The sequence below is a fragment of the Danio rerio genome, chromosome 18 (assembly GCF_049306965.1).
Source record: "Danio rerio strain Tuebingen ecotype United States chromosome 18, GRCz12tu, whole genome shotgun sequence".
NCBI lineage: Eukaryota > Metazoa > Chordata > Actinopteri > Cypriniformes > Danionidae > Danio > Danio rerio.
In genome coordinates, this window is record NC_133193.1 from 36,882,804 (window position 1) to 37,026,982 (window position 144,179).

Genomic DNA, 144,179 nt, shown 5'->3' on the forward strand with positions numbered 1-144,179 from the left:
GCTATATTTCCTAAACCAAATGCATACACTCTCTCCTCCCCTGCACTGCTAGGACCAATCTCTAGTAGAGAAGCTATTACACATACGTGACACTTCTTTGTTTTTCTAACCTTACTCAACGTCCTTATGTCTTGGTGTTCTTTTCTTTCTCTCTCTCTCTCTCTCTCTCTCTCTCTCTCTCTCTCTCTCTCTTTTAATTACTTTTCTTTCTTGCCTCACCAGGAAACCCCCACAGAATTATGATTGACTCCTTTCACCAATCCTCACGGATCAATGCCTTAGAGGCGTGATCGCTGTATTGATAATTTAACATTGTAGCACCTGTCTGAAAACATGTTTTAGGTGAAAACTCAAAAGTTTTGTTAACCACATTTCTTCATCTTGAATCCAGAACCGAAAAGAGGATTGAGGGTAAAGAATTAAATTTATTGGTTTGACCCCCATCAAAACAGCATCGTAGTGTATGTTCCCTTTGTCTTCATGCTTGTTTTGTGCTTTAGTATGCACTGTCAACCCTGGGACCCAATGTAGACAGGTTCATGCCTTTTCAAAACATGTCCAATCAACTGAATTTACCACCGGTAGCTCCAATTAATTTGCAACAATTTAGAAAATATATATTTTTTCACAGTTATTATGGGGTATTGTGTGTAGAATTTTTGATTTTAATACATTTTGGAATAAGGCTGTAACATAAAAAAATGTGGTAAAAGTGAAACATCTAGTATATCAGGGGTGTCCAATCTCAATCCTGGAGCGCCGGTGTCCTGGAGAGTTTATCTCCAACTTGCTTCAACACACTTGCAAGGAAGTTTCTAGTATATTTAGTAAGAGTTTGATTAGCTGATTCAGGTGTGTTTGATTAGGGTTGGAGCTAAACATTCATGGACACCGGCCCTCCAGGACTATATGATACAAGAGCTTGTACTAGTGCACACAGATCTAAAGAGTCAGATCCAAAAGCTAAAAAAGGTTTCAAGTATGCTTTAGTGTTTACTGATAATTACCCGGTGCAGTGCTTATTTACTTTTTTTAAAGCCTAAAAGTGACCATATTCACCCCAACAAAACAGAACTGCTGAGAGGAATTGGCGAACACTCTTTGAAATGGCAAGATGTATGCTCTTTCCCACACGCAAAGAACCTATATAAACATATATGTTTTAAAATAGGTTTTGATATAGGTCTATAAAGTATATGTCATATATAAAATTTGCTGTTTTCCTATGTTATATGTACATAGATGCACATGTATGGGTACATATGTTCACCTATATGTTAGTAAAATTATTAAAATACAGCTGCTAGACAGCATTATTTAAAATTTTTTTACTTTTTTTACCTCATCAAATAATACAAGAAATAAATATAGTACAAGAACATAAATGAGGCAAAAAACACCAAAAGGTCCACCCAGTTGGCCCAATGCCGGTGTCCACTGGTGGATGAAGGTTTAATGCCTGTTCGTTCTTTCCAGTGCACAACGTTGATTTATATTAACTTAGCTCATATCTGACTCCAATTTTAATATGAGGTGGTTTAGAATATTAATATATTTATCCTTGTTTTATCTGACTCCAATCATAAAACATTAAGAAGATTATATCAATATGTAATTTAGATAAATGTTTGAACCTTTTGTCTTCACTAGTAACTATTACATTCGTTCATTCGGGTGCTCATGTCGCTCAGAGTAATCGCCTCGGTCGAAGGCGTCCCTCACGGTCACACTCCGGTCAGTCTTGAATATGAGGTAAATTGACTAATACTTTAGATGGCCGCTACCAGCGCGCTTGTTCTAAAATACTTTAGTTAGTCCCGCTTAGGTGTACACCTTTAAGTAAGACAATCATCATTTCTAATTAGAGGTTAGGGCATTAATATAAATGTACCCGACTACTGGACTCTATAGTAACTTTGGTTTTCACCAAGCCCATGGTTTCCCATATGAACTTAATTTAGAATAATATTACCTTTAAACAAAGGTCGGGTACCCAATCTAGGTTAGTCGTGCAACACCTTGTTGACCTAGACGGAAGTTATCGCCCTTTCCACCTAAGTACACATGAATCAATATCAAGAGTCAGCCGGATCGCTAAAACACAATTAGTGTGCCAATGCTCCATCTCAATTGGATTTTAGTCCGTCTACTGACCTGACGCAAGACGTGCGGAAACAAGGATACAGCGTAATCTACTTGAATTAATAATTACAGAGTGAGCAAAATATGGTCAAACATTACAATTTATTAGTCAGGTAAATGTATTATGCCAATTCAATCAGTCAATTCATAAATGATCAATACAATACATCAAATTATCTAAGACAAATCCAAGATGAAAAGATGCATATCCTGACTTTGAAATATACATAACATGGGGCAGGCCCCATGTTATGGGCTGATCTGGTTAGGCAGAATCACCCCGAGTCTTTCAAGCCTTACCTTAAATAATCCACGAATTCCCTCAAGGAAGGGGGTGTGTGTGTGTATAACAAAAGGAAAAAGTCACACCCTTCACAGTGGTTCAAAAGATGCCTGAAGTTATATATTTATTGTGTTGATTATGTTTGTTTCTGAGAGGATGAGACCATTGTACCAATCGCACTGAGACATTTCAAATGATATCAAACATGATAGTTAAAGTCAGTTTGGTTAATCTAGAACATTCAAACATTGAAATGACCATATGCGTGAGTTGGGGGGATGAAGCTGAGTTTCAGCATACTCAGATGCAAATGCAGCAGGAACTGGTTTTTCCCGCATTCCCCCCTGGTGGGTTGTGGAGTCCATTGGCCCTGTTTTCAGCTCATGTTTTGAATTGTCAAAGACATCAAAAATATTTGTAATATTTCAATTCTTACATTATATTAATAACTATTAATATATGCCTGAATAACAAGATATGTATATGTTAATTTTAATAGCTTGTTAATCATTTACTTCAGCTTTCTGAATGATCTATTGAATGAACTATCCTTTAATAACTAGTTTGTAAATAATACTATACTTTATTTAGTAATGAAAAAATTATCATTAACAGAGTAAGAAAACACAATCATTAAGCACATATGTGCTTATAAGCCAAGAATACTGCATTTGTAGATTCATTTAAAAACTGCTTATATCTATTAATGTAGAGGTAATGCTTAACAAATAATGAATTCACTATTTGTTAGTGCCTAATAAATGATTCATAGTGTGCAGTTATTATAAAGTGTTCCCCCCTTTTTTTCTTTTTATATGTAAACGAGCTGTGGTGTCAAGTGAGAAATTTTAGATAATGATACAATGTCTGCACAAGGCTCCACCAAGATAACATGACATAATAACATGGAAACAACATAAAATGCTTGTATTTTTAAATGCTTGCTTGCTTGCTACATAAATGCTTGCTTGTTATATTTGGTTGAACCAATTGTTTTTATACATTTATTTGTAAATATAAATATTTAAAAAAAAATCACAATACTAAAAATTAAACAATATTTTTGTTTAATTGTTTAACAATGAACAATTTACAAAGGACTTTTCCATTTTTTAATTTAATGAAATTGAATTGAAGCTTATCAAAACATAAAACAAGAAAACAGGCCTCGCGGTGGCGCAATGGTTAGCACGATTGCCTTACAGCAAAAAGTTCACTGGTTTGAGCCCCAGCTGGGTCAGTTGGCATTTCTGTGTTGAGTTTGTGTGTTCTCACTGTGTTTGTGTGGGTTTCCTCCGGGTGCTCCGATTTCTTCCAAAGTCCAAAGACATGCTGTATAGGCAAATTAGATAAACTAAATTTGTTGTAGTGCATCTGTGTGAATGCAGGAGTGTAGGGTGTTTCCCAGTGTTGGGTTGCGGCTGGAAGGGTATCCGCTGCGTAAAACAAATGCTGGATAAGTTGGCAATTCATTCCGCTGTGTCGACCCCTGATTAATGAAGGGACTAGGAAGGGACTAAAATGAATGAATAAAAAGTAGAAAATGTCTGAAATGTGTATTTATTCTTTTCCCATAAGAAACTTTTTAGTGTTGTTTTCTGGCTTAAGTAAAATAATGTAACATTTTGGGACAAAAATACAAAACAAAAGTCCAAAACTAGAGGCCAGGATGGCAAAAACTTCCACCACTACACTGTACTTTCCTGGCGAGCTAACATATGCTGGCACAAATGCAACCCAGACAGCACAGAAGATCAGCATGCTGAAAGTAATATATTTTGCCTCATTAAAATTATCTGGAAGTTTGCGGGCAAAGAAGGCCAGTAGGAAGCAGACAGTCGCCAAAAAGCCAATGTAACCCAGTACACAAGTGAATCCCACAACAGACCCAATTGTGCACTCAAGGATGACCTTTGATCTGTGCATTCCAAAGTTTTGGTAAGGTAAAGGTGGACTGACACAGAGCCAAATGGCACAGATAACCACCTGGACGCAGGTAAACACCAGCACAATTCCTCTCTGCTTGCCCAGTCCAAACCATTTGATAAGAGCTGAAGATTCAGGTCTAGTAGAATGGAATGCAATTAGAACAACAAATGTCTTGACCAGAATACAGGAGATACACAGGACAAAACTAATCCCAAATGCAGCCTGCTGAATCCTACATGACCAGAGTGAAGGCTGGCCCACAAACACCAGTGCGCAGAGGAAGCATAGTTTGAGAGACAGCAGGAGCAGAAAGCTCAGCTCTGAGTTGTTGGCTTTTACTATTGGAGTGTTCCGGTGGTAGAGGAAAATCACAGCTACTGTAGTTGTCATGACAGCACCGGAAACAGCGACACTCATCAGCGTGATGCCCATCGTTTCTTTAACAGAGAGAAACTCAGTTTCACGGGCCACACATTCATTTTTGTAACTATTTGACCAGAACTCTTTAGGACAGCGATAACATTTTATTGAGCCTAGGTGGGCAAATCAAAAAAAGACCATTATAGTTTTATGGTAACTTCATACATTCATGTTGTAGTAAAAAAGTTTTGGAGAACATTGAAGACCTGTACTGTTGCTGATTTCCCCCTCTGTGCAGGGCAGGCAGTCAAAACAGCACACTGGAAGACCCTTCTTAATGGCTTTACGTGTGCCTGGAGGACACTCAGACGTGCACACAGATATTGGAACCTGGGAATTGGAAAGACAAGGATTTCTATTCAATTTTAATGTGCATGCTTTCTTGAAGAGATTACTTGCATTTGGTTAGAGCCTTGAAGGCTTAGTTCAAACCAAAATGAAAACAGACTGACACTCATGTTTTGCCAAACCCTGTAGATTATCATTTATCTTTACAACACACACAATGTAATAATACACTATGAATAAATCTGCTCAGTTAAACTAAAAGTTTGCTAGTTTACTGGAAAAAAAAATACCTCAGTACTGTTTTTCAGTACAAATATGACCCCCCCCAAATATATATAGAAAGAGAGAGAGAAAGAGTCTATGTTATTGTTACAAATCCCACCTTACCTTGCCAGAATCTCCAGGCCATGTGATAGCTGAGTCATTAATACTGAGCTGGTTCCCATCCACATGTCCAATAAAAGCATATTGGAGTGAACCATCAGGAGCTATCTGCCAGTTCACCAAGTCATAGACTGGTGGAATGCCACCTTCCAGGAAATAGAACTCCTCTCCTAACTGAGTGGTGTATTGAACGTCTTTAACATGCTGTAAAAGCTGAACAAGTCAGGAAAAGAGAAAATGTAACAAGTGGATGTCCGAAAAAAAGACATTTAACCTATATATAAAATTTCTTAAAATAATACAAAGTATTACATAAGAAAAAGCGGTTGCATTTAAATCATACAGAACTGGTTCTGTTGTTGTTTTTTGTACCTACTGTACATTTTAAAAGAACTCTAACTGCATCCCAAATGGCACACTATATGCACTATGAACTTATGCACTTGTATGTACTAATAGTACTTCACACTATTTGTATGTAGTGTTGTCCGGAAATTCAAACTGTTTCCCAAATTAATTGATAAATTAATAAATTAATTGATAATTGCCAAATTAGCTAATTAAATGACCAAACTACCAAATAATACCTGCCATGAGTATAACCGCATTCACCATCGGGAAGCAGAATAATCACTCTCATAGGAGAGTTTTGCTTTCACAATCCAAAATAGTCAGTGCCCAAAAGCTCCTTCTGCTACCTAAGCAGAGAAGTGGCTGCTGAGTGCGAGAAGTGTCCGAGAATCATTCCACACTTATTTTTATGGGTTGAATAAGTGCATCATCAAGGTATTTAAAGTGCACTTATTCTTTTTGCAGTTTTCAGTGTGAATGCACTATTACACTACTTATACTACAAAATTGCACCGAATACTGTGTGATTTGGGAAGCACTTTCTGTCTTTTGTGTTAGCAGTTTAATTTTCAGCCTTGACTTCCATACCAGTTAGAGTTATATTTTTTGTCTTGAAGACACAAAAAGGTATTTCGAAAAATGTTGGAAACAAAAAATGAAGCTGAGAAAAAAAAAAAAACAGTCTACACAAACATAGAACCTAAAGCTATTGTAAAATGTTCAGTAATTAAAAGACATCCTACAGTGTACACATGATTGTTTGCTGTTTTTTTTTTTTTTAATCATTTTAATTTAAATCTATCATTTGTATCACTTGCTATGTGAGATGGCTACCTGCGCTGGTGTGATGTTGTCTGGAGAGGAGCACTTTGGTTTTATTTTTGAATCGGTGTGATTTTGTGAGTTACACTCCAGCAATGAATGAAGTGCGTGAGCAGCAGCATAAACAGCCAAATAAATATTATATGAAACTGTCAGATGAGATGTATCAATAAATTCAATGTGACCCTCTAGACTCTCTCTGCCACTGCATGGAGGCAAGGAATTCTGGATAATCTTGGAAGAGCTTATTGTAGGACTACAACCAAATGTATTTTCCCAAAGGGTCCTTAAGAATTTATCCTCAGGATAACGGGAAGGATGTAACTGCTGAAGATGTGCACTGAAGCCAGGTATGGGTGCACTTCTTAAAGCTACACCTAAAGTTCCCTTAGAGATGGTATAGAGCTGGGGATTAGCCATGATATTGTAACTGGTGCTCCAGATCTCACTGGCCAGGAACAGCCTATCTGTCACATTCCTACGCATCAATTCCAACAGAAATGCCTCCACATCTGTATACCAAGCCAAAACCAGGATCACTCGAGCAGAGGAGGCTTGGACTGTTCTGGCAGCAAAGGCCACGTCCTTTTGTAACCGCTCCCTGTAGAGTGTATGATAAAAGGCCAAGCAGATCCCAGTGCCTTTAATTTCTTCTTCAAGCGCCTGCAAAGTCCCGTGCCCATTGTCACTATCTGCAATCACGGCTCCAATCCAGGTCCACCCAAAGCGTTTGGCAATCTGTACCATGGTGCGTGCCTGATAAAAATCACTGGGGATAGTGCGAAAAAAATTTGGGTACTTTTGTCTGTCACTGAGACATGGGCAGCCAGCCAGGTAACTGATCTGGAAGCACATTTTAAATAATCAAACAAACCGTCAGTCTAAGGCACTCCAAAAAAATGTCCAACTGCATTTCATGTGTCACACGTCACATTTAGATATCTAAACAGCACAGAAAATTATATGACTCAAACAATAATAACAAATTAATAGTTACTGTAAATTTACACTAACCCAAACTTCAATGCTACTGTCTACTAATAAATTGGCATGTGGTTGAAATGTGGTAAATTAAAACCAACAAAACATGTTAAAAGTACCATCCAAATGAACACATGATAACAAATGTTGCAGCCTACAAACATCAATTGATAACCTCACCATTGGAATCTTCAGGGGAACCAAGGTTGTGGATAGAAGAATGCTTTGAGTAGATGAAGAATCTCCGATCAGAAGCTTGGCTGGTTTAGTGGGACCGCAAGTTTTGTTTCCTCCACTGATCATTGACATGGCTGCTGTCAGGCTGTGTGGGTAACGGGAACAACTATCCATTATGTGATAACCCAGTTTGACCCCCGGCAACAGTGAGGGATGTTGGTTAATTTCTTCAACTGTAAAAACAATTGCCTGAAACCAGCGGTAAGTACGTTCCTGAAACCTGACAACAGACAATTTCCAGCTATGTGAACAAGTGAATGAAATCAGTAACAATGAAAAGAATAATAAATGACAAATATTCAAAACTGAAGATACCATCAGAAATAAGTTACTATATACAGTTAAAGTCAGAATTATTAGCCCCCCTTTGAATGTGTTTCTATTTTTTTTTAAATATTTCCCAAATGTTGTTTAACAGAGCAAGGACATTTTCAAAGTATGTCTGATAATATTTTTTTCTTCTGGAGAAAGTCTTATTTGTTTTATTTTGACTAGAATAAAAGCAGTTTTTAGTTTAACACCATTTTAAAGACAAAATTATTAGCCCATGTAAGCATTTTTTTTTCTTTATTGTCTACAGAACAAACTACTATGTTTGGAAATGTGTAGAAAAAACCTTCTCTCTGTTAAACAGAAAACGGAGAAAAAACAAACGGGGGCTAATAATTGAGACTTCAACTGTATACATGTGTATGTGTGGGCATATAAAAGCTAATAGATAATATATTTGTAGGTAAAATATATAACATAATAGGTAATATATTTATGTAACATATATGTACACATTTGTAATACTAACGGTAATCAATTTACAATTTGTGCAAAATTTTGACATGTATGACATATTTTATATATGTGAAGTTCAAATATAGTAGTATTCCACATGCAATTTGCATATATTTTTATATATCAGATTTCTTTTTTGGGATACATTTTCATCAGTCTGCATTTAGGGATTTGGCTACAGGTTCTCCACATCACAATAGTGTTTTCTTTAGTCAAACATCTTAGTCACCTTTTGTCAGTGTGAATTTAGGCTTGACATTGGTCTGTATTTGATTGGTCTTTCATGCATACAGTAATGTTAAACATGAAAAAAGTAATGTCAAGTATGAAAACATTGTCTGTACAAGTGGTCCTAGAAACCAAATATGAAATAAGAATGAAATCTATAGATAATGTAGTCCAGTTGGATCATCTGTGGTAATTGATGTAATTTGATCTATCCAGAAACTTACATCATCTAAACTTGTAATATTGTACATCAGTTTCAATATAGCATCCAGAGTAATGCAACAGTTATTACATTTAGTACTTGGATCAGTTGATAGTTATATCATTTTAATTAAATGAATACACGGTTGTTCCAGATGTAATGTGTGAGTTGCATTTTGAAATGAGATAAATTGGATGTTTAATTGTATTATACTGAAAAGGTGATTTTAGTTCAATGACCAAAGCATCTTTGACTTGTGTGTATCATATCCAAGCATTTGAAAAAAAAAAAGTTAAGAGTTTTGCAAAAATGTGCAATTTTGGCACTGGTTATGATTTTTGTGTCTAGAGTTTTAAAAATTTACTCCAGGGTTCTGACATTTGTAGCGAAACAATTGTAAAAAACTGAAAGAGTTCTTTTCATTTATGTTGATCACAAAATATGACAAACTGAAAAATATCATTGAGACCAATTGCAGGAAAAACTAATTTTATGGAAGTCAATGATAATTTGTTTCTAGCATTTTTCAAACTGTTATTTTTTGTTTAACAGAAGAATGTAACGGGGTTTGAACAGGTGGAGAATCAGTAAATGATGATAGAAGTTGTACGATTCTTTTAAATGTATAGACTAACTCATGGCATAACACTACAATGATGTTTATTTATTTACATTATAATGCATTGATTAACATGCACATCCATTCATTAATTTTCTTTCAGCTTAGACCTTTGTTTATCAAGGGTTATTAAATGGATGCCCATCCAGTTGCAAATGGGATACACCCATACACTTTCATTCACACACACACTCATACATTACAGCCAATTTAGATAATCCAATTCACCTATAGCGCATGTCTTTGGACAGTGGATGAAACCGGAGCACCCGGTGAACATCCGCCAAACTCCACAAAGAAATGTCAGGACTCGAACCAATGACCTTCTTGCTGCGAGGTGACATTGCCAACCACTGAGCCATAGAGCATTACACAATAACAAATACAATACCATGTTATATGATAATATACTGAAATGAACATAAACTACAATTACTACATGCTGTAGAACTATTTCCATTGTTTGCTCATTTGTTAAAGCATTCTTGTTAATTTAAAAAGGTTATGAGAAAGTGACTGCAATCTTAAAGATTCTGAGATTTAAGAAGTTATTATAAAATGTTCAAATGGTGAAAAAATACTCCAATAGGCTTCTTCTAGATGATATGCAGTGCCACAATAAATAAATAATACAGGAAAAGCATATATGACTTACTCTAAGCATTGTGCTAATCCAGGTTTTCTGGTGAAGCTCAGGTCTGGAGTTGCAGCCAGGTTGTGTAAATTGATGAGACCACCAATAATCACGTCACCGTCTTGATAGGTACCAAGTTCATCTGAGTACTGTGGCGTGATCAAGTACACACATGTTTCCAGCGGAGTCACCTCAGTTCCAGATCCACATACTGGCCACAACAGAAGCACCGGCACAGAAAGTGTGAGCCATGACAGGACATGTATAGACATTTGCACAGTTCTACGTTCTCAGCTTGTCTGACAGTTGTCCTGCACCCTACAGTGTCAATGCAAAGCAAGAAGATGTATTTGTTTTGACCACAATCCCAAAAGATCAGTTGCGAAACATGGAGCAGAGAAAACACCAAATTACACATCCGCTGAGCCACAGAATTAAATATAATTAAACAATCATTTTTGATGAGCTCGCAGTTAATAGAGCTGCACAGGGACATTCAGTGTTTTTGGAATAGTGTGGCACTGAGACACAGTTCACTTGAAAAACAAAAATATCCCATCTGTGGAAAAGCTTTTGATGCAATCACATTTAATTGTGAACTCTCGCCTGAGTTTTCTTAACAAATCACTCTTGTCTGACATCAGCAAGATGCAGTTTGTGTTTGTTGTTATTCAGAATATAACATTTAAATTATAACCTGGCTACCCTTGTTACCTTGTAAATGTGAACCTTTTACAGACTTACAGAAATAGACGTAAATGCATGTTATGGTTTAATTTTTACTCCCTTCTTTTGGGGTGCATGATGCTAAAACAAATATTTCACATTAAGTGAAGTGCTTAAGAATTTGTCCAATAAGTACACTCTCAGAAATAAAGGTACAGGAGCTGTCACTGGGGCAGTACCTTTTCAAAAGGTACATATTTATACCTGAAAGTCCCATAATGGTACCTCAAGGGTACTTTTTAGGTCCATTTGGGTACTAATATGCACCTTTTAGGTATCACTGTGGACTTTTTGGGAACACATATATATCTTTTAAAAAGGTACTGCCCCCGTGACAGCTCCTGTATGTTTATTTCTGAGAGTGTATTGTGTAGCCGAGTTACAGTTCACCACGAAATTCACTATTCACAAATGTGGTCATGATTTCAGTAACATTATACTAAAATACCAACACAATCTCACGGCAATTCGTAACTTTTTCATTTAGTGGCTAATTTTAAAACACTTTCGTTTTCTCGTGAGATCAGTCTGAAAATACCCAGATAACACAGCTGTGTAACATATTGTATGAAGATTGATAGGTAGAATCAAGTGAGTGATTTAAACTTTTTGTTAATATTAACAAAACCTGTATTTATCCTGACGGAACCCATTAAACAAGTGTGCTCTTATAAATATCTGCATGTTTACATTTATAACTTGCTTACCTGGGATCCATGTGTAGACAATATTTGTTCTTGTTTGCAGCAGTGATTGTGAGTTTTAGGGGTTAAGCAAAAGTTATTTTACCAGTCTGTAAGCATAGTAAACTATAGTTTTACTCTATGGTTTGGAAGCGATGCAGTTCAATCTAAAGCCAGCCTTTCATGTTTGGTAAAGATAGCCATGGAAATCATAAGTAAAAAAAATCAATCTTTTGAATCTTTATGAACAATGAGTTATTAATGAAGCTGTTAAAATAATATCTGAGCCCTCACATGATATCTTTTGTGAGTATTAATTACTGCTTTCTAGTAAACTATAAAAGGCTGCCGGTGTGCAGATACAATCGTTTCAAGAAATCTTTTTTTTTAACTACATTAATTAGAGTTTTAAATATGTAATTTTCTTCATTGCATGTAATTTAACTGTTGATATGTTGTTGTTTACTTTGTTCAGCCTTGGTCTAGGGTCCAAGACAATGAAGCTTATAAACTAAACTAAACTTCTCAACCTCATTTTCTGTTAAACACAAAAAAGTTATTTTGAAAATTAATATGAATATGAAAAAAGAAAAATTACCATGGAAGTCAATGGCTACTAGTTTCCTACATATTTCAAAATAACATGTTCTGTTTTCATCAGAAAAAAGAAACTGAAACAGGTTTCTGACATGTGAAGGGTGAGTAAATGATGACAGATTCTTCAGCTTTGGGTGAACTATCTCTTTAAAGTAATGGCTGATCAAGCTCGGAATCACATTAATAAAATATAAAAAAAAATCAAGTAAAATAAAGTTTTCTTCATTTTAAAAATAACTCTGTTCCTGTTTTTAATTTTATTTTAGATTAAATAAATGCAGTCTTCATGAGTAGACTTACTAATCCCAGATATTAAAGATAACGCTAAAAGAAGAAGAAAAAAACACACACAAATATGTTTTACCTCATAGCAAACATTTCATTTTTTATTGCAATGGTAGGAAAATGCTTACACTCATCTTGGATGAGAAGCAGTAAAAAGAAGAGACTTAATGCCTTATAGCACAGGGCAATTGGGGGAGAATTTCTACAAAAAACAAACAAAAACAAAACAAAAATAAAATAAACAATTCTAACAAACATTATTTTTGCTCTCTGTATCAAAGCAATTATAAAAATAAAACTTTAACCATACAACTTTAGAGTATGAAGAAGAGTTTCAGTCTTCTTTAAATTCATGACTATTAGAAAGCAAGCAAGTTAGCAAGCAGGTAAATGTGATGTATTGCATTCAATACAACAGAATCATTCTGTGCAAAATCAAAGCACAGCATCTACAGGTCTGTGCATAGTCATGCTTAAAATGTTTACGCTTCACATGCTAAAGAAAAATGTCACAGTAAATTCAAACATACATAAAAAACCATAGTGCTTCGACTGTCGATAAATGTACCAACAAAGTATGCACATACTACACAGACATATAAACAACATAATACACAGGAAGACTGAATAAAAATTGAAGCCCCTTCATGATTTTGTTGTATTATGTAGTCTAAAAAAGAACCAATAGTCGACAACATCAAAACTGTCTCAAAGAGATATCCAATTCAGTCATTTACTGTTTTATTATTATCATTATTATTACTACTATTATTATTATTATTGTTGTTTTACTTTGAGACAGTACACATTTTGAACAAGATATTTCATTCAAGCATGACAAGGACCACAAATATCGAAAGTAATTTGTTCATAGAGCAGGGTAGCACATGTAAGGCCCGTTTACACTAATATGTTTTAGTTTTAAAATGGCATTTTAGAAGAAAACAATCTATGTCAACACTGGCGTTTCACCTAGCATTTATGAAAAGCTATCTGTCCACATTATATCGTGACCATACACGCACTCTGGCATGCACTGCAGCGAATGCGGAGGTCTGAGATCCAGGCAGTCTGCTGGTGCTTTGAGCACATCTCCCCAGGTGAGAGCTTTGCACGTCAGACAGTTCCTCAAGGATCTACCGCTGGATCTCATCTAAGTATAATTGTTAAACAATATTTAATTAATTTTTGCCTCTATCTAATGACACTTTGGAATATTATATATTCTCGGGTAATGTGTTTTGGCTGAGCGCAAAGATAAGTTAAAGAGCCCCTTTTATGGGTTTTTGAAAATGACCTTCCATACAGTGTGTAATACAGATCTAAGTGAATGAAAACATCCAGCTGAGGGTTAAATCTAAAAGTGCACCGTGTTTAAGACTATTGATTCTTTAGCAAAATATTTGACTCATAGTCGAATAAACTAATCGAGTTGGGTTTGGATCTTTTGTTTGATTGCATCGACGTCGATGTAGTTCCAGTTCTGTTAAAACGTGCGCGCGCTTTCCTTCCACACACTAGTGGAGGCGCAGGGGATCATGAGAAAGAACTGGTGCTCTAGGCAAAAGATGATCATGCTGCCGTCGAACGGAAAGTGAAAACGAGAGATTGGGGTGTGATTGCGCGAATGATAGCGGCGGTGGAGGGGATTGTCGCAGACGAAAGTGAGGAGATGTCGCAGACGCCATCCTCTCTATTCTGCCACCCTAGGCGGCCACCTGGGTTACCTCTATGGACGCACCGGCCCTGGCTTTAGTGAATAAAGGGTTAAACTTCATTTTCACAACAATACCATTGTATAGCCAACCTAGTGCTGTGTTTGTTTTTGTAATTTTCTGATTTTTGATACAATAACCTAAGCTGCAACGCGAGATTTGTCGGCTGTTTGCTATTGAAGGAGCAGCAGAGACTATGGGACTTTATCAGACTTTGACAGGGACTTTGTGAGTAACTTTTACAGTTCATATGGACCAGTTTCTTCTTTCTCCAGATCATAACATATAAGTGTAATTGAAATTGTTGCCTCATTTTGTATAGTTGGCAAAATATGTTTAATTGTGTGTTGTAACTTGTAATCACGTATCTATTATAGATCAGTGCTTGTACTGTATCTGTCAGGTTATATCTGTATAGGGCTGTTTACATATCGTGTCCAAAACCACGTTAAAAACGTGACACGTGCTTCTTCCTTTACCGATTTAAATGCATTTCTGAACTGGCGATCCACTGCTGTTTTACAATGGCCACCATCAGCCATTTCTACACATGTGATGCGGTCAATTTTCTAAATAGTTCAACTTTTGCTAATGTGAATTAGTACTAAATGTGTATCGTTGTTATTACTTGGGGTTAGGTTTAAGAGTAGAGGAATATGCTGGTCTTTAACTGCATTTATTTATTGCATTCCTGCATTGGGTTCTCATACAATCTGGCTGCTATTTCATAGCCGTGGAGGGCTTTTCTCTCTGTCTCCTGCTTAACGCAGTGAACCAATCTCAACAGACTGGGTCATTGGACCAATCATCGCAGATTAGAATCGCACTAAGGAGGGGTTTGGGAACAAAGAAATCGCAGAACGATTCATAAGGGAGTCGCTGGGATAATGAGGTAAAAATAAATGCATATTATAAGACAATGAAAGTATTTTTGACCTTGCACGCATATCAGCATGATGTTGGAAATCCTTAAAACCAAAATATGACCGTTTTTTAAGGCAAAATAGGGGCTCTTTAATATATTCATTTATATACCCATGTTACCTAAGTCTGCACATGTGACTGGCTGCTTGACTTTTTTTCCTATAACTATAAACTTATTGTACATTATACTTTAAATGAACATTATTGATTATTAAAACTGATATTCAGCAACAGAGACAGGGTGTGTTTCATATTTTTTCAATTATTAAAGGAGACAGTTATATGTTATAGGCTCAACATTGTTATAAATATGCATAAATTGAAGATGATGGTCCTATAAATATGTAGCTACAAAACGCCAAGATATTTTTGGTGTCTGTTAAGTTGTTAATATTAAAATGAAAATCGGCAGTTTTTCATACCATGCTTTCTTTTTATTGTTAAGATAATACAGCATAGCCAGGGTGATGTGAAAGTTGTTATAAAGTACACTGTTCCCTTTAAAGATTTCCCCGGGGTGTCCACAGGAGTTTGTTTTCCATATTAAACTTGTGATGTCTAAACTTACAAGGAAAGGATGCAAGACTGAACTTGGCCTGCAGCTACACCAGAGCAGCAGTGTTTTAAATGAAAATGACCTCCCTCTATAGCATTTTGAAAATGCTCAGATTTTGGGGCTCGAAAACTCCGGGGTAGTGTGGACGGAAGCCGTAATCAAAGAAAAACTTAGGCGTTTTAAAATTAAAATGTATTAGTGTAAACGGGGCCTGAGAGACTGTTTTATGATATTCTACACATTTCTGGAAGTGTCCTGCTACATGTAGTTGCAGTTGTTACTACGAAATACATGCACAGTCTAAACAATGGGTGAGATGCAAAGTCAAAGTCTAAGCAGGAAGAACACCTCAGGTTCCGATGGATTGGAGAAATCAGGAGGGAGAACAGAATCGTCATTATAGTACTGATCTCTGTATCCATAGTGTAGCGAGGTACAGGCTCCTTCAGGCAAGCCTCGAGACTCAGTACCCAACTGGTCCAGGTAACCAGCGATATATGAGCCTGTAGAGTGTCTATTTGGTGGATGGTATTGGGAGGACACTGGTTTATTGCGGAGTACTACGTCCAGGGTACCTTCAACAGGCCGTTGTTTAAAGGCCTCTTGTTGTCTTTCACGTGCACGACTGGCTATATGACGAACACGACTTTGACTGCGGGATGACAGTCGCCTTGACAGAAATGGTGGAGGGTCTTCAGGATCATCAGCCAATCTCTGAGAAGAGCACATTGGCAGTACTGAAAGAGGTTTCGGGGTGGGTTGAGAACAAGGGGCACATGTAAAGTCTTCATGTTCCAATGTCACAAGTTTACGAAGCTGCTCAGTTAAGGGATCGGCAGATTTTGGACGACCAGACAACCCACTCACCCGTCTTTGGTCTTGCATTGCAGGAGTGACAAAACTTCGGCTGATTGACTTGTACTTGCTTTGAAAGTTACATGAAATGTCTTCAGATGTTAGATCTCCCAGGCTCTTAGACTTGGCAGAAGCAGCTTGGGAGAGTCCACTGATCTGAGAAGGAGCTACAGGAAAGGCCTGATTATATGGGGATGGCTGGGAACAGTAGTCCTGCAATTCAACTGAAATCATGTCATAGTCAGATACAGTTGTGCCGTAGATGTCCCTTTCTATGGAATTATTGCAGCCTTTTGTCTTTGTGAGACATTCTGGAGATTTGTGTAAACGTTCTGCTCTGCTGATCAAGCTGTTTCGATCTCTTGTGTCCTGGTGCCTTCTATCTGCACTATCTATTCTGTTACTAGGTGGAAATCTACCAATGTCATTATAACAGTTAAACTTCCTTGGCTGGGATTTACCAGAAATGTGTGTGCTGGAGATCGGACTTTTGTGTAGAAACTGGTTGTGTCTGTGAAATAGTGACGCGTCTGTGAAGTGAGCAGGAGTGGGATGGTATGAAGATTTGTGGAGATGCGTTGGTTCAAGTCTTGACAAGTGATAGGGGGAAGTCTCGTTTAAGCTTTGAACTCTTCTAAAATCTTGAAGAGGTCTCAAAGGGGTCAGGGTGTTGTCCAAGGGATCCCCATCCACATTTATTTCCAGTTCCATCAAACTGCTGCTTACGGAGTCTTGGCACATTAAGAATCGATCAGAGGCTGTACTGTTGATTGATGTTTCTCTGTAACCTCTGAAATCAAAGTTCTTGAAAGAATCAGTGGAAGGACTTTGACTGCTACTGCTTTCCTTTGGATTTCTTTGAGCCGTCCATTCTAAAGGCTTTTTGATGGGTGAGGATCCCTGACTTACCATGGAAGATTCATTGGGAAGGTTCTGACAAAAGCTGTTTGTTGATACTGGAGAAAGCACTTCCTCATCTAAGATGGTAAAGACAGCAGGTTCAGTAGTTTCAGGACTAGAAGATCTCATTGTTGGATCTGAAGCTGTGTACACAGATTTTTCTGTGAGTTTAAGTGGAGTGCTAGAAAGACCATTGCTTAGATGAGAATGAGAATGTTTCATGGATTGCGAATCGGATATAATTTGAGTGTTCTGCTGAGCAGTGAGTTCAAATTGGCCAATCAGAGCAGATATGGACCCACAAGTGTCATATTCATTCTCTAGCGATACAGCATCAATAAGGCGAGACAGAGCACTGTCCTGGAGGGACATTTGACTGTTCTGGTCTGGCAGATCCATTTTAGGAGAGTGGGATTTGGTTAAGTTACCTGAAGAATAGGAAGAAGAGGAGGTTGAGGAATACGTGGCTGCCTTGGTTGTTAGAAGGTTCTTTTTATCACTTTCCAATTGGCTACATTCTCTTCCTTCACTTTGCACGATACTGCCACCATTACACTGATCTGAAGGACCTGACCAGTGGTCTGCTGGCCTTTTGGAAGAACATAATTTATCGCCTTCAGTGAAACTCTTCCCAAAATCTCTTGAGTGTTCTTTTTGAGGATCACTCAGACTGTTCTTACTGCCTTCGATGACCAAGTAGGGAGTTTCTTTTAAATCTTTGGGCTCAGTGTCAAAGTCTTGAATGTGATCAGCAGAAAGTTCATGGGAATCAGGTTCTTTGAAGGCAGAAGTTTCAAAAAGAAGATCCACTGAAATGGATCTGGGCTTCTCACGGAGGAAAGAATCTGTGGAAACATTACAGAGGAAAATATTGTCAGTACATTTTTATAACTATGGCAAAACACACTCACAGAACTTCACCAAATGAACACCAAAATCCAACACACGTCACTCTGTACACAGGACAAATGGAATGCACCACCAAGTACAAGTCAGATAATGAAAATGTGTGGGTCCATGGAGAACATCCAGATAGTTGGTTAACATCCAGATACTTGTTGCTTTTTTTACTAACAATTTCATTCTTTTAAAAGCACTTCTGGTTGTATTTTATAAAGAAAAACAATAGCTGATAAAAAACATTTGTGCAATGACTTAAAACTGGAATGTTTGGATGAATCAGCCTGAGTATGGCTTTGTGGATTACCTGCAAGGGTTTCCTATTCAGTTTTCTACTATAGAGAAGCACAGCAGTAAAGACAGAACAAGACAAAGGCAAGTTAAGGTAATTAAGAACGAAAAGCCTATAAGTCTGAATATTTTAACGGACCAACAAAGAAATTAAATATAAAACAAAGATATTCTCAATCCAAAAAAATGAAATTCTCAAAATGTTTTTATCTGTATATGTACTGCACAAAAGGCAATCAAAGTGGGTAAATGGCAACATAATTTGAATATTTGAAGAGCTGTGTAATATTTGAAGTGTTGTAAGAAATTTCTTTCATGAAGCATTTTCATAGGCTCCTGTGTGTAGGTTCAGTAATTGTATTTTTATGGCAGTAAATAGGTTAATTTGATTACCTTTAAAGGGAAATAACTGACATAAAAGTGAAATAACAAAGATGAGAAAATGACCATTTCAGAAATATTTTTCAGACACCATTTTGAGGTTTTTGTATATGAACAATTCATTTTATTAATTTATTAATTTTAAAAAATGATAGCATAATATAATGTTGACAATGAAATATATTTGTAGTTTATAGTTAATTTTCATATAACAAGGCTGTTGTAGCATTTGTTCTACATGGAGTTGACTGAAACTGATAAGCAGGCAACATTCACTCTGATGCATTAGAGCTGGGGTGTCAAACTCAATTCCTGGAGGGCCGAAGCCCTGCACAGTTTAGTTCCAACCCTGCTCCAACACACTTACCTGTAGGTTTCAAACTGGCCTGAAGGACTCAATTAGTTTGATCAGGTGTGTTTAATTAGGGTTGGAACTAAACTGTGCAGAGCTGCGGCTCTTTTAGAACTGAGTTTGACACCTGTGCATTAGAGCTACAATGGTAAGTAATAACAAAAATAACAATAACTTAATGTGTCTGATGTAACAGCCTTCATTCTGCTTCAATATGACATAGCCCTTCTAGAATGTAAAGTAATTTAATTTAAAAAAGAAACTGACCAATGATCGTGTCTGCTCCAGGATCAGACTCCTCCTGCTCAGGAGTGGACAGGTTGAGGTTACTGTGCAGGAGTTTATCCAGGGGCATGGATGCTGGGCGATGCTGTAGTGCTTTTCTGTTCCCCATCCTCTTCTCTACAAAAGTGCTCTGAGAATCTTCAGTGCTCTGCTTTCTGTCATATGTAGCTTCAGCCAATGGCATCTTGTTCTTTTTGCGGCCTTTTGCAGGGGCACTGGCAGTCCTCCGAAGAAGGTGATCAGTTATGGATCGTTTACGAGGTGGAACTCCATTATGTGTGTCTACAGAGGACTTGGAACTTCTATTAAATAACCCTCTAAAACCCCGAAGCTGGCGTCCCTGAGAAATGAGAAAGACCAAACATAAAGGGAAGATTTACAAGTTATCTATTAAACTTTCTGGGATTTAATAAAAAAAAGTGTCCACTGATTCCTTATGTTTATGCCTATTATTGTTCATTTACATTTGAGCTGATTATAGGGCCCTGAATTATGTGACGTAAAAAAAGGTAATGGGATTGCAGAAACCAGTACAACACTTAAATAAGAGTTGTTTTTAAAATAAATAGTAATTATTAAATTGTAAAATAGTATTTGAGTTTTAGGAACAGCAAATAATAACTTGTCATCAGAAGTGGCTTATATGAAAGGCCTCTAGATTACACTTATTTTACCAAAATAAAATATTATCATGCTTTGATTTTAAATTATTTGATTAACACAGAAAGGTCTGACTTTGCTTAGACAAAAGTCTTGTCACAGAAATAATGTACAGTATGGAATATAAAGTCATGGTGCAGTGGAAAAAGAAAATTGTGTCTGACTCCCATGAGCTTGGAGGACTGTATCCATACATCTCTGCAATGACTCAAATAACTTATTAATACAGTCATCTGAAATAGCAAAGCAAGAGTTCTTGCAGGACTCCAAGAGCTCATCGAGATTCTTTGGATTTATCTTCAATGCCTCCTCCTTCATCTTACCCCGGACATGCTTAATAATGTTCAAATCTTGTGACTGGAGCACCTTGACTGTCTTTGCTTTCTGGAACTTTGCTAAAGTATGAGGAGCGCTATCCTGATGAAGACTGATTTCTGTGAGAATCTTGGGTCCATGTGAGTTCCAATAGGTCTTCTGCAGTATTTGTGATGATTGGGATGCAGTTCAACAGCTAATTACTTGGAAAAATCTACCTTCAGCCACCTTTCCAAATCTATAACTAGAAGTCAAGTTATTATTTGTTCCTCTTGCAACTGGGATCAACGACAAGACATTTGTCAGGTATTGTATACAAACTGTTTTTTGTAGATATATTCAAATCTTTTTTTTTTTTTTTTTAATTTCAGTAGTTTGCAAGAGGCTAGTATTCAGCTTAAAGTGCAATTATTATTCATTATTAGTGCAATTCTATGAAAATTATATCGCTGTGTTAAACAGCAAAAAGTTTTGCCCTCAACTATATATAGTAGTCAAAAGTTATATTTCTATTTTCGGTAGATACTCATTTAAAAAAAAAAAAAAAAATCAAGGATGGGGAGCTGTAGAATGTCCTTATTATGATAATTCAGCTTCATAGTATGGTGTTGGAAACATCCCCTAAAATGGGTTGCTGGGTCAGGTTATAATAAACATACAGTATTCACAAGCAACGACAGTACATACATGCAGTGGCACACATTTAAACGTTCAAATGGTCAACCTCAATATCTGCCACAGCAATATTTTTTAGACTACAGTGCCTACGAAACCCAACAGATGGCAGCACATTCCTTTGAAACAAATGATGCTTCATTCAGTCAACTCTCATCTTTCAATCCTTCAAAATTCAGCAATATTGTTTTACTAAAATAAACACATTTATTAGAAACAGACATAACTGATCAAAACAGAAATTCTCACAAAAACTGAGAAGCAAAATAAACTTGAACGATAATGACTGAACATTTACGACAGCTTAGTGTTCACTGAGCAAGAACAGGAATTCACAAGGACGTCAGACAACGGTCATGCAGTAGCATGCAACACTACATAGCCATGGTACCTTATTAGCTCCTAGCAAGTGCATTATGGTATAGCTTGGATTGAGGACTAAAGGACTCCACTGGAAAGTAAAAAGGTTGGAGGAACTTCAATAAAATGTCAATGAGATCAGGATATTTTGCTGTTTTAGAGGTTGTGTGGTGTAAATGAGAACCAAATACCACTGCACTGCAAAACTTCCTTTTTTTAGTATAGAGTTACAACCTTATTTTAAGACATTTTTAAAATTAAAATACAATGCACATTCAGATTGTGTGAGATTTTTTATGATTGTTGTAAAATCTTGCTTATTTAGAAAATTTTAACAGAAAAAGTAGCTTAATTACAATCAGAGACCTAATTAAAACCTTGTATTTTTAGGACTTTATTTTGGCTATTAGAAGTTGTTTTAAAGGTGCAGTATGTTAGCTTGATGCCCAGTGGTATGACTAGGTATTGCAGTTCAAAATTAAAAACCCTTTTTTTCACTGGGCCCCTCTTCTAAAGACTTCACACAAACACAGGTTGCCAGATTGACAACATCAACATAAGCGAGTGTGCCTGACTGTCGAGCCTACACCGTAACTACATGCAATAACATGTGACAAAAGGAATGTGTTCCATTTTAAAGGAGTTGTTTCTAAAATATCTGCAAACATGGTATCTTTACTCTTTAGCACAGACAAACAATTACATATAGCACCTTTAAGTTTGCCTGATTAAAAAAGGTCCACAATCACACATTTTCTTATTTTAGCTGTAGTAACTTGTTTTCCAATAACAAGTTCAGTCACACTTGTTCTTAAGATTCAAAATACATTCTGTTATGTTTTGTTGCAATCCATATGTTAAGTGTGACGTCATGCAAAGCGGCTTCCAGGTCCAAGCACTATATCAAACTGTATGGAGAGACTCAACAAATGGTAATAATTAAGATTTACAAAGCGATGTATTACTTTCAAAATAACCATTGCAGTATTTATGTCCCTGCTTAATATTAAATGGCCAGATAGTGATTCTTTCTTTTGTAAATTGTTAAAAGTTTGTTGTTTGGGATCCAGCAAGCCCAGAGAATAATGTGTACACAAAATTCACTTTAATGAGTGATATGACTAAAAAGTAATCATAAACAAATATTTTCTCAATTTAAACGAGCAGTGGCTTGGACTCAAACAGTATTTCATACGTCACTGTTACGTCACAACTTAACAAGCGGATACTTTTACAGTGTCAATTCTGTCAAGGCTTAATTTGAATATCTAAAAATGTGGACAAAATGCATGTATGTGTGATCTTGATCTTGTTTTAAGTTTAAATGTTTGGCTCTTTAAAAAAAAGAATGACAATTCTTAAATAAGAGGTTTTATCCTGCTTTGTAACTTAAGTTTTGAGACTTTTTCACACAAAATAAGAAAAACATATAGATTTAAAAGCTATTAACAAGGCAATTTTAAGATAATTAGACTAAATACACTGCTTGTAATAAGTGTTATAATATAGTGCTCAGATAATTGAGTGCCGCCCAATTTTGAAATAAATACTTTTATCTATTTCTCAGTGAATATAGGCAATGTATTTGGTGCTGGCAATGGTCAATGGTGCTTTTAAACAAAACTGATCTATTAAACAGGAGTTTTTATTAAAATCATGTTTTAGTCACCAAACATATTTAGAAACTGGAAGATAATACAATTAATTTCAAGCAAACATTGCAAAAAAGTGACAACCTACAAAATTTCAATTATTCATTTATTTTCTTTTCGGCTTAGTCCCTTTATTAATCCGGGGTCGCCATAGCGGAATGTACCACCAACTTATCCAGCACATGTTTTATGCAGCGGATGTCCTTCCAGCTGCAACCCATCTCTGGGGAACATCCATACACACTTTCACACTCATACACTACGGACAATTTAGCTTACCCAATTCACCTGTAGCGCATGTCTTTGGACTGTTGGGGAAACCGGAGCACTTAGAGAAAACCCACGCAAATGCAGGGAGAACATGCAAACTCCACACAGAAACGCCAACTGACCCAGCTAAGGCTCGAACCAGTGACCTTCTTGCTGTAAGGCGACAGCACTACCTACTGCGCCACTGCGTCTTTTATTTACAAAAGTCCAAATTAATTTTCTTCTTATTTTTTTTATTACATCTAACCAACTATAATTATCTCACTGCCCTGGCAAATCATTTGCCTTGTTTCTAGTCGGTATCTTCTTAAACCATTAATTTAATTCTTGTTTTTATTTGTTTTTTGGCAGTCATACTTGCTTGGTTACACAACATCAGAAATGGACAAAAACAACAGTCTGCATAACAGATTGTTATGATAACCAGCTGAGCCTTTTTACACCTTTTCTTTTTTTTCATTTAATCAAATGATTACAAATCCTGGAAAATGTTGCATCAGTAATCAATGCTGGTCTAATTATGAAATGCATTAGGAATTATTGTGTAGAGCTCAGATCTGTAAAATGTCTAGTGGAAATAGCTGTGGATTTTTATCAGACTGATTAGGTACAGTTGTCTGTGTGGTAATGAGCTCACCTTCCCATAGATGTCATGCACTGTGATATGGACAAAAATGGATGCTTCTGTCATTCCCTCCAAATAAACGTGTCTATATCCTGTGGGAGTGGAAGAGAGGAGCAATGATTGAAAATGGGATGAAGAAAGGCATTTGTGAGAGTGTTCGGAGAGTGAATGGAATTGAAAAGACATGATGCCATCTGTATTTTGGTGACCAGTATTTGATTCTCTGAGTGATAAGAGCAGAGAGAGAGTTTAGCCCTGCTCCTGTTCAACAGCAACACCTCAGGCCTTTATTACTCCAATGAAACACTTCACATGACACCACTCTAAGACACAGCAACCTGCTCATCTCACTCACTTTACAAGCTGTTTATTAATGACCCTGAGTTATTTAGCGCTCTTTATGCTTGTCTCATAATCTATTTTTCTTTAGTTTTTTTATTGGTTATGTAATTGCTTATAAAGTGACTGCTGTTCACACACAATTAAGTGGTTGTTTGTTACGCCTGTTTCACACCGCAAGCATGAGCAGAGCATGAGCAGTGCGTGCACAGCATGTATGGGGCAGAGCCGGCCCAAGGCATAAGCGAACTAAGCGGCTGCTTAGGGCCCCGTGGCCACCAGGGGGCCCCCAAGAGTGCTTAAAATTATTGTGTGACTTTCGTTTTAGTTTGTCAAGTTGTGGATTAGTGGTGGGACAAATTATATGCCCATTTATAGTGTTATTTATGACGCGATACATACTCAGGCGCCAAGATATTTACCTAAATTTACAAAAGATCTGATTTAATTAATCAGTTTTCAACCCCGACAGCAGATAACCGCATTAGCTACAGTACACCCAGCCGCCACCAGGTGGCGCTTCCCGTAATGGCGGATCATCGGACATACCCCAGCGTTATGTAAACAAACTGAAAGACAGATGATTGCAATGGTGAATATCTCAGGCATACAGACACTTTCTTCTGTCCAAGCTGGGCCAATGTATTTGTGTGTTTCAGACATCCAGCTCCCCCGAATTTGCCACTAGTTTCTTTCTAACAGACGCGCTTTCACTTCGCTATATCGCTCGCGCGTGCCCGCGGCCAGTGCAACTTCCTATGTGCTCAAACTTTTTAACTCCGCCAAAATATATATCAATAGGACATGAACATTTAATTAGAAAGGCCTTGCGTTTATTTGACTCTTACAGACCTTGTCAAAGTCTTGTAGATGGTATTTTGGCAAAAAAAAATGTTAGGGGAATTAAAAAACTTAAATAGATGAGTAAATTACTAATGTTCTCCACTGCTAAAAACATACGTGCTCAGAGGAGTCTGTGCTCACACCTCTCAGAGCATTCTGATCAGTTGAAAAAATTGTGGGGATACATTCTTTTTAATTAAAAATAAACCAGGGCTAAGCATAAAATATTTCCATGTTTACATAAAATTAATTGGTCAAGTTGTAATAAGTGTTTTAAGTTTACAGAAAATTAGAAAGCAATAAATTACTATTTTAGCAGTTTTTTTTCTTAAATGCATATTCCACTAAATGCTGTGCTCTCCTCAGTCACAAACTCCTCTCTGCACATCAGCATTTTTAAGCTCGTTTGACAGATGTGCACTTGTTTGACATTGTTGCAGTTCTATAAATGCATGTTTATAAAAGAAATTCATCATAAATTTTCGATGCATTTTCCCCCTTCATTTACCAAAATTGTGATATATTGTGGCTGGTTTTCTTGTGATCTATCAATATATCGCAGAATCATTGATATCATAATTGAAGCAGCAGTGCCCGGAACAGCAGCAAAATGCTTTTTTATGAACTTGGTAATTAAAAAAATAAGCTTCTGATTTATACAATTGACAGTTGGTAAATACACTGCAAAAATTATTTTCTTTCTTATAGTTTTTGTGTGGTTTTTAGTCCAAATATCTAAAAATTCTCAAACCAATAAACATTTTTTAGACATATTTTTAGTCAAAATGATGTGAATTTTTCATTAAAAAAGCGCAATAATCTGCCAATTAGGGTAAATAAAAAAAAGATTGTTTTAGGTTTTAAATAAGATTGTTTTACTTATCTCATTGGCAGAATAATTTGTTTTACAAAAAAAAATCACTTAATTTAGAATTATTTCTGAAAACTGAAAATGCTTCCTGATTTAGTTTGATTTTAATTTAAATATATGTTTTAAGTTATTAGAACAACAAAATACAATATGATTTTTTTTTAGTATTAACATTTATATCCAATTTATAAAAAAGTATCTTTATTGTCACTATGTTTGACTGTTTGGCAGCGTCTTGAATAATAATAAAAATCAGTATGTTATTGGCTACATCCAGCTGCTTTTGTTTCTGTCAGCCCATATTAATGTTTTGTGTCTAGTTATTTAGATTTGTGGCAAGTAGTCATATAAAAAGTTGGATCAATAGAAAGTTGTTTCTGCAGAATAATATTTAGAATTGTCTTAAAACATATATTTTATGATGTAAGCAACACAGCTACAGTGAATAAAATCGATAATGTGTGTTTTAAATTTATAGTGTGCAAATTATCAAGGATTGACGATAATTTGTCATACTGTTTGCACCAAAGGGGCCCCAAAATAAAATCCTGCTTAGGGCCCCCTGAAGGCTTGGGCCGGCCCTGGTATGGGGAGCAGAAGCAGCATGCAGGCGCTGGCCTTTCACACTGACTGCAGCACGCACCTCATCGGCAGCTGTTGCACAGATCAATATATCTCTGTCTATTCTATCTAGTTACCTATACATCTACGTAAATATATATATATATATATATATATATATATATATATATATATATATATATATATATATATATATATATGCACACACACACTTTTTTTTACTTTTCATCTGCACCAAGGCTGGCAGCAACCTCCTCCTTTGCTGTTTCCTTATACTGCAAGTCTTTATTTTTACAAAATATATAGATCCTAAAGAACTGTATGCTTCTCAAGCTCCATGGGAAGTTTCATTCAACACTTAGAGGACAATCGCCTCTCAAATCAGGTCATTTGGATATTGATTGTCAGTATGATGTAGGCCTATAGTTTAATAATATTTATACAATATAGTTTTAACGATATTTATACATGATCAAACTAGTGTGCAGCTTAAGCAAAACTACTAATTGTTTTAAATTTGCTTTTGTAGTTTGGGCCCTAATAAATGTTTGTTGCTGTTTTTAATCGTTTAAGTTCATTTGATTGACTTTATATAAATCAGTGGATATTATCAATGCATTTATTGGGTAAAATTGCTACTTTTTACTGTCATTCAATGTGTTTTTGGTCATTATAAATGCACTATAACTTTAACCCTCTCAAGGCAGGCGTTGCTGATTTGCAACAGTTAAAAGCATAGATTTTGCCTGTTTCTAAAATTTAATTTGAGCCTGAAAGGGTTAATTGAGCGTGAGCAGCACGGCAAAAATAGACCCAGCACTGAATCAATCGCGGCACTGCCGCTACAGCAACGCTCATGCACTAATCTGTTAAAATGGACGCCGAAAAAACATCTCATGCTTGCAGTGTGAAACAGGTATTAGGGTGAATTCCCATTTATAGTTCTGTTCACATTTGGCTCAGACCAACAAATTAAATAAATTTCTGATTCATTTATCACTCGCTATCATTTTTAAGACCAAGATGGAAAATGACCAAGATTGCAGAAAATATAACAATAATTACTCAACACTAGCAAAGTCACTAACAAACTAGCAAAGTCATGCAGTGTGGTCTGTTTATGTTGCCATCCATGTGGTCCCCTATCACCCATTGGCACCCATTACCTTCCATAGCGTTTTTTTTTTTCGTACTATAAGTTGATGTGTGCCAGCAACCAACATTGTTCAAAATATCTCATAAAAGTTTTAAACCACTCATAAAAAACCAATAAAACCACATGAGGGAGAATAAGTCCTGAAGTAATTTTTTTTTTTTTTTTTTGTGGTGAACTATTACTTTAAATTGTGATTTACATTAAATTTAAGCTTTAAAAAAAAAGGCCCTTAAAAACTCACTCGTCGTACCAATCTCCTAAGCCCTTTGTTCACATTTACATCTTCATTTGTGTTCCAAAGATAAACAAAGGTCTCAGGGTATTGGAACATCATGAGAGTGTATGATGGCTGTATATTGGCATAGCTTCTCTTATGAAAAAATAAAGGCAAGTTGCATCTGGTTTATTTGCATGTGGAATAGCATTCTGGTGGAATAGTTTAAAGTTACACAGGTCTAAAAGAACACACAGAATATCTCCTACCTGGCATTAGACTGCTGAAAGCTATGGTTCTCTGGCCCACAAAGTCTCGTCCAATGGGGTCATGATCCCAGACCAGAAAGCGAACCAGAGCCACCTCAGGCATGTGAAGTGTGAAGGACAGAGTCTCTTCCCACACAGGGTTAAATCCTGCAATAACAACCACAAAACAACTAGTTAATAAGTGAAATGTCATCGAATCTTGTTTAAATTCAAATATGTTTGCTTTAGAAGTTCTCATTATCTTTTAAATTTGATGGTCAAGGCTGTAAAAATTGTATCATCTATTAATAGCTGTAAATGTGTGTAGGTACTGTATGTACGTATTTATTAATGTATTTTAATGTATTATTTTATTTTAAGATGACAATAGGACATTTAATAACTGGTTTCATTCACATTTTTCTTGGCAGATGAAGTGTTCGAACACCTGTTAATCGTCATCATCAACAAGATTATAATGTCAATCTGAAATTAATTAAATTAGAATGTACAGAATGACTTTGAACTGTTAAAAAAAATCTCGTCTCATTTTAAATTTTTCATTTTACTTGAGCAAATAGCACCATAGCATAAACAACAACACATCATTATTCCGTATCATAAACAATTCTGTATAAAACAGTGCTCATCATTGTGACTTTTTACCCAACTGTCAAAGTCAACAGAGGAGACGGTTACTTCAACTTTAAATGAGATACCAATAATAAAGTACTGACAAGGCTTCCAAAGTGTGTTCTCAAGTATTCTCAAAAGACACCAGCTAGAGATTTTTAGAAGACAGTCTGGTAATTTGAACCTGGTTAAAATGCATTGGTGGGCGTAAGTTATGTTAATATTCATTGTTAATATGACCTATTTTTCTTATACTTATTAGGGAGTTCAGAATATTTCACTGTGTTCCTGGACACATAACTTGCGTACAGTACTTGTAATTATACACTAGGGTTATGCTACTCTATTTGTAAATACGAATATTTGGCACTCATTAACACACTCACATTTAACTATCAAATCTGCTGTTTACAAAGCATTTGTAAATCCGAGTTTTTGGGAAGGTCTGTTTTACATGCAAATTATACTTGCATGTATTCATTTAGCAGAGGTTTTTATGCAAAGTGATTCGCAAAAGAAGATAATATTTGAGTTTTTCTATATTTATGAATGTTTCATAAATGAGCCAGAATGTACACACAGAATCAAAGTAAACACTTAAACAGTTCAAATAATTATATCTATAGGACCTAAAAGTATTTAGTATTTTAAGCTGTTTAAAGAAAAAATGCAGCCTTATCTTTAAAACCGTGTTGCCAACTTAGCGACTTTGCCCCCCCAGCGACAAATTTTCATAAAAACGACTAGCGACAAATCTAGTGACTTTTTTCCCTATTCTATTCCTATTCCTATCCTAGTCCCTATTCTTCTACGAGCTGTGGATGATGCCGCCGGCCCCTCCCCCACCTCAGAGCACTGAGCCCAGTCCTCGTACAGCAGCCTCTCCCACCTGCAGCCTGACAGCAGATCACCCCTCTGTGTACCGACGGCAAATGATTTAGCACCTGCAGCAGTGTGAAGGTATTTCTCTTGTACAGTTAAACCGATCTGCTTCTCCTTAGTTTAATTCGACCGTTTACTCTTTTCTTGTTCACAATCACAGATATTTTAGTGACTGAACTAGTCTGAGTTGATTACATCTCAGAGATTACTGCAAATTCACTACACATCTATACTTATATACTGTGTTCAAACAGCAAAACATTTAGTTAAATTGACATGCTTTCATAAAGCATAGTGCAAATATAATTACCCCTTTATTGATATAGGCTGTTAAACAGAAACGATAGAACGTGATGACGTCAGTAATACAAATTAACGTATGACGTAATAAAGCAATTTTTAGGGATTTTATGGGCAGATTTTAACGCCTTTTCGTTGAAAATAGTTGGCAACAGTGCTTCGAAACCAAAATGCATAAAAACTTAACATTAGAAGGATGAAAAACCATGAATGACATGTTTCACATTGGTAAAATTGTGCATGATAGTAAATTAGAAAGGGAAAATAAATAATTGGCAAGGGTTGTGTGTTGTGTTGTGTCATGTTTACCATGTACGACAGACACTTTGAATTCAGAATTGCATTGTCAGTCTGGCAACAGTCTGAACTAATCAATGATGGATTTTTTTTTTTTTTTATCTCCACCTCTGGTTAAAATAAGCTCAACAGCAAGCTAGATACAAAAAAAGTACCATTATCATCCACAACTCTGGTTTGCTCTTTACAGCAATCCACAGGCAGACCAATAATCTCCACCTCAACAAATGGATCGATGATCTGTGAAAGAAAGCCACAAACATCAAAAATATCAAGTGAATTTTACTGCTCAAGCCTGGAGGAGATTTTTGTGAGGTATTTTCTTACCTCACCACGGTCCCCTAGCATTGAATCTGGAGGTTTGGGCAGCTGCTGTCCACTAATGATTTTTATCACGAGCTGTTTCTTAGGATTTGCAGGAAGTGGTTCATCACTTAGAGGGTTGAAGGCGCCTGGAATAGATTTTCAGAGAAAATCACAATTCCTCGAGTACATGAAGAATTACTTGAGCTATATTGTTGAGATATTGTTGAGACTATAAAGCAACAGAAGTAGTTCCATGCTTACCTTTTGACATCAGGCTGGGTTTGAGCACATAACCACTACCTCCATTCACCATGAATTTGGCTCTGTTTAACTGCATCATACGACCCTCTGTCTGGTAGTTTAAAGCCACTGTGGGTTAAGCAAGAGAAAAACTTTTTATTCCCCATTCTGATTTTCATTATTTCCATCTATTTTTCCAGCTTATTTTCATTTATTCATGATTTTTTTGAAATATCATCTATTTATTCAGCTGTTTAAATCTAAACAAACTGGATGGCTAACAAACGATGAGGTTTCATCATGGCCTGGTAAACATTTCATTCAGCAAACAATCAGGAGAAGAACTCAGCTGTGGCTCCCCAAGTTCCAATTTGCTCTTGCTTATTGGACCCATATGATATCAAACACACACGCACACACACACAAACACAAACACGCAGATTTTTGTTTTTGTAATGCTTCTTGATCCTTTTTTGCAGGTTTTTTTTATGTGTTTGTCTTGGTTAATTTCTAGTTATTTATTTATTTATTTTTTCCATTAAAGCAAAATCATTTGGATATACTATTATTTAAATGTCTGGGACAGTTTGTACTGTTGAATTCATTTTGTCATGAAGTATTTTTTCCCCAATTTCTGTTTAATGAAGAGAAGACTTTTTTTTCAACACACGTCATCATAATAGTTTTAATAAATAATTTCTAATAACTAAATTATTTTATCTTTGCCATGATGACAGTAAATAATATTTTACTAGATATTTTTCAAGACATTTCTATACAGCTAAAAGTGACATTTAAAGGCTTAACTATTAATTAGGTTAACTAGGCAGGTTAGGATAATTAGGCAAGTTATTGTATAACGATAGTTTGTTCTGTGGACTATCGAAAAAAAAATTATGGCTTAAAAGGGTTAATAATTTTGTCCAAAAAATTGTGTTTAAAATATTAACTTTAATTAAATAATACCTTTTATTTTAGCTGAAATAAAACAAATAAGACTTTCTCCAGAAGACAAAATATTATCAGACATACTGTGAAAATTCCCTTGCTCTGTTAAACATTATTTGGGAAATATTTAAAAAAATTCAAAGGTGGGCTAATAATTCCGACTTTAACTGTATGTGTGAATGTACATATTTTTATTATTATTTGCAATGACCACTTTCTACCTAGCTTGTGATGACTATCAATTCAATACATCTCAAACTGGACAATAAGTTCACTAAATTCTAATTGTCTCCACAGTCACCAGATCTCCAGATCAATAGAACATCTTTGCAATGTGGCAGAACAGGAGCTACACATCATGGATTTTTAATCCAACAAGATTAAAGCAACTCAGTGAATTTATTATATCAATATGGACCAAAATGACCGTGTTAAATCTACGACATCAAAATTAAAGGCGATGTGGAAGGCAAACAGGATTCCAATCAGGTAGCAAGGAATACCTGAATGTATGTTGTCACTCCACTGAGAAGAGCAAAATGTGCATAGCTTAATTTTCAAATGGCATAAATAGGTGAATCAAACTTATTAGTCTGTCTGCAAACCAAGACCCAGATGGTATGTGCAAGTGGGAACATATGGTTTTACAGAGAGGATCGCTAAAACACACAGCATGCACACATACACTCCTAAAGTGGGTCACTGGGTCATCAGTGAATTTTTATTACACATTGAATGCATATTGTCTATTTGTTTCTGATCCTGTTGTCTGTTTATTGTTCTCAGTCACTTTCCTACCACTTAGTCCCTAATTTATAAGTGAAATGAACTGCCAGTGGATGTCCAGACACTCTCCCATTCACACACACTATACAGCCAATTTAGTTTATTTGATCAACAACCTATATCACATGTCTTTAAACTGTGTGGGAAACCGGCGTACCTGGAGGAAATCATCCACACAGACTTGGAGAGAACAAGCAAACTCCATAAAGAACGTCCTCTTGGTCCACAAACCAGTGACCTTCTTGATGTGAGGTAACTGTGCAAACCACTTTAAATTTATGAGTGTACATTTATTTGTGTGCTTTTCTTACCAAGTTGGCAACCCACATTCCAGTATGTTTGTGGGTTAAAGTTGCTGGAGTCGATTCGGTAGGCAGAGGGATAGATTCGAGAAAGCTGTCGTTGGTTGAATGTCAAGAAGCGCTCTGCTCGATGGTGCACCAAGTTCTGAGCTCGTGCCTCACTAAATGACAAAACATTACAGGGTGATCCTGAAAGAAATGGATGTGAGAAAGCCTAGGTTAGAAGCATGTTCTTGAAAATAAAATGGATAAAAAAATTTTGCTGAACAATGGAAATGGATATGCTGAACCCATTCGTGTCATTTGTTTACAACACGAAAGCATAAATGATTGTATATTTATATTGTATTTTCTTAAGTTCTTGACAGCATGGGTCAAAAGCAGATAAAAGTGTTCTCACCCTCATCTAAACACTCCTGAGAGGCAACAGAATTGGTAAAGACCACCAGATCTGAAAGATCTCTGCTTAGCTTTATTGTTTTCCTTCTCCGTCCACCTCTACAGACAGACACAGCAAAATAAACTTTGTTAAACACTTCAGAATGCTACAGAGACTGGATTCACAAAAACATTAAAGGTGCACTAAAATAATGAATTTAAACTATGTTGTTAGTAGCATTAAAGTGATAACGACTCTATTCCAACAGGACCTCACATCTATTTTGCTATATCTGATATAATTTTGAAAAATACATTATTTTAAAAATAAAACATATATTCTATTCTACTTTAAGAAGAGTTTAAATTCTTATGAAAAAAATCACTACTACTTCCTAAAGTCTCTGACTTGCCTTATATCCCCAAAGAGGAGAATAACTTAATCACATTACTGTGCTGTTTTAAGGTGGCACCAGTCAGTGATTGGTAATCTAGAGATGACTATAATGTTTACAATTTAATAAAAAGGGAGTCAAAAAGACTAATAGTTTATTTTCATTTTTGTCATAACTTATTTTTTATGAATATTTATGTGAATATTTTTGTGAATCCAGCCCCAGGTGATTCAATCAACAGCCCAATGTCATTATTCAATCAACAGGTTGAAAGAAAAAATTAAGATGGTCTTAAGGATATATTCAAGAAGTTTAAGAGATTCCCTAACTTATTTTTTATGAATGTTTTTGTGAATCTAGCCCCAGGTGAAATTAACAGTTTAAAGAAAAAAGGCAAACATGATTCATAAATAGCGTTATATGGCTCCCAAAGCTCAAAATATGTAAAAATTAAAACCTTTACATTTATTGTATCACTTAATGTATCTTAAACTATCCCACTTTTTACAGCAAAATATGTTTAAACATTGTTAGCAATATGACATGTTTACAAAGGATAGTATTACACTCAAGTGTTACATAATGGCTGCTAAAAAGAAGTTCAACATTCTTATTAAAGAAACATTTTGAGTTTTAATACAATTTTTACAATATTGCATGAATATAACCAGGACAATTCTTTCAAAAACTTCATCTTTAAGATGCTAAGTGTTTGCTCTTAGCTTATGTCACAAACTAATGAACATTTCTAATTCTTCGGATGCTCCAACGCTTACAATAAGAGGTTTGCAATACAGACAAAAGCTCAAATGTTACCATAAGCAATTTTAATTAGTCACCCCATTCTTACTGCATGTCTAGACTAGGAAATCGGGTAATTAAAAGATATAAGAAAACGTCCTTACAGCGTGACAGTTTTATTACAAATGACTTTCTCTTGGTCTTAATGTACCCATTAAGCATACAAATTATGCCAAATCCTCATAAAATACAAACATTCTATTGCTTGTTAGATTGTGTGTGTGAAGTTATGAATTTATATAGTAGTTTTCCCAAAACCAAGCTCTTTTTCACTTTCCATAGAAATATTTAATTTTTCTTGAGCACAATCACCATATTTGAATGATTGCTGAAAGATCCTGTGGCACTGAAAACTAGTAATGACAATTTGGCGTTACTTTAACCGTATTAATTAAAACTAATACATTTTGGCAACAGTCTTCCATGGGGCTTTTCTTTGGCTAAAAACATTGATCTTTTTAATTACAATCTCCATCATAAGTAGTGCTGGAATCTTTTTATTTGTATTTTTTCGAATTTTTTTGTATATCATTTGCTTACATGCACCTAATTATAAGTAAGATTTGTTAGTACCAAACATGCACAAATTTCTACCTCACTAGTTTATCAATGCCATCTAAGGAAAGAACATTTTAAAATAACATATTTTTATGTTAAATTAAAAAAAAAAAACATTTATGCAAAAATACTAAAATACATCACAAAAATCTGAATATTAAAATATGGTATATTGTTTATTTAAATGCTTACTTCTAAAATGACAAAACACAACAACTAAATATCCAGAGGCACACCTGTTGAACTGTCCACCTGATGGCTCTTGCTGGCTGTCATCTTCTGTTTCAACACTTTGACATTTAAGCCTTGATTTAGAGTGCCTCTGTGGAAACACAGAGAAAGAGAGAAAGAGAGAGTGAGAGAAAGAAAGAGCGCAAGCTAAATAAATAGATGGAATATTTACTCCTTTACTTTGGATGAGAGGTAATGAAATTCCTCCTACACAAAACAGGAAAACTGAAAAGCACAAGCCTGTTTTTAAAGGGCATACTAAACATAATGACGTGTGTGTGTGTGTGTGTGTGTGTGTGTGTGTGTGTGTGAGTGTGTGTAGCAAGGATTAATTCTTACCATGTGTCAATATTGTCCAAATCATTTTACTTTTTAGGGCCATGAGGCCCACAAATAATCACTACAGTATTATAAATTACAGGCTTCAGGCTCATCAGTAACAAAAGAGGAACCTTTGAGACACCGTGAGCTCACATATACAGACAAATGTTAAGAGTGGGAGGAAATATGTGTACACGAAAGACAAGCCTGCCTACCTCCTATAGGACTGACAGACAAGATCAATGCAAGCTACAGGAGATGAGAAAACTTTGACAATCCACACAAACATTTCAATCAATCAATCAATCAATCAATCAATCAATCAATCAATCAATCAATCAATCAATCAGTAAGGACAAAAACAAATACTATGGAGGTCAATGGGTTTAGGTTTTATTGCAGAATTGTCGTTTTTGGGTGTTCTATCCCTTTGAGGGTCAAACATGAAAAAAAATAAGGTCAAGAATCTTGGTGTGATTCTGGAGTCTGATCTGAGTTTAAGCAGTCAAATCAAAGCAGTAAGTAAATCATCATCTCAAAAACACTGCAAGAATTAGATGCTTTGTTCCCAGTAAGAAACTTGATCAAGCTTTTATAACAGCAGTGTGGATTACTGTAATGCACTCATGCACCGGCCTTCCCAAAAAGGCAGTCAGATAGTTACAGCTCATCCAGAACGATGCCGCCAGGATTTTGACAAGAACCAGAAAATCTGAGCACATCACACTTGTCCTCAGGTCTTTACGCTGGCTCCAAGTTACATTCAGAATATAATTAAAGTATTAATACTTGTCTATAAATCACTAATTGGTCTAGGACCCCCATACAATACAGATATGCTGTGAACACAAACCTAACAGATCACTCATATCATTAGGATCAAGTAAATTAGAAATTCCAAAAGTTCACTCAAAGCAGGGTGAATCCATCTTCAGCTACTATGCCCCCTGCTGCTGGAATCAGCTTCCAGAGATCATCAGATGTGCTCCAACACTAGACACATTCAAATCGAGACTCTATCCCTCTATTACAGGGGTGGGCAGACTCAGTACTGGAGGGCCGGTGTCCTGCCCAGTTTAGCTCCAACTCTAATCAAACACACCTGCTTATAGATTTCTAGTGATCTTGAAGACACTGATTAGTTTGTTCAGGTGTGTTTGACTAGTGTTGGAACAAAACTCTGCAGGGACACCGGCCCTCAAGAATCAAGTTTGCCCATCCCTGTTCTATTATGTCTTTTTTTCTTTTTCATTTTAGTCTGCTTTTAATCATTTTAAATTATTTTAATCATTTTTATTTTCTTGTTTGTTTTATTCTTTTTTATGTAAAATACTTTGAATTATCATTGTGTATGAAATGTGCTTTATAAATTAACTTGCATTGCATAAAAAGCAGCAACCGCAATCCTTGTTTACTTTCTTCATTGATTTGCTACTGAGGTGTTGATATTTATCAATCCGATTCAATATACAATGTGGAGATGAACAAAATAGTTATTCTAATTCTAATTTCTTTCTTTCTTTCTTTCTTTCTTTCTTTCAAGCCTTCAAGTTTTCTTTTGAGCTTAGTTTTTTTTTCTTTTCAGAATAAATTTCCCTATAGTGTTAGGTGTAAGGGTAGAGATTAGGTTTAATTAACATATTTGGATGACTGACCCAGGAATGTGTTTAGGGGTGTATTCTCATCTTGTTTGGGTAAATTAAACTTAAGTTCATTTCCCCTTTTGGTGTATATCTTTTTGCCAAATGGGAATACAGCAATAGAACTCTGGCATGCACCAAACATGTTGACTTTATTGATTTGCTACTGAGGTGTTGATATTTATCAAACTGATTCAATATACAATGTGGAGATGAATGATGTGGTTTTATGTAAAGGATGAAATATGAGGATGTCACTACAGCCATTATTATCTGTGTACACAGGCAGGGGTGAGTGACTATCAGATATCAAGTGAATGTATGATTTCTGTTGTAACCTCATTAAATACATGCCTAAAATAAAGTGACTAAAAAGCATGTTTGCCTGCTGGCACTGCTCTGACATCAGTAACTGCCCTCAAATAACTGATCAAAATGACTCATGCATCTTCATGATCTGTTCCGCACTTCAATCTATCAATAGCGATTATTCTTCAAATCCTTCTGCCCCTGGGGATCGAAACCGGCACATTTACGTAACATTTGAGACTGTAGACACACACAAAAAGGACAGGAAATAGGATAGTCCTGATTCTGCAGTAGAGAGAAAAAAGAAAGAGAGAAAGTAAGAGAAAGACTGGAAAGGCTGTCTTTATCCTGACCTTGTGCTTGAGGTTGCTGATAAAGGAACGGCTCTGGGATTTCTTCATGCCGTCTTTGGAATTCTGCAAGACACATGCATGCAAAGACATTTATTGGGACTAAAGAGGGTAAATTGGTAAACCTTTATTTGAAGGGCATGTTCATGGGACTGTCATGAAACATTCATTATCATAACATGACACATGACAACTTTCACTCAGTTAGGTTATTTAAAAAAAAAAAAATTGACATAAACAAATACATTGCCAAGACAACATAAATCTGTCATAAACAAAATTGAGACCATTATAGTTGTGTCAATAATATTATAACAGCATCATTGATATCTTTCACGACCTCAACTACTGTGGTACAATTTGATTTTGTCATCAAAAAGTAATTACATGACATTAAATATTAATGACGCTCTTATAAAATAATTTGACAGATTATTTAATTTGGATCCACTGAAAGAAGTAATCAGAAAAGCCTTCATGACGAGCTCAGGACAATCAAATTTATGACAGATTTATAACTAGTTGGTTATGTCAAGCTGTTTTGACAAAGACAGGTTGAGAAGTATTTTTTTATGTCAGACCAACACACATCAGATCAGCTAAATGGGATGTAGCCTCTTACGACACTGATTACATTTTATAATTGTGGTGTAAAACTCCACCACTACACCAACTGACTACTGTCTGCCACAAAGGACATTATGACAAGCATTTTTTCTGATATTATATGAACGTCAAATGTAGTTGAGGAACCAACTACATCAGATCCAAAAAATAAAATATAGTAAGCTATTGTAAGCCATTGCCGTCCTTCCTAAATAACAAGGCAGAGAAACAAGGAGGAACAAACAGATAAACTAGTATCAAATGAATAAAATAAGTTCTAGTAAATTAAATAGAAACTACTATCTAACGATTAAGTACTAGTCAGTTACCATTTTCCTACATGCAAAAGAGCATTGAAAAAAAAGGATGAGCATTCTGGAATTACAGTAAATGATGTCTTATTTATCATTTTGAGATTTAACTCTTCTTTAGAAATGCAACCAATTCTACATCAAACAGCCGAATGTCAAACTATTCAAGGAAGTATTTTTGGCCATACAAGATCAGAGAAAGGTTTTCACATGCAGTGATGCTTTAAACTAATGCAACTTGAATCATCTCTAAACAGACTCTTAATTTAAGCATGCGATCAATCATTTATTTATTTTTTTCTTCTTATAAATATTATGCAGGAAAACCGGAGGGGAGAGAAAATCCCTCCGTGCATTACAAATGGCACATCAAAATGAAGTTTAGAAAGTGCAAAGTTTAATAATAGGCCAAGAAAAGAGGCAGAATGAATGTCAATTAAGTGATGCTCCATGTCTTTTTCTGGATCGCATATGTGATTAGGTTTGTACTGAATAGGTATTCTAATTCTAATTTCTTTTTTTCTTTCTTTTCTTTCTTTTGAGCTTAGTTTCTTTCTTTTCAGAAAAAATTTCACTATAGGGTTAGGTTTAAGGGTAAGGATTAGGTTTGAATAACATTTTTGGGTGACTGACCCAGGAATGTGTCTAGGGGTGTATTCTCACCTGTCTTGTAAATACACTCAAGTTCATTTCCCCTTTTGGTGTATATCTTTTGCCAACTGGGAATACAATAATTGAAATCTAGCATGCACCAAACAAACGAACCAAACGCCGAAGAGGTGCTATTAGCCCTCTTCCAAACAAATTCTTTCTGTTTAACACATATGTGGTTTTGGTTACAATTTGTTTTTCACTTGCAAAAAGGGCAGTTTGAAAGCAAAAAAAAAAAAAAAAAAACTTTTATAAATTAGGAACCTTAAAGAGCCCCTATTATGGAGTTTTGAAAATAACCTTCCATGCACAGTGTAACACAGCTCTAAGAGAATAAAAAACATCCAGCTGAGGTTTAAATCTGACAGTGCATCTAGTTTAAAACAACTGATTCTCAAAAAAAAAGAGTCAATTCGGAGTTGTTTATATGATTCGATTTGGGTCCAAAGTATTTGCCTGCATGTATCGACGTTGACACGAAACAATATCAAATATGAGGTGCCAGATACGGTAAAATGTAAACACGTCCTTCCCTTTAAACACTAGCGGACTGCGAGTAAACATTTTAATGATTAATCCAATGGGCTAACCTACCCTGCAACTGGGAATTTTGTTAAAGGAAAAATCATCAAAGACTATTAGGGCGCACTCTCACTATTCACAGTTGCCTTGAACCGGGCCAAAGCACGCTTGGCCCCTCTCCCATCTCCCCCGACGGCCCGCACTCACATTACATTCGGGCCTGGGCACAATTATGTCAATGATGCTGCGCTGTTCAGTAAGCGCTCTTGCTCAGCACAGTGGAGATTTCTTTATTTATATTGTTTAAGTCGTTTAATTTCACCGAACAGATCAGCCACTTTTGACGCTAATAACGACCATAAAGTCCTCGTGCAGCAGGAATTAGGAGGTTTGCTGAAGGTGTGCAGCTGTCATGTGAGGGGTTTGCCTCTTTAATAAACTACGACAGTTTGCATTCACTGAACGGTTAGAATGATTAATAAATCCATATGAAACAGTCCCTTAAAAGTCACGACTCGCTTTCAGTTTCGGGCTTAGGCGTGTTTTGCACTCACACACAAGCATAACGCGCCAAAGCCCAAGTGAACCGTGCTCAAGCACACCTCTTCCAACTTGGCCAGGCACAGCCAAGTGAACCATGCCTGAGCCCGATTCAGAGCACTCACACTTCTCAAACGATCCGGGAAACGGGCCTGGGCACGGTTCGGATAGCATAGTGTGAGTAGGCTCTAAATGTATGGCACTTTGTCAGTACACAACTCATGGACCATTTTTTTCTTCCTCTAGTTCACAACTTGTGTGATTAAAATGGTTGCCTCCTAGTTTTCTCTAGCTTGCAAAATATGTATTTAATTGTGTTTTGTTACTTGTAATTGCTCCATGCAGCTTTTACTGTATCTGGTTAACTCTTTATAATCACATATCGTGTTGAAATTGTGCCACTTTCTTTACCACGTTAAATGCATTTCTGCTCATGATTCCTTGTTGTTTGTCACTGCTATAGCCACTATCAGCTGTTCTTACACACATGCAGCGGTCAATTTTTAAAATAGTTCAACTTTTGCTACTGTGTGGGTTAATACTGAATGTGTGTCTTTGTTATTACTTAGGGTTATGGTTAAAAGTAGAGCAAAATGCTGGTGTTTAACTGCATTGCTTTATTGCATTCCTGCATTGGGCTCACACATAAGCTCTGTACTCTGGCTACTAAATATTAATATTGATGGGCATTAGTTTCCTTCTCGCCCTAAACGCAGTCGACCAATTACAACAGACTAAGTCCAATCACCGCAGATTAGCATCATGCAAATGAAGCGTTTGGGAACAAATGAATCGCTGAACAAATCATATTTGAGTGATTGGGATAATTAGGTTTAAAAAATGCACATTCAGACAATGAAAGTGTTTGTTGACCTTCTATGCATGTCAACCTTTTATTGGTGGCCCCAAAAACAAAATATGACCTTTTTTAATGCATAATAGGGGCTCTTCAAAAATAGCACAACTGGGACAATTTAAGCACAATTCAAACACAGTTCATCATTATGAATAATGGAAGAGAAAGAAATTTAAAATCACAGATAGAGAGATCGTGTCACCTTGCGTAGGTTTCTTTGGAGGCCCTCGTGAGTGGCACGAAGCAGCGCACGGATAGAGAAACTGTCTGTGTCCTCTTTGTCCCCAATCTGAGACTCTTTCATCAATGAGTCTAGTTTCTTCCTGATGTGGGACTCCACTTGGTGCTGACTAGGCCCATTAGACTGAAAAGCAGGAATGTATTGTCAAAATCATTAAGCAACTCATTAAAACTCTACATACATTGCCTTAAATTGGTTAAAAAACTGTCCAATAAGACCACTTTCTAAATGCCTTAAGAAGTCAAATTGACAAAACAGGATGTCTATGAATCTGTGATGTTCTTCAAACATACACAAAGCAATAAGCCACATATTATATATATTTTTATAAAATAGAACAATAAAAGAATAATAAATGGCTCAAAATAGTATCAACCATCAAACCTTTTTTTTTTTTGTAAAAAATAAATCTCTGTCATAATTTTTTCTTTCTTGTTCAGAACCATTTTGAGTTTTCTAAAAAGCAATATATTTAAAAAATGTTGAATTATATTTTGTTGAATTGTGGAAGTCAGTGTGTGCCATCAATCTATCTAATCTAAAATCTATCCAAAAAGATTTACCGAAGAAAAAAAAACCCTATGGGGAATTTAAACCATATGAGAGAGTAATGGTGAGGTAATTTTCTTTATTTTTATTTTCTTTATTTTCTTTATTTATTTTTAATTCTTCTTCTTTTTTTATGGGGGGGGGGGGGGGGGGGTTTAACTATACCTTTTAATTTTTTAATAAAGACAAAAACAACTGCTTAACTAGAAACAATCATTTGTTTTTAGTAAATTAATTGAACATTTATAACCTGGGAAAAGCTATAGGTGGACTAAAGTGCAATAAAAAGGTTTTGATAGCAGCACTACTGGATGGATCTCTTGGCAAATGGCTATGTTTTCACAAAAGACTTTCTGCTAGATTTTAGAGGTGTTTCCAAACAAACAAAAACATGCCAGGGGTTCAGCCTGTAATTGATTGGCTTTTAGAGATGAATAACAACAGCTCACTGAGTAAGAATGGGTGAGAATGCAGCCAGACAAAATACTGGCTCCAGCAAAAGGAGGAGATTTTCAGAAAAAGTGCAGAGACAGAGATGCCAAGAAGGTGATAACGTGATTAAAAGTGGCATAGCAGAACATGGAGAAAGTGATACCAATATAACAGCTTGCGTGTTGTTTGTTTTTTGTGTTTGTCTTTAAATCTAGATCTCATTACTTACTGCATTAAAGAAAGTGTTCACCTAAATGTTAAATGTTATTTACCTCTGTCATGTCATACAGGTTAGTTATTTTTTTTAGAAAAAAAAAAAAAAAAAAAAAAAAACCAAACAAACAAAAAAGCATGAGAAATATAAAACTGCAGTCAGTAGCCCCTTTCACACATACATACCTTTGCAGAAAATAACAGGCAGTTTTCCAAAAAGGTCTGTATGTGTGAACAGGATCTTTTTGAAAATACCGGTAAATTCATTCCGGCTATTTTCGGGAAACAGAAGTTGTAACATTTTTGGTAATTTGCCGGAATGCTGTGCTGTGTGAACGCAGAAGGAAGATTGCTGGAAAGAGCGCATTCACGTCTAGAACGTGATGACATAAGATGTCTTCTTTAGCCAATCAGAACACTCAGACGCATTCACGTCCACGCGGTTTGTGAGAATAAAAGCCTGTTAATGTTTTCATAGACACATTTAGCTGCTAGATGTTAGTCAGTATTCTGGAAAATTTCCATAACATCCTCACCTGTGTAAATATTGCAATTTTGAATTTACCGGTAACGTCATACTTTAACACAGCTCATAAGAATTATCATTCCCAAGATCCACCGGCTACATACCCGCCCCTCAACCCTGCTATTGACCTTATTCTAAAATGCGGAAGTGCGCCTGTTTTCGCGATTGTCTTAGAACTTCCGTTTCAGTCGCCTATGGGAGAAATGACAAGGAATAATAAACGGCAAAAAACGTTCAAACTACTTGCTCTACAAACAAATGTTTGCATGACTATACAGACCAAGTAGAATAATATAACAAGGAAATATCAGTTTGCAACATCAAACAGCGAAACGAGCTGTTTTTAATGTCTAAAAATGAATGGAAGTGAATGAGACCGGAAGTCTCGTGCCAAAAAGATTCAAATGGCAGCGCCCGCTCGTCTGCGGAGAATAAGGTCAATAGGCCCTATCCTCGCTCTCCCTTTTCTCACTCCCGCACCCAGGCAACTACTTCGGCGTGTGCACACGCCGTCAGCCAAGTGCTAAGTCTAGTGAAAACAGGAATTACTTGTCGACTTCTGTCAATATTTTTAATATTTTTACTGAATTATGTTTGCACCCTTATCTAATTTTTCTGAATTTCTCATTTCAGGTCTGTCTAATGGATCCCAGCCCAGTATCACAGCACTCCCTTCCCATAACCTCACCCTCCCTCCACCAACGCTAAACCAGAAATCACAAGCTATTAATCGAGAAAGAGATCGACAGTAAATATATGATCAATCCTTTTTCTCGCTCCCCGTTTAAGTTAGCACATTCACATCAGCCCAACTGAAATGGGCATTAGAACGTTTCTAAAAACGTCCAATAACAGACCTTTCATCTCCTCATAATTCCACCTCTTTGAGCATTAATTATTACGCCTAACAAAGATGCTTTAAATTACCATGCCATAAACCAAGCATCTTTCTAATTAATTTAGTCGGCTGCAATGCTTGGCTCGCATGTCAACATTACCCCCGCCTTTAAGTTATTCTATTAAACCCCAATCTCTGACATCTCCTTCGATTTCTGGCATTAATCGGACATCACAATTCTACGTCGCAGTCTGTCAAACATTTTGACGCAAAAGTAACCCACATTTATGCTTCAGAAGCTATTTGAATTCTCGCCAATATACGGCGTTTGCATGTAGTTCATCTACTAGAAGATTTCCTTATATCTCTCCCCCTAATATCCCCTAGCCAAAACTTAGTGACAGGTTTTTCTAATATTGGCATTACCATTGTGGAAGAACCCAAGCACTTCTATAGAATTCTTAAGCATCAAATTGGATTCGCAGAATTACAAGCATCAATCCCTAAATAAATCCACTGAAATTTAGTTTCCTTCTAAATTCTTGAAGAAACAAGATTGCGCTAAGCACAAACCGCTGTCCATCTTAGGACATCCAAACTCACATGCGCATTATCCCGCAGGGATGCCTTTTCGTCACTTACCTCCTTCAACTCAAAGCATCAGTGCCCAGATTAGATGAGATTGTATCTCTATCCGATCTCGGCTGTAACAAACTCGGCCTGAACGGCACTAGAGGCGCTGCTCAGCGCAGAGACGGGGTGCGCACATGACAGGGAAAAGTAGGCTAATGCACAACGGACATGCAAATTCATATGTTATTTAAAATTAAACTATTCAATTCAGATTCTTATTCACTGTTGCAATAAAGCCGCTGTCCACTGCACTAATTAAGAGCGTTATCATTATCCTGCTTTAAGGCTGCTTCTCTATCGCATCATTTGGACTTTAGCCTAAAACAATTCATTATAACTGTTGTACATGTTCCTAGTTACATAAGGAAATTGCTGACTCTCTTTATCGCTTTTATTTCCAGAAACTGGTACCAGAAGCAGAGGCGCACCCGACCCCATCCCTCCTTTTGAGATGATATTACCATAATTGATGCATACACAATTTGCATCATAAATATATTTTAAAAAGTAACCTTAGAACATCTCAAAAGTTCCTCACTGCAAAACACATCCAAACATTCCATTCCCCACACAACACTTCATTTCCTGATTTTCCCTGCTTACAATCAGTCAATTCGTCACATACCTACATTCACACATAAGCCACAGCCATCTCATGGAAGCCCAGTGGACCCTCACCAGCAGATACTTTAATCCCAGCAGCCAAGGGCAGGGCCTAATCCAGGGAGAGGCCACGACCTAGCCACCTAACTTTCTCTCTTTCTTCTAGCTCTGAGTTGCACTCGGCTTTCTCTCCCTATTCACTGACCTAACTCCCGCAGGAGTTGGTCCCGAGCACTCGACCCCCGCAGGGGTCATCGCCCAACTACCACTCACCCTTCAGCTGGGGCCTTCACCCACCCTACCTCTTTACCGACTCCAGCTGGAGATGGCACTTACAGCTCTATCTCCTGCAGGAGTGCCCACGAGTTTCGACTCCCGCAGGAGTCCAAAAAAAAGGATTCTCTCCTGGGACAGCATGCCAAACTTGTTAACAGTTGTCAAAGGATATCTAAGTGTGAACTCTTGAAGTGAAGTTTCACAAACTAATTTCAAGAGGAGCACATGATATGATTGACTTCAGCTGGCCACCAATCTACGTTCATCAGTTAGGAGATTTATGCAGCATTTATGTTTATGTTGTTCAAAGTGTTGGATGATTCCTGTCTCACAGCTAATATCGTAAACAGACAGTTTTTGTGCTTTTCTGTGGCATCAGATTTACACTTGCATGTGACACCAAACAACCAATTGAGTAGCCTGCTATTTTAGCAGGCTCTTATATAACTTGATATCACTTACCGTGCTATTTTTTAGCTTAAAATCATCTTCAATCTCATCAGCACTGTCATCATCAGACACCTCACCCTCTTCAGCATCTGCCGACAGGTACGAAGGAAGGCGCTTCCCCTACAAAAAAAAAAAGAAGGAATAAATGCTTCCATTATGCTTGTCATTATATTGAGCAACTATTGAGCATTATATAGAGTTTCACCTCGGTTTAAACATCTTACAACCTGTCTGTGATAACACAGCACTTCACATATTGATGCTAGAATTAAATCTATACTAATGGCTTTTGGTCACATCCAAAACCACAAGCACAATGTAGTTACATTCTCTTTCTATGAAGACCGCAACATTAGAAACAATAAGGAGCAAGGATTTTAAAATAATGCATTACAATAACACATAACATTGAGTGATATTATAATAAGATCAATGACTTAAAAAAAAATGCAAACATAAAAAAATATATTTTAAAAGATTTCTAAAAACAGTCAGGAGAATGAGTGCCCCAGGTGGGAGCAAGCAAAAAATTCCCTAACTTACAAGCAATATATGAAAATCAGCTCCCAGTCATAGTTTTAAATTTAAAACGAGGTTTAAAAGATTATAATTGGAGTAAGAAGGTGTAGACATTGTAACCAGATATCTGATATACTCTGAAGCCAGCCCATGCATAACTTTATAGGTTAAAATAAGTACCTTTAAATCAATATGCGATCAAACAGGATGCCAGTGAAAGCACTGGAGTAATATGGCTATAGGATAGTGTATGAGTGAAGACACAAGCATGAGTTTAGTACATATTGAACCCTCTTAATCATGTTTGCAGGTAATCCCTTAAAAAGAAAATTGCAGTGATCAGGCCTAGATTTAATAAAGGCAGGAATAAGTCTTTTAGCATCTGGCATAGACAGTCTTAATCACGCAATATTCTGAAGATGATAAAAAGCATGTTTAGTAATATTTATCGAAAGTCAGCAGTGCAGCAAAGATCACACCCATGTTGCAAACATTTGTACAGGGAAAAGATTTGGCCCAAACATGACAGGAATGATAAAGGACAAAATATAGTAACATTAACAAGGTCAAAGTCAGGTAGTCAGATATACACTTACAGGCCACCATATTAGGTACACCTTACTAGTACCGGGTTGGACCCCCCTTTGCCTTAAGAACTTAATCCTTCATGACATATATTCAACAAAGTATTGGAAATATTCCTCAGAGATTTTGGTCCATATTGACATGATAGAATCACACAGTTGGTGCAGATTTGTTGGCTGCACATCCATGATGCGAATCTCCCATTCCACCACATTTTAAAGGTGCTCTATTGGATTGAGTTCTGGTGACTGTGGAGGCCATGTGAGTGCAGTAAACTCATTGTCATGTTCAAGCAACCAGACTGGGATGATTTGCACTTTATGACATGGCGTGTTATCCTGCCAGAAGTAGCCATCAGAAGATGGGTAAACTGTGGTTTTATGGAATGGACATGGTTAGCAATAATACTCAGGTAGGCTTTGGTGTTGATAAGATGCTTACTTGGAACTAATTGAACTAATGTGCCCAAAGTGTGCCAAGAAAATATCCCACACACCATTACACCACCACCAGCCTGAACCAGTGATACAAGGCAGGATGGATCCATGCTTTCATGTTGTTGACACCAAATTCTGAATCTACCATCCAAATGTTGTTGCAGAAATCGAGACCCATCAGACCAGGCAACGTTTTTCCAATCTTCTATTGTCCAGTTTTGGTGAGCCTGTGCGAAGCATAGCCTCAGTTTCCTGTTCTTAGCTGACAGGAGTGGCACCTTGTGTGGTCCTCTGCTGCTGTAGCCCATGCGTCTCAGGATTCGACGTTGTTGCGCATTCAAAAATGCTCCTCTGCATACCTTGTTTGTAACGGGTGGTTATTTGAGTTACTGTTGCCTTTCTATCAGATCGAACCAGTCTAGCCATTCTCCTCGGATCTCTGGTATCAACAAGGCATTTGTGTTCCCACAGAACTGTCGCTCACTGGATATTGTCTCTTTTTCGGACCATTCTCTGTAAACTCAAGAGATGGTTGTGTGTGAAAATTCCAAGATCAGCAGTTTCTGAAATACTCAGACCAGCCCGTCTGGCACCAACAACCATGCCACATTCAAAGTCACTTAAATCACCTTGCTTCCCCATTCTGATGCTCAATTCAAACTGCAGCAGATCATCCTGTCTACATGCCTAAATGCATTGAGTTGCTGCCATGTGATTGGCTGATTAAAAATTTGCATTAACGAGAGGTTGGACAGGTGTATCTACAGTAATAAGGTAGCTGGTGAGTGTATTTAAAATAAACAAGATTAACTGAGTAAATCTAGCAATGTTGTTGGGTCACTTTTTGACTTTCTTCCCTGCTAATAGGGTCAAATATAACAATGTGCAACTTATGTTTAAAGTGGGCAACACAGTGGTGCAGTGGATAGGACGTTTGCCTCACAGCAAGAGGGTCGCTGGTCCAAGCCTCAGCTGGGTCAGTTGGCATTTCTTTGTGGAGTTTACATGTTCTCCCTGTGTTCTTGTAGGTTTTCTCTGGGTGCTCCGTTTTCCCCCACAAGTCCAAAGACATGTGGTACAGGTGAATTGGGTATGCTAAAATTGACCGTAATGTGTGTGTGTGAATGAGTGATTATAGATGTTTCCCAGTGATGGATTGCGGGTGGAAGGGCATCTGCTGCAAAAAACATTCTAACTACAGCTCTAGAGGCAAATGTTTGTTGGAATGATGTGTTTGAAAAACACCAAATCAATGAACTATGTTTGTAATGACAGAACTTGCAATCTTAATTGGTTAACGATGGTTTTTAGAAATGCATCCCTGGTTAGGAGCAGAGACCACAGGCTGTCATTAAGGATAGTTATGACTTGAAGATAGTTATGTAAATATTGCCATACTAACAGTTGCCTGAATTTATTTATTTTAATTAAATACTATTTGTAGTCTATTAAATACTTGACCTTTACATCAATTTGACCATAAATAAATTTGACACTGCTAAACTGCAAACTGAATTTAATGCATATCTGCTATACCTGCAATATATATCTAAGCCTGAGGATAAACAGATTCTCAGACATTTCAGAGTATTGAAAGCCATTTAAGTGTGGTTACATTTAAAACTCCAAGCACAGACCCTCGTCTCCTCGTCGTCTGTCTCTCTCAAAGACATTTGTATGAGAGCTATTGGGAAATAAGAGTCGCAACAAGGACAAGACGGAGGAAAATCAATCCCACGCTTTTGACCTACAGAGTTTGCAGGAATACAAGATGAGTGCTCTCATCTGGTGGAGGAGGCTGACACTGTGACATGTTTAAGTGTGTGTGTGTAATCAAAGGGGACCCGTGTTCCAGTGTGGGGGGATTTGCTCAAGTGTGCTCCAATCACAAAGGGTCCCTGCTGGGTTTGAGAGTGTGCCGTCACTGTTTGCTCAAATGGGAGGGTCCTGTAGAGTAGCAGGCTGGCACTGCCATCTGTCTTAACCTGTTTTACTAATACCAAGCTCCTTGCTGGCACAGTGACGTCCGTATTTACACAGAGAAATAGTCTCTTCTCATCTCACTGACCACCTGTCATACCATTACACTCTTAAAGTAACAGTTTAGCCAAAATAAAAATTCGCTTATCATTTGCTATTCTCAAAAATGTCTAGAAGTTCCAAAAAGACCAAGAAATGGCATTCTTTATCTTCTGATGTCAATCAATAGCTTTGCATCAGGACTAATACCAAAATTTAAGTTGAAAATCAAAGTTTGTTTATGAGGCAAAAGAAAAAATATATATACTGAAGACAAAACAGGCATGAACATTACAAATGTGCAAAAGATGGTCAGCTACCTTAAAGCTATTACATTACTTCATAGTTTAAAAAAGATGTATTTTTGAAATCAAAATACCTTCTTTAATGATCCAGAAAGTTCTGAAATTTGAATGGCATGAGTATGATATGTGCAGAACCAAGCATTAATGAGTCTACCCTAACAGAATTGTATCAATACCTTCTATTCATACTTATTCTATAGGTCAAACTCAGTTCCTGGAGGGCCGCAGCTCTGCAGTTTAGTTCCAACCCTAATTAAATGTTGGAACTAAACTGTGCAGTGCTGCAGCCCTCCAGGAACTGAATTTAACAGCCCTGCTTTAGGTAATTGTGCCAATTAGCTTACTGGTTTTACATTAGATTAAATTTACATCAGTATCAATGACAAAATTGCATCTACTCTAAGAAGATCATTTAGCCTCATAATGGAAACAATGTATTGGTTTGATTTAATAGTATACAGTTGAAGTCTTATTATATATATATATATATATATATATATATATATATATATATATATATATATATATATATATATATTCATTTTCTTGTGGGCTTAGTCCCTTTATTAATCTGGGGTCGCCAGAGCGGAATGAACCGACAACTTATCCAGCACATTTTCACAAAACGGATGCCCTTCCAGCTGCAACCCATCTCTGGGAAACATCCACAATCACTCATTCATACACACTCATACACTATGGACAGTTTAGCCTACCCAATTCACGTGTACAGCATGTCTTTGGACTGTGGGGGAAACCAGAGCACCAAGAGGAAACCCACGCAAACGCAGGGAGAACATGCAAACTCCACACAGAAATGCCAACTGAGTCGAGGATCGAACCAGCGGCCTTCTTGCTTTGAGGCAACAGCACTACCTACTGCACCACTGCTTCGCACATACATATATATATATATATATATATATATATATATATATATATATATATATATATATATATATATATATATACATATATATATATATATATATATATATATATATATATATATATATATATATATATATATATATATATATATATATATATATATATATATAGTTGAAGTCAGAATTATTAGCCCCCCTGAATTATTAGCGCCCCTGTTTATTTTTTTCCCCAATTTCTGTTTAATGGAGGGAAGATTGTTTCAGCACATTTCTAAGCATAATAGTTTTAAAAACCTATTTCTAATAACTGACTTATTTTATCTTTGCCATGATGACAGTAAATAATTATTGAATTACTTTATTTAGGTTGAAAGGAAATTACAAACATCTCCCATGTAAATTTGGGCATTTTACCTTCCTCTGTGAAATTATATGTTCAACAAGCAAGCGACCTTCTTGCTTTGAGGCAACAGCACTACCTACTGCGCCACTGCTTCGCACACACACACACACATATATATATATATAAAATATATTTCATATAATGCTTATTCCGAAATATTTTCCTTTACTATAAATCACTACAGTATTTTAATTGTGTAACACCTGGTTTTATTAGATTTTTTAGTTTTAACTGTTATATACTATAATTTGTTTCTGTTTAGTACAGCATAATATTTACAGTAAATAACTGACCTGAACTAATACGCCTCATATGTTTCATTGACAGATTTATTGATCACTAAGATATGATTGACTTGGATTTAAGTTGCTTTGATTTAAAAATGAAAATTGTTGCTAAATTGTATCTAAGCTACTTTTGCCATGCAGCTTTTAGCTTAGCTTACTACATTTGCCAGGGCATAGCTGTTAGTGTAGTTAAGCTACATTTTATGTAGAGTTGCTAATAGCTTAGCTCACTACATTTTTCAAGTAGCTTGCCCAACAATGATGTTTAAACATAAAAGAAAGATAAGTGAGGAAACTAAAGCTTGAACATGCTTACAAGGTGCCTTCAGTTCCTATCATACCTTCAAGAGTATCTTGCCCTTCAGCAAATTGGGGCTAGGGAGCTGCTTGGGGTCTTTGTTCAGGGCCTCCCCCACATCAAGCTTGTCTCCGAAGATCTCCTTGAGGTGCTGAGCGATCTTCTTCTGCTGCTGAATGCTGCAGTGATTCTCTATGGACAGGATCACAGGGAACCTGACGCAGCAGGAGACAGAAGAGAGAAAGACTGAGGGTGACAGGAATCACGAAGCAGGGAACAGCCAGAACAGTCAGCAGATGCTCCCTGCCTCCAGAGCTTCTCCACACATTAACCTTTCATCCATTTTTATTCATCTTGACTTATCTTTAGTGTCGTCTTCTATTTCTCTTCCCCCCCTTCCAGTCCATCTGAATGCCTGTCTGAATGTCTGACTGTGTCTCTCTTTTACTTTCTTCCCCTGCCATCTGATGTCTTGCTGGTCTGTTTACTTCGTATATGAAATGCCTACTCAAATTCTTGACAAAATCTAGATGTTCTAACGTTTCAAACAAGTGTGTTTCCAAAGACGTGTAAGAAAACAGCACACATTTCACAATGCAAAATCTTCCTCTTGAAAAATATTTTTGTTGAGTTCTTTTTAGTGCACTGATAAATCAAGAACAAAATAGTAACATTAGATAATATGCTTTAATATTTTGCCCCTATAAGCTTCTAATCATTTTAGAATTGATCATCTTTTCTTTTAATTGCTTTTTGTAACCCTTTACAGTGTAATTTAGTAACATTTAGTAAATGTTAGTGTAGTGAACTACACATCTGTTAATATTATAATAATGATAATATTTGATAAACGTATGTTGCTGTATTAATTAATACATTAGTTAAGATTAACAACATTCAGCATTACATAAACTTTATTAATGTTAACTTACTCTTATAAAAATGCATCACTTTAAATGAACAGCTTAATTAGTTAATGTTTACTTATACATACAATAAAATATTTGTTCATGGACTAGATCAGTGGTTCTCAAAGTGGGGGTCAGGACCCCTGGGGTTGCTTGATGATTTTTAAAAATATATGTTATTATTAGAATTATCATATTTTATCTATACTCACAGAAGATAAAAATAGTTCTTAACTTATAACATATTTAATATATACTTAATAATAAATTTTTTCAGAAAAAAACGTGCAAATAAAAATGCAATGACCAATGCATTTATTCAGCAATACAAAATATGTTACATAAACTAAACATATGTTAATGCTTGGTTAATAAGAACAAAGGTTATCAACACATTAAATACTGTTGGAATAGTGTAGACTTTACAATAAGGTTCCTATTTTCCTTAACAAATGATTCTTACTGATAAATAATGTTATAAGGTTACATTTAGGGATGTAGATCACAATTTAAAACTCCCTGATATTTAAAAAAAAAATCCCAGAAAGAAATAATTCAATGAATAATATTGCTGTGCTCTTTGAAAATGACATAAGGAGATTTACAAGCTATTCCTGAATGTCACGTCTGTCAGGGAACCAGGAGAACCCTCTAGGTTTAAAAAGCACTACATTTTGAGTGACATTCCACACACACACACAAAAACACAAACATTCCATGAAAAGAACAAGAGAATCAGAAAAAAATGGAAATGGAAAAATGAAAAGATACCCTGTAGGGGTGTAGTGATGGCAATGGTGGCTCTGCAGGTATCATGGAATATGGGAAGTGTAATTTGCATGCGATGTGCATGTGCTAAAAAGCTCATTTACCACATCATGGTGTGCCATTAGCTAAAACAGGTGGCTGTTTAATGATAAAACACCATTATAGAAACTGACAGGTAGCTTTCTAGGTGCATCAAGGCCCTAGTACAGAAAGATATCTTGTGTTATGTACTTATCCTCACTGTGAAAAACAAAACAATTTTCCACAACAAATTAAATATAATTTTATGTCATGCACCTCACTGGTTGCCTTATCTGGTAATTGTCAGATCAAGAAGAAAAAGAAAACGCAGGCGCTGCATGCCTGCTTTTTTTGATAGCAGTCAATCACACATGGTGTAAAACCAAAGAACATACATGAAATTTTTTAGTTGACATTATGAAACATTAAAATACCGTTTACGGTATAGTACTTTCATTTTTAAATAATTAATATAAAATGTTGTCAAATGGTCTCATCATCTTGATTATTAAATGTTTTATTTTTAATTAAATAAAACTACAAATAATTGCATTTTAATAACATTTAACATAACAAATAAACATTTTCTTATTTTCATATTATATTAAATGTTACATTTATACTACATTTAATCATTTTCTGACAATACAAGTTGATAATTTAATATGATAATTCCTATACTGTAAAACTCAATAAGTTAACTCAAACCATTTGAGGCAACTGATTGCAACAAAACATTTAAGCTAAAAAAAAATCATAATGAGTACCGTGAACTTAATTCATTTGAGTAAACGAAGAAATTTAGGCACAGTAAATCCCAATAAATGAAGAGAACTCAAACCAACTGAGTACTGTAAAATCCAATAAGTTAAGGCAACTCAAACCGTTTTGAGTTAAAAAAAATTCTATATGAGTACTGTAAAATTACTCTATTTAGGTTGAAAGGAAATTACAAACATCTCCCATGTAAATTTGGGCATTTTACCTTCCTCTGTGAAATTATATGTTCAACATTTAGGACAGTGCACTTTAATTTGATTGGCAGATGAATTCCATCATCAAGTCATGGTTTTACCAATTTAAGCAAGGATTCTGACACACCAACATGCAGCAGATGTTTTACAAAAGTTGCAAGTAAGAGAGAAACACGTCAAACTTATAAAATGTAAGGGCTCATGGAATCACCTTAAAGGTGAGGAATGGACCATCTCTGACAGCTTGTGACATCATCTGACACATTATCTGAGTACGTTTATATGGACACCAATACTCTGATTTTAAAATGATTAAGACACTACTCTGATCAGGAGTCTACCACGTTAAGAGTGATTTTTTAACATCTTAAAGGACCACAGACACAAACTGTGGAGAAAACATTTACAGGCTGGTGACAATAATGTTACTGATCTATGTGCTATAACATGTAGCTGGGAATCATGAATGTAACATTTAAAAAGCAGCTCATGTAAACACCTGAATCATGTTATTGTCTTATTCATATTAAAGCAAATCATTAGATCACTGATGTCCATTTAAAAGTAGTCACAAGCCCCAAACCCAGAAATACGGTGCTCCTGATTTTGATGACAGCCTTTCCACAAGTTAGTAGTAAGCTAATGTAATGTTTATAGCATAATGCAAATCTTGCATTTATGCTAATAAACAATTGATCAAAAGAAATATATTAATGCAATTCAAATAAATAAAATATGAATTGATGTTTACTTTAAACTTATCATAAATATATATTTATATGGTTCAATTATAATGATAGTGATTATATATATATATATATATATATATATATTTATATATATATATATATATATATATATATATATATATTTATATATATATTTTTATATATATATATATATATATATATATAATTTTTTTTTTGTCGATTAAATTTGTGGCAAAAAGGTATCGGTTCAGGCACCGTTTTAAAAGTATCGATTTAGCACCCGTATCAAAAAAAAAAAAAAAAAAAAAAAAACGATACCCAACCCTAGTCATTTGTTGTCTGTTGTTTATAGGATCTATATTTTTATTTTATACATTTGTTTTAAAACATTGTAGAGCACATTGGTCAACTGTAAGTTGTTTTAATTGTGCTCTATATTAAGGTTAAGATTACTGCAGTACACAAATACTGAACTGTAAATCAGAACGAGGTGCAAGAACAAGCCCATATAAAATCAAAATAGATTCATAAAAAGATTTATATTGAAAATAATACCAAAACATTTCAACCTACATTTGCACAAACTCCATAAATGTTAGCAATTAATAAGCCTAGCCAAAACAAGCACAGATGTGCATTTAATTGGTAGACATGGCAACACAAAAATTCTAGCCGTTGACTATTTAACATGCCATATTAGAGACTGCTGTCCATGATTTAGTTTAAACTGCAGAACATTAAAGAGGTTTGGTGCTGTAATATTAAATTTGATAAAAGTAGCAGAGAGTAATAACACACAAGATGCCTTTCTTAGCTGTACGTTACTATGGTTAATTGTGTGTCAATCATTGTAGTTTTGGGAAGTGTGTCAGGTTCCATGCACACAATGAATAACAATTTATGGGATTGACAGGGTATTTAAATCACTCCTGAAATGTACGTTGTGTATTAGATGTATTCATGTTTTTAGAAGCATGAAATACAAATATGAGTTCAGCTGAAGAGACGGAGCAGAACACAGACACGTAAAGTTATCTTTTAGATTAAGGTGTGTACCTAAACCAGTGGTTTTCAAACTCGGTTCTGGAGGGCCGGTGTCCTGCAAAGTTTAGTTCCAACACCAATCAGACAAACCTGGGCTAGTTAATTAAGTCTTTACTAGGCTTTCTAGAAACACCCTTGCAGGTGTGTTGAGGCAAGTTGGAGCTAAACTCAGCAGGACACTGGCCCTCCAGAACCGAGTGTGGACACCCCTTACCTCAATGGTCAAATACAAGCAAAAATATTGCACTTAGAACAACATTCAGTGATTGCACTTAGTGATAATTCACTTAAAATTAAATAATGAAAATAAAGAATTGAGAATAAAAATGCATGTGGAACACTTAATTGTATTCGTGGGGGACAGCAGGCTATATTCCTGCTCTGCTTATCTTAAGTAATCAAACCCCATCCGACTGGAGGTCATTTCTAGCTTTAATAAGAAACAAATCAGGTTTAACCTTCATTAACTATGCTTAAAGCACAGATTCATTAATTTTCCTTTGGCTTAGTCCCTTATTTATTTGCAATCGCCACAGCACAATGAACCGCCAACTATTCAAGCATATGTTTTACACAGCGCATGCTCTTTCAGCCACAACCCAATATACTCTTGCATTCATACTCATACACTACGACCAATTAAGTTCGTCCAATCCACCTGTAGCACATGTCACGCAAACAACACACAAACACGGGGAGAACATGCAAGCTCCACACAGAAATGCCAACTGAGTCACCATAAAGCACTGATTCTATACAGTTGAAGTCAGAATTATTAGCCCCGCTTTTTTAAATATTTTCCAAATGATGTTTAACAGAGCAAGAAAATTTTCACAGTATGAGACAGTAAGCCCCTTTAAGCAATTTTTTTCGATAGTCTACAGAACAAACCATCGTTATATCATAACCTGCCTAGTTAACCTAATTAACCTTAAGCCTTTAAATGTCACTTTAAGTTGTATAGAAGTATTCTGAAAAACATATAGTAAAATATTTTTTATTGTCATCATGACAAAGATAAAATAAATCAGTTATTAGAAATGAGTTATTAAAACTATTATGTTTAGAAATGTGTTGAAGAAATCTGCTCTCTGTTAAACAGAAATTGGGGAAAAAATAAACAGAGGGGCGGCTAATTCTGAATTCAACTGTGTATATATAGTCAGCGCAATAGCCTAGTGGTTAGTGCGCCGACAAACACCTTGCTTCCTGTCTCAACACTGCCCTAAAAAGGCCAAAAATAAATCTTAAAAAAAAACTGTGTATATATATATATATATATACACACACACACACACATTTAATTCTATGTATTTGTTTAATTATTTTCAATAATTGTAAAGACTTTTTTTGTTCTTTTTTGTTTGTTTGTTTGTTTTGTTTTAAGTTACTCATTTAACTGAGGTTTTAAGAATTGCTAAATTTCGTGTTCTCTAAAATGTATTGGCTACGATTACTGCTCTAGTGTTAGCCATTATTGATGGCTATTTTAGGAATATATTTAGCATTTATTTTTGTTTTGCAGGTATGTCTGCTATACTGCTATTACTTAACCATTAATTAACCAATAATCTTTAAACGATGGGAAACGCCAACCCGCTGGGCGTCTATTTGGCAGTATCAGGCTGTCTGTAAAGGTAGGTCAGGCGAGTTTGTTTGATGTGTTTAAGATATAGCTTTTCATTGGGTTCATGTTTGCGGGAGTTTGCTCAATTCTGCATGTAGAACGGCATTCCATGTGCTCTGTTATGTGTTTTGTTTACAAAATAGCTCACCTATTTAAGAACAAGACAGGACTTCATTGTCAGTTCGTTACACTGTTTTATGATCTCTCTGTGTCTTGACTGGATCTGCTTGGGCTGGCTTCCTTGATGTCTTGTTATGATTCCTGATTTTACGACTATCTTCTCTAGCATTATTGTTGAACTCTTTATTGTTGATAAATTTTCACTTGCACTTGGATTCATTTGACTTTGTATAATTACCATAACGTGACAGATACATCGTCTCATGCAGGTGTACATTCTATTTTCAGTCAGCTGTCAAACGTTTGGCATGTTCGCACACAGCTTTTTGGTTCAGATGGAACTAGATGTGGCCAACGCTAGGTGGCAACATAGCTGGTTTCCACTGCCGCTATAGATCTTTGTCCGGGCTTAACAAAATAAATGACAGATACCAGTGATGTAGTGTGTCACATGATGAAGATATAAGCAGACATAAATCGGCACACTGCCACTATTACTCTAAAAAGATAATTTATCAAGACAACATTTTAACTTTATTGTGCTCATCAGGTCCATGATGTGGTTAAAGATATATTTAAGGATTTCTTGTTTTGCCTGTGTGACACGATGAAGACCATGAAGGTAAATTGATAGTGTCAGTGTGCTGATTTATGTTTGCGTATGTTTTTAACTTGATGGAGCACCTGCTTAAAGTTTTATGAGGCCGTTCACACACTGACCTTTTGTCAACATGATGACTCACATGTAGTAAAATGAAGTACCTTTTTAGGGCTTTAATGTAACAGAGTGTGTATCTCTCAATACTGTATTGTTTTCGAGGTTTTTCTTTGGAATGAACTTTCCCCATCAGCGGTTGCTTTTAAAGATACTACATCAACTAATTTCTGATCACAAGTGACTATCCTAAATAATAGAAGGAACAATCTGGAAGTACATACTCGTTGTTTACAAAGGCGTATTTGTTGATGGTCTCAATGACAGATTTAAAGGTGATCTTCGAAGTCAGAGTGTAACCGTGTTGGACCATAGGCTCCCCATCCGGACCGTCCCAACAATCCACTGTAAACCAAATCAAGTCACAATCAGAACAAGGAGTAACTTATTTTCAGGTATTTGAGAGATTTATATATTTATAAAGTGTTTTCTTACCCTCCACACAGCGACAGCCAGCCTGCAGGACCCATGCATACATGTCTGTCTTGGAGTGAGACAACAGCTGGTCTCCAGTCAGGTAAGTGTTATGAGAGGAAGCTATGAAATAGTTACAAATAGGCTGATCCATGTCCTGATTGATCTCGTGGTGTTGAGGGTTAAATACATCACAGGCTGGGCTCCGCATGTAGTTGGTGAAGCCTAGGTGAAGGAAAGAAAACAGAAAACAGCTGCCAAGTCAATTCACCTTTATTTCTAAAGTGCTATATACAATGCAGACTGTATAAAAGCTTCTTTTGCAAGGATAAATGAGAAAATTATAAGAAGTCAAATAACTATATATATTTTTTGTAAGAGATTTTCAGTTCATCTAACAGATAGCAGAATAGAGGTAGATTGCTGCTACAGTTCTAGCTGTTTGCTATTTGTGACCCTGGAACACAAAACCTTATTATCTTAAGTCACAGTTATCTTTTTGGCAATAGCTAAAACTACATTGTACAGGTCAGAATTAATGATTTTACTTGTATGCCAGGAATCCTTAGAATATTAAGAAAGATCACGTTGTTTTGTTAAATATATGATATTTTGTTAAGTCACTTTCATAAATATATAAAAACTCAATTTTAATTAGTATAATAGTGTATTGCTAACAACTTAAAGGTTCAAGAAACCCTCAAGTACTTTGAAAAAAAAAAAGTAACAGATTTGTGTGTGTTGAGCATCATTTAAGACAATGTTAGCAACTGTCAGATTTAAATGTGAGGAAAACTGGATCATTTTGAGCTTTTGTCAGTTAATTTCATCTTCCGGGTTTAAAATATTTTTTGGGGCAGGATCAAAATCGGTGATGTATTGCAAATCTGCTAGTGGAGTGATGAGTTGCCGATTTCTCATTATCAATCAAAGTGTGTTTTCTTATCCTATGAGAAGACCCTGTCTCTTAATTATTCATGAGAGCACGTGCTTTCCGAAGGCAAGGCAGACCTGCCAAGTGCTGAGACCCAATGACTGGTTGAGACCGCATCCGCACATTGCACTCAATATTTAGCCATTTACAAAGGGACATACTGTATGTTTATGTTTCCATGATTCATAGGGTTTGTTGCATGTTTTTCCCCGTGATGCTGTCAGGGCCGATACAGCAAAGCTGTTGGTTTGCAGCAAGCATTTTTGTCAAGAAAGCTGTACGAGAAATGGAGAAAGGCGGACTTTGTTTTTTATCAGTTGACTTCGTTACCATTCAGACACATTGTCTATATCCATGCTGCTGTGTTTGCCTATGTTTAAAATTCTCCAGATTACCGGCAGGGCTAATGATTGAGATAGATAGGGCAAGAGATTTGCTGCACTGCTATCCATTGTGTCTGCATTCAGAGAGAAGTCCACCACATTTCTAGTGTTTTTTTTATAAACATGATTATCTTTATAATGATAACAAATTGTGGTTATGTGTATATGAAACTATGAATAACATATTTAGCAGGGCATTAAATAATTTACTTTATTTCTTTGTATTTTAACTTTGTAAACTATAAAATAATTGGACTCCTCAGGGTTTGTGTCTCCTTTTTTAAACAAACTGACAACAGTTTTTTGCCCCCCTTTTTTCCCCTGCTCTGTGGCCACACTCACTCCTCCCTCCGCTTACAGCAATCCACGCCCATCATAAAGCCTTTTTTAAAAAAATGCCTTTTTTAGGTACACTTGAACCGAAAAAGGAGGGTTTCATGGCCCTTTAATTTTGACCACTTTAAAAGTAATTTTTTTCAGTATTTAGTTTTTTGAAGATTTCAGATTTTCACATAGTTGTGTCTTGACCAAATATTATCCTAACAAAGTATACATTTATTCAACTTTTAGATTCTACATAAATCTCAATTTAAAAAAAAGAAAGTGACAAGTATGACTGGTTTTGTGGTCAAGGGGTACCTGAAAAGGTTGAGCTGTACATTACATACAAGAAAGCATAACAATTTTTCTAAAAGTAGTTCTTAAAATGTCTTTTTCAAAGCTTAAAATTCAGTCAAACAATTAAAGACGTATTGCTTGCATTGCAAAATCATTAAAAGTGCAGTAGGTGATTGACAAAATGCTAACCGTTTAGCATTTTATCTTTGGACGGCGGGGAGGGACTGTGATTACAAAGCCACGCCTCCTGAAATCGCTGTCAGAACTCCAGACGACCCACTAGTTCATGTCAGTCGACAGTTAGATATGTAACAGTTAGGGCCCTTTCATACACCCGGCGCAATGTGGCACAAGGCGCGGCGCAATTGTTGTTTGCTAGTTTTAGTTTGGCGCAAGAGTCGTTTTGACGTTTTGCACTAGCTGTTTAAATAGCAAATGCATTTGCGCTCATATGTGTGCCCATAGGCGTTCTGGTCTAAAAAGGAAGGCGTTCTGAGGCGCACTGCTGGCGCGTTGCTATTTTGAGAAACTATAATAGATTTTTCAATAGACCAGAACAAAGCCGGTCTCTTGTCCAGCGCAGAGCAGGTTAGTTGTGCACCTTGCTTACACACTGCTTAATACACACATGATGTAGAGCAATAAGCAAATGTCTTTACCCATGAAAAATAATTAAATTTTTAGTATATACACACACACACACGCACAGGAGGATTTTTTTAGTTTATTCATGACAATTTGCTTTTGTATAATGTTATCATTATTAGCAGTGTTATTTATTATATCCATATTTATATTTGTTTTATTAAAAACAAGCTTAGATTTGTCCACCTGTCAGGTTTTTGACCATATGGGGCACAGGATGTGTTTTGGATAAAACTCAGTTTTTTGAAAAGGCTTTGTTATTACTGTTCATTTATTCGTTTGCTGGAAATTAGAGCTAAATTTAGAAATCGTTTTGAAACCAATCTTTGCGCTTAATAAACTCAATTAATTTTTTATAGGCTAATTGATATCTGGGCCTACAAGGTTTTCCTATCCACAAGAGCGAAAGTGAAAGTAGATAATGAGAGGCCTTATCTCTCATTCTCGCGCTGCAGATGCTTTGTTTAACTCTTTTTCTTGCTAGTGAAACGCTCATTTTTTCCGCTTACAAAGTCATCATATAAATAGCAAATGCATTATGGCGCGATGCAACTGGCTCTTAAAGGGAATGGGAGATAAGACTCTGATTGGTTTATTCGCAAAACACACCTATAACTCATTAAGAAAATAAGCTCAACCCTTTTAGACCATGCACCACGGCGCAAAGAGGATTTTTCCGTCCTTGTATTAGCAAAAGTGGATTCTGACACGCCCTGAATGCCTTTGTGTCCTGCTCTTTGCACTTTGCGCATGGACCGTCAAAATAGAGCCCTTATTGTTAAATTTATTGCTAAGCTATACTTACATGCTATTTCAGAGCGAATATTCAGAGAAGCATGGTATACACTATAGTAAGTCTGTCATTGTTCAAAAATTAACCAATGTCAATATAAAAGCAACTTCACCTTAATAAAGCAGGTTAGGTGGAATTCTGCTATTTACTGATGTTTTGTTGTTAAATTAAATAAAAATCTACATTATCGATGCTGTCAAAGGTCCCTTATAAAACTGAAAATAGTCACATCAATCTTTCACCTGGAGATTTCAGTGGCTGAACAACACTACTGTGACTATAACCCATTCATACATAACACAATCTAACATAAGCTTAGCCTGACTAAAATAGTTTTAAAACAGAACATTACCTGTCTAACAGTAATACTTCAGCTATGGCGTCGTCCTTCCTCAAGTGTGGAAAAGTAACTCCAATATTGATTTAGGATTTTCAAAAGTTTCAATTCAGAATTTGTTTTCACCGCATCTGTGATTGTTTCGTGTGCACGTGTCGTGAATGTGCGGCGCTCATGCAGGCAGGGGAATGGCGGATCTCCATGAACAGAGATGCGCAAAAGCCCAAATCTGCATTTGTTGACAGAACGGTTTAAACTACTTACCAGAATTATGGGAGATGTCGACCCGACAATATTTAATTGAATAAACATTTTTTACTTTTATGCCTTACCCAGAAATACATTTAAATACATTTAGATCATTTACTTTAATCATTACTATTGGACTGTGAAGAGCACTACCAAAAATGTTTCTGAAGACAATCACCTAAAGCACCTTTAAACAATGGACTCAATAAAAAAAATCTAAATGAAAGACAGTGACTTTTTAAAAGCTTTACCCTCTTGCTCTCATCTAAAATGGAGTTTTAGACTAAAAATAAGGCTGTGTGCAAATGGCGTGCAGCAGTTGTATGCCAAATAAATTCGTTGCAGCTTGACAAGCCCCTAATGGAAAACAAATCACTGGGAAATGCATCACACACTCAGTCATGGAGGTAGTGAAACACGCTTACATGCAAAACCCTATCTCTACTAGCAGATTGTCCTTGTCCAGCAGAAATTAACATACATAAGTAAATTAGTATATAAGTAATCAAAGGAAACTTAATTGAGCACTTCAGCACTAATTTCTCAATATGTACACATACAAAGAGAGTAAACAAAAATATGTGTAGTCAAAATATGTGACCCTGGACTACAAAAGCAGTCTTACACTGTATGGGTATGTTTTTGAAAATAGCAAAAAATACATTTTATGGATCTAAGTTATTTTTCTTTTATGCCAAAAATCAGTAGAATATTAAGTACAGATCATCTACTATGAAGGCATTTAGTGCATTTCCTAACATTAATAAAACTCAATTTCTGATTATTAATTTCAAAGACTATAGAATACACAAGACTTGTCACTCGTTTAGTTTTGAATAGGGAAGAGTGTAACAGTCAATATGAAGCCTGGACTACTATAGTAGCCAATCATTGATCACTATAGACTGACGTTTCTCCGGGGGAAAAGCTCAGACAAGATGTGTGCTTTTACATCAGTTTACGTGGTTAAAAAAAAAAACACTGGTGGTTAACAAACACAAGTTCATTGTATTTTGTTACAATCAACAGGTAAGATAAAGCATATTGTAGCTACTATAGCCCACTCTGGCATTTTTCTGTCATTTAGCAAAAATCTCAAGCTATAAAAGATGAATCAGTTCCATCAGATTTTCTCTAGCAGGAAGCCAACCTCAACCACAAGTCCCTGTGTCTTATTTAGCTTAGGGGAAATGAGGGTAACCAGTGATTTATTGTTAGTGAACAGTGCTCATGGACCCAATAAATAAAGCTCTAAAAAACACAAACACACACACACACACACACACACACACACACACACACACACACACATATAACCCTGCTCCGCTGGGCCCGCTGTCCTGCAAAGTATATTTCAACCTGCTTTAGCACACCTGCTTGGGTATTTTCCAATGATCTGAAAAGCCTGATTAGCTGATTCAGTTGGGTTTAATTAGGGCTGGAGCTGAACTCAACAGGATAGTGAGTCCCAAAGGGCTGGGTTGAAGACTTCTGCTTTAACACTTTAAAATCAATCAAAACAGCCTATTCATGTCCTCAAACTGTGAGACACTGAAAAAAAACATGTAGGAGTTTGTGTAACAGCTGCAGTCACAGTCTCATCACAGCCACAGATAATGTGTGTCACAAAGCAAACAAAAATCTGAATAGTCCAATCCAAGTGTGTTACATATATTTGAGTAAAGTAACATTTAGCCAATCACAAGGCGGACCATCTATTGGGAGTGTCTGCATGAGCATTTTCAAATGAAACAGTAACTTGTGATTTCATTAATTCAAATGAATGAAAATCAAAGCATGTTCAAAACAACACGTGAGGAACAATACTTAGACAAAGCATAACATCTGGTAAGACAATTATGAGAGTTAGCCTTGTGTAAAAAAGTAGGCTTTAAGTTGATAAGAGTGCTTTGACACCTAGACTTTTGTTTCAGGACCTGTCTCGTTTGCCCAGCTAGCGCAGTTTGTTTGGCATATGTGACTCCAGCAATCACACTTGGATCTATGCCAAATCTATTGGTCTGAAATCGCCAGAATGAGGTGGTCTCGCCTCGATTGGAAAGGACTCTGGAGCGGATCGATTGTAGTGGAAAAACAAAACGATCCAAGCCCGGCTATATCAGTAAATGTGCATTTCAAATACAAAAGTGAAAGCATGCTGAACTATTAACAAAGCTGTTTATCCATTGAAAATGTTGACCGAACTGCAGTCTAGCCAAGGGTTCTGTATGAGAGAGTCTTACCTCTGATTTATACTTAGTTACGATTTCTGTGGGCATCACCATTCAAATTAAAGCGCAGCTTTCCACTTATAATGTCTTATTGCCCATCGCCATAAATTAAAATAAGGACACTTGACAGGTAAGCGGGACTCTGCAAAATAAATCCTGATACTCTGACCAATGTAAGGACAGTTAACTTACACATGGCTTGTTTTAGCCCTTTTGGTTAAAGAGCCCCTATTATGGGTTTTTGAAAATTCCCTTCCATGTAGTGTGTAACACAGCTCTAAGGGAAGTGAATTATCCAGCTAAGGCTTAAATCTGTAAGTGTACAGTGTTTAAAATTGTTGATTCATCTATAAAAGTCGACTCATATTGCTTTAAACGAGTCGTCTTGATAACGAGTCATTAGGTGTTTCGCCATGACGTGATAACGAAACCAAGTAGTTGCACACGCAAACCTGGGAGATTTGAAACCACGCACGCAAGCCGATCAAATGAAGTCGCAAAGTGCAGATGGATATTATTGAGTCCCTACCTAAAGATAAAACATCAGCATTATAGCCCAGCCTTGAGCAGTTTGAGTGCTTCTGGAAACTACATGCTACAAAGAAGACTTCTTCGGACGTTTGTTAAAGGAAGGATCAGTAAAGAGTAGTGATGGACTATGTCAGAACCTGAATCAGTTTCTTCCACCATTTCTCAAGTGTAAGTATGTGCAATTAAAGTTGTTGCCTCGTTTACTCTAACTTGCAAATGTATTTAGTTGTGATTTGTTACTTCTAACCGCGTGTACTGTATCAGGTTAACTCGCTGTATTCTCATATCGCGTGTAAAGCCCAGTAAAAAACGCGACGCGTGCCGCTTTGTTTACGGACCTCCGTGGAGGAGGGTAATATGTGTGTGTGCGCGTGTGTTTTCGTTCGAGGAGGAGGGTTATGTGTGTGCGTTGTCCCGAGGAGGAGGGTTATGTGTGTGTATGTGTGTGTGTGTGTGCGTGCGCGTTGTCGTCCGAGGAGGAGGGCAATGTGTGTGTGTGTGTGTGTGAAAAGAGCAGAGTGTAACAAGCTAGGAGATCTCCTCGCCAGTTCTTGGAGTTTTTGCTCAATAAAATAGTTAGTCGTTTGTATTTTTAATTCCATCATCTGTATTTACATTCACGCACTGGCAGCCAAAATCCACGCCTTACACTATAAAGTGTGTGTGCACTTTGACTACTTTTAAATTGTTGGTTTGCTGCTGGGCATTTCACTCTGTCTCGTCAGTGTCGATCAATCACAACAGACTGTCATCGGTCCAATCAGCACAGATTAGCTTCGCATTTTTAATATGTTGTAGATGAGAATTTAGGGCACTGGTAATCCAGCAAAAAGGGCATTTCAGTAGTTGATGCATGATGTAATAAAATAATGCAGTAATGATTCTGCATCTTTTGGCTGTCAAAACAATGAAGTTATCTATATAGAAATTAGTTATATTTTTTTTAGCGTTGGAGGATCAAAAATAAAGTTGAAAATTTCATTCTTGCTCAAATTCAGACTTAAAAAATGGGACTATAGAGCATTTTGAGGGATGTAAACAAAAACAATGGTCCCAACATATTTCCTGTTTTACATTTTTAGTTTCTATACCTTCCGAGAGTCTGGAAGAGCATCCAATGTCCAAGAGGCACGACCTAAATAATAAACAGTAATGGGCTGAGTACAGAGCACTGGGGAACACTTTGCGTGGAGTAGTTGAGACCTTATAATTGTGCAAAGCAATATAGTATTGATGAAGCTAAAAATCTAAAGCACAACCTAAACACAGATGTCCATAATTTTGCGCTCGGCATTGTTATTTTCTTTTTTTTAAAGATTTATTTTTGGCCTTTTTGCCTTTATTAGATAGGAAGGTATCGAGATAGGAAGCAAAGTGGGAGAGAGAGAGGGAGGTAGGGTTGGGAAATGTCCTCGAGCCAGGATTCGAACTTAGGACGCCCTGACGTGCCACTGTCAGCGCTAACCACTAGACTATTGCGCCGATGTATTGTTATTTTCTACCTAAACAATCATGCTTACATCCTGCAAGTTTAGCCTTAGGCTAAACATGTGCTTTGCACATGTGAATAGCACTGTGACCCCCGTTAAAAACAAAAATGCCATTTCAGACTCTTAATTACAGGATGCAAAATTAAATTGGCTAGCATCAATAAGTTAAAGCTTTTTATTTATTTAGTTAGTGGTGTTTTCTAAGGAAAGTATCGGTTTATATTTAATATTTTAACAAACAGAACCGCAATGCTAATAGGCACCTTACATGTCATGATTTTGCAAAGTATGATCTTATCCTGGATTAACATCTATCTTGATCCTGAAAATCATTTTAGTTGGAAAATATAATTTATACCTATTCCCTACCTCTAACCCAACCATAGATGTAAGTTATTCCCGAAATCAGAGTAGAATAATAGCTGCATAACAAACATGTAGAAGTGCATATTTGTATGGTTTGACAATATTTTTTGACCTTAGATGTATGGTAACTATATACACTGATCCGGCATAACAGTATGACCACTCACCTAATAACCAGGAGAATCTATGCCACAAAACAGGAGTTATAAAAGGAGGCATTGATTTATTGATGTGGTAATAGATCTTGTGTGATATATGATACCACAATGTCAACATCAGGACCTACAGTTCCTACATACAGAGGGTGAGGGGGTGGGGGGATTAAGAGGTCAAGGCATAAACAAAAATGAATTAGCATATCGTTTGAACCATCCTTAAAGTTTCTGTCAGTCTGGTATTTTGCAGTATCTTGTTGTCATGAATGGTTGTCACGCCCTCCGTTATCGACGAATCTGCACTCAACCATTGACATAATGCACCAGGAATCTTGGTTTGTCACTCAGAATCATCAGTGGTTTAATTGATGATCTTAGGCCTATTTCATGCATTGTTGGCAATGATGTACCATGAGAAACAGGCTGGGTCATGAGCTACACAGGCTTTAACACAAAAGACTTGGAGGTAGCACTTTATTTGGATGATTCAACTGAGTATTAGTAGACTGTCTGCTTAACATCTGTTGATAATGCTCCTTCAACAAACATTAAACTGACTATAAGAAACTTTGAAAGTACATGTCAACTTACCCTGACCCTAACCCTAAACTAACAGTCTACTTATAATCTAATGAGAATTAGTTGGCATGTAGATACAATGTGACTTAAATTCAACAAACGAACCATCAAAATAAAGTGTGACCAGATGTATTGTGACACATTGCCCCGGTCACCACTGTTGTAACTGCTGTTGATTTGTTGCACTGTAGCTTATCCATCTTTGCACCACTTTTGAAACATACTCAGCGCAGCAGTTTATGAACAATTCAGACTGTCAATCTGAGACAGAAGTTCTGAGGTGCTCCACGATCACAGTTAGTCCTTTCATTCAACTTTGTCAAAAGTCAGCGGTTTTCCCCATTTGATAGCATCGTACAGTAACAATGGATGGTTCATATACTGGTTTTTGCAGTGACAATGCTTGAGGTTGGTCATAGCATCATGCCTGACTGGGATATTATTTTTATTATTATTATACACATGAATTCTTTATTGAGTAGTAATAATGTAACAGTAGTTAATTAATTGTAGTTATTATGACATTATAACAAATAGTCCAAGATAAAATTAGGAAAACAGGGAAAGAAAATAGAAGTCTGGCAAAACACAATCCTCACCTTCGATTCCAAGAACTCCATTCTGCTTGTTCTCCTCAGAGACTTCAAACTTATTGATTATGTCCAGGCAGCACTCAGGGGTCACACTGGACATCTGCAAGAAAGCACACAAGAAATGAAAAGAGAGGGTCAATCTCATGCCACTCTTCCAGATAGGATCCATAACATGTCAATCATTTAGTCTCTGAGGGTCAACTCCTCTTAAAGTAAGATCACAAAAACCCTCCAAACTGCCTTTCTGTCACTAAATGACTTCATCCTTCTGTTTTGTCTGCATCCTTTCCCTCTTTTCACAACTCCCCCCAGGGCTTCGTGGTCCGTGTGTGGGCAGAGAGAGGGAGCAGGGGCACAGAGAAGCTTTTTTAGCATCACACTGGGGCTGTTCATAGCCTCAGCTGGAAAGCCATTATAATGGCTAATAGAGGCAAAGCCTTTCACTTTCTGAATCTTAAGGAATACCCAAGAGCCCAGGCTGATATTGAACTGGAATAGGGAAAGTACTACTTTTAAAATGGGGTGATATAAATGCACTGAACAAATGTACAATCTGGCCAAATATATGTATAAAATATTAGTGGCAACAAAATAAGAAAAATAATAGAATAAGAATAAAAAGTCAAATAATAAGAATAGAACCTAAGCAATTAAATTCTGTTTTTTGAAATCCTGTTTTATAATTTGCTAAATTTACATATAATGTTTATTTTCACACACAGATATATATATATACACTAAAGGCCCTATCATATACCCGGCACAAAAAGCCGCAAGACGTATTTGGCGTGATTTGCTGCTATTTTCAGACCAATGCAACCCTAATTTTCTCATTTTGCACCACGTTGTTTAAATAGCAAATCCATTTGCGCAGCTTTGTTGACTCATGAGTGTGTTATGGTGCATAGTTGGCGCATTGCTATTTTGAGGAAATAAAATAGACTGAGAAATAATTTATTTTAGGCATATTTATTTGTTTTAATAAAAACAAGCTTAGATTTGTCCTCCTGTCGGGTTTTGGACCATATGGGGCATAACCATAGGTTCACACCGAAAGCGGCAAGAGTGTCAAAGTAGACGGAAGTCATTCATTTTCAATGAGAGCCAGCGGCGATGAGTGGCGAGGAGCAGCGCGGTGCGTCTTTACCGGTGTGGGCGTCGAGGAGAGTTGAAATCAAGTCAACTTTATGGTAATGAGCTTTGACGCAGTTCGGCGGCAAGCAATCAGAATGAAGAATTCCACCGCTTAAGAGGAGTTCAGGGAACACAGACCTGTGAACTTTGGTTCCGACCACAGTTGTTCCCAAAGGTTTGATTATTGTGGTCGCCGGATTTTTTGTTATTTACAATGTTGTCTTACAGGAACATGCATTAAATAAGTTACTGGCGAGTTACTGATGTGCATTATTGTTATATATATACATATATATACATATTTATAAAAAAAAGTGGGAATCTCATGCGACAGTACAAAACAGTACTGCTGCTTCAGGATATTTCAGACATATAGACACATTGGATAATTAAGTGGAGCAAAGGCATACCCCATGCAACTCGTACAACTTCCGTTGTTAAATGAATTTGATAAGAAGTGTGCAACATTTTCACGCTAGAAAACATGTTTTATGCAGGAATGTAACTGATATGCTGCAATGGCCCCTTTAAATACCAGATCAATGTAGCGAATTATGACACTCTTGCCGCCTGAGCTGAAGGCAGACAGCATTGTCACCAGGGCGGCCAGAGCAACCTTCGATGCTCTCACCGCTTTCGGTGTGAACTCACAGTAAGAATATAATTTGTGTTTGGATATGTGGAAATCTTTGCGCTTAACAAATAAAATTAAATATTAGGCTAATGCATGTCTTTGATGGGAGTTCATACAACACTGTTTCCTTGTCCACGAAAGTAAAGAGGAGAAACGGTGGAGGCTTGTTTTATAGCCTCGCTGCAGTTGGTCTGTTTAACTGTTTTCTCACTTAACTACTTGTTTTTGTGTGTGTATGTGAATGTGTGTGTGCTTGTGTGTGTGTGTGTGTGTGTGTGTGTGTGTGTGTGTGTGTGTGTGTGTGTGTGTGTGTGTGTGTGTATGTGTGTGTGTGTGTGCGTGTGTGTTGTTAATGTATTTGTGTCTTGTTAATGTGTTATGTGCAGTTCACTTTCTGATACTGCTTGCTTAGAATGGTTCAAACTTTTTTTTTTCTTAAGCAAACTAAGTAGTCTAGTATTGAAAGTGTAATGTAGTCTTAAATTATCTTGCTCAGTTTTCCACATTCAACCATTTAATGGGAGAAATTGTTCATGGTAAACGTTGTTATTCTTACATTGAATTCAAACTGTGGGCTCTGCTTGCCTGCAAATAGGACCTTTGAACAAATTGTATAATGGATTTGGCATTAATATATCATTTTATTAATCCAAGTTCAAACCACATATTTCATCTTTACTTATAAGGTGCTTTGTAGACAATGTAGACTGTATTAAAAGCCATTTATCATAGATAAAGTAAAGAAAAAATATATATAAGTTTTAGTATTTTGCCAATATGGGGATGCAACGTAACAGACATTGTTTGCAAGCTCTTTGGTTCTTTAGCTTTCTGGAAAAATATTTAGTGTCTTTAACTGACACTAATTCTTTAATTGATTTTTTTTCTCTGTGTGTGAGTATAGTCTACACTACAGTGTGTTTGTGTGGACCCCCTGAAATAGCAGCGGCCAATCCCTGGCCACCTAAAATTCTAGCTCCATCACTGGCTACTCCTACATACAGATCTTTTTTATTGAGGTTCATGTGTGTTACTTTCTCAGCAGCAGCAGCACAAATTTTAATTATGATTCCTGCAATATTCCAAAAATTTTAGGACAAATACGTTTAACACTGCACTGTAAAAAAATCTGAAATTTTACGGTTTATTTCCAGTAGCTGGGGTGCGGGGGAAAAAAAAAACGTAAAATAACGGCCATTAAATTATAGAAATTTCCCTAAATTTAAATATCTGTAATTCAACCTCTGTTATTTTACAGTAAATTTTAAATTACAGATTTTTTTTACAGTGTGTGTTACGTCAACTTTCTTTTTTATCAAATGGTTATTCATTCATTAATTTTCTTATTTAGTCCCTTTATTATTCTGGGGTCACCACAGTGGAATGAACTGCCAACTTATCCAGCACGTTTTTATGCAGCAAATGCTCTTGCAGCCGCAGCCCATCACTGGGAAACACTGGGAAACACCTACACACAATCACACACACTACGGTCAATTTAGCCTTCCCAATTCACCTGTACCACATGTCTTTGGACTTGTGGGGGAAATCTGAGCACCCGGAGGAAACCCACAAGGGGAGAACATGTAAACTCCACACAGAAATGCCAACTGACCCAGCCTAGGCTCGAACCAGCGACCTTCTTGCTGTGAGGCAACAACACAACATACTGTGCAACCATGTCGCCCCTGAATGGTTATTCAACTGCTAATTGATTATACAACTTTTAAAGTTTCACAAGCAATTTTCTTTGCCCATTCTGACCTAATACAATATACTTGTTCAACAGTCCATAGTCATTATTATCTGTTTCTCTTTTTTGTAATGAGTCATACATTTTCAACTAGTAAAGAGCATCCATTTTGTGTCTACAAATTCAAGCTGCTAAAGCACATGCAGAATGAAACTTGACCATGAAATACACCAGCTTGATGCCCCTATATATATATATATATATATATATATATATATATATATATATATATATATATATATATATATATATATATATATATATGCCTCCGAGTCAATGATACTTGTGCATATATTTCTCACACCCATTGCTTTGCTATATCTGACAGATCTTTGCTTTTGAATCTGTCACTCATGAATGACTGGATGGTCTTTGTGAACTTTGAGACTGAAATCTCAATGTCTGTTTTTTTTGTTTTTTGTTTTCAAAAACAAAACAGAAATATGGACTCTTCTGAGCCCAGATCACATCTCCAGTGTGTTCTTGATCATCTGAAATCAGCTCAGACCCTAAGAACTGGCGGCATTACTACTGCACACAACTGATGTACCAGTCAAGTGTCATTTCTTACTGCAGCAGCACACTGTGTTCAGTTGCAGAGGTTTTTCTGAAGTTCTCCTGTGCTCATGTGGCTTTATTAGCACATGACAGTTTCTCATGCTGTGTCATCTGAGGCTTAAAAGTAGAGCGCATTCAGCCGAGGGCCCCTGCCTTACTCTATACAGTCTATACAGATTTCTCCTGATTACTTCAATATTTTCACAATATCAAATGTGGTGGTTGGTGAAAGATATACTGTATGTTGATTGTGATTCTGCATTGCTAAATGTGATTTTTGCCAATTCTCACATGATTTTTGGCACAAAATAATGAGCCATGATCTTGCTCCTATTTGTCAATCAGAGATGCTCGATTTAAACCATGAAGCCCTTATATATTTCCAATTCACCGGCTTATTGAAGAAGGTTAAGAACTACTACTGATATTGTGATAATTGATAATTAAGGAACTTTAATGATGAGTCTTTTTCCCTGTAAAGTGTACACATTGAGTCTTAACACTTGAGTAAAAACAGCAGACTGTGTAAGACATCAGAGGTGGTTCCAGAACATCAGTCAGGATTTATATTAACATATATGGGATTTACAACTGTGTCAGACTGAGTTTATGAATATCATGCATGTTCATAAAAGCATGAAATCCTAATACAGACACATGCACTGGAACAGCGCCGTGCAGAGACTATCCATGGGGCATGTGCAATATAAAATATTTGAAGAGCGGGGGAGGGGGGGGGGGGGTTGTTGCGGGGGCACTTCAGATAAATTTGAAAGTGCACTTTGTATCCAAGACAAAAAAGGGCATGTGCACTGCATGATGTGCACGTGCCTGCACTGGAACATGTCTGTTCTGGCCCTTAACATGGATCCAAACCTCATTTCTGCATGAGAGTAAACATTGTAAATGGAGAGACACAATATTAAGTGTAAGAAGTATGCTTGGAGCAGTGAGATATATTACACTGACCTTTTGCTCCACACGCAGAAAGTTCCCGAGTTCTTCTGCAGTCAGATGATCCTTCTTGTCGCTGAAGCACATGAGCAATAGAAAAAGGTCTCGTCTTAATGACATCATCTTATAGAAGACCGTGAACTCCTCAAACGTCAGTGTGCCCTGCTGGTCATCAGTATCTGCTTCCTGTCAATACAGACAAACAAAGTGCAAAGGTGCAAAATGGCTTTAAATATTTTAAAGGAAAATATCCTTAAATGACTTGTTTACCACTATCGCCATGTTTACCACTACTGAGACCAAAATATATGCAGTAAAAATGGTCTTATCCTGTTACATCATAAATGATGAAAGACTTTACTTTCATTCTGTCTTCAATATTTACATGACTGCCCCATTTGCTCCTCTCTCTGTCAAAACGACTTTAGCTCAATATAAGATCAGATTCAAAAAGCAGAAATACTGTTTATCATGAGAGGATATAAAACACTCAGTGGTGTAGTTACACATAGTACAAGGAAAACAACCTGGTACTTACAGTAGAACATGCAATCTTTACCCAGCATCAAAAAACTTTCATTCTGAACATGTCAGACAGCTTTCAAGTAAAAGATAGATCCAAATAATATAAATAATAATTATTATTATTGTTATTTACTCACACTAACACTTTATTCATGAAATTAAAAAAGGCAAATATAATGCAAGTTTATAGGTTCTCACAGTTCTAAAAGTGTATCTAAAAGACAATACATCATGATACAATACAAGCATTGCATGAATCAGATGTTAGATGTAGGGAATATATATATATATATACATATACATACATAAATAAATCATCACTTCTGACCAACCGTCAAACATCTCTTTCAAGTTTACATTATTTAAACTCACCTTTGGGGGCTGGCTACAGGAAGTCCAGTAGTTCACTGACTGCATTGGTAAATTGGCCAGTTTTACAGCTGATAAAAATATGGTTTATATATATATATATATATATATATATATATATATATATATATATATATATATATATATATATATATATATATATATATATATATATATATATATATATATAATTTTCTTTAGAACTGCAAAGCACTCCAGAATCTTACAGATTGATTAGCTGTAGGCTATAATACAGTCATCTGAATTGTTTTCATACAGTTTTGTGCCTGGATTTCATAAATAGCCTTGCATTGACTAACACAGACTATTTCTGAAGTATTTGGAAGTAATTAGCATTTTCCTTAAGTAGAAAAACATAAGAACAATGTTTAGTGACTCAATCTATTACTACAGTGTTTTTAAAAGACTAAACACTTTATTGATGTAGTATACAACCAAGCATGTGTGATCAGAACACAAACAAGTCGCAGGTAATGTAGTGATCAGCGGTAAATCTTGCAAGTTGTGGAAATTAACTTGTGGAAAATAATTTCCATTATAATCAAATGCTGCAAAGCTTACACTAAACTTCGACCCTTTTCTTTAGCTCATCAGAAAGTGGCTATTGAGACAGTGACCATCTGTCTTTTGATTATCTGAAAGACAAAGGTGTTAAGAGTCCAGAACTTGCTAAACTTCTAATGCTTCTTGATCCAATCAGGCCACATTATGGATGACATCTCCCAACTCACAGGATCATCCAATCACAATGCTGGATTTGAAAGGTGACATCCTTTCAATCCCGTTTCCAGAGAAAGTATTAAAGACAGTCTCTCAAACAAAGAGAATGAGGGTTTTGTTAAGAAGTCGATTCTGTTCAGAAGTGTGTTGCAGATCAGAGCAAGAGTGGTGCAGAGCGTGGTAGTAACAACAAGGGGTATCGAGAGTGATATCAGAACTTTTGCTGTGTGTTCCAGAAAGGATTTGGTCATTGGATTCACAGTGCTTTTCCAAGGCGTCTGAAACCATAGCTTCAATATTACCACCTCCAGAAATCTGCGTGTCCCAGCTCTACCTTCAAGGATAAGACGTCGGCGTGTTCCCAACATCGAACCACCATCTTCAGAAATCTCCAATTTCTGTGTGTTTCAGAATCTACAGATTTCTACGCTCAAGGATAAAGACGTCGGTGTGTCCCGGACATTGAACCACCACCTCCAGAAATCTTCAGAATCTACAGATTTCTTCTTCTGAAAGCTCAAGAGAGCCAAGTCTGCTCGTTCCATGCTTGAAGATCTGCAAGAACATCCAACTTCTTGCACTTATTCCACTTTCCAGCCCTCTAAATTAGACCTTGGCATAGTGTGTTTAAGTATAAAATATTCTAATGAATTAAATGTTTATAACTGATATTCATTAATAACAAAAACTTCCTCAGTTCTTTGTTATTGTAGAATAAGGTTTACCTTACCTTGACTTAACCACCTTCATCACTTGCCTATGCACTTCATTTACTGAACATTTAGTAATTGTTGTTACCTTTGTTTACTATTTTGTTAATAAATACCCATTTATTACAATTGTGTCTTCCTTGTGTTGATAATACAGAAAAAGACTCTACAAGTCAAACGATCTCATTATCCTTCAGATTTGGCCAGATAATAAACTCCTAATTTTTATATTTTAATTAACAATATTTTATTGTTAATTATTTTGATAGTGGAAAGCTGTCTGGTGCTTAGGAGTTGTTTATCTGTTATTTTGACATTAATTGGTGCCCCAACGTGAGGCTAAAATATCAATATTATTATCAATAATTATTATAATTATTATCAATACCTAAATATTGATTTTAATATTTGATAAATCCAATTATCACTAAAGTAATGAAGTATTAAGCATTTCTCTCGAATTATAGCAGGCATCTGTAGCTCCATTGATGCTCCGCCTCTTTCCCTTATTCGGCCACCCCAAGGGGATGCGATGACTCGCAAACAAAATGGTGAGGGTTGGTTATGCCTACTTGTATCTTCATTTGCGCTCATTAGAAAACTATGGGTGACGTCACAGATACTACCTCCATATATTTTACAGTCTATAAAATAAAATAGTCTTTTACAACACTATAAAAAAAACAAAAAACTTTCAAGCTTCACGAGAGGGCCAGTTGCTTGCACAATTTGAAGCTTGCTTCTCAAGTAAATTTTATAACATGTTTATATAGATGGAATATTTGACTAGTGATTCGTGTTCATCTAAAGAAAAGATAGTATATCTGAGATGGCATAAGTGTCAATAAAAGATGAGGATGTTCATTTTTGGGGGTTGGCTATGTCTTTAATACTTTTAATTTTCCAATCTTTTCCACATACCTGGAACATCTGTTTAACTTTCCTTCGAGGCAAGTTGACATTCATCTTGTGTAAAAGCTGGTAGATCTCCTCCATGTTCAAAAGACCATCTCCATTCTTATCAGCCTCCTCAAAGGTCTGCTTCATCCACTTACAGCAAGGTTAAGGCCAAAGGACAAAAAATGCTAGGATGGCAACATCAGAAAAATCAGGCAAAAACTGATACCAAATAGAAAGCTTTGTATGATTTATTTTTTATTTATTTAAGGAGAAGGCAGGGGGGGGGGGTCGCCTGCGCCTTTTTAAGAAACATTATTATCTATATCTGTCTGAGCACATTAGGAGTGGATGAGCTCATGCTTTACACTCCTCAGAGCTGTAACACAACTAGCTCTAATGCACAACTAAGAGAATCACAAGCACAGTACAGACACACAATGTTTATTGCGAATGTAATAAAAATGCATTTTTATTGTTTTTTTATTCATGAAAAAAGGCCCCCCTGACACTGATGTAATGTATAAGACCAACTTGTTAGTGTAACTGGGCTGCTAAATTGTTTTGTGATGTTAATTGGTTCTGAGCTTGAGAAGTCCAATAACTGGATCACACGTTGCTTAGAATACATGATACTGTATAAGATGTGGTATGTGTAGAGTTTATATAATATTGCATGTGATTTTGAGACATTTATTCTATTTGATATTTGCATATACAAAATCCTTAAGTTGCACAGCTGTATATGTTGAAATATTGTGTGTATTCCTACAATCATTTTTAACTACATTACATCTTGAGCCCATATTTTATATCAAAACTTAACTTTTGAGTAGTACTTTAAGTAGAACTTAGTGTAATTTGGACAATTTTAAAGGTGACTTTCTCAGATTTCAGATTTTCATATATATATGGGTTTCTGCCAAATGTTATACAATCCTAATAAGCCACACAACAACAAAATGGTTATTTATTCAGCTTGTTATATACATTTGCCAAAAGCTTTGACCCTTAGGGTTAGTTTTGTGGTCCAGGGTCACATACTGTATGTGTGCATATATGTATGGAATAATGTTTTAATATGTTGTATATGTAATCAGCATTGAGACACTTACAGGAAATAGATAAGTTTTACTTAGTCTAGAAGAAACGACGTCTGGTTTTATGAAGTATGACAGTTGGCAAAGAGCCTGGGATGGATGTAATTACAGGCCTGAAAGTGGCAGTGCTTGTGTGACTGAAAAGAAAACAGTGAGAGGCTACTTAGAAGGTCTGCAGACAAGGGACAGACTTTGAAAGTCATCCAAATTTAGAGGTTGATTCAGATAACTGCAGCGTGATTAGGAGGCTAATCAGACAGACATTAACATTTCACCAGAACTTTACCAAGCAGTTGAGAGCAAGATTAATGAAATTGATGTGCATTTGTTCATAAGTTCAATACTTTGTAGTCTGCCATGACTCCATCCTCAGTTTTCAGATATTTTACATTACAAAAACAATATCTGGTTGCTTTTTTCTGATGATTTCATATTTGTATTTTTAATAAATTGCAAAAGTACAATGTAGTTGTTTAAACGTCAATACATCAATGTTAACATAACATAAATTAATGAAATAATGAATTTTACCTTAAAATTAAAAATGTTCCTATCATTTTTTTACTGGTAAAATTTTGGCAACCACGATTCCCTTCTTTTACTATAAATTTAATGATTTTTACAATCATTATTATTATTATCATTATACCATTTATGACTAATTTAAACCATATGTGAGATTGAAGTGCATATGTTGATTTCTTTTAAAACTATTTCATCACTGTAGATTTGCTGATAAACTGTGTGACGTGGATTTGTTCATACACTGTAAAAAAAATGCTGGGTTACGCACAAGTATTTTATGATATCCCAGCACAAATCAATTAAGGTAACGTAACAAATTTAAGTGGATTGAACATAAAACATATAGGTTGTGCCAAAAACATCTTAAGAATTGTGTTGTTTCAGCTCATTTTATATAAGCAGTTTGAACAAGCAGCAAAATCATATTTTTTGATTGTATGTTTACTACCTTGTAGTTTACCATGTCTCCATCCTCAGTTTTAACATATTTTACATTATAAAAACTGTTGCTCTATAAAAAAATATTGGCTGCTCTTTTCTTCTGATTTCAGGCTTGTGTTTCTGAAACAGTGGGGACTGGAAATACTATATGCACAACAATAAGAGAGTGAAATAACCAGCGGCCATACGCTCTGTGTCTACTGTTATGGCAGATTATAATGACTGCCTCCTGATGACTCACGCCTCTTTAATGAGAATAACAGACATAAACATAAGGGAGGAGAGGATGAGAAGCTCCAGCTTTTCATCTCCACTTCCTCTAAGGCCGCTTCTTTCATGTGAGGCTGTGTTTCTGTAAGAACTCCCCGCAGAGGAAGACTCCCTGAAGCCCTGAACAACTCAAAGAGCTCCTGCTACCTCTCTCTGTCTCTCTCTCTCTCTCTCTCTCTCTTGTAAATCAGTCTAAATCAATCAATCTAAATCAATCACAAAATCTTGCCTTCCTCTCCACCTCTTCCTCCAATCTTTCAATCGCAATGGCTCCGCAATGCCTCCATTAAAAGATTAGTTCAGCCAAAAATGAAAATTGTTCAGTTCTGAAGTCTGAATGCCAAAAGCTGCTCTTGTATATTCTACAAAGACAGTGACAAAAAAAGAAAAAAAAGCAATATCATGGTTTTGTGTGAGTGAAATTCAGAAGTAATTCAGATAAAATGTTATGATATACATAACTGATATGCTGTGCCACTAAATATATAGTTCACCTAACAACGAAAATTAATTCACTATTTATTCTCCCTCAAGAGATTTCAAGTTTCTTTCTTCTGATAAACACAAATGAAATTATTAATTATTGGAAAAACAAATAGTATGGAAGTCAATAGTTACAGGTTTCCAACATTTTTCAAAATAACTTATTTTGCATTAATAGAAGAAAGATATTCATAAATGTTCTACCCAAGTAAAGGGTGAGTAAATTATGACAGAACTGTTGAGGCCCTTTTACTTAGCTAGCTAAGAAAAAACTAAGAGACCATGTGAAAATGTTTAATTTTTCAAAATGTGCAACATGGTTTTGGGCTAAATGTTCCTATTCGCTTTATTCTATAAACTACCAATTATATTTCCATCACATTTACAATAAAAATATTATTACTTCAAGAATTTGTTTGTTCATTCATTCATTTTTTTATTTAGAGGGTTGATGTCACTTCTATTCTAATAACAACTGCAGATAACTATTAATTGAATTATTTTAACTGAATTGTTTTTTTAATTCACAATTAAACACAAATATTGAAAATATGACATGGCTCCATTAATAACTTTCTTTAATTGTTTTGAAAAAAGTTCAAACACAATTAGGTGCCAGTTTTGTAGGAGCCATTTGTTTACTTTATTTAAAGGTTTATGTTGTTAATCATTTTCCCAGTGATTGGTTGCGGCCGGAAGGGCATCCGCTGCGTAAAACATATACTGGATAAGTTAGTGGTTTATTTCGCTATGGCGACCCCAAATTAATAAAGGGACTTAGCCAAAAACAAAAAATGAATGAATGTTGTTAATTATGATTTCTTTCATTATAGATATATGCACTCCATTCAGGCAGGAGGAAGCTTAAAACCTGGGTGTGGCCAAGTTGAGATGGGCCTGCTGGGAGCACATGGTCTTTAGACCTTACCTTCAGTGTGTTTGGTGGCCGAAGTTGTTGGATTTTTGTTTATTTGATATCAGGTTTGTGTTCAAATTAACTCTACAATAAACAGTAACAAATAATGATTGTCCTTCCATGTACTATTTCTAAGAAAGCATCTAAATCCCTCAGCAGACCCAAGATGTGACTAATATTTAATTTTGATTAAGGATAGTCACAACAATTTACCCCCGCCCCCTCCCTCCCTCCATATAATGGCAATGGACCAGAATGACAAGTATTAGCAATTTATATTGGACAGGATTTTGAAGGAGGTTGTAAACCTGTAACCACTGCCTTCTATAGTATTTGTTTTTCCAACTATGAAAGTCAATATTTGCAGACTTTTCAGCTTTCTTCAGAAGCAAAATATCTTTTACAAAAGAAATAATTTCATAAAGGTTTAAAACAACTTGAGGGTAAATAAATTCTCATTTTGGGGAGGCGGGGGGCGTGAAATATTGCTTTAACTATTCTAAAGTTTAAAAACTGGTTCTGAGTTGTCTAGATTGTGGTAATCTAAAGCCTTACCAGAAATTCTATCAACTTAATGGTGTTTGAATGGTAGTGTATATACTTGCAAATATCATCCTGTTGTATAAAAAAGAGCAACAAAAAACAAGAAAAACAAACCCTTCTGTGCCTCCCTGAATAAACTATATAAAAATGTATAAATGATTATTAATTTCTCATGCATTAAAGGATATTGGTCGTGTGTACGCTGCCTCTTAGCTAGTGAGTCTTCATCACTAATACCAGCCATCAAATATCTGAGTCCGGTCACCCATGTCCGCGCTTCCTCCGAGTTTGAGGTAACCAAGTCCAGAGACTCCATGTGGTTGCCATGGTAAATAGTAAAACAGCAGCTGGGATCAAAGCTTCCTTCCGCATGGCGATGGAAGATGTCAGATTGACGCCCTTCTGTGACCTTGTAGAGTGAGTCGATGGTGACTGGAGGAAGAGGAAAGAGAGAAGAGAGAAAAGACAAAATGATCTTTCAACCCCTGAAACAATGAGCCACTAGCGATGGATGACCAACACTGACCAACCAGAGAAAAATTCATTAGCAAAAGCCTTTACAGCAGCCATCTGACCACATTACTACGCTAATGGATATGCTTGGCTGAACAGTTTATTTTAGAAAATGAATTTAAAGAAACGATTCAAAGGATGATACTTTTCTGATTCTGTCACAAAATCAAAATTGATCTAAAGTAGATATCCTGATATTCAATATCAATTTATAATGAACATGCATAATACTGATATTGTGGGCATTTCAAAATACCATGAATAATTATTTATTATTTAAACTTTTTTTTTAAAGTGCCTTTTAGGAATATCCAGATTGTTGTGTTGGCACCGGTAACACATTTTCACGTTAATCTGGCCTACACCATAAAAAAAAATCTGTTTAAAGATTACATCAGTTTAACTGAAGTTAATGTAATGAGAACTACAAAAGCATTTAGTTATTCTGAACATGTATGTATACATACATTCATACATACATACATACATACATACATACATATATATATATATATATATATATATATATATATATATATATATATATATATATATATATATATATATATATATATATATATATATATATATACACAACAGTTCAGTTTGGTTCTTGAATCTGGTTGGCTGATAGCAGTGCGATATTCTGCATTATCAGAACTCCTACAGCCTTGTCATCCTTCTGTATTACTCCGCCCAAATAGTCTGAATGCAGCTTAATAAACAGTACAGTTTAACAAATATTGCAGCTCTTGGACAACATAATGTACTTTTGAGGCTTTTTTAGGCAAGAATGTAGTTGTTTAGATTGCAACTATGCACTTTATTTACAAGAACAGAGCCTATTTTAAATATTTATAATTTTGGCGATACATCACCATCCACAACATGGCGACAGAGACCACATAATAAGCCCTTAGAGGAGGAAAACTCAGCATAATTGTAATCTACAGCTGATCAAATAATTATAAAACTGGTAAATGACTTTCTAAGTCAATCTCTCTTTTTTGTATGTTGTAGTTCTGTATTTATACCATAGTAATTGCAGTGTGTTGCGTGTGAGATGTGACTCACATATTAGGAATGTGGGATTTTTGTGTTGGCCACTCTTTGTAAAACCCTGAGTTACTTGTTGGTTGAACATCTGTTTCTAATGAGTCTGCTGTTTTCGCTACTGCAGACTAGTTCAGTAAAATGAAAGAAAGAAGAAATGCCTGCATGAGTTTAGCATTTTTCTTTATCGCAAACACAACAGTAATCAGTTATAAGTAATAAACAGTGATAAGTTTCAGGATTATTTATTGTGATCTGATTGCAACAGAGAAATACTAGGAAATCTCTGTAGACTGATGGCATTTCTTGCCGTTCAGCCTTATAATCTATACAATGAGAGCAAAATCTGTTTTGTTGTCACTTTAGACATTACACTAAATAATCATTCAAACACTAGCTCTAAAATGACGTTGGTCCAGTACCAATGGTTTTCCGCTGTCCTGACGCCAGCTGCAGATGTGAATGAATAGTAGAAGTAGTTACTCTTACAAAAGGATTTTGAAACTCTCCGTAAATGATTTTCTTTTTTATGTACATGATTATGCTGCCGAACTGTTGTATAAACACAATATCACACTCACAGCAGTGGTTTGTGGTTGTATATCAACACTGGTGGGACACTAAGCACAATGCACGGTGCCCACCAGTGCTGATATACAGCAACATTACACTGCTACCCGTGTGATATTGCTCATATACAGTAGAAATCAGAATTATAAGCTCCCCTGAATTATTAGCCCCCCTTTTTTTCTACAATTTCTGTTTAAAGGAGAGCAGATTTCTTCAACACATTTCTAAACATAAAAGTTTTAATAACTCATTTCTAATAACTGATTTATTTTATCTTTGCCATGATGACAGTAAATAATATTTGACTGGATATTTTTCAAGACACTTATATACAGCCTAAAGTGACATTTAAAGGCTTAACTAGGTTAATTAGGTTAACTGGAAAGGTTTGGGTAATTAGGCAAGTTATTGTATAACGATGGTTTGTTCTGTAGACTCGAAAAAGATTTTAAAAAAAAATGTGCCTAAGGTGGCTAGATTGCTTTAGCCTAAATTGCTTTTAATCTAGTCAAAAAAAAAAAAAAAAAAAAAAAAGAATTTCTCCAGTAGAAAAAAAAATATTATCAGACATACTGTGAAAATTTTCCTAAATCTGTTAAACTTCATTGGGGAAATATTAAAAAAAGAAAAAAATCAAAGGGGGGCTAATAATTCAGACTTCAACTGTATATACCTGTTGAAGCAATCATTTTTTTTTTTTTTTTTTTGCAGCCATAAGCTTCAACAGTTAATCGTAACAAGAAAAATTTTACTGACAGAAGTCTAATTTAGAGTCTGACAAAGTCTGACAGTTATCACACACAATTTTTAAAGCACAAGTGAGATGAGTTCACTTTTAAAGCATGGATCGTAATAGTGTGTAATTAGATTTCAGCTCAATTTCCATTTGTTGTGCCTTTTGCCTTCTGCTTTTGTTTTTATCTGTCACTTTTTCTTTAGTTTCCTATAAGAGACACCATGCTTTAGTGTCTGCAGACGAGAGCTCGATGTGCTGCTTTACATGAAAGCGCAACTCTTGACAGCTTCTGCAGGCACTGTGTGCTTTCTGTCCACTTCAGTCTTATCAAAATATAAACCCAAAACAGCCTTTGAATCTGTTAGCAAAGCCCTTTGAGAGAGATTTTTCACTCAAACATGAAACTTCAGTCTTGATGTCACAATTGTTATTATTTCTGTAAAACCTAAAACTTCACATACAGCTCTTCTCATACACACAAAAAAACAGCTTTCACACTCCCAAAGCAACAGAAAAACACCATAAATGTTTCATAAAACAATGCTGTATATTTATTCCAAGTCTTCTAAGAGCCATGTGATAAAATTGTGTGAGAAATATTGTCATGATCGATGTTAAAGTGCGGTTCTCAAGTATAAAACGATTATCAAAACGTGATTATAACATACTTAATTATTTAGGTTTCTCAGAGATGGGTTGCGGCTGGAAGGGCATCCGCTGTGTAAATACTTGCTGGATAAGTTGGCGGTTCATTCCGCTGTGGCGACCCCTGACTAATAAAGGGACTAAGCCAACAAGAAAATGAATGAATGAATAATTATTTAGGTAGTGCTAGGAGATATAAAAATAAAATGCAGATTTAAAATAAGATTTTAAAATGCTGATTTTTCAGAACAATGGAATGATTAGACTTGCCCCAAACAACCTATATGTTCAAAAGTAGTACTTAGTAAGGTACAGTATATGCTTAGCTTCAATGTAAACATTCAGTTTATGACCAAAAATATATACCATCAGCTGTATTATTAACTGTAGTTTTTTCATGAACTGTGCAAATTGTGCTTTAACACATTGCTTTTCGCCATGGTACTGTGTGTCTGATTTATTTATTTCTTTTACTATAAATAGCCCCCTAATATATTTGATGCTCTTTCATAAAGTGTGCAGAATGTTCCATGTTAGATGTCAGTTGCACTTCATGGAGTTGGGTAATTTTTCCTCTTCATTCGTTGCCTCGTTTTAATGCGTCTTATAGTAACATTTTGTATTAATAAAAAAAATAGGAAATAAATAAAATAATATTTACTCAGAAATACAGGTACAAAAGCAGTTACGGACTGATACACTTTTGGAGGCAACAGTTTATCAATTTCTCAGGGTTTGATTTGGTCTTCAGTTTTAGGGCCATGGTTTCGGTACAGTTCAATGTGATAGGTTCAATCTAAAAACAGGACACTATCAAATAAAAATCTCTACTAGTAAAATACAAAACAAATGACCTAAATATAGCAACGAATGTACTAAAATAAACAGTGCTTTTCAGCCTTTTAAAAGTAGTTTTCAGTCGCATAAATTGAAATTGAATTGAATAATCAAATATAACACTGGGAAGCACGTTGGCGCAGTCGGTAGCACTCTCGCCTCACAGCAAGAAGGTCACTGGTTTGAGCCTCGGATGGGTCAGTTGGCATTTCTGTGTGGAGTTTGCATGTTCTTCCCGTTTTCGCATGGTTTCCCCCACAAGTCCAAATAGATGTGCTATAGTTAAATTGGGTAAGCTAAATTGTCAGTACTGTATGTGTGTGAATGGAAGTGTATGGGTGTTTCCCAGTGATGGGTTGCAGCTGGAAGGGCATCTGCTGCGTAAAATATATGTTGGATAAGTTTGGTGGTTCATTCTCGACACCACATTAATAAAGGGACTAAGCCAAAAAGAAAATGAATGAATATATCAAATATAACACTGCACACTGTTTAAATAAAGTAACCATGATTGAGCTATATAGCCATTCAGTCAAGTTGTTATGCCGCTTGATAAGAAAGTTAGACAACACAATTTCCTTAATGTTTACATACTAAGACATAACCGAGTGAATACCAATCAAGTCAGCGGGTGGACGTAATTACTGCTCATAATTCAGCTTTACCGTTGAGAAGCAAGGATTAATTTGCATGTCATATCTTTAATTCACCTATTCAAATGAGCACTTCTCAGATGTCCCGTGCAAGTTCTCTTCTGGCTTTGAGGTTCAAAGTTAAAAATTAAAGCTTATCAATTTAGCTAAAACAGGAATAGTGCCATACAGAGTTGGCTTCTGGTTCAGTTCATAGAGTAATTAAAGGAATGGGCAAAATACAAAATTAAATTTTTAATCTAAATGCAAAACCGAAAAACTGCAATTTTCATAAGCATATTAAATTGGGTGTAAAAACGTTCATTATTATTATTATTATTTTCCTTCAGCTTAGTCCCTTATTTATCAGGGGTCGCCACAGCGGAATGAAACGTCAACTATTCCAGTATAAGTTTTACGCAGCGGATGCCCTTCCAGTCGCAACCCAGTACTGGAAAATGTACCAAACGTCTTGATATTATATTGCGTATTGCAGCATTCATAATACATTTAGTTACAAACATGGACACTTTACAGTAGGTACAAACATGTATATGTTGATGGCATTAGTACCTTTATTTCTCATCAGCTTCAGGGTGAGTGATGAGAGAATTCTCATATGAAGCATTGGTTGAATTTTAGCAAGAAAACGTACACTGTAAAAAATAAACATTATTTTACAAGTAATTGTCTCTATTTTTTACAAAATGTTCCTATTTTTTCATTATACAGAGAAATACCTGTGGTTTAGCAGATATTTTCTGTAATTAAAAATTCTAACATTCTAAATTTGCAGTTATTGCTTGTATTTTGGTATTACGTTTTTCTGTTTTTTTAAAGAAAACTGTCTGTATTTTCAGAGAGTAGCACGTAATTTTACATTCATATTTACATATTATTCCTGTAAAAATATGAAAACTAAAACTCTGGCAACTTGTTTTTAGTATTATTAAAGATAGTAATTGGGCTATTTTAACAATCTAGAATCTTATTCTCTTAATGAGTTATGGGTGTGTTTTGAGAATAAACCAATCAGAGACTCATCTCCCATTCCCTTTAAGAGTCAGTTGCGTCGTGCCATGGCACATTTGCTATTTACATGGCGGACTTTGTAAGTGGAAAAACTGAACGCTTCACTGGCAAGAAAACTGTTAAACAGAGCATCTGCAGCGCGAGGACAAAGAATGAGCCTCCATTGGGCCTTTACTGTAACTTTCTTTTTTTTTTTTTGTGGATAAGGGAACAGTGTTGTATGCATAGACATCCATTAGCCTACATAATTAAATTTGCTTGTTAAGCGCAAAGATTTGTTTCAAAACTATTTCTAAATTCAGTTCTAATTTCCAGCAAACAAATTAATAAACAACAATAACGAAGTGTTATATCCAAACACACGTCCAATCCCCATATGGTCCAAAACCTGACAGGTGGACAAATGTAAGCTTGTTTTTAATAAACAAAAATAAATGTGCATATAACAAAATAATAATAATAATAATTATTATTATTATTATTATTATTATTATATAAATTCTTGCTGTCACCTCACAGCAAGAAGGTCACTGGGTCGCTGGTTCAAGCCTCGGCTCAGTTGTGGAGTTTGCAGGTTCTCCCTGCATTCGCATGGGTTTCCTCCGGGTGCTCCGGTTTCCCCCACAGTCCAAAGACATGCGGTACAGGTGAATTGGGTAGCTAAATCGTCCGTAGTGTATGAGTGTGTGTGAATGTGTGTGTGGATGTTTCCCAGAGATGGGTTGCAGCTGGAAGGGCATCCGCTGTGTAAAAACTTGCTGGATAAGTTGGCGGTTCATTCCGCTGTAGCGACCCAGGATTAATAAAAGAACTAAGCTGACAAGAAAATGAATGAATGAATGAATGAATGAATGAATGAATGAATGAATGAATGAATGAATGAAGTTGTCGTAAATAAACTGAAAAAGCCCCCCAGGAAGATTTGTAATATTTTTTGTAATATTTTTTCCTTTAATTATTTTTCATTTATAAAGATATTTGTGTATTGCTATACATCCTGTCTGTATTAAGCAATGTGTAAGCTAGGCGCATAACTAACGCCATACCAGGGCGCGATTAACCAATGGAAACAACATAACTAAAGAGCGCAACAGACAGCAGTGGCATAGCTCATAAAGCACATGGCAATATCTTTTGACACGATCTATCATGAACTCGGTTCGAATCCAGCGTCTGATGAACACGATCTTCTTTTTTTTCAATAATTATCAGATTTTGTTGCTGATTCTCACTGATTACACACACAGTCAACTATGTTTCTAACTACAGCTTCAGAGGTGGTGCTCAAGTTCGAGTGCTCAAGTTTGTGACGCAGTATGTGAATGTTCATTGAAGCGACAGATTTGGCAAACGGCAAATCAGCCAACAATGTTTGTTACAACATAGGAACTTGCAACCTTAGTTGGCTAACGATGGTTTTGGGAAACACACCCCTGTTTAGTGAGCATTATGATCCATTTTCTCTTGCCTTGCCGTGTTTGACCTTTGCTTTTTTACTTAGTTTGCCACCTTTACGTTAGGGATTATCTGTATGCAACTGTTTGTTCCTGTTTCAACCTTTGATTATAAGATGATTCTCTTAATAAACTGCTCTTTGGATCCTCAATTTTGTTGTCGAGGCACCCTCACATAACACTAACCTTGTTTTTGGTGTTAAATAATGACCAAATGTTATTTGCAAAAAAGAAATGAAAAAACTGAAATATATCAGTTATTTATTCTGTTTTGGAGTTAAACCTACATATCCTAAAAATATTTGTTAATATATTATAGTTTCTACTTAAATTTACATTGTTTTATGACAACAGCAGTTATTTGTACTTAAGCTTTTTTATAATCATTCTTTAAAAGCTTTTTTGTCTGTTTAAAGGCATGTTAAAAGTGGAAAATTTTATGGAATATTTAGAAATTTCGTGCTTAATTACATTAATTAATCTGTATTATCTTTATTCTGTAAAATTACAGTACTAATCTTTATAATCACATTAATTAGGTTGTATAATACATTACAAACCTGTATGATTACAGTTATAATGTTTAAAATCACATTAAATGATCTATATAATTACAGTAATTACCTGCATAATTACAGTAATAATCCTATTAATTAATCTGTATAACTACAACAATAACCTGCATAATTACAGTAATAATCATTATAATCACATTATTTAATATGTATAATTACAATAATAACTTGTATAATCACAGTAATAAACATTATAATCACATAAAATAATCTATAATTACAGTGATAACCTGCATAATTAAAGTAAGAATCATTATAATTACATTAATTAATCTGTATAATTACATTAATAACCTGCATAATTACAGTAATAATCTTTAAATCACATTAAATAATCTATATAATTACAGTAATAACCTGCATAATAATAATCATTATAATTATATTAATTAATCTGTAGAATTACATTAATAATCTTTAAAATCCATTTAATAATTTGTATAATTACAGTAGTGACCTGCATAATTACAGTAATAATCATTATAATCACAATAATTAATCTGTACAATGACAGTAATAACCTGCATAATTACAGATATAACCTGCATAATTACAGTAATAAACATTATAATCACATTAATCTGTATAATTACAGTAATAACCTGCATAATTACAGTAATAAACATTATAATCACATTAATCTGTATTACAGTAATAACCTGCATAATTACAGTAATATTTATTATAATCACATGAATTCATTTGTATAGTTAAATAAATAACAGTAAAATTACAGTAATAATTTTAAAATCACATTAATTCAACTGTATAATTACATTAATAACCTGCATATTTACAGTAATAATTTTTAGAATCACATTAATTAATCTGTATAGTTAATATTAATATTAGTATTGATATTAATATTAATATTAATTTTAATCTATATGTTTTTTTTTCTGTTTTTTCTGGTTATAAAAAAAACCTGCTGCCAGAAAATTACAGTTTTTTTTTTTTTTTTTTTTTTATAGTGTAGCACGTACCTGTGGATATAGTTTTTTTATATACTGTTTGATTCTTTGTTTGTTTGTCTATTATTTCCTGTGTTACACCGATAAAAAAACAACAACAAAATATTAAAAGATTTGGTTTTTCTTATTAACATTTCCTGTTATGATAATAATCTTATCTTATCAAAAAGCTTTGCATGTGTGTTGTGGAAAGCCGAGTCACATCAAAGCCGTGGATTCCGCTGCTGATCCCTTAACCTGACAATGAGCTGGCCGCAATCTGCCTTTTTTTAATTATGCAAATGGACTAACAAAAGAGGCTTATCTTATGAGAGCAGTTCACAAACATGACAGCAGCAAAATAGCGAGAGGTGGGGGAGAAAAGAGGGTGAGATGCTGCAGGGGACAATAGCTCTTGAGCTTTTTTTAACTGTACTGTGTAATAATCCCCCATCTGGGTTAGGTCAGATCAGCTCTGTTAACAAAAGCCTGAAGTGAATATGGAGAGGAGTGAACAGGATTTATTTACAGCACACTAACAGAGAGAAAAAGAGCGCTTATGTAGAACCGGGATCACCCAAACAAGCCGAGCGCAGATGCAGATGGGTAGAGAGAGAGAGAGCGCTGCTGTGTTTCTGGCCAGTGATTCATGCGCAGTCATTATGTAAGAGAGAACACTCAGAAACTCAGCGTTTACACACATCTACATGAGCTGCTTTGATGGAGATGATGGCAGAAGGGAACAAGAAATGCACACAGAGTTTAAAAAAGGAGGATATGAGAAAGAGAGGGAAAAGGAGAGCAAGCGAAACATTGATATCAAGACAAAGCAGAGGAAAAGAGATCAGTAAACTACAGATGTGGAACACTCAAAGCAGATGGGTTCGGATTCTGATACACTTCCAAGCAATTAGGGAATTTAATGTAAAAAGAGTGAATAACAGATTTGGTGAATAACAGAAGAAATGGTTCATTGTTTTCAAGAGAAGATAATTACTAGTTTCATAAAATTGCTGCAAAATAGGAAAAAGGAAAGCTTGTTTTGGATGCACATCTACAGAAAACTAAATATTTTCATTGTATTCATTTTTATTATTGTGCTACTTCAACTTGTTGACTTATTTAATAACATATATTTTTATTAATTTCATTTTCCTTCAGTTTAGTCCCTTTATTCATCAGGGGTTGCCATAGCAGAATGAACCTCCAACTTATTAGCATATGTTTTACACAGCGGATGCCCTTCCAGCTGCAACCCAGTACTGAGAACCACCCATGCTGACTCAGTCACGCACATACACCATGGCCAATTTAGTTTACTCAATTTAGTGCATGTCTGGACTGTGAGGGAAGCCAGAACACCTGGAGGAAACACAGGCCAACACGGGAAGAACATGCAAACTCCACACAGAAATGCCAACAGGGCCAGCCGGGACTCAAACCAGTGACCTTCTTGCTGTGAGGCGACATTGCTAACCACTGGGCCCCAAAATGTATGAGACTTATGGCAATGGTAATAACTTTAAAATGCTGCGTGTTAGCTTAAACAATAAAGTGTTCTGAGAGTGCGTACACGAGTTGGCCCCAGATAAGCGATTGAAAATGATTGGATGAATTGAAAATATAAAATATGAAATTTCATTTATTTTACAAATCACTTTTGATAGATTAGTTTTAGATACTAATAGATCTATATAATAATAGCATTGTCTTTTACACACAGGAATAACACATACATCTGAGTGTGTTTGACTTACTCTTGGCTTTCTCACTCTTGCGTGATGGTCTCCAGCGTATACAGGAACGGTGTTCATCCAAATAGAAGAGTCGGACCAGACCTTTAGAACCCGTCTTCAGCTTCACCATCTGAGTCCCCGACTGCATCACACTCATGCATCGCTCAACTGGACAAAAACAAACACAAACACACTGAGTGGCCTGACAGACACTTCAGGTGAAAAGTTGACAGATGTAGGGTAAAATTGGCTGAAACTATGGATATTTTTAGATGGGGTGACAATGGGCATCATTTTGACAACACATATCAAGGAGGGATGTGACAAAATGATACTGGTGTTCTGTCAATTTGTCCTCATCTGTTGAGAAGGGTCTGAATGCAGACCTGGTGCAGTTACAGTCTAAGCTGCATGCGATGCTGATTAATGCGCTCACCCCACCCCTAACCCTATCCCTAGTAACATCACTAGCTCCAGACTCTAGTATCTAACATTGCATCTCTGAGATGTGCAATCTCATCTTGCATCATCAAGGCTGCATCCACAAATGCTTGCATCTGTCAGATTTTCCAACCTCTCATTCAAAAAGTATGTAGCACATTTTGATAAGGAAATATGCTACCCATCATATTTTGCCATTTACCAGTGTAAATTTTGATGTGGAGAATTGTGATATGAGGCTGTATTATTGCCCTGAATCCACCTCAACCTGGGAACCATTTGAATACAGTGTCGTTAGCATAATCTGGCAGGGGCGTAGCAGCAATTTAAAAAGTGTGTGTTGGGGCTGTGTAAAACATATGGTGGATAAGTTGGCAGTTCATTCTGCTGTGGAGACCTCAAATTAATAAAGGGACTAAGCCGAAAATAAAATGAATGAATGAATGAATGAATTTTTATCAATATCAAACAACATATTCTAGTCATTTTAAATGGTTTTATTAAACAGTTACATTATTCAAAATAAGAGTTTGGTCTTTGAACATCTTAATTAATAGAAAGACATTTAAATTCAAACCAATGATTTTAAATAAACACAAAATTTCAAACTTTTTTTGTTGTTTCTCTTAATTTTTCCCCCTTTTTTACCCTCAACATATTAATTTGGGTGATTTGGTAAAATTTTCGGATTGTGATCTTTAGTTTATTGTTAGATTAGTTCCAGTTTTGACTAATATAATGTAAAGCAATAAGCAATAATAATAAAGCAATAGTTATCCCCTGAAAAAATTGCCAAATAAGTTCAAATATTATATTATATTATATTATATTATATTATATTATATTATATTATATTATATTATATTATATTATATATTCATACATTTTCTTTTCGTCAGCATATTTTTTTTAAATAGCGGACACCCTTCCAGCTGCAACCCATCACTGGGAAACATCCATACACACTCATTCACACATATACACTAAGGACAATTTAGCTTAACCAATTCACCTGTTCCACGTCTTTGGATTTGTTTGGGAAACGGGAGCACCTGGAGGAAACCCACGCCAACATGGGGAGAACATGCAAACTCCACACAGAAATGCCTTCTGACACAACCGAGGCTCGGTCCCTTTTGTGAAATATATATATAATTTTTCAAATGTTTCCCAAGTGACGATTAACAGAGCAGAAATATATTTACAAGAATTTTTCCTCTTTCTTAAGTTTTTTTTCTTTTAGTTTTGCTGAAATAAAAGCAGTTTTTGTATATATTCTTCAGTATTGTGCAGCCCTTGTTTTAACAATTGCAATCAAGCCACATAAAAGAAGGTTGAAAAGGGTTCAGAAAGCCAGCTGCAGACTCCAAGAGCCTTGAGAGAGGTTCAACAACAGCCAAAATGATGCAAGAGAGCCAGTAACCCAGCTCATCTTCTTGACTGAGAGAGATGGAAACTCCCTGTCCTGCTGGGCCACCGGGACCAATCGGCTTTACATCGGCTGACAGATCTCAAGGACTCTAAATAAAACTTCTCTCTGCGAAAAAAAGAGAGAGCTGCAAAGACAAGCTCAGATGAGAACATATGAACAAGTTCGTTCCAAATCACTTTGCACCATGACACACGTGTGCTTCAACTCATCTGCTCCATTAGGGGGAAGACAGGAGGAACATAGAAAACCTCAAAACTGTCTTTCCTAAAGCTGTTGAAACATTCACAAATCTGTCAAGCTCTACTTTATGCTGCAAGTGTGATTTCAGGCTGAAATCAGTGAGGAAAATCGAGCAAGGACACCTGAGGGTTTATAGGACAAATGAGCTTTTGGATGACAAATATGTCAAATTAATGACAAATAATGACAAATAATGTCAAAAAATTAAATGCCCCATGACATTAAAATAAAGCTTTTTAGATGTAGCATTTGTATGTTTGTTTAAAGGATATCTATTAGATAGTGTGCTTCAAAACGGTGACAAAATTCGCATTCACAAGATATAAACATCTAAATCCTGCTGTTTGTCACATCCATCTAAATGGATTAATGATTCTTTTGACATCACCTCATACTTCAGTTTCATACATCACTCTGCATCTGACATGTCCCGTCCAATTCAAGATGCTTCTCATTTGCTTTTCATTTGATGTGATGTTCAACCACTCTTAATGAGCTGCGATGAAAACAAAATTATATTTGGCTGTTTTTATACATAGAAGGACTTACTAAAAGTCCAGCCCTGTCTTCATGTTTCAGTTGAGAATACATCAAATGGCTTTAAAACATACTATGTCACTATATTATACCACTTTGTTACCAAAGTGTCTGGAGTACTGTAATGAATATGTCTATTCAAGTGTGGAAACAGAAATGACAAATTTTAACTAAATGTCATCAAAATATTTTTGAAAGTAACAAATTACGTTCAAGAGTAAAATAAAGTGGCAATTTTAGTAGTTTTTAATTGATACATAGTCTGTAATAGTCTGTATAACTTATTGCACAATATATTGAGGAATAATAAAAAACACATGAATCATAAGGCAACTGTAAAGAGGAACAGCCTTTTTTTAATTATTTAGAATATTTTTTTTTCTGTGCTTGATTCTGTGTATTTGTGTAACAGAAATTGGCAATGGATATTTTGATGAATATTATGGATATTTATTTTTTTAAATGATGAATGTGAAGAACTAACTAACTAACTAACTAACTAACTAACTAACTAACTAACTAACTAACTAACTAACTAACTAACTAACTAACTATATACACTCACTGGTCACTTTATTAGGTATAACTGTCTAACTGCTGGTTAACGTTACCTTTTAATCGACCAATCACATGGCAGCAACTCAATGCATTTAGGCATATAGACATGGTCAAGAGGATCTGCTGCAGTTCAAACCTGGCATGGTTGTTGGCACCAGACGGGCTGGTTTGAGTATTTCAGAAACTGATGATTTGCTGACTGGGATTTTCATGCACAACCATCTCTAAGGTTTACAGAGAATGAGCCGGAAAAAAATAAAAAATAGATAAATAAATATCCAGTGAGAGGCTGTTCTATCTATGCCACAAAGAATTAAGTCAGTTCTGAAGGCAAAAGGGTGTCCAACCTAGTAGTAGTAAGGTGTACGTGGAATTGGCTGGAAAGTGTATATAAATGCCAAAACTGGAAACGTTGGCAGCTATCTGAAATTTAAAAAAAAAACTTTACAAAAAAAACTTTACAAACAAGTAGTAAAATTGCTAAAACTAAAATATTCTGAAAAAAAAAAAATACAACTGAAATAAAGACAAAAACTTTAAAAAGACAATCAAACCTGTATATAAAGGCAGGTTCCCAGAAATAAATTAAGCTATGGTACTGGTAATATATCCTTAAGACATTTGTTACATGATATCTTACATTTCTGTATATGGAGCTCTAAACAGTTCTTCTTAACATAGGAGATTATCAAAACATTTTATTTGCATAATACCCCAGTACTAACATTACATAACATTATATGCAACATCATGATTTATTTCAGTTCAAACACATGCTTGTAGACAACATACTGGGGAAGATACAGATCAACTGGAGTAGGATTTAACATAATGGACAGGACAGTTGTGAGGGATTTAAAAAACTAATCTTTCTCTCAGAAAGCAATGTCAACATGATGCAAATGCACACACACACACACACACACACACACACACACACACACACACACACACACACACACACACACACACACACACACACACACACACACACACACACACACACACACACACACACACATAAATAGTTAGGAAACACTTCTCTACTAAGTGATTAGAAGCACTTAATGGATGAAGGCTCAGACACTGTGTCAATTCACACAGCCTATAATGCTGAAGTGGAATTAACAGTTCTGAAATTAATTGAAGGATAAAAAGTCAGAAAATAGAATACAGTAGGGAAAAAGTACGTAAGAAAAAGTAATCTGTCTGCTCCAGTTTACACAGGATGGACAGCAGGTTTCTAAGCTAAGATGCTTATAGAGAACCCATGTTAGATTCGGGTCTCTGCATAAAAACAATACATTTCTGAAACCCAGATTATAGAGGGCAGGTGATGAAATATCTACAAAAGATCCAAAACATTTGCTCAGTACCTTCTATGCTCTCCACAAATTCATCTGTTTATCAACATCCTCTTCCTGTCCCTCCCAAAGCTTTGGCCCACTTACACTATCAGCAGTTCACAGATCGGCACACAATCCACAATCCAATTAGATCTTACATGACCATGAAAGACATTGCTTTCTATTCCCATTTCAAACATCTTCTAACTATGGGTGTAACAGTTCATGTAGCCATCCTGAATCATCATCAGTACACTGGCACACTGTAAAAAACACAGTACGTTATGGTACAATGTAAAAAAATCTATTATCAATGTCCCATATTTCAATTCAAATGTGTAAATGCATTATTATTATTATTATTATTATTATAAATAAATAAATGAGGAACTTCATTCATTCATTTTCTTGTCAGCTTAGTCCCTTTATTAATCTGGGGTCGCCACAGCGGAATATACCGCCAACTTATCCAGCAAGTTTTTCCACACACACATTCATACATACTCATACACTATGGACAATTTAGCCTACCCAATTCACCTGTACCGCATGTCTTTAGACTGTGGGGGAAAATGGAGCACCCGGAGGAAACCCACGCGAAGGCAGGGAGAACATGCAAACTCCACACAGAAACGCCAACTGAGCCGAGGTTCGAACCAGCGACCCAGCGACCTTCTTGCTGTGAGATGACAGCACTACCTACTGTGCCACTGCCTCGCCCTAAATGAGGAACTTAAAAAATCTATAAACAAATCACAAAATACGGAAAAGTGCTGATACTTTTTGATGCAGTATCTAAAAAATGTGTCACTCATGTGTGAGGCACAGCAAAAGACATGAGTGTATAACGGCCATGCACATCAGGTGTGTTTGGATAAAAAACAATGGAATATTTTACAAATATTTTACATTAAATTCGAGAGGCATCTCATTCTCCATGAACAGCCTGGGTCACTAGATGTTCAAAGTACAGAAAAGGAACAAAAAATAAATAAATAAATGCTTCCATTTGATTTAACTGGTTCAACTGTAACTCTACATTACCTGCCAAAAGTCTTATCATCGATCGCAGTTGTAAGAACAACAAATAATAACTTGATTTCTAGTTGATCCTTTGAAAAAGTGGCAGAAGGTATTTTTTCAACGAATCATCTGTTGAACTGCATCCCAATCATCACAAATACTGCAGAAAACCTATTGGAACCTGCATTGCTGCAAGATTCTCACAGATATTAGTCAAGTTTGGTGAAGGGAAAATCATGGTTTTGGGTTAAATTCAGTATTGGGGCGTGCGAGAGATCTGCAGAGTGGATGGCAACATCAACAACTTGAGGTATCAAGACATTTGTGCTGCCCATCACATTACAAACTACAGGAGAGGTTAAGGATAGTGCTCCTTCTCATAGTTCAGCCTCCACATCAAAATTCCTAAAAGTAAAGAAGGTCTTGGTGCTCCAGAATTGGCCAGCTCAGTCATCAGACATACACATTATAGAGCATAACTGGAGGCATTAAGATGAAGGAGGAGGCATTGAAGATGAATCCAAATAATCATGATGAACTCTGTAAGTCCTGCAAGAACGATTTCTTTGCCATTTCAGATTACTTTATCGATAAATTATTTGAGTCATTATAAAGATGTATGGATGCAGTCCTCCAAGCTCATGGGAGTCATACACAATATTAATTCTTTTTCAACTGCACTATGACTTTATATTTTATACTGTACATTATTTATGTTAATGACAAGACTTTTGTCGAAGCAAAGTCAGACCTTACTGTCCTAATTAAATAATTAAAAATCAAGGCATGATCATATTTTATTTGGGTAAAATAAGCGCAATCTAGAGGCCTTTGTCTTTATAATAAGCCACTTCTGATACCAAATGATCAACTAGAAGTCAAGTTATTATTTGTTGTTCCTTCAACTTGGACACCTGACAAGACTTTGTCAGATAGTGTAACTGTAACTGAGCTCCATTAACATGTTTTTGTGCCAAAAACCTGATATGTTATTTTTAGCTGAACTAATCCTTTACATTTTTGGATGTAATTGTCTGCACACACTGTGCTATAAACATGGGTGATAAATAAACATTAGGTATACGCTTGTATTGCGCTTGTATTATTATAAAGTACACCTTTATAATAAATCTCTATATTTTCCTAAAACAATACCTGGCAAAAGGGTCCCACACATTTATCTGAAGCATATTGCAGAAAACCATTTATTCTACTGTCTCACAACAACAATTTCTCAGATTATTCTAAAAAAAAGCAATGGAGGCAGTAATAAGAGAGATATTCTTAACTGCACACTCTATTTAAACAAGCCCTTCTTATTATGAAAGATTCACGTCACTCTCTAAAGCATATTAAGATAGTGTGACAGAATAACACGCTCTCTGCTCTTAATAAGTGCCTGCCCTAGTCTGGCTTTAACATTATTTTGTCCCTTTATAGTACTACTCTTAATATAGAGACTTTTAATCTACTCTTTTGCCTTTGTGGCATCTTGTCCAGATCCTGGATTTCAAATCTTTTTTTTTTCTTTTCCCCCACCAAGTCCTTTGTGGTTCCAGAGTTTCAGGAATAAAAAAGTAACAACAGAGAAACTTCTCAAGAAAACTTCTCCAAAAAACATCCAGCAAAAGTATATATTTTCACTGATGTAATAACATTGCATTTTAAATCAAGGATACACACACAAAAACTTTTCTCTCTCTCTTTTTATAAAGTAACAGTACTCACACAAAGTCACAGTCTATAAGTGTTACTGTGGAGGAAATTATTGATTTGTATTCTCATGAAAGCATGACACCACCTTTCCACTGCAGCAGCAGTTTGTTTTCTCTGGCTGAGTCGCAACATAAGTTTGCAGCACACTCCAATAAAGATGTGAGCATCAACAAACTACAGCATAAACTGTGTGTGGATGAGGCTGATGAGACACTGATCAAACAAAACCAAATAAACAAACCTGTTGGTGTTGGTCACTTCCTGTCAGTGCAGCATGAATTAGCCTGTATTAAGCAACTCACTCTCTAGGCAGCAGATGGCAGAGACAGCTCACAAGGTTTTTGTACTCGGCAAAAGGACAGCAAGAGGTATCGATTTAGCATCCATATCACAATGTGTGCATCTATAAGTCACATCACAGGATAGGCAATGCTGAGTTGACATTATAGCAGACCAGGAGCCACACTCACAAATTTTAAAGTGTGTTTTAAGGTCTGTGACTGTGAACATTTTAAAAGAGTTGCAAGATTTCAGTCAAAAGAAATAGCACTGATTGTAACTTTAATAAAGGCCTATTTTTTTATTATATATGCACTGTAAAAAATCTTGTTGCCACTTTTTTTTGTTAAGTCAAATGAACTTTTCTAGTCATCTCAACATATTTCAATCAGACTGACTAAAATTATTAGTAAACTAGACTAAAAAACTTTGTATAACTTGTTGAAATGTTGAAACCTGATTCATTAATTAAATAGATTAAAGCAACAAAAACAGACCTTTTGTCATAATGTTTTTTACAGTGTACAATGAAGTCTATAAACCGCTATTTTTGCATTTGATTATTCAATTGTGCTTTCTGATTACTGTTAGACTTCACGGGAATGCATAAAGCACTGTTTATTGTAGGTGCATCTCTTTGCTTTCCTTGTAATTTCTTTATTATACTCCATTTCTCTTGGGTTTTTTAGGTATCGAAAAAGGACAAAATTCCACCATGCCGTCCAAACTTTAAGGATACCGGGTATCAGATTTGCACAATCCATATGCACTCGCTCGAAAGCTTGACAGAGCCCCTGCGCATAGCTACAGTTACTAAGACACGATTGGGCGTGGCTTGGCGAAGGGTCAATGGGGTAAGCTAAATCATCTGTAGTCTATGTGTGTGAATGAGAGTTGCACAACCATATCTAGGGTTTACAGAGAATGCTCCAAAAAAAACAAACAAAAAAAAAATCCAGTAAGCGGCAGTACTGTGGATGCTCATGGCTTGATGCCAAACGTCTGAGGAGAATAGCCGGACTGGTTTGAGCGGATAGAAACGCATCAGTAACTCAAATACCCAATCGTTACAACTGAGAAGACCAGCGTACAACACATCAAACCTTAAGGCAGATGGACTACAGCAGCAGAAGACCACACCATGTGCCACTCCTCTCAGCTAAGAACAGAAAACTGAGGCTACAATTCACACAGGGTCACCAAAATTGGACAATAGAGCATTGGAAAAACATTGCCTGGTCTGATGAGTCTCAATTTCTGCTGCGACATTCAGATGGCAGGCTCAAAATTTGGCATCAACAACATGAAAACATGGATCAATCCTGCCTTGTATCAAAGGTTCAGGCTGGTGGTGGTGGTGTAATGGTGTGGGGGATTTGTTTTGGTACACTTTGAGTTCATTAGTACTAATTGAGCATTGTGTCAATGCCACAGCCTACCCAAGTATTGTTGCTGACCATGTCCATCCCTTTATGACCACAGCCATCTTCTGATGGCTACCAGCAGGATAACACACCATGTCATAAAGCGCAAATCACCTCAGACTGGTTTCTTGAACATGACAATGATTTCACGTTACTCAAATGGCCTCCAGATTCAACAGATCTCAATCCAATTTTTCCTACATTGTGCATCTTGTTTCAACACTTTATGCAACATATAAACAAAGTATTTGTCTTTCTTTGTTTCTCGTTTTGATTCTAACACCTGGTAAGCATTAGAATGTCTCTAGGCTGCTGTTCCTTCATCCAAACAAAGCAAAGCTGTACTTTGGATAAAAGTTGGTGGCTTTCTGCAAACCACTTAAAAATAAAACTCGCACCTTTTTATCCAAGAGATAAAGACCAGCTCAAGTGCAAAATAAAAACATTGTGTGCCTCTTCCATGTTGCTGTATGAACTTGTTTTTAAGGACTTATGGTATTCCTTGGACCCAAACAAGTGCGACTTGAGTTTTAAAAATATGGAAACAAAACCAAGGATACAACAAGGACACCAAGAATGCATGCACACACGAGGACACACACTCTTCACTTGACTCAGTGTGCCAAAACATGCAACTTAATTTGTCACTTAACTTGCAAGTCTTGAGGGTGTAAGGGAATGTCCGGAAGGATCAAAGGTCATGGACAAGCACATTCTGCCACTCTTGTTGGTACAATGAGGGTCATCAATTAGATCTCTAAATGAAGAAATCCATTTTAATGAGCGGTCGAGACTAATGAACAGGTAATTGGGGTCTTTCTACCTTGCTCTTTACACTCTTTTTTGCTCTCTGGCTAAGTCCCTTGTCCTCCTCTTTGGACTTTTATTATTTTTATTAGCACAAGTCTCTCCAGCTCATTTAAAACAAATTAGCCGCGTGTTGAGTAAACCTTCACAGCCGATTAGTGCACTCTTCACAGTGGGGACTCGGCACAAATCTCTAGGGAAAGAAATGTGTTCATTAGGCTGCAGAGAGAAGTGCGAACACTTGAAAGAAAGATTGACAAGAGCTTCGCGCTTCTAGGATGCCAAACTCCCCTGTCACTTCATGACATGCTAATAATGAGTTAAAGAGACTATTCAGCTGCACTCTGGGGTAGAACTTAATTGAAATCAATTAAAATGCCTAAAAAGGGATAGTATACTGCTTTTTTATTGGAATGAATTCATGATATCACATCACAGTGAAGCGTTCTGCCTCTCTTTATCTCTATTTGGATGGGACTAGTTTTACTGGGCAACGTTAGAGAAATTATTTTGATTTTAATCCTATCTGAATCAGCTATGTCTGTCTTTTCTCAATTCTAGACCAAATTACCTACTGTTTTGCACTTTGACTCAATATACAGAAAATGAAATGGGTTGCAATTTCCCCTTCTTGTTTACTTTAAAATCGACTTTAAAAATCAATCAAGGCAAATTACCATGACAAAAGAAACAACAGATTTCATGTAGCTCAATTATTCACGCCCCATTTCTTAATGCAGTCTACCTGATGGTTTAATCAAAGCTATTGACTCTGAGCGCACTTATATTTCTAAATTTGTCCATGCACCAGATGGATTTAGGCAGGACTTCAGCTTAGTAGAGCATCGCAAAGCACAAAGCAGACAGAGAGGAAATCAGAAGCCAACTGTGAGGAACAGAAAAGCAAAGCAATATTTAATTAATACTACAGTGCTTTGACCTGCTTTTGACCCACACAACTCAGATGGCAAGAGGGAAAAGAGGCAGAAAGTGTAAATAAAGCAGGGGCTGGAGGTTCTTCTTTAGATATTGGAGACATAGGAGAACTAACTGTGCTCAACAGAGTGGCGGCTGGAGAAGAGAGCGCAGATCAAAGCGGCCTGGTGAGAAGTACAGCGAGTTATCAAACACTGAATAATTGGGTCGTAGAAGCTCTGTGATGCCTAAATCACAAAGCACTGCGTGTTCGGAGCCATCAGAGCAGGAACACAAAACCGAGGATGAGACATGCATTATGCAGACAGACACCTGCGCACGGGTTCAACAAACTGCTCAGTCTTGCACCGATGCCTCTGGAAATGCATTTAGCAAGTAGTTTTTTTATTGGGGGGCTTTTGAAAGATGCATTTTATGTTTTAAAATTATGTACTGTTAAAAGCCTAATGCGTGAACGTCATACAGAGCTGACAATATATTCAATAATTCAGTATCAATTGCAATTTTAGTTCACAGACTGTATCTAAAGGCGCTTTCACACTTGGTTCAACTGCCTGGACCAAACTCAAGTTCGATTGTCCCCCCATGCCACCTTCTTGGTTGGTTTGTGTTCACACTGCCTTTTTTCTTTCTGAACCCTGGTCTGATTGTGTCATCGAGCTGCTGTTGTGTGTACAGCTGTTGCTAGGTGATGGCCATGAAAGCAAAGTGCCAAAATGGAAAGACATAGCGTTAAGCACATCACGGTCGTTTTGCTTTTACTGAATCTTTTGGTTTTGGACAGAAAGCAACTTCCGTTTTTCTGCTGTAAAAATATTATAAACATTCAGAACATCACGCAATGTCTGCAGAAGCTGTTTTTGGAGTAGACAAGCAGGCATTATCACTGTGTTTGCCCTGGCTCAGTCACTGCTTGTCACCAAGGTACAGTATGTGATACACCAGCCTGATCTCACGAGAAAACGTAAGTATTTTACGTTTTGGCAGTTTAATTCGTACAAATTTGTACGAGTTCAATTGTACGAAATTGTACGATTTCAAAAAGGGACATGGCACCTCACCCCACCCCTAAACACAACCATCATTGGGGGATGAGCAAATCGTACTAAAATATACGAATTAGATCGTACGAATTCATACGAATCAGCCACTAAATGAAAAAGTTACGAATTGCCGTGAGATTGTGTTGGATACACAGACACATGCACACACACGCTAACGCACACAAACACAAACACAAACACATACACACACACACAAACACAGGAATGAACGTTATGAAAACGAGTTTGTTGTAAAGTTGTCGGTTCACTTCCATTATTTGATACGATTGCATTCATACCAGAAGTGAATTGGATCAGAGTTTACTCAAACTGTACCCCAGACCACCTCTTTCAGGCGGACTCATACAGTTCAAGGGTGCGCACCCAAGTTCAGAAGACATTGTTCACACTAGCTAAACGTACCATACTCTGACATCAAACAAACCTAAGTGTGAACCAAAAGTGCTGTTCTGAATGTTAAACGCTAATGTGAAAGCACCCTGAAGTCACGTATTTTCCTAAGTAGTGTGATAAAAGAGAATTTTTCAATACAACATATATAATATAATATAACAGTGGTTTGTTCTGTAGATTATCGAGAGGAAAAAAAAATTGCTTAAAGGGGCTAATAATTGTGTCCCTAAAATGGTGTTTAAAAATTAAAAACTGCTTTTATTCTAGCCAAAATAAAACAAATAAGACTTTCTCCAGACGAAAACATACTATCAGACATACTGTGAAAATTTTCTTGCACTGCTAAACATCATTTAGAAAATATTTTAAAAAGAAGAAAAGAATTTGAAGGGGGCTAATAATTTTGACTTCAACTGTGATATGTCTGAATTCATAGTACTATATCTGGTGAGATTCTGAAGTGAGATTCTACGCTATCCCATGATGCTGGTAGTCCATCTGATAAAGAGAAATGCCAGATGTTGTACATCCAAATTACATTCATACTACTCATATTGATAATATGTAGAATGCACTTTTCTAATGTTCGTGTACTAAACTCAAAATCAAAAAATGTATTACCTACTTTGCGATTTCATTTCAGATACATTTTTAAAAACTTTTTTATTATTATTATTATTTAACAGCTCTTTGTGTAGGGTACGATTTTAAAGCAGCATGTCATACCAATTAGCCATAATTTATAAATGAGCCTGCAGTGTAAGCCTGAAGAGTGTATTGTTCATGAAGCAACCACCTGGATGTACTTTATCCTGCTTATTGCAAGAAAGCTGTAATAGTGTGTTAATACTTTAAATAAACTCAAAGTGACATCAATGAAAATTGCTGAATGGAGACCTATGATTTATTCAGTCACAAGATGATGCCAAACAGTGAAAATAAAATTGCAGAGGAAATCAAACTGATCAAAAAAAAAAAAAAAAAAGACAAAAACTCATTCTTTAAAAATCAAACACATCTATTCATTCATTTTCTTAGCACACTTTGTTTAGTCCTTTTATTCATCTGCGGTTGCCACAGTGACTTATCCAGCATGTTTTTTGTCCAGCTGCAACCCAGTACTAGGAAACACCCTTACACTCTCACATTGTCACACAAACACTACAGACAAGTTAGCTTACCCAATTCACATATAGCGCATGTCTTAGGATTGTGGGGGAAACCGGAGCACCCGGAGGAAACCCACACGAACACAGGGAGAACATGCAAACAGAAATGCCAACTAAACCAGCTGGGGCTCAAACCAGCGACCTTCTTGCTGTGAGGCGACAGTGCTAACCACTAAGCCACCATGTCGCCCTCAAACAAACATATGCTAAAATGTTTTAACTACTGCAGTAGTTTTAGTTTTAGTGTTGATGAATAGATAAATGACACTGTGCAACTGTTATAATGTCAACATGTTTAATGAATTACATGCATCACTGCATGAACTTTTGTGCTTCACATCACAATTGTTGAGCTGTGCTGGAGAGCAGCTCATTATCACCTGGGTAATGGCCTGAAATCTCAAAATGATGATATTCAGAGTCATGATACAAATTGTACATTAAAAGCACTTTCAGTTTGGGGGGTATAAGTGCTGCACGAATCTGGCTAAAATGAAAATCACTTTTTTTTTTTTGCTTAAAATCAAGATCACAATTTTTTTTGTAGATGTAAAATGTAAAAGATGTAGACAATTAATATTATTAATTATTAAACATATGGTAAAACAACAATAATAATATTAGGCCTATGTGCAAGTTTACTGCTGGTTAAAATGATGAATTTTGTGTAGACTTTGAATAATGGACTTGAATAGCTTTACATTTGTCCTGGTTGTTAATTCACAGTAAAAGTGATTTCATTTACATAATTCTGAAGCTGAATTATTATGTTTGAGAGATATGCTTGTCATTACTAGACAATTTTTTCACTGGTAACAAAAAACATTTGTCACTATCAGATTCCTTCTTGCATTATTCAATGTTATATGGGCTACACTAGATATACTGACCCAGTAAACACTTTGTGTGCGCTAAAAACATGAAGTGCTTGTTGTAATCATAACTTTAAAATGCGCATCATTTAAATGATGTGCGCGCCTTCACTTTCACTTCCAGTTAAGGCTCATGGCCGCCATCACTGTGAGAAAAAAGCACACACCTGCAAATCATACTTCCCGTGCGGCTCTCAAATGATTACTCTGTGCACTTTATTCAATGTTATTTACAGCCTATGCAGGTTCTGTTCGAAAAAGCAGGCATCATTGGCTGGGACGGGCAGTAGTAAACAAACAGCTCCCGATCAGCTCAAATACATCATTACATTAAGACAGAAATGGCATTTTTGGGTGAATTAGATCTTATAAATACAGTATGTGACACTTTTAATGCCATTTGGAGTTGAACAAACTATTACACCGAGTGTAAACATGTTAGCACCACAACCAAACTTTAACCTTGTGTAGGATTTTCACCGCATTTTGTGACTGGAATAACATACGCAGCTTTCTGACGCTACCTGCCGTGTGCATCTAAGTTTCCGGGAAATGCTGAGGGTTTTTTTTTTCTCTCATTCGCCGTGCGGTATCAAACATTGCATCAAAAATACACGCTTAGAGCAGTTCCTCGAATCAAATATCTCGTTTGTCGCGAGGGACATGAATGAATTCTCTGAATGAAAGAGCCAAACTGCAGTTAAAGTCCACCATTTAATAATTTGGCAAATAATTCAACTACAAATGTCCATATAAACACCATCACTTTCTCCCCTGTTTGTGTGTGTGTGTGTGTTTTGACTCTGAAAGTCAGAGCGTGCCCAAATAGACACTCTTTTCTCCTCTTTTCTTTCTCCGACACTCCCCCCTAATCGGAGCTGGACACGCCCACTTTTCTAACTTTTTCCAAAGTAGAGGTGTGAAACACCCTGCTGAAACGAGGGGGTTTCATGGCCCTTTAATTATGTGTATGTCTAAGGTCCCTCCGCAGTGAACAATTTTAGCAGTTAAAACTCATCTTCTGGTCATCAATAAGACATATTCTAATTATTTCTTTTTTTATTCATTCATTCATTCATTCATTCATTTACTTTTCAGCTTAGTCCCTTTATTAATCTGGGGTTGCCATAGCGGAATAAACCGCCACCATATCCAGCATATGTTTTACAGAGCGGATGCCCTTCCAGCCACAATCCATCACTGGGAAATATTTCTATTTTTATGTAAATACAGAACAGCTTAAACATTACGCTGCACCCTTGCCTCGTTTTGTATATAGAAGGAACAATGTAAATTAGTCCATTAAGTCACTACCTGCTCCATTTTCACTTGGTTAGATTCAGTATTTAATGCTGCACAAGTGTGGCAATAGGCTAATCTGGATTATTTCAACCATAAATGTTTGAACCACAAACTGAATTAAAACAGAGCGAATGCTGGGTTGTCATGCTGTGGTACTCGACAATTTGATCTCGATCGAGTCCAGCAATAATGCCTGCTTTTTTCGCCTGTGAAACAAAGCCATTGGTTGTGCGTGCTTTTTCAGAAATTGGGTAACATTACTGGTTAAACACATTGTGTAACTAGAACAGGCATTGAAATTGATTGTCTAATAAATAGCCTATGCTTGGCTGCGTGCTGTGCATCAATCATTTTCATTCAGAAACATGAGGAACAACGTTTAATTTCTTATGACACAAGCTGTTGAAGCAGGACTAAAAGAGGTATGTTAAATTGGAAGCGAGCTAATATCCATCCTGAATATAAGAGTATTTTCATAAAATATTAAATATAACATGTGCTCCTATACAGGGCCGGAGGAAGCTGAACTGCCGCTCTAGGCAGAGGACGATCACACCGCCCTCAACCCCAATGTGAAAACGAAAGTGACCAGTTATGAAAATGTGACGTGTTGCGGACCTCTATTCTGCTGCCCTATGCGCGGATATAACTGAGGACGCGCGGGTGCTGAGGGAGGGAGGGAGGTGTCGCGGACACTGCGCAATCTATTCTACCGCCCTATGCGCGGATATAACTGAGGACACGCGGGTGCTGATGGAGGTGTCGCTGATGCCGCCCTCTCTATTCTTGCGTCTATGCGCGAATATATCTGAGGACATGGGTGGTGAGGGAGGTGTTGCGGACATAACTGAGGACGCGGGTGGTAAGGGAGGTGTCGCGGATGCCGCCCTCTCTATACCGCCGCCCTAGGCGGCCGCCTAGGTCGCCTCAATGGATGCGCCAGCTCTGCTCCTATATATACATACTCCCAGGGCCGTTTATATTAAAGTTGATATTTAGCTACACCGTGTTGGTATTTGGTAACATCAAATTTTTACGAAGTGAGTCGTTAGCCCAATGCTCAACCCACAACTTGAAGGACCAGGACATACACTACAGTAAATTTAGATTCACCTATACCACATGTCTACCCACTACTCACTGCACCACCATGCCGCTCACATATAATAAGTATATATAGTATATACCTGTATATAGTAATAAACATCTGATATTCGTAAATTTAGGAAGTGTCTATACAAAGTAATGACACTTGACTAAACATTTCAAAACCTTAGTAACATTTGAATAAATGTCCTACAGTCATACTACCGTACTAATATTTTTAGATTTTTGATATTAATTAAAATCAATTATCAAGCAATTTAAAGAAATGCACAAAATAAACACACCTTTTAAATCTGTAATTAAAGGTAATCTAGAAAATATAGATATGCTGAAAGTTCAGAACATGCAAATGACATACCATGACTCTCAAAAACCATTATTCCCTCGATTTCATGTAAATCATGTGAGTGTAAAATAGAGTTGAGAAACAGGTTAGTGAGAAAAAAACACTAAACTAGATCATGGAATAACCAGGTATGGTTATGCACCAGGTAGCATTTGATTGGCCACAGCGTTTTCTAATCAAAGAATGATAATGATAATTTTCTCTTATTTGTGTGTTGATCTACGCTTGTATTGTGGGACTCTTGTTTTGAAAATAAGACCAGCATTATAAAGCTCTTAGACAACACAGCCAGACATGGAGTATTTCATCCCATCACATCTTTGTTGTCAGAAAAAAAACAGAAAGAGGGATTATGCATGTCTTTAGCACCCCCAATGATTTACAGGGTCTCTACATGTATACATGTATATTGTGAAATGTGTCACATATGTTTGTAATGAAGCAACAAACACATCAAGACTGCTAAATATGAGTGTTCAATGCACGTTTATGCATCGGGTCATATCACTCAGCTCTTTACTGTCATTTACTGAAAGGACACCAATAAAACATATCTGTTAATGAGGAGGTCGATATTAATTCCTGCCTCTGTTTACATATATGTATAATCAATCATTCATTCATTCCTTTATTAATCAGGGGTTGCCAAAGCGGAATGCACTTCCGGCCACAACCCAACACTGGGAAACACCCATACACACTCTTTCACACACACATACACTAAGGAGAATTTAGCTTATCCAATTCACATATACCACATGTCTTTGGACTGTTGGGGAAATCGGAGCACCCAGAGGAAACCTAAGCGAACACGGGGAGAACATGCAAACTCCATACATAAATGCCAATTTACCTAGTCGGGGCTTGAACCAGTGACCTTCTTGCTGTAAGGTAGTTGTCCTACCCACTGTGCCATCGTGATGCCCATACGCATAATCACAATTCTAAAGATATCTCTGTCATGTATAAATACATCTAAATGCATCTTTTGTCAATTATAATTATAATTTAGCCTACATACCATCCACAACATATCTCAGGATTAAACTTTCATTTCATTCACTCACTCCTTCTAGCTAAAATAAACTTCTCTAACACTTCAGTTAACAAGGCATCTACTCACTTATTCATTCATTTTCCTTCAGCTTAGTTCCTGGTTTATCAGGGCTCACCACAGCAAAATAAACTACCAACTACTATGGCATAGGGCTGTGTTATTGATCGAATCACAATCGCAATTTGAAACACTGTGGTTAGCTAATCGCAAGAGGTGATATGAAATATATATGTATTATTTAATTTCCCCCGCCCAAAGCAAATGCATGACTTCTGTCTGTGTGTGATAGCCTAACTAGCCAATCGAGTGAGCAAACTTTCGTTCTGCCCAATCAGAATTATAACCATACTATGCGGGAAGCCCACAATAAAAAACAAACAAGAAAGCACGGGCAATTGGGATGATGGCATCTGTTGAATAAGAAGCATTAATATACCAAAATAATATTTTGGCTTCAAAGTCAAAGACACCAAACAAAAACAGTTCATTTTCAAGAGCTGTTGCAGAATTGTTGCCACGGCTTACAGATTATTGACCTGAAGCATGACTACAAAATTAAATCGCAAATCAAATTGCAATCGTAATATCTGTCAGAAAAATCTCAATTAGATATTTTCCCCAAATTGCACACCCCTTCTCTGGCATATGTTTAATGCAGCAGAAACCCTTCCAGCCACAACCCAGCAGTGGGAAACACCCATACACTCTCTCATTCACACACACTTGTACACTACGACCATTTTAGTTCATTCAGTCCTCTTATACCGCATGTGCTGGAGCACCCGAAGAAAACCCACGTCAAAACACGGGGAGAACACTACTTAAAATATTATTTGACAACTAAGTATAAATATTTTGCATGTGTGTGTTTCAGAGTATTTCACACTGTGTGTGTGAGCAACAGAAACAGAGCTACAAGCTGTAAAGTGTCGGAGAAGAGCTCATTAATATTCACAACGATTCCACATATAGTCAAAACTGAGCTTTTCTTTCTAGAGGTAATTTCTGTTGTTATAAATGAGCATATAAAACTGTTTCTGGAGAATTTTTGCTCTTACCAGAGCCTTAAACCTACTATGTAGATATCAGAGAAAAACGTAACATTGAATCAATGCACTCTGGCATCTTTAAGCTTGATAAATACACCAGCCAATCTTGTAAACAACATAAAAAGCTATTCTCACCACAGGGAGAGCTTTAACACTCTTAAACTACATAATATATCAACATTACATCGGCCAGCAGCCAACCAGCTGCCTAGACATCAGCATTAGAATTGGCTACTAAAAAACCCATTACAGACATCCCCTAATCATAAGCATCATTATCTTGATCACCACCAAAATCATCAGGAAGGTCAGGTTAGATTACAGCCGAAGCAATAACTCCATTTCACCCCAAGCTCTTTCCACCAGAAGAGGATAAAAGAAGACTCCATTCACAAGGCGGATCTGAGCCAGGCAGGCAGGGAGATGGTTTAGCAGTGCTGTCATGGTGTTGACACTGCCTCAGAGCACTGTAAGGCAGAGGATCTGGATGAGGAACATGTCACACACAAATAAAGCAGATTAAACTGTGTCTGTGCACGAGCTGTGCTATAAATACCCAACAATATATCTGTGCTTGCTCTGTGCTCTGTGCTAAGTCAAATCTTTGATGAAAACTATGTGTTCTAGCTGACCGTACAGTTATTGTGGATTTAGCCAGCCTGGATTTTTTTCTTCTTTTCTTTAACATTTAAACACCCTATTTTCTGTGGATGTAAAGTGATCAGTGCTCAGCTGTCCTTCCTCTCTTCAATTTAAATGTCTTTTTATCTCGAACAACTAAATGAATGCTTAGATCAACTTACCCTACTATATTATGATTGAAAATACTAAAGTATTACACTATCGAGAGGGGTCTGGATGCAGACCCGGTGCACTGCAATCTGAGCTGCATCCAATAGTTTTTAATGCGCTCACCTAACCCCACCCCTAACCTTATTCCTCACAGTGACATAACTAGCTCCACTGAGTGCATTGTTTCTGACAATGTATCACTGAGATTTGCAGTCTCAGCTTGCATCATCAAGGCTGCATCTAGATACTACTGACACTATCAGTGCTGCTAAATGTATCCCATGAAATTGAAGATCACTCTTTCACAGGAGGTTTTCCTGCTGTCTTAAAGGGAGTTCTATCCCAAAACTGAAAATTCTATTAACTGAAAATACTGGAAACCTGTAATCAATGACTTCCATATTGTTCCACTAAAACCTCTAACTCAACAGTTACAGGTTTAAAACATTTTTAATTTTGTGCTAAACAGTGAAAATATTGAAACAAATAAAAATATGGAAACACACAAGGCTGAATAAATAGTGTATAACTTTTAATCTTTGGATGAACTAACTCTACAAATGTGCCATTGCATACAGTTTTATGCACAACTTTGAGCACCCCACTGTGGCTGCATAATTATGAGATCTTTCGTTATAGGAGAAGATCACAGTGAAATGCCATTCGGTTTCTAGTAAAAGCTAGATAATGTCATGTGTTTCAGACAGTAGTGTAGCCATATTGAGATGTGGAAAAATTAAGTTAAACTGAAAAAATAGGCTATGCAAAAGTTTGGTCACCTCTCTTTCGTGTGGGTTTTTAAAACCTGTAGTCACTTGATACTAACTGATTACAACAACAACAACAAAAAACTATTTGAGTGACTCAGTGAACCTTAACAATCCTAACACTGGTGGAACCATTAAAAAAAAAGGATATTTAAGATTGATGATTGCTAGTTGTGCTTTTACTTATTGTAAACCAAAAAACAGACCACCTCCAAAGAGCTCCAGCAACAACTTACTGCTGATAATGTTACTTGTACATTGTTCCACAGTTTAGCGCATTCTTCATAAAGAACAGCTCAATGGAAGAGTGATGCAGAAGAAGCCATTTCTGCATTCTGCCAACAAGAAGTCATTTGAAAAGGGCAAAGGATCATCTGGACGAGCCTGAATCATTCTTGGAAAACTATACTGTGAACAGATGCCACAACCATAAACGCTTTGCATGACGGAAAAAATACAGCATTCCAGGAGAAGAACATGCTCCCTACTGTAAAATATGGTGGAGGGTCCATTATGTTGTGCTGATGTGTGGCAAGCACAGGTACTGGAAACCTTGTCAGAGTTAATTCCACCCAGTATCAGCAGATTCTGAACAACAATGTCCAGAAATCAGTCAAGAGGCTGTAGGACAATGACCCAAAGCACAGTTCCAGATCTACCAATTAATCTTCAGACACGGTACAATGATCTAGAAAGGACAATACAGTCCACAGACTTGGACATCATCGAAAATCTATGGATTGATTTGAAAATAGCCGTTCATGCTTGGCACCCATCAAACCTGATTGAACTGGAGAAATGTTGCAAGGAAAAATAATCTAAAATGTCTTCAGCAAGAACTCAGGGACTTTTCCTTGGCTATAAAGAAGCATCTACAGGCTGCCATTTCAACTAAAGATGACTCTACAAAAGATTGATGTCATTATTCTGTTAGGGTGCCCAAATTTTTGCATCTGTCTGTTTTTGTTAAGACTTAAATTGCATCACATCTGTTGATTTAATAAATGCCATGTCAGAACTGAAATGGTGCTTTTTTCCTAGGGTTTAAAATTAGGGGTGTCACGATTTCGATTTTTAATCAAAATCGATCGAAATTTATGCTCAATTTTGATTATCGAATCAAAAAATAGAATTGTCGATGCTGCCACGCCCCCATGTCATGTCAGCTTGGCTTGCCAAGCGGGAAAAAACAGGCTTGTTGAAGTACTTGTTAAACTGCAGAAGCAGGAGACCCGTCGACAGAACTTAAACGCTCTCCTCTTTCAATGAAGTCGCCGGTGTGTAAGCATTTTGGATTTCCAGTGAGTTATGTTGACAATGTTTGTGTTGGCGACAAAAAACACAGTTTTGCAAGCTCTGCTATGTACGTATTACGTACAGTTCGTCCGATAGACAACACCGGCATCGCAATCCTCCGCCACCCCCGTTGCAAATCCGCTCGCGAAAAGTACACACTCAGGCCCTGTTTACACTGTCTTTGTTTTTAAATGGCATTTTAGAACGACAGCGATTTGACATCCACAGTGGCGTGTAGCATTTCTGAGCAGCCCTCCTTCCTCTCTACCTCTGAAAATGCACATCACGTGACCACACAGACACAGACGCACACACAGCCATATGAGCTTGAGACAGCAGGTCCAGGCAGTCAGAGGACTGCTTCAATCTTTCACTCACTTGTACTTAGTCATTTTAGCGAACACCTCAGATACTGTTGGCTGGTTCTTGTTGGTTGTGCGTCTTTTTTACCAACGCCATTATAATGACACAGATCACTGCCTATTCTCGAGTCGCGCAGAAAAAGGGATTGACAGGTGGTAATTATGTGTGTATCTTGCCTTTATTCATTTACTGTATGATTTGTTTATGGGTAAAACAAAGACCATGCAGGTCTGGTAGTTTAAACGGTAGGCTACAAATAATTAATTGGTTATTAATTAATTAATTATTCATAATCGAAAATCGAATCGAATCGTGCCTTTAGAATCGAAAATGTAATCGAATCAAGGATTTGGAGGATCGTCACACCCTTATTTAAAATTTATCCAAATTAATTTGCTTATTTAAAAGACCAGCAGGCTATGACTTGCTATTATGAAAACTTCCAGGTTTGGCCAAACTTTTGCATATGACTGTATAGTCAGTTCTTACCAACATTTCTTCTCATGTATCAAAACCAAACTCCTTTTGCTCTTGCACAATTAAGCCAAACTCCAACAGAACAGACAGGAATAGGCACTCACCCAAAAGACACAGGAACAAATGCACTTAAATAGGATGTCATGGGAATACTTTGCCATTTCCAAAAAGCTGCGTACCTTTACACATCACAGAGATGTTTGCTAAAAGAAGCCCAAAAGCTGGTTTATGTTTACATTTGTAGGACAACACTGCATTCTGAACCATCTGTTCCATAAAACACTGAGAGTTTCACACTGAGCACATTCAGTCATGTAGAATGCCAGCCAGAGAGTGTTTTTTTTTTAAAGACACACGCACACACATGCATTGTACATTCTCACACCCTCTCTTGGCTATGAATCCCAGAGTAGATGTCTTTCACTATTTCTGAAAGGTGATAATAGGCAGCACATCATTTTTTTGCTCTTTTACAATTGACTCTCATATCTGATGCAATGTAGCGGTAAAAACAGAAGCTCAAAACTGTCAGTCTAATGAATGCGCAAGCTAATTTTAGGACTCAGAGCAAGGAGTAGGAGGTTAGTGTTTTCAGCCCAACTGACAGCCATTAAACAATAAAGAGCACTAAGACAAATTGAATTTGAGACCTATGTCATGTATCTCTGAGTAAGGAATACAAACATGAATACAAACACAAGCACACATACAGACGAGCTGATAATTAAGGTAATTTCAAACACAAAATCAAGCGCATCAACAAACATCTAAAAAAATTACAGCAAAACAACGCAAGCATAGCCGTGTTTCGTTAATGATTCTAGTTTTATATAAAATGGGTTAGTGAAAAATTGTAATTAAAGCTTTGGTAACACTTTATTTTGATGGTCCATTTGAGTATTAGTACACTGTCTGAATAATAACTTAAAAAAACTTTGCAAGTACATGTCAACTTACACTAACCCTAGCTCCAACCAAACAGACTACTTATAATCTAATGAGAATTAGTTGACATGTCGATGTAATGTAACTAAAACTCAACAAACGGACCATCAAAATAACGTGTGACCAAAGCTTTTTTTGCCACGATATATAAAAGATATTTCAAAAATCAATATTTGATGGAATAACCCTGATTTTCAACCACAAGAATCGAATTGTTGTTCTGACCAATTGTCATTTTCTAAAGAATAATAAGAAAATATTTATGCAAAATGTGTAAAACGTTATCAAATATTAACTGGTCACTCCAGGAGTTTGCGAGTCCAATGAGCCTTGAGATGAAAAAAAAGAGAAAAAAAAAACACAACAAAGATAAACTACAAATCTGACACAAATAATGCCATATGGTTTGATAAAATTCATTCATTTTGAAAATTGCAGTCATTTTAGTCTTCAAAAATCCTGGAGGGACTGTTTACTCACACTGAAATAGTTAATAAACCCAATAAATTCTGATAAATGTTTGTGTTCTCTTTATTTACTTCATTACAGTAGCTATATATAAATAATCTATCAGACTTTTAACCAATACGTTGCATTCTGCAAACACAAAGTTCACAAGAATCTTCTCACCTATATATGCCAAACGACACTTTTGTGGCACCGCCATGCTGCCTCCAACATGGTAGAACCTACGAGCCAAAAGAGACGCTACGTTGGCCATAGCTGAGCGCTCTGACGTCACGAAGAAAGGTCCCATGCCTTCAAAACACAAAGGTGACCGCTGGAAACTGAGTGTCATCCCTGAAGATCTCTCTCTTGCTCACTTCGCTTAAAACTGAGAGTCACATTCTCCCTCTGAGTGTACACATCTGACGCCCACTTCTTTACCCAGAACCCTTCACTCCACCCTCTCTTTGGTCATCTATCTTCCATCCTGCCAGCTATTCACGCAGAGCCTTTGAACCTTTGTAACGGTAGAAAGCAATACCGAGCAGGGATTTACACAGAATAGCTAATGTATTGTTGTGGGGGGGATGTGATGATGCTGGGGCTTTGAACAGATGTGTTTTTGTCCCAGAGGGTCAAAGTGAGCGGCATAAGTGGAAGTGAAAGCAGATAATGATATGACATAACACAAGTGGTCTTTTTGTGCTAAAAAAAAAGACATTAGGGCACATAAACCATCGAGCCTGTATAAAGAAGTCAATACATGGCAAAAACAAAAAAGATATAACTTTATAAAGTGAGCTGTTTGAAAAACCTAAGAAATGGGGATTTAAGGTATGGGTGGATGTCTCTGAGGTTCCAGATCTACCAAGTAATTCATCCGCAGTCACGGTGAACTGATCTAGAATGGACATTCTAATCCCCAGACTTGAACATCATCGAAAATCTATGGATTGATTTGAAAATGGCTGTTCATGATTGGCACCCATCAATCCTGATTGAACTTTAGAAATTTTGCAAGAAAAAATGGCCCAAAATGCCTTCAGTAAGAATTCAGAGACTTATCCTTGGCTATAAGAAGTGTCTACAGGATGTTATTTCAGCAAAAGGTGCCCCTAAAAAGATTGATGTCATTATTCTGTTGGGGTGCCCAAATTTTTGCACCTGTCTATTATTGTTAAGACTTAAATTGCATTGCATTGTTGATTGAATAAATGTTATGTTATGACATAACACAAGTGGTCCTTTTGAGTAAGAAAGAAAAGACATTAGGGCACATAAACCATCAAACCTGTAAAGAAGTCAATGCAGGGCCAAAAAAGAGATAACTTTATAAAGTGAGCTGTTTGAAAAACCTAGGTAGGGGGATTTAAAGTGTGGGTGGATGTCTTGGAGGTTGCAGATCTACCAAGTAATTCATCCTTAGCCAATGATCTAGAATGGTCATTCTAGTCCCCAAACCTAAACATCATCGAAAATCTATGGATTGACTTGAAAATGGCCGTTTATGCTCGGGACCCTTCAACCACATTGAACTTGAGAGATTTTGCAAGGAAAAATGGCCCAAAATGCCTTCAGCAAGAATTCAGGGACTTGTCCTTGATGTCATTATTCTGTTGGGGTGCACAATTTTTTGCACCTGTCTATTATTGTTAAGACTTAAATTGCATTGCATTGTTGATTGAATAAATGTTATGTTATGACATAACACAAGTGGTCCTTTTGAGTAAGAAAAAAAAAGACATTAGGGCACATAAACCATCAAACCTGTAAAGAAGTCAATGCAGGGCCAAAAAAGAGATAACTTTATAAAGTGAGCTGTTTGAAAAACCTAGGTAGGGGGATTTAAAGTGTGGGTGGATGTCTTGGAGGTTCCAGATCTACCAAGTAATTCATCCTCAGACAATGATCTAGAGTGGTCATTCTAGTCCCCAAACCTGAACATCATCAAAAATCTATGGATTGACTTGAAAATGGCCGTTTATGCTCGGGACCCTTCAACCACATTGAACTTGAGAGATTTTGCAAGGAAGAATGGCCCAAAATGCCTTCAGCAAGAATTCAGGGACTTGTCCTTGATGTCATTATTCTGTTGGGGTGCACAATTTTTTGCACTTGTCTGTTTTTGTCAGGAATTAAATTGCATCGCATCTGTTGACTAAATAAATTTTATGTTATGACTAGGCATGGGCCGGTGTAAGATTCTGACGATATGATAGCCTTGGATAATAAAATCATGGTTTCACAGTATCACGGTATGGTGATACTTGCTCTAAAATATGCTCTTTTTAAATGTCTGGGTTAAAAAAAAAAACTTATCCCCTTTAAACACAATAATTTTTTTTTAGAAATATGTAAAATATTTTAGTAAACATGTACGACTAAATAATGAATCATTGACTTCTGCTGTCTTCATTAGTTTCAAAAACACAGATTTCTTTATCTTTTCTGCTGGAGATACTGTTGTCCTAAAAAAAATATATAAAAAAAAACAGCTTTCCTGGAACGGTATAGCAGATTTCTACTTTTTTTTTTTTTTGGCAGTTTTAAAACCTTGACTTTTCCAAAGCATGTTATACCATGAAACCAGTTATCGTCCCATGCCTAGTTACTGTCTGCCATAACACGGGTGGTCTTTTTGTGCAAAAAAAAAAAAGACATTAGGGCACATAAACCATTGAGCCTGTATAAAGAAGTCAATGCAGGATCAAAAAAAGAGATAACTTAAAAGTGAGCCGTTTGAAAAACCTAGGAAGGGGGATTTAAAGTGTGGGTGGATGTCTCGAAGGTTCAATGCTGTATATTGCGCTTGTGGAGGGGAAGCCACTAATTTATTGAAAACTCCTCTGCTTCTCATGATATCAACTGAACATCCACTATAAATCATTTAATCTCACAAGTTGCAATATGAATGCAGTTCTCTGGCGTCTTCGTATCTCAAAGTTCTCCGTGTCCTCATTCTCTCTTTTGTGCTGCGCATGCTAGAGCAAAGATGAATTCATCCACTTATGAAATTGAATTAGTCCTTGCTCTGGCTTTTTTGACCTGTGTGCCCTGTCTGCAGGCAGGCGGTTTGTAAGGTGACATTTAAACTCTCTTGCAACCAAAGACTCTTCTGAGGTTATAAAAGGGGAAAGATTAAATGGCTGGTATATGCTCTTCATAGTACAACAGCAGATGGTGTTAATAAGCAGACGGCTGGATCTCTTTGCATATAAACTTAAAAATCTAATCCCTAACACTCTATTTTATTTTTTTTTTTACTCATTTCAGTTGTCGTTTTAAACCTGTATGACTTTTTTTATTTCAGCTAAATACTAAGACAATAAAAGAAAAGAAAAAAGCAATTACTCAAAAATGTATTATTTTTATTTACTTTAGTTTAATAATAAAAATGACAAAAATGTTTTTAAAAAAATTTAAATGATTTAGCATAAAATGAATGAATTGAAATAATTTTCAGCTATTGCATGATAATATGGCTATTAAATGAGAGTAAGTATTAATGCAACATATCAGACTAACTCTGTCAACCAAATCAAATGGCTCAGCTCAAAATGTCCTAATGTCATACATCAGAGGTGTCAAACTGAGGGCTATGAATCCCCTCAAAGGGCCGGTTATAATTGTAAGACTGAATAAATTTACGTTTATTAACATTTTACTAAATAATTGTTTCTTTATTTCATTAAAATATATTAAAGTAACAAATAAATACACATGTTTGCATTAATGAAAAATACATGTTACTTCTTTGGGTCATATCAGCATGAATCTGTTTTATCAAGTTAAGTGACCTACTCTACTCCATTGAAGTAAATAACAAAGACAAATGTGAAAGAACAAATCATTTTGAGCTGGGTCACAAAACATTCATTAGCAGTGATTAGAGTTCATAGTCAATATATAAATATAAAGCAGCAATCAAAGATTAATTCTGTACACTCAAACATATTGCATGTAACACTTCATTGGTGTCAGCCAGTTTGTATGCAATTCAATACCTGTCAACCCTCCCATTTTTCCCAGAATTCTCCTGTATTTTACAATTCTATCTCGCTATCATCCCATGAAGATATTTTCCCATAATTTCAATCTTTCTATGAAGGATGGTAATGAACAAAAGGGCGCAAGATGTGTTTGGCGTAACTTGTTGCTATTTTCACATCAGCGCCACCCTAATTTTCACGTTTTGCGCCATGTTGTTTAAATATCAAATCCATTTGCGCCACTTTGTGGATTCGGCCTGGGTGTGCCGGTCTAGAACGGGAATGTGTTAAGGCGCAAGTGTGTTGCTTTTTTGAGAAACTAATATAGACCGTGACGTTGACCATCTAAAAGCTGGTCTAAAGTCCAGCGAAGAGCGCGTTAGTTATGCATCTAGTCCAAATGCTTACACATCGCTTAATACACACAGGATATACAGAAATAAACAAATAACTTTATATATCTTTTTTTTTTTTTTTATGATTTAACCGTTACAAAAATTAAAATTTTCTACATAAATATGAAAACGACTATCTCCATGCCTTCTTCATCTCTGGGTTTTTTGTTTTTGTTTTGTTTTTCATGGCAATTTTTACTTGTATATTATCATTTTTAGCAGTATTATTTATTATATGCTTATTTATATTTGTCTTAATAAAAACAAGTTTAGATTTTCTTCACCTGTTGGGTCTTGGAGATGTCTGCATCACCATATGAGGCATGGGAATAGGACTTGTGTTTGTATATAACTCATTTTTTCTGACCACGGTTTGTTATTATTTATTTAATCATTTATTCATTTGTTGGAAATTACAACTGAATTTAGAAATAGTTTTGAAACAATTTTTGTGCTTAAACAAACGTAATTAAATATGAAGGCTAATGGATGTCTTCAGTAAAGTGCGTACAACACCGTTCCCTTATCCACTAAAGTAAAGGAGTAAAGTAAAGACTAAAAGTAAAGAAAAATTAAAGCCGAGGAGGCTCGTTGTGTAGATGTTCTTTATCATCGTGCTGCAGATGGTTTGTCTAATTATAAATAAATGCACCATGCCGCGACACAAATGACTCTTAAACAGAATGGGAAATGAGACTCTGATTGGTTTAATACAGGTTATGCTTAAAACACGGTGACACAGTGGTGCAATGGGTAGTGCTGTTGCCTCACAAGAAGGTCGCTGGGTTGCTGGTTCAATCCTCGGCTCAGTTGGCGTTGTGTGGAGTTTGCATGTTTGCAAGTTTGAGGGCATCCGCTGCATAAAAATGTGCTGGATAAGTTGGCGGATCAATCCACTGTGGTGACCTCGGATTAATAAAGGGACTAAGCCGACAAGAAAATGAATGAATGAATGCTCAAAACACACCCATAACTCATTAAGAGAATAAGCACAACCCTTTTACACCATGTGCCAGGGCACAGAACATATTTTTCCATCCTTAAAATACTAATAGTAGATTCGGACATGCCCTTAATGCTTTTGCGCCATGCGATTTAGACTTTGCCAATCCACACTATACGCAACCCATACCGCCGACCCACCAGGGGACACCCCTTGCTCTTAAATGTGAATCTGTTTGAACCGGAGCGAAAGTGGGTTTTGGGTGCATGTTTGAACAGACATGTAATAACATTATATATTATGCCTTATTTTTACATCCCAATGTTGACAGGTATGATGCAATCTACTCGCACAAATACTAAAACCTGCATTCGGTGTGAATCATATCTCTCTCTGGCAACATAAAACATTGTATATATATATATATATATATATATATATATATATATATATATATATATATATATATATATATATATAATATTTTTTTAAATTTATTTATTTATTTATTTTTAACTCCAACAATATTTTAAATAAACACAAACTGTACAGTCAAATCTTGTGTTCTAAGTATTCCAAGTATTTCAAGTCTGATTTTTTCCTTGTCTTGTGTACAAATCTCTATTTCTAGTTGATAAATAATAACGTTTTTATGAATTTGAATTGAACTGATATGTTTTAGCCTGTCAATCACACAAACAATCAACAGGCTCGGATTACTTTCAATGCAGCATCATAAATATGTACAAACCACTTTTCCTACATCTTTATCATTTTAGAACCTCTGAAAAATCTCTGTCCTCCATCTTCTCAAATAAATCAAATGTATCAAAAACTGACATCTTCCATTCCATTAAACAAAGAATGTCAAATGGATTAGGAACAATGTGACCATTCATTCATTTTCCTTTGACTCAGTCTCTATTTAAGAGGTTGGCGGATGCCCTTCCAGCCGCATCCCAGTACTGGCAAACATCTATATACACTCATTCACACACACAACGGCCAATTTAGTTTACTCATTTCACTTATAGTGTGTGTCTTTGGATTGTAAGGGAAACCTGGAGGAAACCCATAAAAACACAGGGTGAACATGCAAACTTCCTAGCCAGAACTCGAACCAGCGACCTTCTTGCTGTGAGGTGACAGTGCTAATCACGGAGCCCACAGTGTGACAAATGAAAACAAAAATTAATTCTAGGGTGAACTATTCCTTTAACAGCAATGTGCTCTGCAAGTGTTCAGTGCCATATATCACATACCAGACAGGTTTTATTCTATTATTAAAATGTAAACCTTCTGTCAGGGTATTCATAAAAGCTGGTGGGATCTCATGGGAATCCAGGGAAAATATGGAAACTAATTAAAAACCAATAATAGCACCATAATGGACATGCTCACTATTGGAATCTGGCTTCCTTAAAGAGCTCCTTTGAGAGAACAGCAACATCCACATACCCAGAATGCAGGATCTTAACCGAGGAAATCCACTCATCACATTGTCTCTGTCTTAATTAGAAACAACGATGATGATATTACAGCCTTCACTCAAAACTGCGCCACCACAAAGTCAAAAGGAACCCCACCAAGCCTCCACAATCTATCACAGCACAAAATAACTGAGCGGAATCTTAATATATTCATGCCTGCTTCTCTGACAGCGTTCCCATCGTGCACTTCTAGTATTGACATCAAAGAAGAACTGTTAGGCAGGCTGGCGTTCAGGGAGATGCTGAGGAAGGTGTTGGGCCAATTGGGGAAGCACCTCCCCTTTACCAAGCACGAGGATGGCGCAGAGCTGATATGGATATCTCCGAAAACAGAAACCAGTACCCCTGTGAACTGTCTAATCTTCTCTACTTCAGAAAGAATGGCCATGGAGACGGAGTGAATGTAAATTTGCTTCCAGCTTGGCTTCTTATGGTGCTTGTTGTGCAACTGAAGCTATTAGGTTATGCAGAGTGGGTGGTCGTAAAGGCCTGTGGCTATATTAACCATTTAAATGAAAAGTATTATTCTGAGCCTGCTACTGTTCAGGGATTGCCCAAGATGGTGATAGGTGATACTGTAAATGCCTAAAACAACCTCTTAGTTTACCTTGTTTAACCAAGTTAATGGGTAATTCATAGGGATATACAGTAAACTGAACATCTTGTTATGATATATGATATCAATATTGTTGGCTAGAGTTATGTACCCTGATGTTCTTTCTCAATTTTAGATCCCAAGATTGGATGCAAGCCCTGTCAATCTTCATCATCACGATGACGAAATCCTCATTGCTGTTCCAATCAGATCTTTTAGGCTTAATCATTCTCATCTCACAGCAAGAAGGTCGCTAGTCACATTTCTGTGTAGAGTTTGCACATTCTCTCTGTGTTTGCGTGGGTTTACTCTAGGTGCTCCAGTTTTCCCCACAGTCCAAAGACACGTATTATAGGTAAAAAAAAATCTCGATCTTGAGCTTCTTTATGAGACTCGACACTTGAAAACACTCGCTCCATCAGGCTCACTTGGCTCTCACCTCCAACCCCACACTCGTAAGCACTACCAAGCCGACCAATCACAGGGCTTGCTCTATGCTTCTTGCAACGTGTAGTTACATTTTTTGAGAGATTCACGTCAGTGTCGCCTATGGCTATGGCGAGGACTATGCAACCACGCATAGGCTGCACCGGAGCATATGCATGTGCTTGATGCAGAAGTATAAATCAGCCTTTAGTAGTGGTAATGATTGTTGAGTCCTGTGAAGGAGCTCCAGATGGAAACCTTTGTTTTGTGTTTACCTTATGATTAAAGTTGTTGCATGTCTGCCGATTCCCACCTCAAAATGAGCAAGTTTGAGCCACTTGTACTTTAAGGTTGCCTTCAAAAAAAAAAAAAATCACCAGCGAAGAAACCTACTGCCTGCTAGCATTTCAGAAGTGTTTTTGCAGAGCAACACACACAGTGGGCAGAAGAATAAATGCACGGCTACACGTATTGCATGTGCTGTGGGTCACGCCAATCACTCGACGCAGAAGTATAAACCAGGCTTTAGCCGACCAATTACAAAGCTTGCCAACACACTGTTGCGACATGCAATTAAATTTTTTGAGAGGTGCGCGTCAGCCATGGTGAGGGCTATGCGACCATGGGCAGGCAGCACCAGGCCATACGTGTGCACTTTGACGCAGAAGTATACTGTAAATCAGCCTTCTGCATCAAGCGCACACATTTGCTTCGGTACAGCCTCCTTGCAGTCATGTAGCCCTTGCCTTGGCTGACGCCAACTCTGATGCACCTCTCGAAAAATTTAACTACACATCGCAACGACATGTAGTGCAAGCTCTGTGATTGGTCAGCACTGATAAGTGTGGGCGGGGGTGAGAGCCACGCAAACTCTTTAGAGCGAGTGTTTATAAATGTAGAGTCCCGTAAAGGAGTTCCAAATGGAAACCTTTGTTTTGTGATTGCCTTATGTCGGTTCCCACCACTGAAAGAGCAAGTTTTAGCTACTTGCACATTAAGGTAGCCTTTAGAAAAAACAAAAACATTCGGTGAAGAAACTCGACACAGAAGAACATAACAGCCTACTGAAACTTAGGGTTTCCGGAGTGTTATTTCAGAGCAACACAAACAGCATGCAAAAGTGCAAAATGCACGGCAACACGCAAGGCATGCGTTGTAGGTAACACTGATCACTCAACACAGAAGTATAAACCTGGCTTAAGCTGAAAAAAAATTAATAATTGAGTAAGTGAACTGGAAGGCAGTATTTGAACTATAAAGAAAGGAATGTGTGATTATCTTCATTTATGCTCTTGTTTGTTTATCATGCTGTCCATCCTTTGTGAATTTGTGTAATTATTTAATAGTCTATTTTAAGTTGTTTTTGATCACTTATTTGCTGTGGATGTTGATGCTGATTGAAACAGATTTGATTCAGGCTATTCGCCTGAATTTGCAGTGATTTGATTTCAACTTTTTCATTAGGAGTTTGTGGCTGGGTTCACAGTGACTCACAGTGTTGTGGCAAGGTTAGTATGCCACTTGACTTGCAACGTGTTAAAAAAACACTGCATTTGGAGTGCAAGCCAATGTTTGTATTTATGTTTTGTTGGCAATTGCAGTTAGCTGGTGTTAAAGCTGAAGATTTGTTTTGTTTCTTTCAAGTTAATTATTCAAGTTCATTCGCTTCTGATGTATTGATTTCTTAGCTATTGGCACCGCTCTCTTCCAATGCTGTTTTAACTTAAATGTTGCATTTAATTTGTAAATACTTTCTACTTTGCTTTTTATCATGTCTACTATGGAATCAAATTGTTGTTTGGGTTGGTGGACGTGCATATTTTCTTACTAAAGTTATTCTACACACCTTATTCATTAAGTAACACTCAGACTTTTTTTCCTTTATTTACTTAATCTTTGTTTTGTCTTCGCCTAATTTATAAAAACAGTAACATTTTGCTAATTAAATTGTTTCCTGTGAGAACTGCTATCATTCACAGCAAAGAGTAAATACTTAAATTCTTTATTTTTAATATAGAAAAAAATGTAATAGGTGAAAAATCTAGTAGTACATGACAAACACATAATACATGATTTGCTGGATAATTTGGCTAAAACTGCTGCTTTGATGTTGTATTGTGACGAGAAATGCATGTAGATGTTGTGGTGATGAATAAAAAATACTATAATAAACAAACTATGAAAAAGTGATGATATTTTTAGATCATAGAGACATTTGATTGATAAATCGATCCATATCAACGTATTGTTGTTACACCCCAATAATTGAGGTTGTATCTTTAAAGTTCACAAAACTCATGACACTCAGGCATTGAAAAGTAAAAGAAAGAAAAGGCAGAGATGCACAGATCGACAAGCATTACCTCAGAACATGTAGCAAATGTGCAGTCTTTTTTTCATTTTTTTTCACCACACAAACTGCATTGCAATATTAAAAAAAACTAAAAAAAATAAAGCAACTGAGATTCTAAAACCTCTCTGAAAGGTGAATATCATATTGGCTTCCTGCAGATCATAATGCAAGAGATAGTAAATCGCCTCTTTATAGTGTCAGGTTAATGGAGAGTCATTTCTTTCGTTCCTGAGTCCTAAGTAATTTAAGCCTCAAGTCTAGCTTTTCATATGCTGATCCTTGTTCCTTTCATACTTCTGTGATTGCTTGACCTTTTCATCATTAAATAAACAGGCTGTACTACAGACAAGACTTGCATTTGGGAAATTTCTTTTAGATTCCTTGGAGTTTGATAAGGCAATATGTTTCCAAATTGAAAACAAACATCAGTTGATTCTACCTGTGAACACATTTATCTAAAGCAAACATTAGTGTACTATGCCTTGACTTTAATTACTTTAATTTTGCATTCGTTGATTTTATCTTACAAGTGGGTTATTTGAAATATTGGGGAAAAATCTTAATACTGAACTTGGGTAGGGACACACAATTCTTCCACACAACTGGAAGAAAGTGACTGACTTTTTTTCTCCAGTATACCTTTACAGGCTATTATGATTTGAAACCAATTCATCAAATTATTGAATGAATTGCTTTTTTTTTTTTGTTGGAAAGGGTTGATAGTTTTATACTGATTGGGGAGATTATAGGGGAAATCGCAACATAAACAAATTGCAGACATAAAATAAAAAAGAATATAAATGTTTAAAAGAAACATTGTCAGATTCTGGGGCATCAAATGAAATCAAATGTCAATTAAAAATACATGATCTTCACTGTATCATTAAGATATAATTTGTCTTTGTTTAAACAATCTTTGTCTTTGGGGTTGAAGGTTTTAAACTAGGGCTGGGTTGATTAATCAAAATCCTCAGAAAATTATCCTCAAGAGATCCTCAAAACATATAACAACATGTCGCCATGACACGTAGTACAAGCTCTGTGATTGGTTGGCTTGATAGCTGTAACCAGTGTGGGTGGGACCGTGAGCCGTGCGAACTGAGACAGTCCTCGCTGCAGCCCACATCTTGATGACGTAGTTGACCAGGTCCACTACATAGTTGTTGATCGCCTACACTTACCCATATCCTAAACCCAACCGTCACAGTAGCATGTTTTACCTTAATGGGCAGTACAAGGTCCAATAAGAAGTTGACAATCGCCTACACCTCCCCCTACGCTAAACCCAACCGTCATAGTAGCATGGGCGCTACCTTAATGGGCAGTACAAAGACTAATAAGTAGTTGACAATGGCCTAAACCTCTCCCTACCCAAAACCCAACCGTCACAGTAGCATGGTCGTTACCTTGATGGACAGTACAAGGTCCAATAAATAGTTGACAATTGCCTACACATCCCCCTACCCTAAACCCAACTATCACAGTAGCATGGGAGCTACCTTAATGGGCAGTACAAGGTCCAATAAGTAGTTGACAATCGCCTACACCTCCCCCTACCCTAAACCCAACCGTCACAGTAGCATGGGCGCTACCTTAATGGGCAGTACAAGGTCCAATAAGTAGTTGACAATTGCCTACACCTCCCTCTACCCTAAACCCAACCTTCACAGTAGCATGGGTGCTACCTTAATGGGTGGTACAAAGTCCACTGCGTAGTTGACGATCGCCTACACTTGCCCCACCCTAAACCCAACCGTCACAGTAGCATGGGTGCCACCTTAATGGGCAGTACAAAGTCCAATAAGTAGTTGACAATCGCCTACACCTCCCCCTTCCCTAAACCCAACCGTCACAGTAGCATGGGCGCTACCTTAATGGGCAGTACAAGGTCCAATAAGTAGTTGACAATTGCCTACACCTCCCTCTACCCTAAACCCAACCTTCACAGTAGCATGGGTGCTACCTTAGTGGGTGGTACAAAGTCTACTACGTAGTTGACGATCGCCTACACTTGCCCCACCCTAAACCCAACCGTCACAGTAGCATGGGTGCCACCTTAATGGGCAGTACAAAGTCCAATAAGTAGTTGACAATCGCCTACACCTCCCCCTACCCTAAACCCAACCATCACAGCAGCATGGTCATTACCTTAATGGGCAGTACAAAGTCCAATAAGTAGTTGACAATCGCCTACACCTCCCCCTACCCTAAACCCAACCATCACAGCAGCATGGTCATTACCTTAATGGGCAGTACAATGTCCAATAAATAGTTGACAATTGCCTACACCTCCCCCTACCCTAAACCCAACCGTCACAGTAGCATGGTCGTTACCTTAATGGGCAGTACAAGGTCCAATAAGGAGTTGACAATCGCCTACACCTCTCCCTACCCTAAACCCAACCGTCACAGTAGCATGGTCGTTACCTTAATGGGCAGTACAATGTCCAATAAATAGTTGACAATTGCCTACACCTCCCCCTACCCTAAACCCAACCGTCACAGTAGCATGGGTGCTACCTTAGTGGGTGGTACAAAGTCCACTATGTAGTTGACGATCGCCTACACTTGTCCCTACCCCAAACCCAACTGTCACAGTAGCATGGGCGCTACCTTAATGGGCAGTACAAGGTTCCATAAGTAGTTGACAATTGTCTACACCTACCCCTGTTCTAAACCCAACCATCACTGTAACATGGGTGCTACCTTAGTGGGTGGTACAAGGTCCACTACGTAGTTGACGATCGCCTACACTTGCCTCTAACTTAAACCCAACTATCACAGTAGCATGTGCGTTACCTTAGTGGGCAGTACAAGGTCCACAACATAGTTGACGATCACCTACGTCATAAAGCTGCGGGCTGCAGCGAGGACATCTTATGCGAACCCGTTGGAGCGAGTGTTTACAACTTTTGAGTCCTGTGAAGTAGCTCTAGATGGAAACTGTTGTTTTGTGTTTACCTTATGATTAATATTTTTGCACGTCCACCGATTCCCACCTCTAAATGAACTAATTTTAGCAACTTGCAACATTAAGGTTGCATACAAAAAAAAAAAAAAAACACCCGCGAAGAAACACGACACAGAAGAACATAAGACCCCCACTGCCAGCTAGCGTTTCGAAGAGTTATAGCAAATCAACACAAATAGAAGTATAAATGCACATCTACGCACAAGGCAGGCTTCATGGGTGATGCAGATTACTCGATGCAGAAGTATAAATTAGCCTTAAGCAAAGCTGTGATTGTCATGCACTTCTTATCAGAGAAGCACATGAATAAGTGATTAGTATTACATTTCTTCCAAAGGCCAGAGGGTGCTCTTACAGAAACGTCAAGTGCCAATAAAGAATACCAGGAAATCCCTATAGCAGTTTTTAAATAAACAGAAGATTTACCTGTTTTCTCTGATTCAGCAAGACAAATAAACGTACAAGTATGGAATCGTCTCACATAAGGATTTATTTCAAAGACTTGACTGAAGTAATAAGTTGAAGTAAACCATGTTTTTATATTTTAATTTCACCAGCAGCATTTACTACTTAGAGTCCATTAAAAAGCAGATAGCTAAGCAGGTAAGTGTCTAAGAAAACAGCTATCATTACCACAAAATGATTATTTTAATGTCATTTGAAACTTAAATTTAATTTCAATAGCTTATCAGTGATATACGACTCCAACTGTCTGCTCCATCTAAACGCATGTGCTGGATGTTTAACTAGAACTGCCTTTACTTACAAAACCATCTTCTAATAAGCCCTACTTCAAATATTTACACAGTAAGAAGCCTTAAAAAGACACGCAACTGAAACATTTCTGTTATTTAATGGTTAACGTTTGCAATTAATCAACAAATCACATCCATTCTGATCTGTGGTGCTGGTCAATAATCCCTGCATTCTGCCAGTCCAATCAGAATTGGCTATGCAATAAAACCAAAAAACAAGACATCATGAAATGGACATGATGGAAAGGAAAGGTTTGAAAATACAGGGAATACTGCAGTGAATCATCATTATCTGAGGGAAAGCTTTTTTTTTACATGAAAGACCTATTTTCTCTTTGCGGGGGTGTACCAAACACTCGCTGCAGTCAAAAACATACATGAACTCAGAAATGACATGAGAGCAACCGTTATATCACCCATAAAGGAGAACGGCAAGGTCATTCCATTGTGGTGCTGAGAGACCAAACAAAAATGCTTGATAACAAAAATTATCAAAGACTCCAATCACCCCGATATTCATTGTTCACCTATACTGCCATCTGTTAAACACGTCTTTAGTCTAACGGCCAAAACTGAGAGAATCAGGAAAAGCTTCTTCCCTCAGACCACTGGGTGGGCTCATGAATTCAGCCTCTCAACATCTACAGGACTTCATTAATATACACTCACCCACACCTGCACTTGACACTGTCACCGCACACAGCACTGCTACTGTATGTAACAACCTGCACTGGTGTTCTTTACTTCAAATTCCTCTCTGTACATACCTCAAAATAAACCTCAGCTTACATTGCTCTGTCATTTATTTCTTTATTGGGTTTTCTTTTTAAGATTATCGTTTAATGTGCTGCTATTCACAGGCTCCTTATTTAAATGTACAATATGTCAGTTTTTTGTATTAAAATATACAAAAGGCACTAGAACAGTGGTATTTATACCTACCGGCCACTTTATTAGGTACACCTTACTAGTACTGGATTGGACCCCTCTTGCCTTCAGAACTGCCTTAATCCTTTGTAGTATAAATTCAACAAGGTACTGGAAATAATGCTCAGAGATTTTGTTCCTTATTGACATGGTAGCATCACAGAGTTGCTGCAGATTTGTCAGCTGCACATTCAGGATGTGAATCTCCCATTTCACCAGATCCCACAGACGCTCTATTTGAATGAGATCTGGTGAATGTGGAGGACATTTGACTACAGTGAGCTCATTGTCATGTTCAAGAAACCTGTCTGAGATGATTTGTGCATTATGACATGGGGTGTTATCCTGCTGGAAGTAGCCATCAGAAGACGGGTACACAGTGATAAAGGGATGGACATGATCAATACTCAGATAGGCTGTGGCATTGATATGATACTCAAATGGTACTAATGGGCCCAAAGTGTGTCAAGAAAATATCCCCCACACCATTACACCACCACCACTACCAGCCTGAACTATGGATACAAGGCAGGATAGATCCATGCTTTCATGATGCTGATGCCAAATTCTGACCCAACCATCCGAATTTTGCAGCAGAAATCAAGACTTATTAGACCAGGACTTGTTGTGCGTTCAGAGATGCTCTTCTGTATACCTCAGTTGTAACGAATGGTTATTTGAGTTACTGTTGTCTTTCTATCATATTCTGGCAATTCTCTTCTAATGTATGGCATCAAAAAGGCATTTGCCCCACAGAATTGTTGCTCACTGCTCACTGGACATTTTCTCTATTTCGGACCATTCACTGTAAACCCTAGAGATGGTTGTGCATGAAAATCCCAGAAGATCAGCAGTTTCTGAAATACTCAGAGCAGCCTGTCTGGCACCAACGGCCATTCCACATTCAACTTCACTTAAATCACCTTTCTTCCTCATTCTGATGCACCATTTGAGCTGCTGCAGACCGTCTTGACCATGTCTACATGCCTAAATGCACTGAGTTGCTGCCATGTGATTGGATGATTAGGAATTTGCATTAACGAACAGTTGGACAGATGTACCTAATAAAGTGGCCAATGAGTGTATTTGTGCTGACCTATGTGCTTATAGTATCCCAAATATTTCGAAGAATGTTCAAATCCAGAGAAAAAAAAAAAACATTTTAACCAGTGACACTGACTATGCCCTGTTCATTCTAATGACATCACACATCCGCGATATCCGGTTTGGTTTTATAGAAAACAGAAAAACACCAAAGATGCTTTAATAAGCTGTGTGTGTTTTTTTTGTGTGTTTTCTATTAAAATGACAACTCCTATGACTCCTGTTTTGAACACACGCCATCTAGTGGTGACAATAACATGATATACCTTTAACTGTATGAAGTTTTTCCAAATGCAGCTCCTCTGTGGATTGAATCTGACTTACAATTAACTGTTGTTTTTATATATAATTTGACATTTTGAATCTTTTATCATTGCTGTGCTGTTATTTTTTCCACATCATATTGATGCCACAATTAATCAATGTTTATATTGTTATATCAAGCACAGACATTAAAACAAATTATAACTGTTTTGGCCAATTTATTGAAATTAACACTTTCAATCATTTCTAAATATGCCAAAATGCAACAGACGGCTCCAAACGGAACATAGGCTAAGAAAACAAAAATCAAGAAAGTATCAAACAAATGGCCCAGAGAGACCTTGCATCACATCACAGCTCATAAACACCTTTAAGATTCATTACGTTAAGCATTATATTTCCCTGTGGGTGCTGACAGAGGTGATACATTTGCCTATAGCACCCCTGCACTGAGTCTCTCTCACAGGGACGTGCTTCATCATAACGAAACAACAAAATAAAATGAAACCACAAATGTTTCTGACATAAATACACTATATGAAACCAAAATGTCATTGTTCTTAGTTTTAAAACTTCTATCTATCTATATATCTATCTATCTATCTATCTATGGAAGATTTCTAAAGTAAATTTTAAAAAATCTCTAACTGATTTCTTTTGTTTCCTGCCTCTAAAACAATGAACAGCATGAACATTCTGCAATATATCCCCCGCTATTCACAGAAGTCAAAGAGCTTTAGAACAAAATGAAAACGATATCAGTATGTTTCCATTAAATTATCCTATATTATTTTGACTTTTTTCACAGATAATAATGTTATGTAATATCGGAAATTCATTCATTCCTCCATTTCACTCAGTGACATATTCTTACAATTTAACTTCACAGGATGTCACCAATCACTCACTTAAACCATAAACGACTCCTATCCTTATAAAGCACTTAAAACTGGAGTAAAAAAAAAATCTAATTCTATCGCATTGCTCCAAAATACGGATGGAAAGCTCCTCAAAATGAACCATAATGGCTTCAGTATAATTGGTGTCACAAAAATCAGATCCCCACTTATAAAATCACCGCATTAATTTGCGCAGCTTGAGAACTAAATGAATTGCAAACATTCAATTATCCACAGCCTGTAGATCCGTGTTTTGGAGCGGCTTCTCCGCACCTCCTCCCATAGAGCACAACAGCATTCCGATGTAGAACCCTGGACAGCTCCTCGAAAAGTCATGCGTGTCCAAAACCAAAGCACAGCACACAAAACAGCCGGGAAATGTAATATTCAACTGCTCCTAGTGAGACTTTGGTTAAACGCAACTAAGTGCTTAATCAAACACCGATTAGAAAATAATCAATAATAAAAGCAGGTCACAAAAACGCGCGTCCGTTCCAGAAAACAAATATATTGTGTGATGCTATTACAACAGCGTAAAACATGACTCACCCTTCTCAAAACTGGCATTTCTCAAAACTTCCAGCTCTGCCATTATAATTGATAACAGGTAAACACCGCATTAAGACCGAATCCCTTTCGGTACGACGATCGGAGAGCAAGACATGCGCTTCGGAATGCAGGTGTCACTGGACTACCCAGTTAAATTTGTATCTGTTATTACATAGTCATATATTCAAGTAGATTTCAGCAATAGTTCTTGACTATATAATTTAAATGGATCATTTAAAGAAATCCATTTGATTGATGATCGATGCGCGCGGAACGGAGTTTTCAGTCTCCGATCAGTGCGGCGCGCGCGCTCCGTTTCTCTCACTCTCTGTCGTTCCGCCTGATTCTCAGTCACACTGATCATTGGGTATCTGCACATATTTGCTCGTGGGAGGCAGAGGGGCATATGAGGGGAGGTGTGTGTTATGAAAGCGATTAAGGGGTCAACCAAGTCTTCCTGGTATGTCTTGATTTTGAATAAAACTTAAAGCCTGCTTGAAAAGTTGTAGTGCACCTGAGGCTCTGAAGAGACTGATTTAAAAACCATTATTCCCTTTGTCTTGTACCAAACCCGCTTTGTTTCTGTTTTGTGGATGTCTTAGTTCACTTTCAACTCCAAACAATGAAAGTGAACAGTGTCTGGACTCTGATTCTGTGCAACATCTCAGAATAAAGATGCTTTGAAAAGCAGGAAGGAAAATTTACACATTTTGTATACATATATATTTAACATTCATCAGTAAAAATAAACAAATAAACAAATAAACAAATAATAATAATAATAATAATAATAATAATAATAATAATAATAATAATAATAATAATAACAATAATAATAATAATAATAATGCATTGGTTTGCTAAAACAACTTTAATCAGGGGGAATTCAAATATAGGCCAAATTAGGTCACTGGTTTATAAAACATGTTCCAGTTTACAAATATTTGAGAACAAAACAACATCTGATTTGGTTTTGACTCACGTTTCTGCAATAATAAATGAACTTTGTGATCACATCATTACAGATGAACACGCATTGGTGCACGCTTCAGAGCTATTGGAGTTAAACGGAAGGTTTCTAAAAGATTAATATGTCATAATGTATTTCTCATTAATCTGCCAATGTTGGGCTGCTACAGGAGGAGGGAATAGAATGTGAGACACGTGAAGTGCAAACAGATTTTCAGTTATGGATTACTTTACACCCCAGACACACAATGGCCTACATTACACTTTTACCACAATTAAAAATAAATGAAAAAACAAAGGCATCGCAGTGGCGCAGTGGGTAGCACGTTCGCCTCACAGCAAGAATGTCGCTGGTTCGAGCCTCAGCTTGGTCAGTTGGCATTTCTGTGTGGAGTGCATGTTCTCCCTGTGTTCATGTGGTTTTCCCCTACAAGTCCAAAGACATGTTGTGTGTGTGAATTGGGTATGCTAAAATTGGCCGTAGTGTATGAGTGTGTGAATGAGAGTATGTGTTTCCCAGTGATGGGTTGTGGCTGGAAGGGCATCTGCTGCGTAAAAACATATTCTGGATGAGTTGGCTATACATTCCGCAGTGGTGACCCCAAAGGGACTAAGCCGAAAAGAATATGAATAAATGTATGAATGAATGAATGAATGAATGAATGAATAAATAAATAAATAAATAAATAAAATAGCATTGCTTTTCACTTTGGTAAAAATGGCAAAATCATTTAACTAAGTAAAAGTGTGTCCATTGCTGAATGGAAATGAGCACTGTGAACATTCTGCTTCACTTTTTTATTTGTGTTCCACATAAATGGGAGTTGAAGAGGTTTATCACAACATAAAGTTGTAAATAAATTGCCAACTGCCTTTTGTCATTTTGAATCAAAATCAGATAAAAATAGCTTGTAATCTGGATTGGCATTCCTTTTCTGAACAATTTGAGGTCTTGGCCAATATATCCTTAAATGCTTTTCTTGTTTTTCCAAACAATTTCAGTTTTTTCCTTTTTGTGTTCAGGTGTAAATCATGTGAGCTCATTTCACAATTTTAGATCGAAAGATCAGAAAAGGCATGTATACAAAAACTCACCGGTCACTTTTTTGGGTACACCTTACTAGAACCCGGATGGACCCCCTTTTGCCTTCAGAACTGCCTTAATCCTTCGTAACATAGATTCAACAAGGTACTGGAAGTATTCCACCAAGATTTTGTTCCATATTGACATGATAGCATCACGCAGTTGCTGCAGATTTGTCGGCTGCACATCCATGATGTGAATCTCCCATTCCACCACATGGACAGCAACATCTGGTTGCTGTTTTTGTTTAATCTAATCGTGGTCTTAGAAGCAACTTAATAGAGAAGACATAAACCAAAATACAGATGCATTGTTCCAGCCGCAAATGTCTTCTACTTTCACTTTCTACCGTGCGAGAGTTTTGAATTGTGTTTGAACAGCATCTCTCCACTATGAACTGAAGTTTAAAAACATCAAACAGCTAAAGAAAAATAGATAAAGTTGTTGTTCAGAAGCAAATCTTCTTAATTGGATAGTTTACCCCAAAATAAAAATAACCTATACATTTATTGTTCCTCATGTGGTTTAAAACCTTTATGTGTTTCTTTCTTCTGTTGAAGACAAAAAAAAAACTTTTTTTGAACAACGCTGGTTTTATGGCACCCGTCATTCTATAGTTTTTGTTTTCTTTTTTAGTTACTATGGAATTCAATAGGTGCCAGCTACCAGCATTTTTTCTGTTCAACAGAAAGAAAAGAAACTCAAAGAGGTTTTGAACAAGAGAAAGGTATGGTAATAAATGATGACATTATTTTTATTTTTGGGGTGAACTATCCCTTTATCATGTTTTTTTTTTTTCTTTTGGGATTTTCTGTGCTGTGATTGTTTCTAACATTTACAGAATGCAATACATTTCTTGACTATTTATAGGTGCCGAGTGAAAACTTACAAAAGGGTCAATTATTATGTAAATATATTCATTATATGTTATATAATAACAGCTAAAACTAGCATTTATTTTTCTAATTTATTATTTATTTATGAAGAGTTGAAAATAAAACATGGCATTTACATTTTGAAAACATTTACATGTTCATTTTCAATCATTAGAATTACAAATATGCACATATATGGTCAAATATACTATATATTTTATATAAAGAAAATCGGTCCCACTTTATATTAAGTGGCCTTAACTAATATGTACTTACACAGGAACTAATAGTTTGTTACAATATACTTATTGTGTAAATACATGTATTTACTGTGTACTTATGCTTGTATACATGTATGTAATTACATCTGTAATTAACTTTTGTAATTACATTTGTAAATACACTGTTGACCATCCCTTACACCTTAACCCACCCTTAAACCTACCCATACCACCAAACCTGTCCATAACTTTACCCCTATCCCAACTTAAAAGCACCACAAGTGTTCTCAAATACATTATAAACACAGCAAGTACATTGTATTTATTTTTTGATGTAAGTACATAGTAGTTAAGGACACTTAAAGTGGGACCAGAAAATCATATTTAGCCATATTTTTGATTTCTGTATGATACAATACATTCTCAATGCACCAAATTAGACAATCATTTCTTTGTCAAATAATCATTAGCAAAAATTGTTTTAATTTTGAAAGCTCTACATAACGTCTGATGAATTTTGTAATAAATGCCCATTAATCCCACTTGGGGAATAGAACAGGAAGATCTGTCATCATCTACAATTTCTGTTAAATATGCTCAGCGTGATGTACAGAGTTTAACATGCTCACTCAATGTTTCAATTGACGAGTGCTCCACTTTGAAGCCTCCATCACACTCATCCATCATACTGGATAGGTGACAGATGGAAATAAAGCCCTGTAAAATACAAGCAAGCTGATTCCTTGGAGGGCCTCATTTTCACGGCTAGTAAATAATCAGAATTTGCTCCTCAATGCCAGTTTGTGCAATGTGCCACAAAGCTTGAAGTGCAATAAATTCAAACAGAACATTGACTGTCACCAAAAGAGCTACCAAACTTTTAATAATAAATTGAAGTGAAACCAGACAGCTGTAGAGTGATAAAGATGATCTTGAAGCAAGCTGTAAAGTGGTTCAGAATGACTCTGATAAGATCAATATTGCTTGAGGAAACTGTTAAGTCAGGACAATGTTAGGCTTCCCTGTTTTATTCATGTGTGAGAAAATGTGTTTGAGGTCTGAACGCTATCAAATTAGGCTGGCAAGGCATTACCAGGAGAATCGAAGCACTATTCTATCATATAATCTATTCATGGGCTGTTTTTACTGAGCGGTACAATTTGGTACTGTTCCGTTCCTGATGGTATTTGTCTAGAGCCACAGTGAAATGTATAAAGGATTGTTGGGGTGACAGTGTCTCTGTCCGCTGCTTTCACAAAAACCCACCAATTCAATTAAAGTATTTATCAACAAAAATGTAGAATTATATTAAAAAACTGGGAAGCAAAATGGGCTTCATGATTGGAAAAGGCCAAAATAACAAACAAAAGTACACTCTAAATAGTTAGGGAGTAAAACTGTCTAAACTGACCAAGTAAAATTAAATGAACAACAGAAATGTACACTAACTCCCTAACTAAATATAAGAAAGTGAAAAAGGATTTTATAAATAAAAGGGTAGGGGTGGCTGACGTGAAACTGACATTTTGACAGTGTCGAGATCTCGAAGTGTAATGACCCATTTACACGAGCGTCAGCGTCAACGATTTCTATTCACTTTGAATTGGTGATGTCAAGCGTTGCCAAACTGAATTGTGGATCTGTTGGCTTCGCTTCACCAGCATTGCTTGCTGCAGAAGTTGGGAACTTATCAACATTTACAGTGCCAATGGAAGCGTCAGCCAATCAGATTGCTTTGTGAAAATACCCCAGCTCAGACAGTAGCCGGTTGTGGGCTAATTTTATTGGCTGACGCTGCTATGACTATCGCGTCAGCCCCAACTTCAGACATGCCCTCCATCAAGCTGTGACTCTGAAGCCCTGTGTGAATCGGGCGTAAATGTTTTGAAACAATGTACCAAAGCATGATCCTAACTACTCAGGTCACTTGACTTAAGCCTCAGTCACACTACACTTTGCACCCCATACGATTATGAACCAAAGAACCAAAGCGAGGCTGCGATGAGAAGAAACCCGGAAGTATAGGACCAGCACTGTAAACATTGCAGTAACATGCTGTGCACTACAAACCTCCAGCAGTAGCCGAGATTTCAAAATGCCGAAATTGTGTAAACATCACTTTAATATCATTCAATTAAGTTTAATTTAAACAATTTAGCATCAAACAACATCACAATCTCTGTAAGAGTAATATGCTGAAGTGTCCTTCTAGGCTTTAGTTTGTGGCACTAGTTAAACACGGAAGGTTGCTTCCCTGCTTCAGCCTATGTAACCTGGTGAGCGATAAAAGACTGCAGTACTAAAGTTTTAAAAATGTCCATTTCCCACTAACATTCAAGCACCGCTGACGCATTCATAAACAGGGCTGATTTACTATAGTGTTCACCAGTGCTCATCAGTTTAGATCAGTCGAGTCATCAAGCAGATCGCTCGGCTGTGTTTGTACTCTGTAAACAGCGGAGGGTGAACTGATGACTTTCTCGGCCAATAACAATAATTTCTGTTGTGCACGTGAACACAATGGCAAATTAGTGCTGTTTTAGGAAAAAAAGCCATCAACAGTGCCTTAAATGTTAACAGGAAATTGACGTTTTTTTTCTATTAATTCAGTATCGTGACAAGTCTAATATAGTAAAAGAATCAGTTCATTAACTCGAGTTTGATAAATGGCATCTAAAACGTGTGTTTGGGAAAGAAAATGTTAGCTAACTAGTGCCATTTCCCTTAACTTAGCTGAAAATGAGCTCTGATATGGCTTTTTATTTTCACCATTCATTCAGAACGGACCTTCGGGTCACTCGGAAGACGGTGAAAAAAAAAATTTGTGTCACTTTGTCCTTGCTGATAAGATATACAGCCAGGTACACAACGTTCCTATGTATGATACTTCCGGGTTTCTTCCCACCGCAGCCTCGATTTCGCTTTTAAAAATGGCGGAGGCGTGAAATCATTCTATAGACGTCCAATCATACGTATGCGAATGTGGCAGACTGGAAGCGTAAGCTCGTGCTTAAGGTGATTCAAAACACTTACGTCATGTGACTAAAGTGTTTCGAATCCCCAGATCACAAGACTAAGTGATTCAAAGAATCTGTCATTTCAAAAGTGTTTTAAGACCCGGCAACTCTGTGTTTGACTAATAGGGTTGGAAAAAAAACTCATGTAGCCTTGTAGACCATGCGTTCCCACAGAGTAACTGTGCTACAAATTTTAAAAATGTTACTTTTTTATGACCAATACAAGACATATCTATTCACAAAATGTTTAATTGGTTGTCAGACCAATGTTAAATCAAAACACGCTACAAGAACAGAGCATTTAAAAATAACTTCTATTGCAGCATCACCCTGAAATCTAACCCATCTTGGCATGCTAATATGGAACTCTCACCTCTTCACTAAATCACTCGAAAACAACCCAACAATGTGTGGTTTAATCGTAGACTGGGTTTAAAGTTCCCAAGAAATCTAAACTAACCATATGATGTTGTTAGCTCACACTGCTAGTTTTGAGGCAAATAATTCATCAACCATGTCATAAGGAAAAAAAATAGTTTGCTCTTCTAATCTTTAATTAAAGTCTGAAAATGCACTTCCTGTTTTTTCAGTTAATTTATCAGATTACATGATTTTGAGGTTATCGGCATGGCTAACGCTGCTCCAACTGTCAGTTTTGACAACAAACCGAAATGGTAGGCAGGAGGAGTCTGTTAGATTGTAATAAATATTCTAAACCCTTTTCCTGATCCTTTGGTTGGTTAGTTGTGATGCTCTAAGGAGGCTATGGGAGTGAGGCGTTTGTACCGCACTCACCAGCTGGCTTTCATTACACACTACAATATGCAGTGGGCTTCTCTAAAAATAGTTGTAAATAATACACACATTTAGTATGATTCAAAAGGTTTTTACTATGAATTACTATTGTATTTTAGTTGAATTATTGGTGTGTAGGACCGGTGCAGTGCTTTGAAATGGCATACACATTGTGGATGTAATCGAAGCCTCATCTCTCGCTATACACTTTACTAACCAATGAGAGTGTTTAAACCTTTGAATCAAAATGTGAGACAGTCACGTGGGTATAGACGAAGATAAAGCTTTGAACATTACTAATCACATGATTATGACAAAACAAATCAAACTCCGGTACACTGCGAGATGTATCATATTTGATACATGCTTCGAAGCCTCGATTCACAAGGTCACATCACTAGTTTCAATTGCTTTACCAAGATTTTAACTTCAATGTTTTTATTCATGGTGGGCTCTGCTAAAGTGTTGAACGAGAGACTAGTAACCAATACTATTCCTTATCATTTAACAATGACTCACTAAATTGTTTACAAACTAGTAAAAACAGTGTGGGCTACATGGTGGAGCTGTCGCCTCACAGCAAGAAGGTCTCTGGTTCGAGCACCAGCTGGGCCAGGTAGCTTTTCTGAATTTACATGTCCTCCCCGTGTTCACATGGGTTTCCTCTGTGTGCTTCGGTTTCCCCCACAGTCCAAAGGACATGCGCTATAGGTGAATTGAATAAGCTAAATTGGCTGTAGTGTAGGAGTGAGTGTGTGAATGCAGGAGTGTATGGGTGTTTTCCAGTGCTGGGTTGCATCCACTACATAAAACATATGCTGGACAGGCTGGTGGTTTATTCTGCTGTGGTGCTCCATGATTAATAAAGTGACTAAGCTGAAAAAAAAAAAGAATGAATGAATGAAGGAATAAAACCAGTGGTAAGAAGCTGAAACACTGAAACCTGTTCAATATGAGTGAACCGGCATGATTCATGTTGGTTTTATTGTATTACACCCCCCAATGGAGGACCACTGAATTTTTGCAATGTTTTGAAATAGTGATGACATAAAGAAGTCCTGTTTACTTATTTCACATGACATTGCCAATTTGATATGCGTTTCAAACCACTGATTGAAAACAAAAGGTTCGTAAAAGTTTCTAAGGGTACACCTATTCCAAGGTCAAATTTAAACACTTTTTCCAAATGTGTTTTAAAACTTTTGTGGCAAATTATATATTTACATACATATGCACACTTCATCACATTATGTCAAATGCTACTTGTTATAGTAATCTAATGATTTATTTTTTAATGGGATATTTGTACAAAGCCCAACACTGAACTACAGTCATTTTAAATGTCATTTACTCACAACATAAATGTGTCATCTTTTGATATTGATTTAAACTTTCTGCATTGTTTATTTATGGAAATGAACCACCAGCTTATTCAGCATTTGATTTTTACACAGCAGATGCCCTTTCAGCCAGAACCAAACACTGGTAAACATCTCATTCAGGGTGCTTTCACACTTGTGAATAGATTCATTTGTTCCGAAACAGGGATTAAAATTGTTACAATGTTTCTCTTTGTTCTTGGTGCAGTTTGCTTTCAGACGCCAAAGTTTCTGAAAAGTCCAAAAGAGCTAAAACAAGTCACGTGCTAGTAAACTCTTTTCACATTGGTCAGAGTTTTAGGGTTTATTTTGCAGAGTCCTTATGGATCCCTATTTTAATTTACGATGATGAGCTATAAAGACGTCATAAGCAAAAAGCTGCGCTTTAATTTTGAATGGTGACATCCACACACATTGTCACTAAATATAAATCAGGTAAGACTTTCTCATACATAGCAATTGGTTTATGCATTATAGGCTTTTACATGAAACGCATATTTACCGGTAGGAATGACCTCTCGCTCTACTCATAATTCTCTCTTCATATAGCTGTATATATGCCTATGACATATCCATGAGACACTATGATATAGCCAGACTCAGATCATATCGCTTTCTCATTACAATCGATCCGCTCCAGAGTTTGTTTCAATCGAGCCGAGACCTCATTCAGGTAATCTCGGACCAATTGATTTGGCGATTGATTTGGCGCTGATCCATTGCTGGATTCACATATGCAAAACAAACCACGCCAACTAAGGAAATGAGAGGTTCCAAAACAAAAATCTAGGTGTGAAAGCACCCTCACACTCACTGACCCAGCCGGGGCTCGAACCAGCGCCTTTCTTGCTGTGAGACGACTGTCCTGATGAAAAGGTCATCTCCACGCATTTTGTATTCAATCCCTGCTCAACCAAAAGGGCCAAAAAAAAAAAAAAAGATCACGCTACAGGCACATGTATCATTTTATGCAACACTAAAAAGATTTATTTTATTTAAAGAGTTAATTATTATTTCCTATTTAGTCAGATAAAATATTATGAAAGCAACACAATTACATTTTTAAGCACTTTATTCAAAATTGAAGCACTTTTTCAAACCTTGTTCCATCTCCCATACGAACACAGTTTTCTTTTTCAAGTGAAAATTATAGATTGCAATTTTGTGGCATGTACCATCATGCCTACCAAGAAAAGGTTATGTTGGCAGTGTAAAACCTGAAGTCTGATCGAGGTAATTTGCATCAAACCATATGTACTGTACTAAACCA

General features: G+C 36.5%; 2 protein-coding genes across 8 annotated transcripts; both read right to left on the reverse strand.

Moving 5' to 3' along the window:
* Positions 1 to 3,475: 3,475 nt before the first annotated feature.
* olfcr1 (olfactory receptor C family, r1) lies at positions 3,476 to 10,727 on the reverse strand. Of its 3 annotated transcripts, NM_001430858.1 has the most exons (6): positions 10,328 to 10,727; positions 7,781 to 8,057; positions 6,632 to 7,462; positions 5,450 to 5,659; positions 4,981 to 5,104; positions 3,920 to 4,887 (listed from the first exon to the last, which is right to left on the reverse strand). In NM_001430858.1, the coding sequence occupies exons 1-6, from the start codon at positions 10,576 to 10,578 to the stop codon at positions 3,986 to 3,988; spliced, it is 2,595 nt and encodes an 864-aa protein (NP_001417787.1). In that variant the 5' UTR covers positions 10,579 to 10,727; the 3' UTR covers positions 3,920 to 3,985.
* A 1,939-nt stretch (positions 10,728 to 12,666) lies between these two features.
* On the reverse strand, positions 12,667 to 117,299 carry plch1 (phospholipase C, eta 1). Of its 5 annotated transcripts, XM_073929989.1 has the most exons (24): positions 117,093 to 117,299; positions 92,746 to 92,892; positions 82,181 to 82,423; positions 77,738 to 77,868; positions 74,487 to 74,657; positions 69,445 to 69,538; positions 59,556 to 59,759; positions 59,345 to 59,465; positions 52,277 to 52,448; positions 46,503 to 46,610; positions 41,932 to 42,093; positions 38,247 to 38,309; positions 35,629 to 35,714; positions 33,661 to 33,758; positions 33,270 to 33,449; positions 31,246 to 31,353; positions 31,006 to 31,130; positions 30,834 to 30,918; positions 28,588 to 28,734; positions 24,326 to 24,405; positions 21,798 to 21,857; positions 19,739 to 20,096; positions 13,790 to 18,392; positions 12,667 to 13,590 (listed from the first exon to the last, which is right to left on the reverse strand). In XM_073929989.1, the coding sequence occupies exons 1-23, from the start codon at positions 117,259 to 117,261 to the stop codon at positions 16,117 to 16,119; spliced, it is 5,388 nt and encodes a 1,795-aa protein (XP_073786090.1). In that variant the 5' UTR covers positions 117,262 to 117,299; the 3' UTR covers positions 12,667 to 13,590; positions 13,790 to 16,116. The 5 variants fall into 5 exon arrangements, with proteins under 5 accessions (XP_073786090.1, XP_073786088.1, XP_073786087.1 ...); XM_073929987.1 differs by lacking the exons at positions 82,181 to 82,423; positions 92,746 to 92,892; positions 117,093 to 117,299 and adding an exon at positions 18,755 to 18,779 and having other exon boundaries at positions 12,667 to 18,392; positions 77,738 to 81,342; XM_073929986.1 differs by lacking the exons at positions 82,181 to 82,423; positions 92,746 to 92,892; positions 117,093 to 117,299 and adding an exon at positions 18,755 to 18,782 and having other exon boundaries at positions 12,667 to 18,392; positions 77,738 to 81,342.
* Between the last annotated feature and the right edge of the window lie 26,880 nt (positions 117,300 to 144,179).

Coding starts and splice junctions, on each gene's coding strand:
- olfcr1 (NM_001430858.1), bottom strand. CDS start 10,578: ATGTCTATACATGTCCTGTCATGGCTCACACTTTCTGTGCCGGTGCTT. Junction 8,058..10,327: donor GGATTAGCACAATGCTTAGA/GTAAGTCATATA, acceptor GTCTGTTGTCAG/GTTTCAGGAACGTACTTACC. Junction 5,660..6,631: donor ACAACATCACACCAGCGCAG/GTAGCCATCTCA, acceptor TGACTTGTTCAG/CTTTTACAGCATGTTAAAGA.
- plch1 (XM_073929989.1), bottom strand. CDS start 117,261: ATGACACTCAGTTTCCAGCGGTCACCTTTGTGTTTTGAAGGCATGGGA. Junction 74,658..77,737: donor AAGTTAAACAGATGTTCCAG/GTATGTGGAAAA, acceptor CTGTATTGACAG/GAAGCAGATACTGATGACCA. Junction 69,539..74,486: donor TTCTGCGTGTGGAGCAAAAG/GTCAGTGTAATA, acceptor GCTTTCTTGCAG/ATGTCCAGTGTGACCCCTGA.